We start from the raw sequence: 116573 nt of genomic DNA on the forward strand, positions 1-116573 counted from the left end.
TCATCTTTTTTCCTTTCTGGAGACTTGTGCTTTCGTTTCTGCTTAGAGCACGGATCCCGGGATCCCCCGAGCCGTTAGGGATAACTCTTGCCCGCATTTTCTTTAAACACCACTTTCTCCGGGAGCCTTACCAGACGGACTCATATATCCCTGTTCTGCTATCTCAGAGGTCTGTGCAAGTCGTTTCTTCTTTCTGTCCTGCATTCATGCATGCATTCGTCCACTGCCCCATAGTTTACTGTGCAACTAACTACTAAATGCCAGACACAGGATTAGATGCTGGCGACACAAATGCAGAGCAAGAAAGACACGGTCTCGGGCTTTTGAAGGTCACATACTCTCGAAGGGGAAGGTTAAAGATTTAAAAGAAAGTGAACATATAAACCAAAAAAACCACACATTACGTCCCCGTAAAATAAACAAATGCTAAGATAAACAAATGTGTCCCGGGTTTGGGACACAATTCGCGGCGGTGACGGGTCCCTAGCGCTGCCGGCAGGGGACGCGGAGGGGCGGAGTGGGAGGTCGCTCAGGACTGGCCCCGCCCCTCACCAGAACAGGCCCCGCCTCTCACCGGAATAGGCCCCTCCCTCAAGGCCCGCCCCCAGCCGCTGTGCGCGCGCTGGCTGGGCAGCATGGCGGCGGCGGCGGGCGCCCCTCCGCCGGCTCCACCGCAGCCTCCTCCGCCGCCGCCGCCCGAGGAGTCGTCGGATAGCGAGCCCGAGGCGGAGCCCGGCTCCCCGCAGAAGCTCATCCGCAAGGTGTCCACGTCGGGCCAGATCCGCCAGAAGGTGAGACGCGGCCGCGGCCCGTGCGCGCGCCCCTCACGCCGAGGCAGCCCGGTGAGGCCCGTGGCGCGGCCGGAGCAGCCGCCCAGGCCGGCCCCGGGTCCAGCTGCCCGGACGGAGCGCGCCCGCGGGCCAGCGGGCGGGCTCCCGGCCTCGCACCCGGCTGAGCGCACCTCCCGGCGGGGCCGCGCCAGTGGGGCTCCCCGGCGGGGGCGCAGGTGGGCGCCGCGCGGAGCCGGGGGACCCGGGGGCTGGAGGAGCCGGGGGGAAACTGAGGCCTAGAGGCGGGGGAGGGGCCGAGCGCTCCAGAAGTGGGTGCTACCGACCGTGCCCCGCAGGCGTGCGCTTCCCGAGCCCCGGGTTCAGCCCTTTTTCCGAGCCCTGGTCGGGTCGTTTCCCGCCGGGTGCTCTCCAGACTCACCTGTGTGGTCTCCTTAGAAATCCTACCAGACCCGGGTGTGGGGCTCGTCTCCGCAGTCGCGTGCATGTTCGTGCCCGCCCGCCCGGGACGGGGTGCGCGTTTTGTGACCGTCCCCCGGGCCCTCCTCGGGAAAGCGGGCACGGGGGGCTTTCCCTGGCCGCGCGCCCGCTTGGCACTGAGCTCTCCACGGACAACTCTAGACGCCAAATACTAGCTGCAGAAAGACGCATTTCCTTTTTGCAGGGAGAAAGTTGCACCCTTTGTTTCCCCATTGCGGTTCCCGTTGAAAACGGCTTATGGTTTTTGCTATACCCTCTGTTGGCACACGGCTTCCTTGGGCAGGTGGCCGGACAGGTGGCCGAGGGCTGGATGGGTCTGTGGGCAGCCTGGCCGTCCAGCTGGCACTGGCTTGGTCATCCTGCTGCAGTGCGCTTGTCCTCCTGGGGCCAGTTCGATGTAGTTGTTACTTTTACCGTGGGAGCTATTTCTTTCATGATGTTCTGCCCACTTTTGATACCCATCCGGCGTAGTCTTTGGTCCTCACAGGATGCAGTCAGGTTTATGGTGAAGTGCTCCAGTTATTCAGCAAATCGGTATTGAACACCTCTTTTGTTCCAGGTATAACAGTAATAATTATAATGATGGCAGTACTTCAGTGCTTACCATGTGCAGCACTTGACCTGGGTTAACTCATCACTCCTTGAGTTGGGTGTTTTCTGTTATCTCCATGTTGTGGAATTGATAATGGAGGTAGAGAAGTTAAGTGACTTGCCCAGGCTATGGCAGGTAGTCAGTGTGGCTCTGGCCCAGAACCGTGGCCGGGGTACTCTGATGGAAAGCTGTTTCTCCGTGTAGGGGTTCCCACTCTGTAGGAGATGGACGCCTGTGTACGTGACTATGTGACATAGGAAATGCTGTGGAAGCTCAGAGATCTGAGAATCCAATTACCCTGGGAGGCGGGATTTTGGAGGAAAGAATTTACCAGGTTAAGTGGAAGGAAGAAGGGTTTTCCTCAGAGTTGACTATTGTATCTCAAGTCTGGGAATGGTCAGCTGGTGAGTGCATCAGGTTGAGAGGAATTAGGAATGGGCTGGACATGTAGATTTTGAAGGGCTAGCCTGGGATTAGGATTTTGGCCTTGGGCAACAGGGAGCCACAGAGGGTTACTCAAAACCTGGCCAGATGTGCTTTTCAGATTTCTAAGAAACCCTAAATAGTATCGTTAGGAGTTGCTCACTCCTCCAGCAGTGTGGGCTAGACCATGTGATTTACAAATGTGATTAAGATTTGATCTCTCAGAGAGTCTAGTGTTTGTCCAGAATTCTGTTCTTTAGGAGGTGGGTCCCCAACCCCAAATGACCACAACAGCCAACAACAAAACAATAGTTTCTGCTATGCCATCTGTTCTGGTTCAGGAGAAGTGATGGGTAGACTGCTAAAAATACACCATGAGGACTTGAGTTTCTGAATACAGTTACATCGGCTTAAGGCTGATTTTTTGTGGGTTGTTAGTGATTGTCAGACTGTGGGAAACCTGAGGTTTACTGTGTGTGCAATAGCCCCACCTCCCCTTAGCAGATAAGCCACTCAAAAACTCCTCTGGTATATGTGGTGCATAAGAGAAATATATCCAGAATGGTATGGGGTCTTATTCTGGGTTCAAAAAGGAAAACCAAACCCATTTTAAGTGTTCAAGACAGAGGGAATTTAATGTAGGGGCATGCTTGCATAGGTGATGAAGAATTGAGGTTGAAAACAGTGAGCAGTGAGGCAACCAACCCTGAGATGAGCCAACAAACAGGAAACCACTGCCACCCCTGAGCTGGAGGACAAAGGGAGGAGGTGGCATATCTAACTCCAGGAACAACTGCCACCCCCCACAGAAGCTGGAACCACCCTGAGTTGTCTGGAGGAGGCTGGAGCCTTGGGGGGGGGGGGGTCCCGCAGCTGCTGGAGACTCACTCTGTCCCCCTCTGGCCTGGGAAGCCCTGCCTGCAGGGGTCAGTCCTCCACCCTTTGGGCTAGAGCAGAAGGGAACTGGAATTGAGGACAAGCTGGCCCAGGACCAGAGCTGTATGTATGTCAAGTTTTGACATATTAGTCCAGTAAGCTAGAGGTGTCTTAATAGAATAAGGAGAGGAGGTATCTTATGACAGTGCTTCTCAGATTTCAATGTAAGGCAGACACATCCCCAGGGGATCTTGTTAAAATGCAGATTCTCACTGAGTAGGTCAGGGGGGGCGGCCTGAGATTCTGCCTTTTTTCATCAGCTCCCAGGAGATGCTGCTTGGTGCTGGTCCAGGGACCAGACTTTGAGAAGACCTTATGACGTGTGTGTCAAGAGAATTCTTACCAAACTCCACGTTGTTAATTTATAAGGGTCTTTTAAAACTTCTCCAGGTCTTCAGCATACTGAGAATTTGATGTGTGTAATTTGGGATGGTTGTTTGTTAGCTTAGCATTTCATGCATGTTTGATATTTTTATATGTTCCAGTGAACAATTCATTTATATTTTCTATCCATAGTACACAGTAATGATTCTCTGGTACTGCATAGCTAGAGTGGAAGAAAGAAAATGGAGCTAATAACACAGATAAATTAATTCACCAGCACATTATAAGGTATTGTGAAATTTGAGTAAAAGTAGTGTGATTCTGTGGATTTTATCAGTTTAGGTAGAGTTTAATTTACTTTAAAAAGTTTAAAAAAATTAACATTTCTGGCTTTGTGCATAAAAGTGCTTCTATTCCTGGTTTCAGATTTCAACAAACCATTTTTCCAATTTTAAAATGAAGACTAATAAAAATCAGAGAAAAGTTTCAAGTTGTGAAAGGCTTAGAAAATGACAGCTTTCTTAAGATATAATTCACATTCCACACAGTTAACTTATTTAAATTGTGCAGTTCAGTGGTTTTATGTATCTCCACAGTAGTGTAACCATCACCACATTTGTAAAACGTTTTCATCATCCCAGAAAGAAACCCCCTCACCATTAGCACTCACTCCCTGTTTGCTCCTAACTGTCACAACCTCGGGCAACTGCTCACCTACTTCCTGTCTTAAGGACTTGCCATTTCTGGACATTTCATTGATGTAGAAACATGCGGTATACGCCTTTTGTGTCTGGCTTTTCTCATTTAGCATAAGTGTTTGAGGTTTATCCATTTTGTAGCATGTGCCAGTCCTTTTTTTTATTTTTATTGCTGAATATTTCATTGTATGGACATACTACATTTTACTTACATTTATTAATTGATGGGCATTTGGGTTAGTTCTACTTTTGGGCTGTTCCGGGTAATGCTGCTGTGAATATTGGTGTATGAGTTTTGTGTGGACATATGTTTTCATTTCTCTTGGGAATATACCTAGGAGTGGATTTGCTGGGTCATTTGGTAACTCTATGCTTAACCTTTGAAAACGGCTAGACTGTTTTCCAAAGTGGCTGCACCGTTTTCCATTCCTTCCAGCAACTGTAGGAGGGTTCCAGGCTCTTCGTGTCCTCAGTATTGTCTTTTTGATGATAGCCATCCCAGCGGCTGTGAAGTGGTGTAAAAGGTTTCAAAGCTAGTGTCTAGTATATTTAATAGCCTAACCAGTGGTCGGCAAACTCATTAGTCAACAGAGCCAAATATCCACAGTACAATGATTGAAATTTCTTTTGAGAGCCAAATTGTTTAAACTTAAACTATATAGATAGGTACATTCCTTATCGACGTAGCGCTTGCACATGGTTTTTGTTTTTGTTTTTGTTTTGTTTTTGTTGTTTTTTTTACAGAGACGGAGATAGAGATAGGGATAGACAGGGACAGACAGACAGGAACAAAGAGAGATCAGAAGCATAAATCATTAGTTTTTTGTTGCAACACCTTAGTTGTTCATTGATTGCTTTCTCATATGTGCCTTGACCGCCAGCCTTCAGCAGACCGAGTAACCCCTTGCTCGAGCCAGCGACCTTAGGTCCAAGCTGGTGAGCTTTTTGTGCAAGCCAGGTGAGCCCTCGCTCAAGCTGGCGACCTCCAGGTCTCCAACCTGGGTCCTTCGCATCCCAGTCCGATGCTCTATCCACTGCACCACCGCCTGGTCAGACCTGCATGTGGTATTTTGAGGAAGAGCCACACTCACGGGGCCAAAGAGCCGCATGTGGCTCGCGAGCTGCAGTTTGCCGACCAGTAGTTTTATATCGATTGAAGTTGATTCACATCCTCCTCTCCAGCTTATGAGATGTGATCACAGACACGTTTCTAAAATTTTCTTTTCTTTAAATTTAAATTTTATTATTTTAAAATTTTTATTTATTTTAGTGACAAAGGAAGGGAGAGACAGGGACGTTGAACTGTTCCTGTATGTGCTGTGACTGGGGATTGAACCGGCAGCCTCTCTCCTTTGGGACGATGCTCTAACTAACCAACCAAGCTATCTGGCCAAGGCTCTAAATTTCTTTTAAGACTTGACTTCCCTACCTGGAAACAGGGAAAATATTAATCCTTGGGTTGGCAGTAGTGACAGTAAATGTAGCTGTGTTTCTGGGCCTCATTTCCATATCTGCACAATGGGAATGATAATAATAGTTCTTAGGTCTGTAAAATATAAATGACGATACCTTATAGAATTAAATGCAGTGATCCATGTACAACATTTAACATAGAGCATCACACGTCGTACACATTCAGTAAATGGTTGCTCTTATGATTATTTCTGTATTTCTGATTCACTTTCTGTATCTCAGATACTAGTAGCCGTCTCCCTGATTCCGTCCTTCCCCCGCTCAGGCTGACCTGGGTGAGTCTCCACTTCGGTCAGCTGGAAGAGCAAATAAAAATGAATCTGGGTCCTGGCTGTGTAGCTCAGTTGGTTAGAGTGATGTCCCAGCATGCCAAAGTTGGGGGTTTGATCCCTGGTCAGGTTGTGCACAGGAATCAACCAGTGATAGCATGAATGAGTAGAGTAAGGATCGATATATCTGTCTCTCTCTCTCTCTGTCCCTTGCCCTGCAGCTCTCTCAAAAAAATATAATTAAGAAAAAATGAGTCTGGAAGACAATTAGCAATGAAGATCTTAAAAACTTTTTTTGCTGATTTATTGAATACTTGTGGTTATGCAGTAGGCCAGGCATGGTTTTCCTTATTTCACAGATCCAGTTTAACTCAGCAAAGATTGCAGACCTTTAAATTAAGTGTGCTAGGCACTGGGGTACTTGACTCAATAACAGCGACTCTGCTCCTAGAGCGAACAGTGTGGAGACAAGACAGACATGAATAAAATAATCACACATGTAAAGGTTTTATTTGTTGATTTTAGAGAGAGGAGAAGAGAGAGAGAGAGAAAGGTGGGGAGGTGGGGTGGGAAGCATCAACTTGTAGTTGTGTATGTGCCTTGACCAAGCAAACCCAGGATTTCGAACCAGTGACCTCAGTCTCAGTGTTCCATGTCGATGCTCTATCCACTGCGCCACCACAGGTCAGGTGAAATAAGCACACTTTATTTATTTATTTATTTATTTATTTATTTATTTTTGTATTTATTTTTGTATTTATTATTGTATTTTTCTGAAGTGAGAGGCAGGGAGGTAGACAGACTCCCACATGCGCACCTGGCATGCCCACTGGGGGGCCATACTCTACCCATCTGGGGCATTGTTCCGTTGCGGCCAGAGCCATTCTAGTGCCTGAGGCAGAGGCCATGGAACTGTCCTCAGTGCCTGGGCCAACTTTGCTCCAATGGAGCCTTAGTTGTAGGAGGGGAAGAGAGAGATAGAGAGAAAGGAAAGGGGGAAGGGTGGAGAAGCAGATGGGCTTTTCTCCTGTGTGCCCTGACCAGGAATCAAACCTGGGACATCCACATGTTGGATGGATGCTCTACCACTGAGCCAACCGGCCAGGGCCTGAACTAAGCACATGTTTAATGTGCAGTTGTGATGGCAGTGAGTGCTACACAGGAGAGGGCCAGAGTGCTCTTGGAAGTGCATTTGACTTGATACTCAGGGAGGTATGGAAAGGGCTTGTTGGCCCTGGCCGGTTTGCTCAGTGGCCTGGCGTGCAGGAGTCCTGGGTTCGATTCCCGGCCGGGGCACACAGGAGAGGCGCCCATCTGCTTCTCCACCCCTCCCCCTCTCCTTCCTCTCTGTCTCTCTCTTCCCCTCCTGCAGCCAAGGCTCCATTGGAGCAAAGTTGGCCTGGGCGCTGAGGATGGCTCTGTGGCCTCTGCCTCAGGCGCTAGAATGGCTCTGGTTGCAGCAGAGCAACGCCCCAGATGGGCAGAGCATCGCCCCTTGGTGGGCATGCCGTGTGGATCCCTGTCAGGTGCATGCGGGAGTCTGTCTGACTGCCTCCCTGTTTCCAACTTCAGAAAAATACAAAAAAAAAAAAAAAAAAGAAAGAAAAAAAAAGAAAGGGCTTGTTGAAGAAGGGCCCTTCCGTTCCCTTACTCTGAAAGCTGGGTAGGAAAAAGTGACTTCTGGTAATGGTGGGCCCAGCAACTGACTAGCCGTTCTGCCCACCACCGTCTAATAGAAGAGAGCTAATAAGATAATTTCTATTTATGAAGCTAGGATCTGGGGAGGATGTAGGTCTGTGGAAGTGAGCAAGACGTCTGGTGCTGTTTTGTTTTGTTTTTTTACCTTGGAGTCAGTAGTAGGGTCTGTAGCAGAACTAGTGTTCCCACAAAATTTATCCGGAACCTCAGTTTGTAACCTTATTTGGAAATAGAGTCTTTTGTGGGTATAATTAGTTAAGGCTCTTGAGATAAAGTTATCGTGGATTTAGGGTGGATTCTACATCTAATTTCTGGTGTCTTTTAAGAGAAAGGGGAGGGAGAGTTGGATTCAGACACCCAGAGAAAAAGGCCATGTGAAAACAGAGCCACAGATGAGAGTTACATTGCCACAACCAAGACCTGGATGGAGCCACTAGAAGGATGGAACCTCCCCTGGATCCTTAGGCCCTGCTGATTTCAGACTTCTAGCCTCCTGCGTCATGAAACAACACACTTCTGTTGGTTAGGCCGCCCAGTCTGTGGCACTTGGGTATGGGGCCGCCACAGGAACTTGATACAGGGCCGTGTGCTGCCTCTGAAGGAGGGGCTGCAGGCTGAGCTCTGTGGGGCTGTCAGAAACGCCTTGGGGTGTGGTGTGAGGGTGAGGTGTCAGGGTCCGCCAAAGGGCAGCTGTCCAGGGGAGCTCCCTTAGTTTGAGTTGGGATCCCAAAAGCCACTTCCAAGGACTGAGGGTGAGCCAGAAGTAGGACTTCCAGAGGATTGCAGTCCTGCTTCCAATCGTGTCCTGTCTCTGAGATTAGAGAAAGCTAACCCCAGAGTGCTACTCTCTCCATGTTTCTAACAGAAGCAGTGGGAATCCTCTGTAGAAGGAGATAATGTCATCTAGTTCTACCCTTATTTTCCCAGGCCCTGTTGTAAATTCAGCGTTCTTGATCCAATAAACAATGGACACACAGGGAGGTGAGGCTGCATGAGTTGAAACCAATACAAACAACAGAATATGAAGATGGAGTAATAGGGGCTCCAGATGTCAGATGTGGATTTTAAAATAACTGTGTATCTCAGAATCCTTAACTAATTATATCCGCAAAGACCCCATTTCCAAATAAAGAGGAGATAAAAGACCAGATTGAGAATTCTGGCAGAGAACTAAAAACTAAAAAAAAAAAAAACCAATGGAAAAATTTAAAATAGAAAAATGTAGTAATCAGAGCTAAATTCTCAAAGTAAGGGTAGATTAGACACAGCTGACGAAAGAATTTAGTGGCCCAGAAGATAGCTCAAAATACCCACGAGAAAGCCTGGAGACATTAAAAAAAAAGGTAAAAATTAGAAGACAGAGAAGGAGTCAGAGGTTAAAGTGAGGTCTAATTTGTGTTTAATTGTCATCTCACAAAAAGAGTAGAGAAAATTGGGCAGAAATAACATTTGAAAAGATAGTGCCTGAGAATTTCTCACAGCTATGAAAGGTGCCACCCGCAGGGCCGATAACCCATGAGCACAAGGAAAACCACACCCAGTCGTGTCATCATATGACTGCTGAAAACCCATGAGGAGGGGACTGGGAAGCGTCTGGAGACAGATTGCCCTCCAAAGAGCAACAGGTAGATTGACAGGTGTGTTCTTAACAGAATCCATGGGAAACAGAAATCAGCTGAAATTTAAGTATTGAAAGAAACTGACTGCTAACCTGGAAGTTTTTACTGAACAAAGACATCATCCTTCAGAAATACAGCTGAGATACAGACATTTTCAAAGAAACAAAAAAATTTATTTATTTTTTTTGTGAGCAGACCCACACTGAAGGGAACACTAAAGGATTTCTTTTCTTTGCTGAAGGAAAAGGATCTCAGGTGTAAGGTTAGACTTGCAGGAGGAATAAAGAGCAACAACAAGTCCTTGACTGTAAAAATTAATTTTGCCTTTAGGTGTAACAATGGCGTATAAGTCATAAAGGAGGTAAATGGAATAAAACTGCTTTAAGATCCTTGCATTTTCAGGAAGAAGAATAAAGAACTATTAATATTAGATAAATCTCAGATACATGTAATCTGTGTGGCAGCCACTAAAATTGTGAAAGACTGATATCTAAGCTAAAGGAAAGAAAAACGGAATAATAAGAAAATTTATTATATATTTTTTAAGAGTTTATTTATTCATTTTGGTGGGGCGGGGGAGAGTGAGAAAAGGGGGAAGAGCAGGAAGCATCAACTCTCATAAGTGCCTTGACCAGGCAAACCCAGGGTTTTGGACCGGAGACCTCAGCAATCCGTGTTGAGGCTTTATCTATTGTGCCACCACAGGTCAGGCCAGTAATAAAATTTAAATCTGAAAGAAGACAAGGAGAGAAAAGGGAACATTGAACAAGTGGGACAAAGAGAAAGCAGACAGTAAGTTAATAAACTTAAATCTCAATATATCAGTAATTACATTAAATGTAAGTAGATTTGAATACTCCAATTAAAAGACAGAGATTGTCAGGTCAGAAAGCAAAACCTGATGAGGCTATTTAAGAGAGACATTTGAAACAAAAGATTATCAAAAGATTGAAAGTAAAAGAATGGAAAGAAAAATACTATGCACATACTAACCAAAAGAACATTGATGCTGCTATTTTTATATTAGATAAAATAGGTTTTGAAGGCAAAATATATTATTAGAGATAAAGATATACTGTTAGATGATAAATGACCTGTTTATTGCACATATAATTAAAATCTGTATATGCACTTAACATAATTTGAAAATATGTATGAGATAAATGAATATAATTGTAATGGAAAGAAACAAATCCACCATGTTAGTGAGATATTTTAACATACCTGTCTCAGATGCTGTATAATAATTAGACAGATAACTTGTAAAAATATAGAAGATTTGAGCAGTGTAAGTATTAAACTTGACCTAATGGGCATATATAGAAAACACTGCACCTGGCGATTGCAGAATCACATTATTTTCAAATGCATAGGGCACATTTGTCAGAATTTGCTATATACTGTCCACAAGGTAATTCTCAACAAATTTAAAAGGATTCAAGTTATTTATATAGGCTGTGTTCTCTAACAACAGTGGAATTAATCTAGAAATCAATAAAATTAAAATTCTCATTATCTGGAAATTTAGAAATCTATCTATTTATTTATTTATTATTTTTTTTACAGGGACAGAGAGAGAGTCAGAGAGAGGGATGGATAGGGACAGACAGACAGGAACGGAGAGAGATGAGAAGCATCAATCATCAGTTTTTCGTTGGGACTCCTTAGTTGTTCATTGATTGCTTTCTCACATGTGCCTTGACCGCGGGCCTTCAAGTAGACCAAGTAACCCCTTGCTTGAGCCAGCGACCTTGGGTCCAAGCTGGTGAGCTTTTTTTGGCTTAAGCCAGATGAGCCCGCGCTCAAGCCGGCAACCCTGGGGTCTCAAACCTGGGTCCTTCCACATCCCAGTCCAACACTCTATTCACTGCGCCACCACCTGGTCAGGCTAGAAATCTATTTTTAACTAATTTATCAGTTAAAGAAAACTAGAAAATATTTTGAGTTGAATGATAGCAAAATATATCACATATAACCAGTGGACTACAGCTGAAGTTATATTTAGAGGGAAGTTTACGGCTTTAAGTGCATTTATGCTAGAAAAGAAGGCATGCTGGGAATCCATGACCTAGGCATGTATATCAAGTAGTAAGAATAGCAACACATTAAACTCCAAGAAAATGGAATGAAGGAAATAATGAAAAGCATTATTTAATAAAATGGAAAACATTAGGAAGGATCAGCAGAGGCAAAAATAGATTTGAAAATCAAATAAAGTTGACAAATTCTAGCAGGAATAATTAAGAAAATGAGAAGGAGCCCTGGCCGGATAGCTCAGTTGGTTGGCTTGTCATCCTGAAGCACAGAGGTTGCTGGCTCGATCCCAGGGCAGGGCACATACAGGAACAGATTGATGTTCCTGTTTCTCTCTCCTTTTCTCTGTCACTAAATTAAATACATTAAAAATAAAAAGGAAAGAAAAGAAAAAGAGAAGGCAAATAATGTTAAGATGAAAAGGGACATCATTGAAGGTCCTATAGATATTAAAAAGAATGAAAAGGTGTGACAAACAACTTGATACAAGTAAAATTGAAAATTTAGAAAAAGTGGACAAATTCCTAGAAAAATACAACCTAAGACTGATGCAAGAAATAGGATATGCACTTGACCTGTGTTGGTGCAGTGGAGAAAGTGTAGCCCTGGAATACTGAGGTCTAAACCTCACTGGTTCAAAGCTCCAGGCTTGCCTGGTCAAGGCAGATATGAGAAACAACTAGGAGTTGATGCTTCCCACTCCTCCCTACCTTTCACTCCTCTCTCTAAAATCAATAAATAAAATCTTAAAAGAAAAATGAAATAGGAAATGCAAATTGTTTTATAATTATTAAAGATATTGAATCCATAATTTAAAATCTTTCAATAGCCCAAATGACTTTTCCAGTGAATTCTAAGCATGTAAAGAAGAATAAGACCAGTTTTATGTGTAAACACTTCCAGGAGATAGTAAAAGAGGGAACGTTATATATGTATTTTTTTTTTATTTTTTTTTTTCATTTTTCCGAAGTTGGAAACGGGGAGGCAGTCAGACAGACTCCCGCATGCGCCCGACCGGGATCCACCCAGCATGCCCACCAGGGGGCGATGCTCTGCCCCTCTGGGGCGTCGCTCTGTTGCATCCAGAGCCATTCTAGCACCTGAGGCAGAGGCCACAGAGCCATCCTCAGCACCTGGGCCATCTTTGCTCCAAAGGAGCCTCGGCTGCGGGAGGGGAAGAGAGAGACAGAGAGGAAGGAGAGGGGGAGGGGTGGAGAAGCAGATAGGCGCTTCTCCTGTGTGCCCTGGCCAGGAATCGAACCCGGGACTCCTGCACGCTAGGCCGATGCTCTACCACTGAGCCAACCGGCCAGGGCCCTATATATGTATTTTTATGAGGCCAACGAAACTGGAATAGTGTAAAACCTGCTGAGATCATTACAAGAACGGAAGATTACAGTCTAAGATAACCAATGAACATAGGTCAATATTTCTTAAACAGAATGTGTATGATCATCTCAACAGATGTAAAAAATTTTTTTTGATAAAATTCAACATTCATATTCAGTTTGGAATAGGGAGGGTGTTAGCAAACCTTTTCTGTAGAGGGCCAGATAATAAATACTTAAAGCTTTGTGGGACAACTCACGTCCGCGTTGCAGTGTAAAAGCAACCATAGACAATATAGGCACAGTGCTGGTCTCTACAGAAATGGGGGATGGGCCAGATTGGTGCATGGCCTGGCCTTTGCCCACCACTGGAATAGGGAAACCTCCTTCATCTAATGAAGAGTGTCTAGCCTGACCTGTGGTGGCGCAGTGGATAAAGAGTCGACCTGGAAATGCTGAGGTCGCTGGTTCGAAACCCTGGGCTTGCCTGGTCAAGGCACATATGGGAGTTGATGCTTCCAGCTCCTCCCCCCCTTCTCTCTCTCTGTCTCTCCCTCTCTTCTCTAAAATGAATAAATAAATTAAAAAATATATACAAGAATAATGAAGAGTGTCTACAAAAGCAGCACGCCTCATGCGTAATGGTCAATGTCGATAGCTTCCCCAGGAGGTAGGAACAGGAAGTGGATGTCCATCATCACTACTTCCACTCAACACGTACAGTCATGCAAGAAAAAGAAATTAAAGGCATAAGGATTGGAAAGGAAGAAAACAGTTAGTATTTGCAAATGATAGAAATGTTTCCTTAGATCTACAAGTATACAGATAAGTTATAAATAAATGAGCGTAGCGGGGTTGCTGGATTCAAGGACAGTGTACAAAAATTGATATTTCTGTGTGGTATAATAAGTATATTTGTGCTTTGTCTCTGGTTCCTGGCACAGAGCTCCTGAGTGATAGGAGTGTCACTATTTATAACGGCTCCTTTTGACTACACTTAACTTTATGCTAATAAGGCGACTTAGTGTGGGCCCCCTAGATACATAGGTAGCTTCTGGGTGGGAACTGGTCACCCAGAAGACCAAACAAGTGATTAGAGGTGTGAACATGCAGCCCTAGTCCCATCTTCCTAGTGGGGGTGCAGGCTGGATTTTAGTTATAAACAAACTCTCAAACTGGGGAGATTTGAGGAGTTTCTGGGTTGGTGAGCACACTAATGTGCTGGAATGGTGACGTGCCCAGGGAGGGCAGGAAAGCTCGGTCCCCAGCCCCCCATACCTGGTCTTATGTATCTCTCATTTGGTGTCTCTTCCAGGTGTTAGTAAGTATGTGGAGCAAGGGACTGCTCATCTGTTGTTGGTGGGGATATTAAATTGGTAACACTACTGTAGAAGACATTTTGGCAGTGTTTCTGAAGTTGAAGACATGTATACTGTGTTTCAGCAATTCTACTTGTAGATATATATTTAACAGCGCATGTAAGCAAATGTACTCCAAGGGGCATGTACAAGAATATTACTAGTGTTACTGTTTGTAATAGCTCAGAAGTAGAAACAGCCTACACGTCTGCCTACAGTGGAATGGATAACCAATGGTATGTCCTTACAAGAGCATCCTATACATCAATGGAAATAAACTGCTGCCTGCTGATTTAAGGATTAATCACAGCATTAAAGTTGTCTGGCCAAAAAAGCCAGGCATGAAAGAATATATTCTCTATTATTTCATGCATATCCAGGTCGGAAGAGAGAGGACACCGCGGGGCTTAGTCCTGCTGCCTGTGCGCTTAAGCTTATGTGGAAGGAAATGATTCCCGGAGAAGTGCGGGCGGTGGGAAGTGATGGGCAGTGACTTGATCTCTGTGAGAGAAGGAGCTTCTGCAGCGCTGCTGTTGTTGTTTCTAGACCTAGGGGGTGGTTAATTAGGCTCTCAGTTTGTGATAGTTGTTCACTTTTGTTTTGTGGACTTAGCTTTATGTATGCTATTTTATAATGAAAAGTATTTGTTTTAAAGGATTAATAAAAGAAGAGGTGGTAGCTGGTCAAAGAGGTATGCTGGTCACAGAGGTCCTGTGACCAGAGGGATCTAGGGGACATGGAGGGACTGAAGGAAAGCTGGTGTCGGTAGAGTTGGCAAGAGTTGAGGGGCCCTTGACTGTGCCGTGAGGCTGGAGTTGGGCAGGACACCTCCGAGAGCTCTGTAGTGGGGGGCTGCTGTTGCTTTAAGATTCTAAGAAGTGAGACGCAGTCCGATCCAGGTTTAAAAGGTGGCCCTGCTCTGTTGTGGCTGCCAGAGTGCATGCTGGCTGCCCCATGTGGTAAGATGATGGTGTTCCCGGCCAGGCTTGTGGTGGAGAGAGTTTGTTGGGTTTGATGTTGAGAGAACTCGGTGATGGTTTTGGTGTGGGTGTTGGGGAAGATGGAGCTCTTCTCTGGGATGAGGAGCTGTGGTTGAGGACCATTGAGGACCAGTGCAGGCGTTTTGCTCCCACTGAGCTCTAGTGGCTGGTATTCTGGATCCTATTGTGCTCAACTACCCCAGTTTCACAGATGAGGGACACAGACTTGAAGCATTTAGGCAGCTTGCCAGTGTGCCACAAAGTTGCCAAGTCTCATAGATTCCAGGTCACACCTCTCCCCACTGTCCCCTACCCAGTCCCCTCACAGCTATGTACAGTTCCTCTAAGCCTTCCTGAGAACAGTGGGGTAGTGGGAGAGGGCCTGGTCGGGCTCTGGGGCCCTTGGTTTTTGGGAAGTGGGCAGAGGAGCAGGATCAGTCAGAGAAGTGGGGGTGGGGGATGAGGAAGGAGGTAAGCCACTGTCTCAGCACCCAGAGCTCCACGGGCACTGTCATTATTGTACTTTTTGTTTTTGTGAGAGAGAGAGAGGCAGAGAGATAGGAAGGGAGAGAGATGAGAAGCATCAACTTGTAGTTGCAGCACTTTAGTTGTTCATTGATTGCATCTCATATGTGCCCTGACTGGGGGTTCCAGCCTAGCCAGTGACCCAAGCCAGAGACCCTGCGCTCAAGCTGGTGAGCCCCGTGCTCAAGCCGGCAACCTCAGGGTTTCAAACCTGGGTCCTCAGTGTCCCAGGTCTATGCTCTGTCTGCTGTGCCACCACCTGGTCAGGCAGTTGTCTTTACTTTTGTATTTCCTTCTTGAGTATTGTTCTGGGTGTGTTAATTTAGATGAAATGAAACTATGTAAGGGTTTACTTGAATGTTATAAGCATTCATCCATGTTATTAAATCTCTTTATTCTTATCCTTTGTAATGGTTGCACCAGTCTGTGAAGACTTTCTTTGCAAGGAAAGCTCTTTTTCAATTTTTTATTATGAAAAATTTAAAAATGATACAGTACAGTATACACTCAATATACCTACTACAAAGATTCAATAATTAACATGTTGCCAAATATACCTTATCTATATATATTGAATATAATGTTATATTCAATTATTATAAATAATTTCTTAACCCTTTTGAAGGTTATTTGTAGACATAACTCAGCTGATGTCTCTTCAAAAGGACATTTTCCTATATACCATTATTATAACTAATCTCCTAAAAATAAGAACTCTTAAAATATGGACATTTTTCTATATAGTATCATTATACCTGAAAAGTTAATTGTAATTTTCTGATATCTAACATCCATATCATTTTTAGAGATTTCTCTAGTTGATCCAAAAATGACTTGTCTAACCTCCCTATTGGGAACCTCGTGCCCGTCAAAATTCACGCGTTGTGTTGGGTTGTATCTCTGCAGTCTCTTAACTAAGAATGGCCCCCCCATCCTCACAACCTGCCCTCCCCAATATGACACTGACATTTTGAAGAGATGCGGTCAGTTGTCTTGTAAACTCTGGATTTGTCTGTTTCCTTTGCAGAGTACTTCATCCTGTGTGTGCTGTGAACTGCAAGTGAGCGGTTGGAAGACGCACTTGCATTCAGGTTGATGTTTTGGATGAATCTCCTAGATTTGGGATGCTGTGTGTCCCCTTTGCTGTGTGACTGTTCGGTTGACATGGAGATGCTCGATCTTTCCATGGGAAATGTGGATTTCCCTCTTTGCAATTAGGGAGTAATCTGTGAGGTGATTTCTGTGCACTGTATAATACCCTTTTCTCCAACAACTGTTTGCCAAGTTGTTTTCAGGATTCGAACACGATACTTGCCTGAGTCAGTTTTATTGAGGGGTTGGCCAAATAGAGCTCCTGCCATCCCCTTTCTTTCATTTTCCCACATTTATCTGTTGGCATTCTTCTGAAAAATTTTCCACTTTGACAGGGAAGGATTATAGTTCCTCCTAAAAAGGCAGTGTAATTGCCAATTTTCCATTTGATTACCAATTTTCTAAGCAAGGATTTGGGAAAATAGTCATCCCCAATGGGATGGGAGTTGCCACTGTGGATTCATGACTGTTTCTATTCAGTGCTTTACTGTCAGTGACAGTCATTCTTTTTTTTTTTTTTTCTGTATTTTTCTGAAGCCGGAAATGGGGAGAGACAGTCAGACAGACTCCCGCATGCGCCCGACCGGGATCCACCCGGCACGCCCACCAGGGGGCGACGCTCTGCCCACCAGGGGGCGATGCTCTGCCCCTCTGGGGCTTCGCTCTGTTGCGACCAGAGCCACTCTAGTGCCTGGGGCAGAGGCCGAGGAGCCATCCCCAGCGCCTGGGCCATCTTTGCTCCAGTGGAGCCTCGGCTGCGGGAGGGGAAGAGAGAGACAGAGAGGAAGGAGAGGGGGCGGGGTGGAGAAGCAGATGGGCACTTCTCCTGTGTGCCCTGGTGGGAATCGAACCCGGGACTTCTGCACGCCAGGCCGACGCTTTATCACTGAGCCAACCGGCCAGGGCGACAGTCATTCTTTTTGATGCTCAGATTGTCCCCATTTTGTCAGGAGAGCCCCCTTAAGCTGGCTTTTTGGTCTTTGAGTACTTGCTGACTATGACACAGCCTGTCTTTTAATCTTCTGGGTGGAGACCAGGGGTAGTGGAGCTCCGGGACAGAGGGGACAGGGACAGCTGTGTCCTGTGGCTGAGGTGGCTGGCCTGGGGCCTGCAGGTGACACTGCCCTCTCCTCCTGTGCCCGGGACAGGCAGTGCCCTGTGACTTTAGCGCATCAGGTGGCAGGTCTTTGCCTTCCCTTTTTGGGTTGTAGTAAATGAGTTGGAAAGCTTTTGTCATCCCTGCCTTTGATTTTTGCATCTCCATTTATTTGGTATTCCTTTGGGCAGTTCTTATCACTGTTGGTTAGACAGCCTGTCCCTTCAGCACGAGCTGTTCTCAGTCTTTTCTCATCTCTGCTTTAATTCTGACGTGCTGTGCGGATCTCAGGTTGCGTTGTACACACCATGTGTATTTTCTGCAGTGTAAACGTTTCCCTCCAGCCCTCTCCACGTGGCTTTTCATTTTGTCGGAGTGTCATGATGTTTGCTTCTTTTTCTAATCATGGTCTGTATCTTAGCTTGTTGTCTTTTCATTTCATCCTGTTCTCGTTTTGGTTGTCCCTGTAGTTAAAAAAAAACTACTTTATTTATTTATTTATTTATTTATTTATTTATTTATTTATTTATTTATTTTTGAGAGAGAGAGAGAGATAAGGGGAGGTGCGGGAAGCATCAGCTCGTAGTTGCTTCTCATATGCGCCTTGACCCGGCAAGCCCAGGGTTTCAAACTGGTGACGTCAGCATTCCAGATCGATATTTTATCCACTGTGCCACCACAGGCCTGGATTACCTTTAATTTTTTGATAGAGGCACTAATCTTCCTGTAACTTTACAACAGAAAAGACATATTTTCTAAAATATAGTCTTGTTTTTTGTAATGATTCATTTCATTTCTCTATAAGTGCTTTCTGGTATATGTCCAACTTTCCATACCCCATACCTTTGATTTATTGATCCTTAAGTGGTGTTTGCTGGTCTGTGGTTTGAGCTGCCGTTAGCTGTGTGTGTGGCTGTCCCATCTGAGACTGGCCATAGGGCAGTACTGCCATCGCTCTGGGCAGGCTTCCCGCCACTTTGGTCTGAGCAGTGACTTGTTTTGTGTCACCTGCTGTGCACTTCTGGCTGGCTCTGCTCTTCTGTGTGTGAAGGTGAAGGGGCCTGAGTCGGTGGTGTTCTTGAGCTCGGTTCCTCTGGCCCCAGGAGGATCAGGACAACCCCATCTCCAGGGTGAGCAGTGCTTTGTCCTTGTGGCAGGATGGAAGAGGGCCGCTGTCTTTCTGTTTCTTTTTTGAAAATTTACAGTTTTAACCATTTTAAATGTACAGTTCGGTGACCTTAATTAAGTACATTAACGATATCTGCGACCATCACCGCTATTTAGTTCCAGAACTGTTTTGGTCCCTGCGTGGGAAACCTCCTCCCCATTCCCTGCTCCGCCACAGCCCCTGGCAGCCACCAGCCAGCCTTCCTTCTCTATGGGTTTGTCTATTCTGGACACTTCATAGAGCTGGAGTTGTGCAATGCGTGTCCTTGGGTGTCTGGCATCTTACCCGTAGCCTAATGTTTTCAGGGTTCATCCGTGCTGTACCATGTGTTGGGCCTTCATTCCTTTTGTGGCTGAATAGTAGTCCATGGGATAGACAGACCACATGCTGTTTATCTGTTCATCTGTTGATGTATCTTTGAAATGCGTCTTCCCTTTGGCTCTTATGAATAGAGCCGCTATGAACAAGTTAATATTTTAATGTCTGCTTTCAGTTCCTTTGGGTATATATATGTCCAGAGTGTGGAATTTCTGGGCGATTCTGTGTTTACTTTATTAAGGGAGCTCCAAACAGTTTTCCACAGTGGCTACAGCACTTTACCGCAGTGTTTGTGGGGTGCAATTTCTCTGCACTTTGCTAACTTTTTAAAAATTATTATTACTATTGCCACCCTGATGGTTGTAAAGTGGTATCTCACAGTACTTATGTATTTATTTATTTTTAAACATTTTATTTATTGATTTTATGTGGGGCCGGGTGCGGTAGCAAGAAGTATCAACTTGTAGTTGGTTCACTTTAGCTGTTTGCTGGTTGCCTGTCGTTTGTTGGATGTGCCTTGACCGGGCAAGCCCAGGGTTTCGAACTGGTGACCTCAGCCTTCCAGGTTGATGCTCTGTCCACTGTGCCACCACAGGTCAGGTTCAGTTCTTATCATGGTTTGGAAAAATTCGAAATAAATACTCATTAAATCTATTCCCATTTGATAGTTGTTTTTTTAAATTTATTGATTTTAGAGAGGAAAGGGAGAGAGAGAAGAAATATCAATTTGTCCCACTTAATAATGCATTTATTGTTTGATTACTTTTAAAATTTTATTTTATTGATTTTAGAAAGAGAGGAGGGGGGGACAGAGGGAGACCATTATACTATTGTCCCACTTAGTTGTGCATTCATTGGTGATTCTTGTATGTGCCCTGACCAGGAATCAAACCTGCAACCTTGGTGTATCAGGAAGATGCTCTAACCAACTGAGCTGCCTGGTGAGGCTGATAGTCTTTGTTTTTTATTTCTTTTATAAACATGGACTGGTACTCAGAAGTTGAGTAAAAAGGAACTTTCTCTTTTTCCCCTTTCTGTGCTGTCTGAAAGTTTAGGAGGGCAACTGATAGCCAGGTTTGTCAGGACTGAGGTATGAATCTAATTGTCTCAGTGAATTTTTATATCTAACCAGTATTGTGTGAGCTGGAATTTTGCTGCATATACAGACTCTAGCTTCTTCACTTGCAGGCAGCACATATGGGTGTAACCGTTTGGGAAAGTGATTTAATCACATGTACAGTGTGTCCGTAAAGTCATGGTGCACTTTTGACCGTTCATAGGAAAGCAACAAAAGACGACAGAAATGTGAAATCTGCACCAAATAAAAAGAAAACCCTCCCAGTTTCTGTAGGATGATGTGGCAGCATGTGCGCATGCACAGATGATGACATAACACCATGTATACAGCAGAGCAGCCCACGGCCATGCCAGTCGAGATGTGGATGGTACAGAGGAAAGTTCAGTGTGTTCTGTGGCTCGCTAAATTCGAATCCGTGACCAAAGTGCAACGTGAATATTGGCGCGTTTAAAACGAAGCGCCATCACATAGGAATAACATTACTCGGTGGGATAAGCAGTTGAAGGAAACCGGCAGTTTGGTGGAGAAACCCCGTTCTGGTAGGCCATCAGTCAGTGACGAGTCTGTAGAGGCTATACCGGATAGCTACCTAAAGAACCCTAAAAAATCTGTGTGTGAGCTGACATTGAACTGCACTGAATATGTATGAAACTGGGAGAGTTTTCCTTATATTTGGTGCAGATTTCACATTTCTATCGCCTTTTGTTGCTTTCTTGCGACTGGTCAAAAGTGCACCATGACTTTACAGACACACTATATCAGGGGTCCCCAAACTATGGCCCGCGGGCCACATGCGGCCCCCTGAGGCCATTTATCCGACCCCCGCCGCACTTCTGGAAGAAGCACCTCTTTCATTGGTGGTCATTGAGAGGAGTACATTGACCATCTCATTAGCCAAAAGCAAACCCATAGTTCCCATTGAAATACTGGTCAGTTTGTTGATTTAAATTTACTTGTTCTTTATTTTAAATATTGTATTTGTTCCCGTTTTGTTTTTTTACTTTAAAATAAGATATGTGCAGTGTGCATAGGGATTTGTTCATAGTTATTTTTATAGTCCGGCCCTCCAACGGTCTGAGGGACAGTGAACTGGCCCCCTGTGTAAAAAGTTTGGGGACCCCTGCACTATATAAAAAATTCCAAGGAAGCCCGAACCCTGTCGCAGTATTTCCACAGGTGGGACTCTATCCTGAGGAAGTAATCTTAAATGTGAAAAAAGCATAATGGACAACAGTTCACTGCACTGTTAAATAGAAAACGTTGCAAACCCAGAAACACTCCAGTTGGACTCAGGGAGTCAGTGTCAGCAGGCCGACATCTGTTGTGCGCTGGCCCAACATTGTGCACCACGCAGAGGTGGTTCGACATCACCTCCACGACTGTGTGACGGCCGCTATGAGGTGGCCGAGGCCACACAGCAGGGGGCTGGCGGAGCGGTGACACCGTTGCAGCATGCAGGTGGCCAAGGACGACAGGAGCATGGGCCGTACTTGGAGACGTCGGGGAAACAGAGAGGCATTGTGTGACGCGTGCTGTCTGCTGTACAGAAAGCACCGTTTGTGGGAAGGAAGGGAAGGAAGTGTTCAGACTGGTATCAGTGACTGTCATGAGTGGTGCAAGTTAGATTATTTTTATTTCTGTTTTCCTACGTTTTCTAAAATGAGCAATATTTTATACAAAAAAAAAGGCATGACATGCTCCCTTGAATTGAAGGTTCCCGACGGTAAGAGTGGCAGGGTGTTGTGATGGTTTAGGCCTTTAGGGTGCTGTGCTCTGGTAGCAGAAGACGAGTGGAGTCTGCCCTGTCTCCTCTCTGGAATGTTCTGAAACACTTGAAACAGTTCCAACTGTTGGATCCAAACAGATTAAATTTAAGGAGCCAAATATACAGAAGGCCATGACTAGTAAAAACATAGGATTTAAGTTTTATAGCTTCCTAATAAATGTATACATTCTATGGGACATCTTAGCTATGTTCTCCATTGCCTCAACTTTTAACTCCTGTGTTGAAAATAAATCTAAATTTATCTAAGCAGAGAGTTCAGGGTCTTGATGTAATTAAGATATATTTTAGCCTGACACTGAAATTATTTGATGTATGAAACGTTGCCAGTTTCTTAGATATGTTCATAATTATGTCAGGGTACTTACACATTTGAATAAATGAAGTAGAAATAGGCTATAGAGCAACAAAACGCAAAATAAAAGCAGATCTGGTCACACTATATTGTTTGGAAAAGCAGCTTATTAAATCATCTGTATGTCTCTAACCCACTGTGTTTTATACACTAGAAACATGGAAAAATCTTATCTCGGATGTACCTACAAGCGTTAGCAGTGGCTAGACTGGGTTCCCAAGTAGAGAAATGTAACGTTCATTGTGCACAGCGGCCTGGAGACAGGCTGTTTAACAGGGACTTTATTTTCGGGCAGGTGACAGCGGGATGAGTGTGCGCGCAGTGAGTTGGAGGGTGCTTACGACCCTCCTGACATTTGTGCTGCGCTTGGTGATGGAGTTGTCCCCGCTGCACACAGCGCCCCCTGCGGTGGGTTGGCTGGCGGAAGGGGGGTGTAGGAGCCTGGCTGCTCTCAGCCTAGGTGGGGGCAGCTGCTGCCTCATACCCAGGCCTCGGTGTGCTTCACTCACTTCTGAAACCCCAGCCCTGTCTGCAACTCCGTAATGGAAATTTCCTAACTTACACAAAAGGAGGGAGAGGAGTGAAATTAATCACCCAGTCTAAACAGTTGTCAGTGTTGTGTCTTTCTTGTTTCATTTTTCCCGACCCCCCACTCCTACTTTTCCTGCTATTTAAAGCAAATTCTTATGGTATTTTTTACTTTGTAAAAGTATCCCTCTACCAGTGTGCAATTTCCTTAAAGGTCAAGGGTCCTGTCTCTTTCATCATCATATTCCCAGCAGTGCTGGCACTTAAGTGCTCAATAAATATTTGTTGAGACAAAGAGTGCATTTCGTTCCAGCATCCATAGGGAGGTAGATTTTACTCTGCAGGCTGACAAGCCCGGGGACTCGGGTGCCTTAACCGAACCACTGCACGGTGTATCTGGGACGTTGCTGCTGCTGCTGCTGCTGGCCCGGCCGGCCTGCTTCCTGTGCCTTGACACGTGCACGCTGTCCATGTGTTCACCCCAGAAAAGTGGGCGGATTAGTTACGACTACCGTTAGTCTTGCTTAACTTGTAAAAACAAACACAGAAATGAAAGCCTTTCCTCAAGCATACGTTTCTTTTTTCCACCTGATAATGAAGCTTAGGGGAAGTTGAAATCAGACAGACTTCGGTTTGAGTCCCACCTCCGTCCCTTGTCTCTGGTCCTCAGTTTCTTCATAAGTGAACTGGGCGGTAACTGGTCACAGGGTGGTGGGGATAAAGCGAAACACTGGTGATCTCTGAGCTCCTGGTACAGAGCAGGCACCCCACGAGTTGTGACCCCGTCCTTCATCTCCTTGCCGTCCTGTGACGTGGGCATGTTTACCTGCCTCCCTTAGGAAGGGTGTGTGCAGATGAAGTGGGGTCCTCTGTGGGAAGCCCTTAACCCTAGGACACCAGCCTTTGTGAGCAGAGTGGCCAATGATGGTGACCGAGCTTAGTCAACTCAGCCAGCCTACGTTTATTAGACAGGGATGCATTTAGCAGATCGATAATGCCAGCAGGACACAGAGTGTTTCTGTGTTTCTTCCTTACCAGCACGAGGTGTCAGGGCCTCGACATGGCTCCCGGCAGGAAGGAAGGGGGACTTGAAGCCACGTGTGTTCTCACGTATTAGTGAAGCGGTTCCCCTCCCTCCCAGCCCCGCAGGACATCTGTGAAGGTCTCTTAGACCAAGACTGAGTCCTGTGGCCAGAACTGGGATATAGGGTCAGGACTGTGATGACTGGCTGCATTTGGTACAGCCAGCCCACTCAGAATGGCGACTGTTAGCAAAGGGGGCGGAGGCGGTGGGCCCTTCCACAGTAAAGGAAGTGCCCCCAGATTTGGGGAAAGGGCTCCTGGCCCCATATGAAGGGCCGACCTAGGAGCAGCTCTTTGGGGGGATTTGGGCATTATATTTGGGGCCACTTTCAGGCTTTTCTGCTTGTCCTTCCTCATATACTGGGGACAGAAATGAGGATCTCCCCTTCTCTCAGTGGAACCTTTAATGACAGAGCTGCTTTGGGATATGGTGGCTTTAAGCTCAGTAGAACGGCACTGAAGGAGGAAACCGGGGTAGTGGGAAAAGGGAAATTATGTCCTCTTGATTGGCAAGAAAAAGGCAGTTCATTTTTTTTTTAAATAAGTTTTCATTTTGGGGCCTTTAGGGAAAACCACATGTGGGGTGCTTCTGAGTCAGATTGATGGCAGCCGATGTGGGGCCTGGCTCTGCAGAGTGGGAGGAATTCTTCAGCGCAGCAGTTAGCCAGGGCCTTGGCCCACCCTCCCCTGCTGGGGGTTGGTGCTGTGAAGACACTGGTGAGTGCCGTGTTCACTGTGGCTCTAGGTGTGCAGACTTCCTCAACTTCTGATAGGCTGTGATAAGAACAGGTGGTAGGCAGGTTGTCAATAAGTTGCAGATACTTCTGATCCAGGAGGAACTAGTGGGTGGTGTCGTGAATTGATGAAAGAATTTGATTTTGCCTTATTGATTTGAATCAATTTGTCAGTAGACTTGTATGCTGGTTTCATTCTGCTAACACATATTTCTGGTCTTCCCTTTACTGTCCTGTGGCCTCACATGGGTGACTTAATTCTTCTGTCACCCAGTTTCCTGATTTGTTAAGTGAGAATATTATTAAAAATCTCCAAAATTGGTGTGAGAATTAAATGGCTCATATATATGTAATAGATAGGATGAGTACTCAGTGTTTAAAACTGAATGTGTTGTACATGCTTTATGTTTTGTGAACAAATTATTTTTTTGATTTTTTCCTGTTTATGAATTATGGTCTTTATCAATTGTAAGTCATAGAACAGGGGTCGGGAACCTATGGCTCATGAGCCAGATGTGGCTCTTTTGATGGCTGCATCTGGCTTGCAGACAAATCTTTAAAAAAACAAATAATAACGTTAAAAATATAAAACATTCTCATGTATTACAATCCATTCGTTTCCTACCGCTCATGTTCATGGTTGCGGGTAGCTGGAGCCAATCACAGCTGTCCTCCGGGACAACACCAAATTTTTATTGGATAATGCATAATGTACACGGGTCGTTGTATGGCTCTCACGGAATTACATTTTAAAATATGTGGCATTCATGGCTCTCTCAGCCAAAATGTTTCCCGACCCCTGCCATAGAAGAAGGTTTGAGATAAGATTAAGGAGGCTTGACATTTCTTTTGTGGTCTGTTATTAGCGTTTAACCTTGAACATATTACTCTGTTTCTTGGTAACCGTTTTTTTGATTTGTGACTTGGAATATTAGTGTCTGTTTCATAAACCACAAGTGTTTGTTTATTAAGAAGGCAAATAGATATGAAAAGTGCTATGCAAATTTAAGGTAATAATTTTTTCTAGCTTCTTTTCACTGAAACATTCTAATAGTTCTTTTGTATATTAAATTTTTATTGCTAATTTTCCTCCCTTTTTTCGGACTTTGTGAATGTGGATGGTGGTGTCTAACATCGTTAGGTCTATGTCATTTTTTTTGTTGAAGGACTAAAAAACTTTAAGGATAAATGGATGGCTGAAGTGAACATTTGGCTAAATTTTCACTCCTTTCTTCTTTTATTTTACCCCTTTTCCCCTTTTATGACTGTCTCTTCTCTCAGGCAGGTGTGGTCAGGAAAGTGTGGAAATTCTCACCCTCCCAGGCACGAGACACTGACATTTATTTGTTTACTTATGACGAAGCAGCACACTACATAACTGAGTTGTAAAGCGTGTAGTAAGCTGTGCACGCACCTGCCAACCCAGCGGAGCACTGGGGGCCACTCAGGGCAGGGCTCCTCTCTCTCAGGCCCTGAGGCTCAGTGTCCTTCGGTCACTGTTCTGCTGCCTCCAGGGCGTGCCTTCTGTTGTTTTCTTTGAGATAGTTTTTTTCCTCTGTTATTTTGCAGAGGTTCTTAGAATATTCTGGATGTATACTCTGGCTGTTGGCAGTATCGCATGTGCCTTCTCCCAGAACATGTGTTTGTGAAGGTGTCTGGTGAACAGAATCTCTCAGTTGGGACATAGTTGTAGTTGTCTTAGAGCAGAGAAACACTTCCCGTCCCAGAGTCATAAGGAAACTCCTGTATCGTCTGCTGGCGCGTTTAAAGCCTTGCCTGTTGCACTGGCTCTGTAGTGCTCCCAGGAGTGACTTCTGTCGGTGGTGAGGCCATTGCGTTTTCTCCTTAGACAGTCCGTGTTTCAGCCCCGGTCCCTGACTCGTCTCTCTGCTTCCCGGGCTGGGGATGCTGCTGCTGTCACACGTCTCGATTTCAGAGCTCTCTCTGCGCTGTCGTTGATCCCCAAGTTCTACCTCCAGTAATATGCTGTAAGGCACAGTTATAGCAGTATTCTCTGAAGCAATGTTGATAGTGCTGAGTGGGGAGCATTCTGAATGTTCCAGCAATGGAATGAGGCGATTGGTGTGTGCACATCAGTGCAGTGAAATACTCTGGACGACAAAAGTGTGCTTACTAATATGGAAGGGATCTGACAGTATGTATGTATATAGCAAGACAAGAAAAATAAGAAGTTAAAGTGTGGTATGTCGTCTGACTCATTTTTTTTTTTTTTTGTAATTTTCTGAAGCTAGAAACGGGGAGGCAGTCAGACAGACTCCCGCATGCGCCCGACCGGGATCCACCCAGCACGCCCACCAGGGGACAATGCTCTGCCCGTCCGGGGCGTCGCTGTGTCGCAACCAGAGCCACTCTAGCGCCTGGGGCAGAGGCCAAGGAGCCATCCCCAGCGCCCGGGCCATCTTTTGCTCCAATGGAGCCTCGGCTGCGGGAGGGGAAGAGAGAGACAGAGAGGAAGGAGAGGGGGAGAGGTGGAGAAGCAGATGCGCGCCTCTCCTGTATGCCCTGGCCGGGAATCGAACCCGGGACTTCTGCACGCCAGGCCGACGCTCTACCACTGAGCCAACTGGCCAGGGCCCTGACTCATGTTTATAAAAAGTTGATGTGCCTGACCAGGCGGTGGCGCAGTGGATAGAGCATTGGACTGGGATGAGGAGGATCCAAGTTTGAGACCCCAAGGTTGCCAGCTTGAGCGCCGGCTCATCTGGTTTGAACAAAGCTCACCAGCTTGGACCCAAGGTCGCTGGCTCAAGCAAGGGGTTACTTGGTCCGCTGAAGGCCCGCGGTCAAGGCACACATGAGAAAGCAATCAATGAACAACTAAGGTGTTACAACGAAAAACTGATGATTAATGCCTCTCATCTCTCTCCGTTCCTGTCTGTTCCTATCTATTCCTCTCTCTGACTCTCTCTGTCTCTGTAAATAAATAAATATCTAAAAAAACCCCCACAAAAACACAAAAAAACAAAAAGTTGATGTTTGAGTTAAAAAACAACCATTCAGTGCCCTTTGACCTGGCTTTGCTCTGGGTCAGGCCATGAGTCTGCGATAGCAGGTCCTCCTCTGACTCCAGTCCCACTTACGACTGTGCTGCTGTATTTACATGCACTTGGTCTTCCCAGCACGCTTCCTCACCTCCCTGGTTTTCTGCTCACTCTTCTCATCCTCTTTTTGGGACTCCTGTCCCCTGTCTGCGCCGAGGTTGGTGTCCAGAGGTTTCTGGTTGGGTCCCTGGGCCTCAACCTCATTCCTTCTCCATGGGGACTGCGTTGCGGCATCTCCCCTGTTAAACTGTCTCTTACCGCCTTGGCTGTATGTCTGCAGCTGGCTCTCCACGCAGCTCGCCATGGGTCCGCAAGGCCTGCAGAGCCAGGCTGTCTAGGACGGAGCCACGTCCTCCCGTATGAGGCCCCGGGAGTCACCCTGGAATTCTGTCTTGTTTCTCTGCTCCATTTGGGGTGGGTCTTCCCTAACACACCTGCCTGTGCCAATGCCCCTTCCTCTCAGGTGCTCCTCGCTGCTGGCTGCCCTTTCACGAGAGTTACAGGAGTGTTCTTTCTGCCTCCAGGTTTCTCCCTCCTTTTTGCTCCCTACTGTGGCCAAAATCATCTTCTAAAGTGTACATTAGGGAGATGCCACCCCTTGACCACGTAAGTCACAGGCCTGGTAGTCAGTGATGTGCACCTGTCCCCCACCTTCCTGGCCCTCTGCCTGGCCTGCTCAGACCCCTGCTTGTCTTCTGAGACCTGCTCCATGACGCCTTCCCTCTTGGGGGATTGCTCCCTCCCCGGTTTGAGAGCCCCTGTAGTCCTCAGAGCCAGTGCTTGTGGTGGGAGTGAAGGGGATTGATGTGGGGAGGGGCTCCCGTTGCCTTTCCAGAAAGCAGCACCCCTCTCTGCGTACCTGGGCCCACACAGCCTCTTGGAGACGAGATAGCCTGGTAGGCAGGTGGGTTTGACCAGGCTCCTGGTCCCGTTTTCACCTTTTCCTGCTGCCCGGTTGAAGCCTCTTTTAAGGTCATTGTCGAGCTGCCTTCCTCCTGAATCTCCCCTGCAGCAGGTGCTGGGGCGGTCTCACCTGGGCCAGACACTGTCTGTCTTCTGGGGCGGTCTCACCTGGGCCAGACACTGTCCCCTAGGGATGGCGGTCTCACCTGGGCCAGACACTGTCTATCTGCTGGGATGGCGGTCTCACCTGGGCCAGACACTGTCTATCTGCTGGGATGGCGGTCTCACCTGGGCCAGACACTGTCTGTCTGCTGGGATGGCGGTCTCACCTGGGCCAGACACTGTCTATCTGCTGGGATGGCGGTCTCACCTGGGCCAGACACTGTCTATCTGCTGGGATGGCGGTCTCACCTGGGCCAGACATTGTCTGCTGGGATGGCGGTCTCACCTGGGCCAGACACTGTCTGTCTGCTGGGATGGCGGTCTCACCTGGGCCAGACACTGTCTATCTGCTGGGATGGCGGTCTCACCTGGGCCAGACATTGTCTGTCTGCTGGGATGGCGGTCTCACCTGGGCCAGACACTGTCTGCTGGGATGGCGGTCTCGCCTGGGCCAGACACTGTCTGTCTGCTGGGATGGCGGTCTCGCCTGGGCCAGGCACTGTCTGTCTGCTGGGATGGCGGTCTCGCCTGGGCCAGGCACTGTCTGTCTGCTGGGATGGCGGTCTCGCCTGGGCCAGGCACTGTCTGTCTGCTGGGATGGCGGTCTCGCCTGGGCCAGGCACTGTCTGTCTGCTGGGATGGCGGTCTCGCCTGGGCCAGGCACTGTCTGTCTGCTGGGATGGCGGTCTCGCCTGGGCCAGGCACTGTCTGTCTGCTGGGATGGCGGTCTCACCTGGGCCAGACACTGTCTGTCTGCTGGGATGGCGGTCTCACCTGGGCCAGACACTGTCTATCTGCTGAGATGGCGGTCTCACCTGGGTCAAACACTGTCTGTCTGCTGAGATGGTGGTCTCGCCTGGGCCAGACAGTGTCTGTCTGCTGGGGATGGCGGTCTCACCTGGGTCAGACACTGTCTGTCTGCTGGGATGGCGGTGGCACAGGGCGGTGCTTGGGCTCTGGCTGAGCACTCATCTGGGAGTCCAGCTGGGGTATTTGCTTCCTGTGCATTTGGACGTGAGTCAGTGCTCACATTCTCACTTGCTACACTGATTGTCAGGGCCTGTGTGTGTCACAAATCTGTCCTTTCTTATCCTAGTGGTAAGGAAGGTGCCCTGGATTACTTGTGGGACAGAGTTGGCCCTCTTGTTTGTGCAAACAACGAGGCAGGACGCTTCTGAGAGCCTGGCCGCCCAGCAGGCCCTGAGTAAGCTGTGCTCGAGGCCTGGTGCTGGCTCTAGCCCTCTGCCCTGGGGGTGAGGAGGGGCCCTGCCAGCCAGCAGTGTTTCCTGTGGGCGCCTGGTCACAGGCTGCCTGATGCAAACTCGCAGATCATTCAGAGGTGTTATGTTCTTGACCACTTAGTTCATTGCTTGTGACTGAGTGTTTAAAAATATTCTGCAACGTATCTATAGTATTCACAAGCAGCGAATCAGGAGAAGAAAAGCAGTTTCTGAGAAAGCTTCAAAGAAATACTGGTTTTATCTCTTCCTCAGCCTTTTCCGCTGAAACCCACCAGTCCTTTTCTGTGCGCTCTAGTTCTATAAATAGCACAGCGCTCTCCTTGGGTAGCCCATGATCAGTGCTCATCCGCTTTCTGAAAGATGTGTGTGTGTGGTGGCTTTTGTTTTAATTTTGTTTTTCTTATGTGTGAGATGCGTAGCAGGACATGCACGAAAAAATCTAGCATTTATCCTTTAAAGATAACATAACTTTTCTGGGTCTGTGCTTATTTTTGTTGTTCTTTTTTAAAATTTTTTAAAATTTGTGTTTAGGAAGGAGATGGAAGTGATTCCTCCCCCAGCAGAGGTAAGAGGATGTGTGGGCGAAGAGGTGCCTGTGAGAGTGAGTCCCGTGGGGGCGACAGGAACGCCGTCCTGCTGTGGGGTGCCAGTCTCGGGGGCTCCATTCTGCTGTGCGCAGACCGCTGTCCGTGTCTCTGCGGAGCACATTGAAGGGAGCGGCGCCATGTGTCCTTGGGTCTGCAGAGACGGTGAGGAAACAGCCCGGAGGTTCTCCCAGCTGCAGCCTGGTTCTGGTTCCGTGCTTGTTCCCGCACTTGCGAAAAGCCAGACTTTTGTTCAGTCTTTAAGGGTGGAGGTGTCAGACTCTGTGACTATAGTTGGTGCGTATCTTTCTTGATCATTGGGTGATGTTATGTTCCTCTCTTCTGGCGCAATGACCTGGGAGAGCGGGTGACCTCACAAGAAAGGTGTCCATCACGGAGTGGGAAGGTGGGTTCCTCAGTAGTTTCTCCTGGGCTGATTCTCTCGGGAGTTGGAGAGCACTGCTGTTTGTCCCACTCGGCTGGCCCCACGGCACGGCTTCCATCACACCTGGCCTGTGGTCGTGAGCCAGCATGTGCCCAGGAAGCTCACAGAGGGGACGTCCCATAGCAGGGGTGGGAGGGGAGCATGCAGTCTGCATTCCCAGGACCCGCTGGGCTGCTGTGCTGCTGGGGGCGGGGGGGGGGGGAGGGGACCCTGAGCACAGTCAGGTGTGGGTGGTGCGTGTAGGCCAGAGCCCTTCCTTCAGCATCCTTCTGTGGAGCAGGAAGCACTGCATCCCACGTCCCGCTGCCCACCCTGGTTAGGAGTGGGCTGATGGAGGGACCAGACGACCGGTGCTCTGCTCCTGCTTACTGATGCATTTGGGTGACGGGAGGTTTGTGTGTCTGGTTTCATCTTATGTCATCTAAAGCCCACGTGCTTTGTACAGATACTTTTTTAAAAAGTGAGTTAAAGTGCAGAGTTATGTCGGATTAGGTAATTAAACAAAAGCTTCTCTGAACGAATATTCTTGTCCTTGAACAGAATCTTTGTGCATTCTGCCTCCATCCCATGACGAGACTGCATGTGGAAGGGACCTCTCTGTGAGGCGGGTGAAACATGCAGATGCTGAGAGCCAGGCCCAGTCTGCTGTGTCTGCTTTAGTAGATTGGACTGTGTTAGCGGCTCCGAGGGGTCTTACGTGGCAGTGACTAAACAGTTCTTGGAGCGTTTAGGTGTCCAGCACATAGATACAGGTGAAGAGGAACATTTCCAGGAGAGGCTGTGCCCTACTCTTGGCTTCCATTGAGACGAGGTGACTGGGCTGTGTCCACCTCTTGATTCTCTTAACAGAACTACTGTTTTGGGGTGGACTGATCAGATTTACAAGACGAGGTGAGTTTCAGTGACGTTGGCTGGCTGCTTCTCACTAACGGTGTGGGTAGACACATGTGTCAGCCTGTGAATAGGGGTGAGGACTGAGGGGGGCACAGGTCTGGAGCTGTGCTGAACCCCACAGCAACCGACGTTGACAGTTTTGGCAACAGGATCCTGAGAAATGGCAGGAGGCCAGAGAACACAGAGACAGGGCCAAGAATAGCTGAAAAATACCGAAAGCTGAAGCTGGAGAATGCCCTGGCCTGGGCTGCTTGCTGGGGTCCCTCTAGTCTCCTGCCCTTTTCTGTGCTCCCCCGGGAGTGTCCCGGGCCCACCTTGGGCCTCTGAGACCCTCGCGGCTCAGGCGTGCCATCGCTCCACAGAGAGTTGTGTTAGCCCGCCCCAGGCAGTCCACTCGGCCAGTCCACAGGTCAAGGTCGGGGTGGAGTGTGAGAAATACTTGTTAGGCTGTCGGCGGTTAGAACCCTGAAGGCACCAGACCATCAGTGCGCAGTCTGGGTGGACAAGTGCAGGGGGCCGTGGGAACACGCGCTCATGAGTCCGTGTCTGTGCTTTCAGACCGTCATCAAAGAGGGGATGCTGACCAAACAGAACAACTCCTTCCAGCGGTCGAAAAGGAGGTACTTCAAGCTGCGAGGGCGAACGCTGTACTACGCGAAGACAGCAAAGGTGCGTGAGAAAAGCATCCGGGACCTGCGGGGCAGATTTGGGCGCTGGGTCCTCATCTGGGGAAACCTTCAATTCTTAGCTGCTTCTTCCAGAGAGTTTTAAACACTCCAGGGTGCTAGGTTTTAGTTGTCTCAAGCCATTAGAGCTTATAAACATTTTTTTTTTAAGCGGGTGAGAGAGATAGATAGGGAAAGAGGGAGAGAAAGAGAGAGAGAGAGAGAGAGATAAGGAGAGAGAGAGAGGGAGAGAGGGAGAGAGACAGGTAGGGAGAGAGATGAGAAGCATGAACTCATAGTTGTGGCACTTTAGTTGTTAATTGATTGCTTCTTATACGTGCCTTGACCGGGGAGCTCCAGCTAAGCCAGCAGCAACCGGAGGTCATATCTATGATCCCATGCTCAAGCTGGTGACCCCATGCTCAAGCTGGCGAGCCTGCACTCAAGCCAGCGACCTCGGGGTTTTGTACCTGGGTCATCAGCATCGCAAGTCAATGCTCTTAGCCACTGTGCCTCCACTGGTCAGGCAACATTGATTTTTATTCACTTCTTTTTATGTCATGTCACCAGTGGGGAAGGAGAAATGTCACAGAAATAACCATATTACAGCTGGATAGCTTTCTTGCAGGAAGAGTAGGGATCACAGGCATATACATGTCTTACTATGGATTAAAGTGTCTTTTTAAAAACACTTTATTGAGGTACAATTGGCATACAGAAAGCGGTAGGTATTTAATGTATACAACTCGATGAGTTTGAAGATGAGTATACATCTGTGAATGTAACGGAAAAGTAGTGTTGAAATGTGTCAGGCTTCTCTGTGTGTGAACAACAGTTCTTTATCTCTGGGCTCTCTGGCCCGGACCCTTGCTTCTGGGTGCCCTCTTGCAAGTCAGACTGCAAGCTGGGGTCACGGGGCAGATGCTGGTGAAAGAGGAGGGGCCAACGAGAGTCACAAAGTTACCGCGTATTTTAACATGAGGCCTTACACGGTGCAGACACCTGTGTGCTTGCAAAGCTAGCTGTTGGTAGTCTGAACAGTAGTTTTGTATCAGTATTGCTGCCAACACTGATATTTTGGTGTTAGGAAGAATTTGGAATCTGAATCATTTGCATTTTGAGATGTATCCCTTAGAGAGTTAGTGCATTAAAATTTGAAACTGAACAAAGCAGCTTGTTGAGAAAGAGTTCTGACCACATCCCTCGTTTAAAAAAAACCCTTGTAGTTATTTTAGTTCTGTGGGGATAGGGGCCAGGGGCATATTACTGAAAAGGCTGAGTCTCTTTTCTGAGTTATTGGCATTTCCTCCAGGGGTTCCCTGTGGAGTCTTCTTAGAGGGGCCATAGGGTAAACGGGGTGGGGACTGTGATGCGTGTTTAGGGGACAGGAAAGGAGAACAGGTGGACGGTCTCCGGGCCGGGGCCTGACGGCCTCTCTGCAGGACTGGATTCCGCATGCCGGGCTCGCTTGTTCTCGCTCACAGCCTGGTTTCTTCTCTTGGGGGCTCCCCTCCGCCCCTAGAATCATTTATTTTAGTGGGGGCCTTTCTTCCAGTGTGCTTACTAGAGAAGCAGAAGTGAGATCAGAAGATCTCAGTGCAGACCCCTGCTTTCTCAGGTGGACCCTCACCCTATTAAAGGCATATTTCATGTTTAAAAGTGAAATGATGGTGTTATAGAAAATAATTAAATTTAAAAAACAAAAAATAAATAATGCACATTATTATTATTATTGTTGTTATTATTTTGTCCACTAAGGCAATCTCTAATGAACTCCCTGGATTAAAAAAAAATCACAGAGCCATACCTGTGGCTAGAGTGGGGCACGGGCCTGGGGGGCGGCTACAGTCGGCGTTCACTTAGTCAGCAAGCCTCCAGTGTCCGGGCCCTGCGTGGGGTGGAGGAGAGAGGCGGACAGCACGGGCCCAGGGCTTGGGAAGGCCTCCGGGTGCCTTAGCTGCACGCTGACCATGGTCCCTGTGTCTCCCCCTAGTCCATCATATTTGACGAGGTGGACCTGACAGATGCCAGTGTGGCGGAGTCCAGCACCAAAAACGTCAACAACAGCTTTACGGTAAGACCCTGGGTGCGCACCGTTCCTGGTCCGCCGCCACATCTGGTTGGCCTTCTTCATTTGAACGGATGTGGGAGCAGTCCAGGTTTTATCCTTTTCGCTCTGAAGGGAACGATTCCTGGTAAATTTCTAATTTAATGCTAAAAATAGTACTGTGGTTGGAAAATAACTGAGAATTTGGGATGTAAACACAGAAGAACAAGAGGATCCAAATGAATTTTTTAACATGTTGTAATTTTACATTTTTCTAACAGTTTTACACAGAGGTCTATTTTTCATGGATTATTGTAGAAAATTTGGAGAATACAGAAAAATATGTTGATGCAATTAAAAAATAGCCATAATTAGGCCACCTCAAAACATAGACTGTTGATGTTTTGGTATATTTTTTAAAATATACTTTAAAACTACCCCCCAATCTATAAAAATGTTCTTGAGCATTCTTTAGGAGTTTTAAGAGCACAGTCGTGTACGACCTCACAAAAGCTCTGTCTTGTGAGATCAGAGTGATTCTTTTGTGTTTACATTCTTTTTCTCTTGACAGTTTATGGTGATCATTTTCCTATGTTGACGGAGCTAAATATTCATTATAATTCATTATTGTATAGCATTTCTTGTATGACTTTATAATTTTGGCTTCAAGGGCTGACTTTAGAACCTACTTGTATAAAATATGACTCTAGTATTAGGAACTGAGTATTTAAAAATAATTTTCTTTTTATTATATATAAGCTATCTCATCTAGAAATAAAATAGGCTCCCTAATTTTTTTTTCAATTTTTTATAACAATCAAGGTAGGTCATTTTCTTCACATTTAAGATCTGACATTTTAGATTAGTGTTAGTTTCAGATATTCATGTCATTTATTTAATGATGGATTGACTAGTGATGTTGCTAAGAGGAATTTGATTTTCCTTTCTCCATTTAAATTTCCACTTTGTGTTGATGTAACTAACTGCTCTTGGTTTTGCTTTGTGGCTTATCGAATTAGCTTTTCCTGATGGTTTCTCTTACTTTATTCTTCATTTTACTTGGAATATTTTTAGCTTTTGCTCCATGAATTTAACTGTTTACTTGGTGACTGGGAGAGACATCTTAAACCTTGCAAATGATTTTAGAGTTGAATGAATAGGTGTTGAATTTCATTGGAATGTTCTGAGCATTAATTTAGATGACCATTTTGTTTTTAGGTATTTGTCCATTTCCTAGTAGTAATTTATTTTTGTAATGTTGAACTTTACAACCAAAATTTTGAATTTTGAATTTTCCCATCCATGTGTGTGCTTTTCTTTGGCGTAGGAAGGTAGCTTTTGTTGTGTTTCGATTTCAGAGTTAAAATAGCACCATAAAATTCACTTAGTAGCCTGACCTGTGGTGTCGCAGTGGATGGGGCACCAACCTGGAATGCTGAGATCACAGGGTCTAGGACCTGGGCTCGCCTGGCTGGGGCATGTGGGGAAGCAACTACTCCGAGTTGATGTTTTCTGCTCCTCCTCTCTCTCTCTCTCTCTCTCTCTCTCTCTCTCTTCTCTTCTCAATAAATAACATCTTTAAAAATTTTTATTTAGTAATTTGTTAAGATTTTGTGTGCTCTAGAACATTTTATATAACTTTAGAATTGATTGTTTTTTGAAAGTTTGAGAGAAGTAACTTTAAATTATCTGTCATAAAGTCTTTTCTGGAATGTAAGTCTGTGAATAAGCCTAAAAGATTTATTTTTGCTTTTTGATTATTTAGGCTTTTTTATTTTATGAGTCTCTCTCTCTCTTTCTCTCTTTTTTCTGCTTTTTTTTTTGTTTTTTGTTTTGTATTTTTCTGAAGTGAGAAGCAGGGAGACAGACAGACAGACTCCCCATGCGCCCAACCAGGATCCACCTGGCATGCCCACCAGGGGGCAATACTCTGCCCATCTGGGGTGTTGCTCTGTTGCAAACGGAGCCATTCTAGCACCTGAGGCGGAGGCCATGGCGTCATCCTCAGTGCCTGAGCCAACTTTGCTCCAGTGGAGCCTTGGCTGCAAGAGGGGAAGAGAGAGACAGAGAGAAAGGAGAGGGGAAATGGGATTGGCAGATGGGTGCTTCTCCTGTGTGTCCTGGTCGAGAATCAAATCCCGACTTCCACACGCTGGGCCAGTGCTCTACTGTTGAGCCAACCAGCCAGGGCCTTGAGTCTGTTTTTTATAATTTACTTTACTATTTATTCTACACCTTAAGTTTATTATTATTATTATCTTTTAGCAAGGAAGAGAGACAGACAGACAGATAGGGAGAGAAATGAGAAGCTTCAACTCATAGTTGAGGCACTTCAGTTGACTGCTTTCTCATATGTGCCTTGACTGAGGGGCTCCAGCTGAGCTAGTGACCCCTTGCTCAAGCCAGTGACTTTGAGCTCAGGCTAGCGATCATGGGGTCATGTCTGTGATCCCACGCTCAAGCCAGATGAGCCTGTGCTCAAACTGACGATCTTGAGGTTTCAAACCTGGGTCCTCAGCATCCCAGGCTAACACTCTATCCACTGTGCCACCACCTGGTCAGGCACACACCTTCAAATTGAGTAGCATGTATTATTTGCTCTTTAAACATCTGTGTCTCTTATTAGATTTCCTGTGGCATTTCTAACTTTGTTTAGCGTTATTTTTGTCAGATTTCTTTTTTAAAAATTTTATTTATTGATTTTAGAGAGAGAGGAAGGGGGAGGAGAGAGAGAGAGAGAGAGAGAGAGAGAGAGAGACATTGATTTTATTGATCTACTTATTTATGAATTCATTGGTTGAGTCTTGTATGTGCCCTGACTGGGGATTGAACCTACAACCTTGGCATATTCAGACAATGCTAATCAATTGAGCTATCTGGCCAGGGAGGGCTTTCTTGTTTAGATTTCGTAAACCCTGTCTTTTTTTAAATTCTTTTTAAGAGAACCAATTCTTGGATTATTGGTCAATCCCATTTATTCGTTACTAAATTCAATTTCTGCTTTATATTTAGTTTTTTTCTGTTTTTCACAATTTTTACAAGCTACTTATTAATTGGTGTATTTTAATTTTCCTATATATAATATAATAATATAGAAAATGAAAACATGAGACTCTGAGTGCTTTCTAGTTACTTGCCAAAAGTTGTTTTTTTCCTAGTAGAAAAATGTTATTAAAGACAAATTATTATTTTTTGATCATTCAAGTTATTGAAGAAAAATTTTAAGTGTATAACTATAACTAGGAAATTTGAAACCATCTATATTCCTATTACCCAGTATACATAGTAATATACTTTGGTTTATGTTCCACCAAATACATTTGATACAATAGTTTTTAACTTTTTTCAGTTAATTTTTTCTCTTATCTTATAATAGCCTTCAAAATCTTACATATAGTATTACATCATTTAAATGTGTGTGTTTATGTATCCAATCTCTATGTGAAACATTTTATTTTTTCCTTATCATAAATAATGTGATGTACACTTGTACACAGATCATTTTAGGCATGTTTATGATTATTTCCATGGTATAAATTCTTAGAAATGGAATTCTACTTGAGGTAGAAAATAGAAACTTCTAAAAGGCTTTTGAAAGATAAATGAGGTACCGATACATGTTACAGCTTTGGGTGACCTTGAGAATATTACGCTGCTGAGAGAAGCCAGACACAAATGGCCACATACCCTATGATCCATTCACGTGATCGTCCGCAGTAGGCAAATCTGCAGAGGCAGGAAGTAGATGGGGCGTCTCTAGAGGCCGAGGGGGAAGGACTGCTGCCACAGTGCAGGATTTCTTTTTTTTTTTTTTTTTTGAGGGTGACAAAATGTTCTAAAATTAGATATGGGTGATGGTTGCACAGCTGTGTGAATGTACTAAAAACCACTGAATTGTATACTTTAACAGGGTAAATTAATTATATGGGAATCTATCTCAATAAAAATGTTATGGAAAAATAGTGTGGCACTTTGGGACTACACAACTTACTGTGCGGCTTTGTTGGCCTGATCTGAGAATGAACCACCCTGTGTCTTCGGAGGGCCAAACACTCGATGTCCAGATGTGGAGTTGGCCCTGTTGGAGAAGCCTCCGGAACGCTGTTCCTGCTGCGTAGGTGTGGGTGGTTCCTGGCCCTCCGGCAGAGGCGCCGTCCTTCACGTTGACGTTTCGTTTTGTTAGTGCTCTAGAGCCGGACAAGTGAGAGGACAAGAGGAAGGCCATACCGAGGCCCCCAGAAACAGTTCAGGTTCAGGCTGCTCACCTCGTGAGTCACCGCGATGGCGTGTGGGCTGTGGAGATGAATGGGGAGTGTGTGGTGCCCAGTGCCCCCAGCCACGCTTCCTCAGCATCAGTGAGGTCCCCCCACTGGGGCTGCAGGCGACACAAAGATTTTCTTTGCTTAAGATTCACGCTTAATGTTCTGTCCTGTCTCTTAGCCCTGGTAGTATTTACTCTCCGACCTCTGACCCTGCAGTTGGCTGCTGGGCCCCGCAGGAGTCTCTCTGCAGGTGCGTCCCTTCCTTCGGTGAGCCGTGCCCTCCTGGGAAGAAGCAGTCCGTGCTCAGGGAGTGAGGGCGGAAGGAATGAGTTAGTGAGCCCAGGTGCACTTCCTGGAATATCTCATTTGGTTTTCCAGCTATTGCAGTTGTGATTCCCAGACTATAAAAATTGTACTGAAATTGCTCGCCTGGTACAACCAACCAGTCAGTGAAAGCTGCTGTTACCATGAATCGGCCAACAGAAGGGAACCTTTATAGCTGTAGACACATGAGTCAATCCGCTCCATGTTAGAAAAGACTCCATTTTTATTACTCTCCCAAATGGCCAGAGAACTGTCCCATAGAGCAGTAGGGACTCTTGGAACAAGAGACTTCCAAGAGAGGTTGGTGGAGGGACCCGGGGGCGAGGAGAGGATTTGAGACGGCTTGGTGGAGGGACCCGGGGGCGAGGAGAGGATTGGAGACGGCTTGGTGGAGGAAATGGCACGAGCGAGTCTTATGTGACTTGATGGGTCTGCCTGTCCTGTTCTTTAAGAGCAGAGTCAGCTGGGTTGAAGCTAACGGCACAGAGCTGGCCTCTGGATTCCTGACAGGCAGAGCCGTGCCAGAGGGCACTTGGAGAGGTGGGGAGGACAGCAGACAGTGGGTTGCCCCCTTACGAGGCCCAGCACACAGCAGCATGAAAAGAAAGGGGGATTCGCTGGCTTCGTGACCCGGCCTCTGTGGTAACATGGAATTGTGTGGTTTTGATGATTCAACATGCTACTACTAATCTATGAAACTAAAGGGTATTATTGCCAAATTACCCTTACAAATATCAACAAGGCTTCACACAAGGGCTTTTTTCCATCCTTTTACAAACACCATGTGTTCACATTTTAGAATATTTTTGCCACTTTGATAGCTTAAAAATGGTCATTTGTTTAATGGTCAGAACGAGGTAAAATGTTTCTCAGTCCATTGGCCATTTGTGTTTCTCTCTTTATGGATTGCTTTTCCATGACTTTCAGATCCTCAGCGCTGTACTGGGAGGGTTCCGAGTTACCTTCACTCTGTCCTCGTGGGCTGAAATAGTTTTAGTGCTTTGTCTTTTTTTTATACTAGATTTCATACACTAATAGTGGGCTGAACTTTCCAGGCAAAATGTTTTTTGTTGTCTAACATGTTTTAAAATTATCCTCAGCTTTAGGATCACAAAATTTACAGATTTGTGCTGAAGGTACATTTTTACTCCCATCATTTTTCAAAAGAGCATTTCTTAAAGCAGTATTTCTGTATTACTGAAACTATATATTTTAAATTAAAATATGACTTCCATACCAAAAAGTGTATAAATGCGAGTGTAGAGCTTGTTGTATAACCGCCACACAGCCCATGTGATGAGAAGTACCCCATTCCCGAGAGGCTCCCTCCCCGCCGGTAACCACAGTCCTGACTTCTGATACTGGAGATGAGTTCTGACTGTTTTAGGTATTTATGTAAATGCGCTCATAATGCATATTCTTTTGTCTCTCTTTCTGATGTATTTCCTAATTTGATGATACTTGGCAGAGTTTTCTAGTTGTATTGTTACTGATTTTAAGCTTAATCCTACTGTGATCAAAGAACATACCTTTTAAAATCATTGAGACTATGACTTGTGGGTTTTTATAAATATTACATGTGCATTTGAGCAGAACTTGGATTAGGTAGTTCTTTATGCAGGTGATTAGAAAATAGGCTTACTCATTTTTCTCAACTCTTACAAAAAAAAATCTTTCTGATGTTTCTTTTATTTTTATTTTTTGAGAGAGAGAGAAAGAAAGACAGGAAAGGAGAGAGATGAGAAGCATCAACTCATAGTTGTAGCACTTTAGTTCTTTATTGATTGCTTCTCATATGTACCTTGACCAGGGGACTCCAGCTGAGCCAATGACCCCTTGCTCAAGCCAGCAACCTTGCGCTTCAAGCCAGCGACCTTGGGATCCTGTCGGTGATCCCATGCTCAAGCCAGCCACCCCACACTCAAGGTGGTGAGCCTGCACTCAAGCCAGTCACCTCAGAGTTTTGAACCTGGTCCTCAGTGTCCCAGGTCGATGTTCTATTCACTGCACTAAGACTGGTCAGGCTCTTATACTCTTTTTAAAAAATATATTTTATTTATTGATTTTAGAGGAAGGAGAGAGAGAAAGGTAAGGGAGGAACAGGAAGCAACAAATTGTAGTTGCTTCTCCTATGTGCCTTGACCAGGCAAACCTGGAGCTTCAAACCTGTGACCTCAGCATTCTGGGATGACACTCTATTCACTGCACTGCCACAGGCCAGACTTTTATACTCTTTAAAGAATATTTCCTATTCTCTTTGTCATATATATATATGTTTTTTGTTGTCTAACATGTTTTAAAATTATCTATCTATCTATATATATATGGCCTGCCGGAAAGTTTTGTCTGTTTCTATCACAAGTTTCGACACGTAAGCACGTTTATTTGGCGCATGTGTGCCTCTCTATTTTTATCACTTAATGTATACATACTGACGTAGCAAATTAAAACAAAGTTGATTTACGTTAGTCTTATATGTGAAGCGATAGTGTAACTTTTTACATTGAATAGTTTTTGTCACTAATTGTACTCTGATATTAATGTTGACATGCTTTCATTTGTTCAGAATTTAGTCAATATGCATGCTTCCTTCTTCCACCCTCACTTTTATCTTTAGTTTTCCTTGTTACTTTAGATGTCATCTTTCTGAATAGTCTATTCGTAGAATTTGTGTTATTTCAGTCTGGAACACTTTGTTCTAATGGTGATGCTTCCACTTGTCGGGGTGTTTCTGCATCTGCCCCTGTGTTTTGTGGCTGACTGTAATTGTACTGGCTTCGTTGTATGCCTCCTTGGTACCTCTCTTCTGTCTTGCGTCTCTGTGAGTGGCATATGCACTGTTCACATTTATATTTGTTAATGACTTGAATTGAAAATGTCCTTTTCTTCACCCACTTACAGTTCACAGAAGTTTTATGCTGTGTCTGCTTGTAGCCAGCCTAAATGGCGATGCTCCTTCGGTCCAGGTTCGTTCCAAACTGAGTGTGTATCCACATAGAGCGTGTCGCTCTGTGTGTTCTTCCACTGGGTGGTCAACCGTCCATGTCAGGTTCAGGAAAATGAGAAAAGACTGAAGAACAAAGGAGAGAAATCATGTAAAATGTTTTGCTTTCCACAAAGGAGTCAGAATCCGGCATTTTCTCTTAGCTGGCTCCAACAGCGCAGTTTTCCATGCCGGTGCTGCAGGCGGGCACCGGAAGCCAGCCTTGAAGCTGGCCACGTCCTCGAGGGGAGCTGCACGTTTCTGCTTGGGCTCTGGGGGACTCTTTCTCTCGTGTGGTGCTGGTGTTTGCTTACCAGGTTGTCTGGTGTGCAGTGAGCCTACTGTCTTCAGGCTCGGGTTCTGGTTTTCCAGTTTTGAAAGGTGTGTTTGTTTTCTTCTTTTTCTTTTGTTCCATGTGCTTTGTCTTGTTCTTGGGGAACTTTGCTGGTTTGTTTGTTCATTGATTCAGCATATATCTATTGGGCCTCCCTGGGGCCAGGCACCGTGCTCTGGAAACTGGTGAGTTTCCGTGGAAAGGCTCTTCTACATCAACCTTGTGTTTCCGTGGGGGCTCGGTGAAGCACACAGAAGGGGCACCACTCCAGGCTGGAACAGGTGGCAGGGGGCAGAGACATGAAGAGGGGTCAGAAGTAAAATCCACTGAAGGGAATGTGTGCAGGTGTGTCTGTGAGTGTGTGTTTGTGTGTGTGTGTGTGTGTGTGTGTCTGTCTTGTGTCTATAGGCACTTTGCCAGGGACCGGTATAGGGCCCAGCATGTACATAGACCTTGTGATGGGGGACATGCTACCACTGTGAGGACAAGTGGAAGAAGGCTGTGTAGGTCGCTGGGACCAGAGGGAGAGGAGCCCACAGGAGGCCATGGGGAGGGTGTGGGTTGGTCCTTCCACCTGTGATGCCGTGGAATAGTTCCCTTGAGTGGAATTCCCAGCTCTGCAGTGTTGGAGCATTTGACTCTGGCTGCAGTATAGACGGTGACCTGGAGGAGGAAGGGGAGGGTGTACAGGACGAGGTAGGAGAGGGCGGCTTCTAGCTCTTGGTGGAAGGGGTGGAGGCTGGGCAGGGACCGCAGGTGCCAGCCGTTCAGCCTGGGATGTGGTGGTGAAGGTGCCAAGGCTTTTGCCTTAGAGCAGCAGACTGGTTAAATGAATTACAGATACTGGTAGGGACCAGGGGCTGTGAGGTCATGGGCGTGGGGTACTTCATCTTCCATGTCTGCCATGGTGTCCTGCATTATTTTTATTTGTTGATTTTCTCTAATTCTATTTGTTAAAGTTTTAATTTAGTTTCTTACTGCATTTACTGTGATTTTTACCCTGTTCCAGCATAGTTTTTATGTTCCTTTAACTTTGTTTTTATTCTGGCATATTTTCATTTGGTGGAGGAAGTATTTTTCAAATGTCTTCTGTTTAACGTAGTCATCTCCCTGCCTCAGGGAAAGATTTTTCTTTTAGTGCCTCCATTTTCTTTGGGGTTTCTGAATGTTTTCATGGACTTTGGATATTCCCCCTCACTTACCTGTTTATCTTTGAGTTTCCTTAGTGATTTTAGTTGTCATCTTCAAGTCCTATGCTGGCTGCTTTTATAATCTTCCTGTAGCAGCCCAGGGCAACTGAGGAGCTATTAGAGTTCAGTGTTTTGTTTGTTTTTTTACTTATTTTTCCAAGTCAGTGTTTTCATCATTTTTAACCTATGTCCTATTTTAATAAAGTCTTGGTAAAATGTCATCACTTCCTTTAATGTTATTTAAAGTTTCAAAGTGCAGCAAAAGCAGATAGAAGCAGCAGGGTACAGCCTAGGTCAGAGGTTGGTAACCTTTTTGGCTGAGAGAGCCACGAATGCCACATCTTTTAAAATGTAATTCCATGAAAGCCATACAATGACCCATGTATGTTATGCATTATCCAATAAAAATTTGGTGTTGTCCCAGAGGACAGCTGTGATTGGCTCCAGCACCCGCAACCATGAACATGAGGGGAGGAAATGAATGGATTGTAATACATGAGAATGTTTTATATTTTTAACATTATTATTTTTTTTATTAAAGATTTGTCTGCGAGCCAGATGCAGCCATCAAAAGAGCCACATCTGACTCGTGAGCCATAGGTTCCCAACCCCTGGCCTAGGTCTGTTCTCACACTGCTCCCCACCTCGCCGTCCCTCCTGAGGGTCACTGTCCGAGTCCGCTCGGCTGTGTTTCTTTTGTTATAATGCTGTAATGTGTGCTGTGTGAGAGCAAGGGTTTCTGTCTGTTTTGTTCACTGCTTTCCCCAAGTGCCAGCACACAGTAGGTGCTCATAACTACTTGTTGAGGAATGACTCGGTCACTGCGAGTTCCAGGGTGATTTGGGCCGTGTTCATGTCACTGAGGTCACTCAGCAGAACCAGTGTCACTCGGCTTTCAGTGGACCAGACCTTCCTGATGCAGCGTGCAGTGCCAGGGAGACAGCAGGTAGTGCAGACACAGGACCAGCAGGCCATGAGGGGGATAGCTCGGGCTGTGGCATTGGGCGGGCTTGCAGAAGGCCTTCCTGGTGCCTAGAAAGATCGTGGGCAGTGGCCAGCTGTGCCGGGTGTCCAGAGGGAGGGAGCAGGTGTGCGAGAATGATGAGATGGGCAGAAGCCAGGGGGAAGTACTTTTCCAGGCTATGGGGAGTAAAGACTTTCTTGAGTCAGCGGTAGAGCATCGGCTCAGTGTGTAAATGTCCTGGGTTTGATTCCCGGTCAGGGCACACAGAAGAGCCCATCTCCTTCTTCACCCTCTCTCTCCGTCCCCTCCTCTCTCTTTCTCTTCTCCTCCAGCAGCCATGGCATGATTGGTTCGTGTGCATAGGCCCTGGGTGCTGAGAATGGCTCTGTGGAGCCTCAGCCTCAGGTGCTAAAAATAGCTCGACTATGAGCATGGCCCCAGATGGGCAGAGCATTTGCACCAGACAAGGGTTGCCAGGTGGATCCTGGTCATGGCACTTGTGTGGGAGTCTGTCTCTCTATTTCCCCTTCTCTCACTTGGAAAAGAAGAAAAACATTTTTTGACAAACGTATTGGAAAGCTATTAAGATTTTTAAAGCCAGGGGTGATATCCGTGGGTTTTGTTCTGGCTGGCTGCTGCTGGAGACTGGCTCTTCAGAGGAGAGGTGGCTAGAAGCGTGCGAGGACGGCGGGCAGGGAGGGCCCTTTGCTGTGGCCTGACGCGGGGTGGGAGGATGCCTGCTGGCACTGCAGGGGAGGGACAGGGACAGAAAGGGCTGAGTGTGGAGCAGTGGCCTTGCAGGCCGTAATTGGCTGTTCTCCTGTCACCAGCGCTGTGCTGTGATTTGCATGACGTGGGAATTGGGTAACAGTGCTAAAGAACACTGGGGAATTGAGCAATGTGATCCAGATGCTTCCTAGAAAGCAGCTCACAAGGCGTCCTGGTCACATCGCACTGGGCAAGACTCAGGTGGCTCTGTCCCCTCTACCAGGAGCCTGTCACTGGCCCCTTCCAGTTTTAGAGCCCTCACCTCTTTCCTTCAGGGACTGACTTCACGGTAGCTGGTGGCTGAGGCTCTTTCCCTTTTGAGGAGGTAGAATCAATGGAATTCAATTTAGTAAAGATTTTCTTTTTTAAAATTGATTTTAAAGAGAGTAAGTGAGAGAGAAATATTGATTTGTTGTCCTGCGTATTCATGTGTTCACTGGTTGGCTGTTCGCATGTGCCATGACCGGGGGTGGAACCCACAGCCTTGGTGTATCTGGATGGTGCTCTAGCTGCCCAGCCAGGGCTAGATTTCTTAAACTTAGTTGTATGAGGAGCTTGTCACCCGAGGTGGACACAGTGCTCCTGACTGATGGTGGAAGCAGGTCCAGGGCTGAGGGCAGGCAGGTGCTGGCTGCGCCCTGGCCTGTATCCCGTGAAGGGCAAGGAGCCTGGAGCACACGGGGACTGTGACCCATTCACGCCCACATCCCCTGGCAGAGGGTGTTGGCTCTTGGTGGAAGTTTCACTTCCCAGAGCCCTTCATCCTGATCAGGGTAGCCCTGGCCACCTGCTGTCACACCACCACCCACTCATCACTCTGTCTTTGTGGCCTTGCCTGTGACCTCACCCTCAGACCCCTCAGGATGTGGTACTGGCGTTGGGTGGCGTGTTGGCCCTAGGACGAGCAGCGGCTGTGGTTTGGCCGAGGCCCACATTCAGTTCCCCAGATCTGGGATGGGACACCCTCCCTCAGTGGGGCTCTGGGTCCCCCACACAGTCATAGTTGGCTGGGCAGCTGGAGGGCAGATAGTCAGAAAGCCAGTGTCGTGAGAAGAAGGCGCCTGTGGGAAGGATGTGTTTTTGGACTCCTCTGTTATGACATGTTCAATTACCTTTTACTTCATTTATAGAGAAAATTATGTGTCATATGGTATTTCCAAATTTTGGGTTTCTCAGAGGAATCAGGATCTCTGTCTTTGACAGTCCAGGCTCTGTGTTTGCTGGCATGTGTCAGAGCCCAGATAGCTGGGCCAGGCTCTTGTCCTTTGTCTCTGAAACGCCCCCCCAGGGCCTCGCACAGCAGCCATGCTCATAGGCGAGGCCTGGGAGCCCTGTGTGAATCAGTGCAGCCTCTTGCCTGCCGAGTGACCTGGGGCAAAGCACTTAATGACTCTGAGCCTCAGTGTCCTCATCGAGAGATGGGCTAATAATTTAAGTGCCCACTTATGGGATTGTTGTGAGGATTTAAGTGAGTTAATACAATGTAGGCATGATGTATTTGCTATTAGGATGATAATTGATGCTCTTTTAGTTTGGTTTACTTATGTTACTTAAATGAAATACTGCACATTTTTTCTGTTTGTTGAATAATAATTTCTAATTAAATAAGTCACTATGGATTATTCCAGATATCACTAGGCCCAGTGCAGTCTGTCTCACTCTCACCTCTTTGAGTCGTGCCGGCAACTGCAGTTGGGTTGAATCTTGAAGAGGAAAGACAAGTTTTACTAGAATATACCTGAAATAGAAAAACATTAAAAAGAGTCATTTTGCCCATTTGAAAAAGCACTACACATCATTGGGTACCTCCTTGTTTCTGACCTAATGCAGCCCAGGGGATCGGCGCTCCCAGGCTCTCTCAGCCTGCCCGACACGGACCTGCCGCAGCCAGGCCTGCCCTTTGTAGGGTCAACACCTGTGTGTAGGTCGCCTGGTCTTTATGGGGCCCCTCAGTTGGGAGCCCTCTCCCCAGATCTCTCCATAGACCTGTCTATTCTTCAAAGGTGGGGCAAAAACTCGCTTCTTTAAGGTCTTCCTGTTCACACTGGCCTTCTGCTTTGGGACAGTGGCTCTGTTCCCAAACTGGCTGTGCCTGAGCACCGAATGGGACTCTTAAACAAGGTTCCTGGCACCCTCCCCAGAGATTGTGGTGCTGTTTTACAAATGGATGATTTTTTAAAAGATTTCCACGATTTTGAGGTAAAACCACATGTGGGCCACTCGTGACACTAAGTGAGCACAGGCTCCTTAGTAATCCGTGCAATTAGTCACACACATCTCATTACAGCTTGCCTGTTTACACTGCTATCTCCAGTTGAAAGTAACACCGGCTTTGCGAGTCACCGGGAGCTCGGAAGTTGGTTCCGTGCTCCTTTCTGTTCAGAGAGGTTGTTGAATTGTTTCTTTTTTGTAAATCCCTGTGGGACCAGGGATTACTGTGGCTGATCCTGAGGGCCAGCCCCATAGGTTAGCCTTCCCCACTTACCGATGCCTTGAGCGCTGGGGTGAGCAAGACTCAGGAGCTGTGGGGCCCTGTGGTTCTGGGTTCTGGGAACAGCTGTGGGAGGGCCTGCCCCTTTGCTGTGTGTGCATGTGCGTGTGTGTTTCCAGCAAGTTGGACCCTTTGAAAACGTCTTCACCCTGGAGAATACTAGATTAATGTGACAAGTACAGTCTACCCTGGCAACCTAACTGCTGAAATCAAACAGAAACCAGTTGGAAAAAATGCATGGTCTAGAAAGACTTGTTTTTCCTTCTTTCAAAGTCCTGTGTTGTGGCAGACTCTTACTGGCTGCCTGAGGGTGGACAGAGGTGCGTAAACATGTTCCCTGTGCTTCTCCAGAGATGAAAAGCAATAATCATAGTTCCTGTGACAAGTAGCATAGAAGAAGGTGCAAAGTACTGTGAGAGCAGTGAGAAAGGGCCCGGGGTGTGGGAGCGGGGTGCAGGACTGGGGACTGCTCTTGCAGAGGACAGCGTGGGGGGGCAGCAGGTGCACCGCCTTCAGGGGCAGGCGGACCAGCAGCACGTCTGGGCGCCTGTGGAGCCGTTCATTTCCCAAAGTGTTTGAATCGTAGTAATGATTTTAGATGAGATTTAAAATAGGAAAAAAAGATTCTACAGCAGCTCAGCAGCTGTTTTCTTTTTTCATGTTCCCTTCAGATTTTTAAAAAGTTATTTAACAACAACTTTATTACTATATTTTAATTTTTCATAATTACTCACAATTATGTTATATAATCAGAATACCCTTCAGGGTTTTTTTTTTTAGGCAGACATTAAATGTTAACATGTAATGAACACAGCAGTGTTTGTGAGTCTCTGATGATCGCTTTTATAGTTGCAGATAACTCACTGTATAGCTACATGTGTCACACATGATCAGTTATGTTCTGTTTGCTCCTCAAGTACTTAGGGACATAGAATAGTTTTAGTTTTTACTGTTGAAACTATTGCCAGAGTGAACACCTGTTCCAGGAGGGACGTTCGGGAAAATGTGGGTGGTGTCCCCGGCAGAGCAGCTCTGGTGTGGAGCCCCTTGCCCAGGAGAGGGGGCAGTTTTCCCGGAGAGGGCGCCCTGTGCTTCCTCTTGTGCCCCTTTTCACCTCTGTTGCCTGCCCTGGAGGTTGAGGAGATCAAACTTCCTTCTGTTGTAATTGATTTGGGTTTGGTTGTGGCTGACAGCTTCGTTTTTGGGCATGAGTTACTTCTGTATTCCTGCTTCTGCTTACATTGTTTTAGATCAGGGGTCCCCAAACTTTTTACACCGGGGCCAGTTCACTGTCCCTCAGACCATTGGAGGTCCGGACTATAAAAAAAACTATGAACAAATCCCTATGCACACTGCACATATCTTATTATAAAGTAAAAAAACAAAACAGGAATAAATACAATATTTAAAATAAAGAACAAGTAAATTAAAATCAACAAACCAGTATTTCAATGGGAACTATGGGCCTGCTTTTGGCTAATGAGATGGTCAATGTGCTCCTCTCAATGACCACCAATGAAAGAGGTGCCCCTCCTGGCCGGTTGGCTCAGCGGTAGAGCGTCGGCCTAGCGTGCGGAGGACCCGGGTTCGATTCCCGGCCAGGGCACACAGGAGAAGCGCCCATTTGCTTCTCCACCCCTCCGCCGCGCTTTCCTCTCTGTCTCTCTCTTCCCCTCCCGCAGCCAAGGCTCCATTGGAGCAAAGATGGCCCGGGCGCTGGGGATGGCTCTGTGGCCTCTACCCCAGGCGCTAGAGTGGCTCTGGTCGCAACATGGCGACGCCCAGGATGGGCAGAGCCCCTGGTGGGCTTGCCGGGTGGATCCCGGTCGGGCGCATGCGGGAGTCTGTCTGACTCTCTCTCCCTGTTTCCAGCTTCAGAAAAATTAAAAAAAAAAAAAAAAAAAAAAGAAAAGAAAGAGGTGCCCCTTCCAGAAGTGCGGTGGGGGCCGGATAAATGGCCTCAGGGGGCTGCATGCGGCCCGCGGGCCGTAGTTTGGGGACCCCTGTTTTAGATGAATCATTATTGGATTTAGATGATCATTATTGGATCCTCAGAATCTCTGCTGAGCATGTCACCTGTAATAAATGAATGGAGGAGACTGGGCTGGGTTTGATGACAAGGAAGTGGACAGATCCCGGGACCCTGGCGGAAGTGACCAGGCTGGTGGAGGAAGTGACGTGAGCAGAAAGCTGGACAGAACATCCCTGTCCGGACAGCATGGCCCGGATGGACAAGGGTGGTGGAGGAGTCGGCACGTGCGGGCGTGAGGGGGGAGGGGGCGGCTGGAGGGAACAGCAAGCCTGGGCAGAGGCAGAAAGCGAGGACCGAATACTTGTTGGCATCATGGAAGAATAGAATGGAGGGAAGGACGAGCCCTGGGTTTATTTTTAAATTCCAGGAAAATGGATTGGCCAAACAAAGAGGGTTTTGCCTGGCCTGCTGTGGCGCAGTGGAGAGAGCGTTGACCTGGAACGCTGAGCTTGCTGGTTCGAAAGCCCGGCTTGCCCGGTCAAGGCACGTATTATGAGTTGGTGCTTTCCACTCCTCCCTTTCCCCTTTCTCTCTCTTCTCACTTCTCTGTCTCTCTTTCTTCCTTCTCTCTAAAATCATTAAATAAAATCTTTTTAAAAAAAAAAAAAGAAAGGATTTTTAATATAAACTGAGTGAGAATTAAGTTTAAGATATACATGTTAGAGTAAGAGGTCGGAAACCTTTTTTGGCTGAGAGAGCCATGAACGCCACATATTTTAAAATGTAATTCCATGAGAGCCATACAATGACCCGTGTACTTTACGCATTATCCAATAAACATTTGGGTTGTCCCGAAGGACAGCTGTGATTGGCTCCAGCCACCCGCAACCATGAACATGAGCGGTAGGAAATGAATGGATTGTAATACATGAGAATGTTTTATATTTTTAACGTTATTATTTTTTTTATTAAAGATTTGTCTGCGAGCCAGATGCAGCCATCAAGAGCCACAGGTTCCTGACCCCTGTGTTAGAGGGTTGATTCTGCATTATGCTATATTCAACACTCCATATACGAAAGGGGGCTTATGTTTAATTCTTAGTAATGTGTTGAAAATCAAGAGAGACATGTCCATTACAAACAGGTTCTGTTGCTCTGTTAATTTTCCTGGGACAAGGACCACATGGCTTACACAACAGAAGTTGATTCTTGCACACTCCCAGAGGTTAGAAGTCTGAAATGCGGAGTCAGCAGGCTGCATTCTGAGGGCCTAGAGGGGACGCCACTCTTTGCCTCTCCGGGTCTCTTGGCTCCAGGTGTTCTTCCCTGGACTGTGACCGTATCACTGCAGCCTCTCCTGCGTCTTTACATGGCCTGTCCCCGTCTTCACGTGGCTGCTCCTCCTTCCGCTGTGTCTTCTCTTAGTATTGACACTTGTCATTGATTTAGAGCCTGCCCAGATAATCCAGGATGATTTCATCTCAAGATCCTTAATTACCTTTGCCAAGACTCTTTCAGATAACCTCACGTGCACAGGTTCTGGGAATTAGAACATGGACCTATCTTTCTGGAGGGCATCTTCCCACCCATTTTGTCTGTTTATATGAAAAAAGTGGCAAAATAAGAATGGTGTGAACAGGTTAAGTTTTTTTCTTCCATACAAAAGAAGGTAGTCCTTGTTCAGTATGACAGCCCCAGGGTCATCTGGGTCCTGGGTCAGGATGGCTGCCAGAGTGCCAGTCACTCCCAGATCCCCTTTTGGGAGATGGGGGGCAGGGAGAGAGGAGAGAGGACAGACAGTGTGTTGCCTGGTAGGGATTTTTAGCTTAGGCTCATAGCTTCCCCCGCACTTTCTAAAGGGTCTGTGGATATGGATGTATGTCAGTAAAATTGGTTTCTATTGCAATCCTTAGTATTTTATTTTCTACATTTAGAGACATTCTGGGAAGGGGTGTATAGGCTTCAGCAGACTGCCAAAAGGGGTCTATGGCACAAAAAAATGTATTTTGTACATAATATATATGTTTATGTGTGTATATACATATAGATATATGTGTCAGTGTAAATTGAATGAGAGTTATATTCTCATGTAGAATATTCATATTGAAAGGGATTCTCCCGGAAAATACCATATTGAAATCTTGAGTGACTTAGTCTTGTGGCTGTTGGGATGAGGATTTAGCAGGCTTCACTCTGAGCATCTTGGCGGTTGCCCGGAAATGACCGTGTCAGAATAACATGCCATACAAAGAGTGGAGTGCTTCTTCAGGCCTGTATTATAACTTCCTTTTTCTCAAATGATAGTGCTGAAGTATTTCATGGTGTCCAGATGTTTCGAGAGGTATATTATAAAGGTGGTCTTCTTTGTTAGCTGTGTGACTGAGGGCAAGAGGCTTCATCTTTCTAAGATAGAGTTTTCTCATCTGTGAACTGGGATAATACTGATTCATCTCCAGGTTATTTCACTGGGCTTGCAGAAAGTGCCCTCTGAATGTTTTCTAGCTTTATCTCCACCACTGCTCATCACTACTAGTAAGGAAGTAACAGCATTCACCTAGCTCACGCTTAGTACTCATTCTGGGTTATAGGGATTCCGAAGGATTTTAGTTTTCTATACTGTTAAAACAGTGGCATCTGCAGCTGCAGAGTAGATACTCAGAAAGAGTTATTATCCTTAAGAGTTCTCAGGCTGTCCTACTAAAAACAGGAAAAAGAAAATGTAAAGACAACCAAGTGTGATTAAAAATACAAGGTCCCTTTGTTTAATTATCTTATATTTTTAATTACATTTGGTTTCCTTTTCATTGTCTTTTTCTGTTTTTATTACTCTAAATAAAAGGGAAGCTATTAATGGTTTAAGTAGTCTTTCCAGTAGTTTTAAATCTTGCCTACTTGGCACCGTGTTTGCTGAGCGAAGTCAAGTTCCATAGTAGGCCCACAGAGCATGAGCTTCTCAGCTGTTTCCAGCAGACGGCAGCCTTTGGGCGGGCCAGGGGTGCCCCTGTGGTGAGGACCATGACCTCTGTCCATATTTCAACATCAGTTTTCCCTCTCAGCTTGTTTGGAGCTCAGATACTTCCTGGGCAAAACCCCCATGTTGATCACTTTGGCTCGGAGAGAGGAAAAGCTATATATATCATTGGCAAGCTTCCTTGCCTGGAAAAGCTCTTCCCAGTTTCTGTGACTGCTGGCCTGGATGTAGGACGGGGAGAATTGGACTTGGGGGTTGGGCCGTCCTGTAAGTCCTCTGAGGCCAGGAGCCCTGCCAGACCGGAAGCCCCATGCTAGGGACGCAGCACCTGCTGCCTGGATGCCCTTCCGTCAGTGAGCCTGGCTCCTGGTCATTGTAGGGCTCCAGGAGAGCCTGACCTCACGTCCTGGCTGTGCCCGCCGTCAGCTGTGGGATCTGAGTCCCTAACAGCTGTGGCTTCATCCTTCCATCCGCACGGGGGGCGGACAGCAGCACCTCGTACGTGGTGGTGGGACAGGCACCTGGCACACAGTAGGTGCTCAGTGAATGAAATGGTGTGATTGTTAAAACACACCCTGGACAGCGGAGCAGACCTGGAAGGGCAGCCGCAGAAGGAAGTTAATCCAGTGAATTCCATGCTTCATAATCCACTTTGTTCTCAGATTCAAGAAGCAGGAAGAAGCAGGCGTTGCGCCCAACTGGCGGCCTTGTGTTTGCTAAGTGTGGGGTTTCGCTGAAGCAGCACCTGCTTCTGTGGCACAGATGGTCCGCAGAGCCGAGACTCCACGTGCGTGCGAGGACTCGGTTCTCAGAGTCATCCCAGGCGGGCACAGTGCGAGGACCTGTCTCTCGGGCAGCCTGGCTGGTGAGCGATGGGACCAGTCATGGTGCTGGGAAGCAGGTTCAGGGGTGGGGCTGGGAGAGGACACCGTTGCTTGTTTGGGCTCTGGGTTATTAGCGAGTAAGGAAATCTAAAATCCAGGCTGTTCTCACAGCACTATCGCGGTGGGTGTCTGTGTTATATATGGGTGTGTATGTGTCTGTGTGTTCATTGTTTACACTGCTACTTGTCTTCATGTACACGTGGCAGAGGAAACAAAACCCCCCAGAATGGACAGTGGAGATTGAAGTTTGTCTATAAGTACTTTCGTAAAGTGAAGGTTCTCTGAGAAAAGAAACAGTAGAGAAGGCACATGGGTGGACTGAATCTGTCCTTTGGGTGTCTAGGAATGAATAATTTTAATCTTTCTTTCCCCAGTATTCTTTGGCAAATATGCCAGGGATGTGGTTGATCTGATTTTTTCCTTGAAAGTTGGAGAAATGGTATCATTCTGTCCCAGAATGAACTTGTATTTCAGAGTATGTAGAGTGGTGGGATCTTTTTATTTCCTTGAGACAATTTATCAAATTAAGACAATTCCCTGCTCTGGAGTGGGAGGCTGTACTCCCTCCCCTCCACAGCTGAAGCACCTGGTTTGAATGTAAACTCAGAAATGAAGCCTGTGATCTCCCCACTCCCCACCCCACCCCTACCCCGCCCCCAACACGCCTGCCTTTTTTCCAGGTAGGGTGGGACTGTGGGAGTGGTTGTACTCGTTCTGCACAGGATGTTTAGATAAACCTCAAGACCTCAGCCCAGTGCGGAGCCCCTTGGATATGGCCAGTGCGCCCTAGTCAGCGCGGCTCTGCGGGCCGCTCCCAGACCCACCTCTGCCCCGCTGGACACGGGTTAGCGAAGCCGGCCGAAGTTGGTGCCATCTCTGCAGTCTTGTAATGAGACATCTGCAAAGTGGGAGTGGGGTGGTCCCCATGCCACCTGTGGAAAGGCTGAGGGGACACTGACTCGAGGCAGGAGTGTTGGCATCTGCCCTGCCCCTGACGTTGACACCAGGGCCATTCTATTCTCTGGAAAGCAAGAGCCCAGGCATCGCTGATCCTGGAGACTGTTCGGCTCTGCTCCGTCTTCTGAGGAGTGAATTTCACAGCTCGCTTTATCAACCACCAGTATCTAATCACACCAAGGAATAGATTGGGTATTTGCTGTTCCCAAAGCCATTGTGCTGGGTTGTCCCAAGCACTGCCAGTTCACACACCCTTTTGTAGCTGAGTTGACACCCATTAATGATTTTTTTTTAAGTGAGTGAGAGAGAGATAGAAAGGGGGAGAGAGAGATGAGAAGCATCAGCTCATAGTTGAGGTATTTTAGTTGTTCATTGATTGCTTCTCATACATACCTTGACTGTGAGGCTCCAGCCGAGCCAGTGACCCCTTGCTCAAGTTTGCGACCATACACTCAAGCTGGTGACTTTGGGGTTTTGAACCTGAGACCTTAGTGTTCAGATTTACACTCTGTCCACTGTGCCACCAGCTGGTGAGAAACATTAATGATTCTTGGCATCCACTTTGACTTGCAGAAGTTTCCTGGCTTGGGTGATAAAATTATATGGTCACTTGAGTCATTCAGAGAAAGGTTCACCCTGTCTCTTAAAGAACATTCCAGTGCACTGTGACTAAGATATGTAAATAGTAACTTTTTTTTTATAACTTAGTTGAGGCATAATTTCTGTACAGTGAACTGCACTATTAAAAGCGTACAGTTTTATGAGTTTATATATGTGTGCTCATGCATGCATGTGCGTGCATACACACACACACACACACAAACTACCGATGGAAACTGTCACCACAGTCAGGATAACAGTTCAGTCCCCTGAAAGTTTCCTTGTCCTCTATCCCCTCTACACCCCCTGTCCCTGAGGCAAACATTTCTATTTTTGTAGATTATTTGCAGTTTTTAAGAATTCTGTGTAAATTGAATGATGATAGTATATCCTTTTTCTCCCCCCGCCACAATTTGTTGATTCGTTTTGCACAATAGGTTGATCCATTTGAGCTTTAGGTCTATTGCAGATAAAACTGCCACGAACTTCTTTGTGTGCATGTATGTTCTCATTTCCCTTGGGTAAACACCTAGTAGCAGAATTGCTGGGTCATGGTCTGTGTACATTTAACTTTTTAAGAAACTGCTCTACTGGTTTCCAGAGGGTTTGAACTTGACATGCCCACCAGCGGGGCATAAGAGTTCCTGTTGCTCCTCATCCTCACCAGCACTTGGTGTGGCCAGTCTTTTTACAATGTTTTACGTGTCCTGATAGATATGTAGTGGTTTATTTATTTATTTATTTTTACAGAGACAGAGAGAGTCAGAGAGAGGGATAGACAGGGCAGACAGACAGGAACGGAGAGAGATGAGAAGCATCAATCATTAGTTTTTCATTATGCATTGCGACACCTTAGTAGTTCATTGATTGCTTTCTCATACGTGTCTTGACCATGGGCCTTTAGCAGACCGAGTAACCCCTTGCTCAAGCCAGTGACCTTGGGTCCAAGTTGGTGAGCTTTTGCTCAAACCAGATGAGCCCGCGCTCAAGCTGGCGACCTCGGGGCCTCGAACCTGGGTCCTCTGCATCCCAGTCCAATGCTCTATCCACTGCCCCACCGCCTGGTCAGGCATTTAGCTCGTTTTTTTATTGTTTTGTCTTTTTACTGAATTTTAAGAGTTCTTCCCATGTTCTGGATGTAAGTCCTTTGTATGATGTATGTGCTGCAAGTATTTTCTCCAGTCTGTGGCTTGCCTCTTTTTAAATGGCATCTTTAGAAGAACAGTCTTTTTTTTTTTTTAAATGGTTTAAAAAAAAAATTTTTTTTTTACAGAGACAGAGAGTGAGTCAGAGAGAGGGATAGACAGGGACAGACAGACAGGAATGGAGAGAGATGAGAAGCGTCAATCATTAGTTTTTCATTGCGCATTGCAACACCTTAGTTGTTCATTGATTGCTTTCTCATATGTGCCTTGACCACGGGCCTTCAGCAGACCAAGTAACCCCTTGCTGGAGCCAGAGACCTTGGGTTCAAGCTGGTGGGCTTTTCCTCAAACCAGATGAGCCCGCGCTCAAGCTGGTGACCTCGGGGTCTTGAACCCGGGTCCTCTGCATCCCAGTCCGACGCTCTATCCACTGCACCACCGCCTGGTCAGGCCAGTCTTTCTGATGAAATTGAATTTATCAATTTTTTAATTTATTAAATGTTTTAAAAAAATTTTAAATTAAAAATATTTTAAAATTTTGTTTTTAGAGAGAGAGAGGAAGCGGAAAGAGAAAGAGAAAGAGAAGGATGTTGGCTTGTCTCTTTTCTTGGTTACTGTATCTTTACCGTAAGTGTTGAAGTCACACAGGGCAAGGCATCTTTTTCCTTTCTTTTTACTATCTCTCTCTTTTTTTAACTTTATTCTGCTTTCTTAAACTTACTTTGGTTATTCTAAGTCCTTTGCATTTTCATATGACTTTTAAAATTAACTTGTCAAATTCTACAAAAAAACCCACAAAACAAAACAGGCCTCTTGGAATCTCAGTTGAGATGGCATTGAATCTATAGATCAGCTTGTGGAGAATCGGTATCTAATAGCTGGGTTTTCCCACAAATGTGACCTGTGATAATATCTCTGTATTTATTTAGCTCTTTTTAAATTTCTCTCAGCAAATTTTGTAATTTTCAGTGGAGACATCTTCAACCCTTTGGGTAGTATGAATGTTCATGTACATCCTCACTCAAAGGGTTAACGAAAAACTCACTACTCAAAATGTTAATGTCTTCTGTTAAATTTATTCCTATGTATTTTTTTTTGTTTCTATTAAGTGAAATTGAAAAAAATATTTTTCAAATGTTTATTGCAAACATGTAAGAATAGAATGGATTTTGTGACTTTGGAAAATAACTTATTAGTTCTAGTAGTTGTTTTGTAGATTCTCCAGAAATTTCTATATAGACAGCATAGCATTTGCAAGTGGGGCCTGCCTTCTTTCTTTCTGCCCCAAGGCCTTTCATCTCTTTCCATGCTCGCTGTTAGGACTGCAGCCCAGCGGAGGGTAGCAGCAGCGCAAGCAGGAGCCCTCCTGTCTTCCGTCTTCACGGGGGACAGTTCTGCTCTTCTGTGTTACGATGTCGGTTGTAGGCTTGTTATAGGTACTATTTTATCAGCTTGAGGATTTTCATTATGAAAGTATGTTGAATTTTGTGAAATACCTTTTGCATATATTAAAGTGATCATGTTTATTTTTATTTTTTTTAAAGGGCAAATTAAATTGTGGGGTTTTTTTGTTTTGTTTTGTTTTTGAGATAGAGAAAGACAGAGGTAGGGAGAGAGATGAGAAGTAGCAACTCATAGTAGCATCACTTTAGGTATTCATTGATTGCTTCTTATATGTGCCTTGGCCAGGGATCTCAAGCTGAGCCAGTGACCCCTTGCTTAAGCCAGCGACTTTTGGGCTCAAGCCAGTGACCTTAGAATCATTTTTTGATGATCCTGGGCTCATGCCAGTGACCTGGGGTTTCAAACCTGGGACCTCAGCATCCAGTTTGACACACTATCCATTGCACCACCATTGGTCAGGCTGAATTGCTTGATTTTCTTTCTTTCCCTCCCTCCCTCCCTCTCTCCCTCCCTCCCTCCCCTCCTTCCTTCCTTCTTTCCTTTCTTTCTCTCTCGCTCTCTCTCTTGCTCTCTCTCTTGCCCTCTCTCTTTCTTTTTTTGGAGAAAGAGGGTGCAGCCTTCATGAGAGAAGGCTACCTGACTCTCCGTACCCCTGTGCCCAGAGTAGGCATTCTGTAAACACTTGCTGGGTTAATTGGTTTGATGCTGCTGTGTCTCTATCCCTTGGCAACTCTGGGAAGCTTTTCTTTTTTCTACATCCACATGGGACTGTCATCACTCCTGAGTCAGGCCAGCTGGCCTCGGCTGACCGACGCACTGGCCTCCCCTCTGGCTGTTCAAATGTCGGGTTATTTGTCCACAGCTCTGACGGCCAGACCCTCTGGGGCAGGGCTTGCCAAGAGAAAAAAAATTATAACCTTTTTCTGTTTCAGTTGGTTTTTATTTTTATTTTTTTATTTTTCTGAAGTTGGAAACGGGGAGGCAGTCAGACTCCCGCATGCGCCCGACCGGGATCCACCCGGCATGCCCACCAGGGGGCGATGCTTTGCCCATCTGGGGCATTGCTCTATTGCAACCAGGGCCATTCTAGCACCTGAGACAGAGGCCATGGAGCCATCCTCAGTGCCTGGGCCAACCTTGCCCCAATGGAGCCTTGGCTGTGGGAGGGGAAGAGAGAGAGAGGAAGGAGAGGGGGAGGGGTGGAGAAGCAGATGGGCGCCTCTCCTGTGTGCCCTGACCGGAAATTGAACCCGGGACTCCTGCACGCCAGGCCGACGCTCTACCACTGAGCCAACCAGCCAGGGTGAGTTTTGAGTTCTTATTTAATGAAGTAAATCAAATTGCTTACCTGCAAATTGGAGAAGACTTCATTTCTGTGCCTCAGCTTGCTTTTCTGTTAGGTGATAGGGACAGTGTCTCAGTGCAGATGAGGTTTGGGACGGACGTTGAACAGAAAATACAAGTAGTACTGTTGTGGCTTAAATAAGGTATAAATGTGCCCTTTCATAAATTCTTCGTAAACCTTGTTTTCCCCCTGGACGGTTTGTCTGTTTTCTGACAGCATAGCATGCTGCTTGGCAGCTAGTCAGTGGGCCATCAGTAAAGGCGTGCATAATAAGGGTGGCCTTACCTTGGGTCACTTTGTTCTGGCTATCTTCCTGCCTAATCAGCTTACCTTCAGTGGTCAGGAAAGTGCTTGGCTGAACTTGGGCTGCAGAGGTCGCTTATGATCCTCTCCCTCCCCTTCCTCCATACTGTTACTGTAACGTTACTGTGGGTGCACTTGGGACCATCAGACCATCCCAGGGGAAATCAGATACATTATGACTGTGGTGTTGGCTGGATTTAAGATTGCCAAAGCCTTTCTGTCCTGCTCCGTCCACCCCCAGGACCCACTGCCAGGATACTGAGTTAGATTTCATGATCACTTGGATAACATTAGTTTGAGCTCTTGACTCGGAGCTCATTGTGCAGCCAAAAGCACGTCAGTGAGTCCTGTGAGCTGTGCTGTGTTTCTCTAACAAGTGCACTGCCCAGCTGCCGCCACCAGCGCCCGGAGGAGGCCCACCCAGGGGGAGCATGGCCCTGGGCTGGGCGCCGGCAGGCTCTGCCTCGGACTTGCTCATGGTGCCTTAATCTTTGTGCATTGTGCGCGGAGCTCCAAAACTCGCTGCATCCACTCTGTTCCTCCAGGCTCCTTCCCTACCGCAGCACTTCCTCACTCCAGTGTTATTATTAGGGTTGCTGTTGTTTGTTAATGCTCGGGCACAGTGTGGCTAGGTTTTAAGTAGTCTGCCCCAGCTCATCCTTTCCCAGGAGACTTATTTTTATTGTGTCCCTTTTTTAGGATGTGTGGCTTTGCCACACTACCTTATAGCAAAAACACTTGTAATGTTTTACCCATGCTAAGATGTTTTAAAATTAATTAATTAATTTTGTTCTTGAAGTTAGAAGCGGGAAGGCAGTCAGACTCCCGCTTGCACCTGACCAGGATCCACCTGGCATGCCCATCAGGGGGCGATGCTCTGCTCCTTTGGGGCATTGCTTTGTTGTGGCCAGAGCCATTCTAGTACCTGAGGCAGAGACCATGGAGCCAGCTTCAGCGCCTGGGCCAACTAGCTCCAAATAGCCTTGGCTGCAGGAGGGGAAGAGAGAGACAGAGAAGAAGGGAGGGGGAAGGGTGGAGAAGCAGATGGGCGCTTCTCCTGTGTGCCCTGACTGGGAATCGAACCCGGGACTTCCATACGCCAGGCCAATGCTCTATCACTGAGCCAACCAGCCAGGGCCACTAAGATTGTTTTTTATTTACTTGTTTATACAAATAACATATTCATTATGAATAAGTAAGTACCATAACCAAAACAAACAAAAAACACTCAAAAAGCTTATCACTGGGATCCTAAATATAAACACTATTGTAGAGACCTATGATTCTCAAACATGGTTGGGGGATATGGGGATAGAGAAGTGAGATCAGCCCGCAGAGGACTTGGGCACTCAGAGACATTTGTTGTGACAACAGGGGGGAGAGTGGGGTCAGGGGGTGGATGCTACGGGCGTGTCCGGGTAGCTGCTCAGCATCCTGCAGCGCTGTGGTGGGGTATGACAGAGAGCTACTGGCTCCAGATGTCCTAGTGCTGAAGCTGAAAACCCTGGTCTAGACAAATAGCTTTTTAGATGTTGTCTGTGTGGGGTCAGTGATATATGTACTAATTTGTAACCTGGTTTTTAAACTTACCACATTATGAATACCAGTGTACATAAATACGCAGTCTCATTGTCCTTTTGAAAATTGGCTGTATGGTATTTCATTGTATGACCAAGTCCTAATTTATTTCACCACTCCCCACTTGGGGGAGATTTAAGTTATTTCTAGTGTTTTGCTGTTAGAAACATGCTAGATTTTGTTTGTTTGGATTCTGCCTTTGTGCCCAGTTGCTGTTCCCCACCTGCTGTTGGGGAAGTGCCTTCTGGGGCACCCCCTCCGCACCTGGTGCCCTTCCTGTGGGTGGTGCCTCCCAGGGGGGGCTCTCTGCCTCCACCACCCCTGCTCAGGACGGCTCAGACCTGTCTCTGACCACATTGCAGAGCCGAATGAAGAGCTGGTGAGATACTGAGTGGATGAATAACCCCAAATATATTTCTCATGTTTCAGTTTTAACTATTACTGTTTGCTTCATTTTACTTTTTGTTCCTTTTAAAATATCTGTCTTCTGATAAATTATACGTGATTTTAACCTCTGGCCCAGTTGGCTTTGCTCCGTGTCTGGGCGTCCTGTGTTCCTGGTGGCTGGTGTCCTCAAGAGGGCTGGGAGGCGGGCGGGGCTGGGCAGAAAGGGTGCTTGGCTCTGACTGTCTGCTGTGGGCCCCGCAGGTCAGGAGCTGTGGTGGGGGTGACCCCCTTGAGACGAGGTGAGGTGTGAGTCCAGGAAGGATAGTGTCCCATCAGCAGTTCATGCCTGGCTGCTCTTTGGGGGTCAGGCAGCAGGCAGAGCAGAGTGCCTGGAGGGACCTGCGTCCTGGGGCTGCTTTTGCACAGGGATCTCCGGGAGCTGGTGTGTGTGTGTCTATTTTTGTGTTTCGTATGGCGCTCCGTGAGGAAGTGCGTTGTCTACGCACATCCAGCTGTTTTGAATAGTCTGTGTGTCTCTGGGGGCTTCAAGGTAGGGTTCGTGTGTGCGCGTCCCGCGTTTTGGGCAGCATCTGAACAGCAGGATGTGAGTAACAGGAAGTGACAGAAATGACTGAGCGTGCCAGATGCTTATTCTTGGCCACCTTTCCAAGCCCTGCAGGCAGGAGCTATATTTAGGCGAGCGTTTCCAGGTTGCTGATCCTGCCCCAGCCCCGTCCCAGCCCCGTCCCAGTCCCGTCCCAGCCTGTCCCAGCCCTGTCCCAGCCCCGTCCCAGCCCCGTCCCAGCCCTGTCCCAGCACTGCCCCTTCTCTCCTCTTTTGGTGAGTGGCTGCCCTGCATGTGACTGATTTGTTACTCTGGTGCCTCTGGTCTGCTTTTTGGTCCACAGGGTCTTGTCCCTTGATTTTAAAACCCAGTTTTTGTTTTTGCTGGTTCACTCCAATTCTGATTCATTTTGAGGAGCTGGACAATGTTCTGAAAGAGAGGAGAGCAGCAGGTAAGAGTTCCAGGTGAGGTTGGGTGACATGGGAAGCTGTGTGGGAAAGAAGTTAACCTGAAAGGATTAAAAGTCAAGTGAGTAGAAAGAAGTTAGATTATCCGTGCATCTCTAGAGGGTTGGCTTTTGTCTTGTGTTTCTTACAAGTGGGAGGCTGGGAATTTTAAAGCCATGGGCTTGGTATGTGACTTCACCCACATGCCTGAAGCATTCTTTAGCTCCTACTTGGCCAGATGGAGAGCCTGTTGGCAGGTAAACTTCTCTGAGACGAATCCCCACTGTCAGAGCTTTGTCACGGGAGAAATTTCACCCCAGATCCTAAAACAAGCACCGAGGAACCTGGAAGTCACTTGCCTGCCCAGGTGGAGTGCTTGCTTCTTATTTGTGCCGTTGTAGATGTGGGCGATCTTTGCCCAGTGTTGTTGGACAGAGCTTTAGGCAGGTGCTGACCCCATGCCCACATGGGCTGCTCGGTGTCTCCTAAGTCCAGCTGTCTGCTGTGACTGGGCCATCTCGCTGCAGGAGCAGCTGGGGCGTCAGTCTGCCCTCATCCATCGTCGTGGTGGCTGGACCTGTGCTGGACCTGGAGGACAGCAGTGACAGCTCCTGCTGCTGGCAGCGGTACCGGCCCATCTCCTGCACTGCCACAGTGACCGAGGCAGGCACTCATGGCCGTTTCAGTGACAGCTCCTGCTGCTGGCGGCGGTACCAGCCTGCCCTCCTGCACCACCAGAGTGACCGGGGCAGGCACTCATGGCCGTTTCAGTGACAGCTCCTGCTGCTGGCGGTGGTACCAGCCTGCCCTCCTGCACCACCAGAGTGACCGGGGCAGGCACTCATGGCCGTTTCAGTGACAGCTCCTGCTGCTGGCGGTGGTACCAGCCTGCCCTCCTGCACCACCAGAGTGACCGGGGCAGGCACTCATGGCCGTTTTGCGTGCTAAGAAGCTGAGGCCCGGTGGGATGAGTCATTTGCACCTAGTGGCTCTAATGTCTCAATCTCTTGTAACTGCTGTGCGGTACTGCCCCCTCTGCCACACACCAGTAACCCTCACTGAGGCTTCCTGAGCTGGCTTGTCTTTTGAGCTGTAGGACGAGCATCTCTGCTTTGAGGATCCTCAGAAAGGAAGTTTCCAGGGCTCAGTGTTAGCTTCCATTTAGCCACACTCATGATTCAGGGAATCGGGGTTATGCTGGGATGAAAGTTACTTTGTTGGTCTCTGAAAGTTTCCTTCTGAGCGGTTCCACCAGTATCTCCCCCTTCCTCCTTTTATAAAGCACCTTCTCGTTTGCACACACCCGGTGGCTCTTCAGGCTGAAGGAACGTACTCCAGGGTGAGAAAGTTGAGAAGGAAATTGGGCACAGTTGTGTCTGCAGTGAAATGCTTGGCAGCCTGTGGAGCCTGCTGGAGGCGTGGCTTTGGGCGTGGCTCCTGGGGGCGTGGCCGGTGCTGTGTTCTGCTTGGTGAGGGATGCAGGTATGAAGTCAGGTTTTAGCCCCAGAGAGTCCTCCCAGTGTACCAGCAGAATCTGCCTGAGGCACGGCTTCAGGCTGACCCCTTCCCTTCATAAGGTGAACTAGAAATGTATATAGTGCAGTAAGCTGTGTGTGACACACACCAACACACACACATATATATATAAATACAGTAAACTATAAATACTAAACATGTGTGTGTCTCCAGCTATGGCTTGGAGATATATATATATATATATATATATATATATATATATATAGCTTGGATATATCTATTTTTTCTTTTAAAGATTTTCTTTTTCTTTTTTTTTTTTTTTTTTTTTTTTTTTCATTTTTCTGAAGCTGGAAACGGGGAGAGACAGTCAGATAGACTCCCGCATGTGCCCGACCGGGATCCACCCGGCACGCCCACCAGGGGGCGATGCTCTGCCCATCCTGGGCGTCGCCATATTGCGACCAGAGCCACTCTAGCGCCTGAGGCAGAGGCCACAGAGCCATCCCCAGCGCCCGGGCCATCTTTGCTCCAATGGAGCCTTGGCTGCGGGAGGGGAAGAGAGAGACAGAGAGGAAAGCGCGGCGGAGGGGTGGAGAAGCAAATGGGCGCTTCTCCTATGTGCCCTGGCCGGGAATCGAACCCGGGTCCTCCGCACGCTAGGCCGACGCTCTACCGCTGAGCCAACCGGCCAGGGCTTAAAGATTTTATTTATTGATTTTATGGAGGAGGTAGGATGCAAGAAGTACCAGCTCATAGTTGCTTCACTTTAGTTGTTCATTGGTTGCTTGTCCTATGTGCCTTGACCGGGCAAGCCCAGGTTCTGAACCAGCGACCTCAGTGTTCTAGGTCGATGTTTTATCCACTGTGCCATCACAGGCCAGGCTGGCTCAGATATTTTAGCATATTTTTGTGCCAAAACATTTAACATTTTAAAAATCATTAAATATTTCAGGCAATCAGAAAGTAATAATGAACAACTGGGTACACTTCCTAGCCTGAGAAAGAGACACCGTGGTATGCCTGGAGTCCTTGGTCTTTCCTCCCTGCCCTCTGCCCTCCCTCCCAGAGGTCACCCCCATGCTGAGTTTGGTATTTAGTGTTTGTTTGCATGTTTTAAATATTTTCTTGTATATGTAGGTATAAACATCATTTAGCCAGTTTTAAACTTTTGAATAAGTGGTGCAGCTTGCTTTTTTCACCCAGCGTTGTGTTTCTGAGATTTATCTACATGGCTACATCCATCTAGTGGTTCAAGGTTTAAAAGTATGGATTCCTGATTGCTGAATGAAATTAGAATTTCTGGGGAGTGGGGTGGGGTGTGAACCTCAGGACTTTTTATAAGTGTAGCCCGAGAGGAGGGCCACAGCGCTCAGTTGTCAGTTTTTGTGGCTTATGTATAGTGTCCTGTTGCTGACTTATGTCTTCCCAGGTTTCACTACTATAAACAGCACTGTCTTGAACACTCTTATACTTGTCTTCCTGGGCACGTGGGCACACGCTTCTCTAGCGTGTGTTTCTGAGGGTAGAATTGCCAGGTGTGTACATCTTCAGCTTGACAAGATATTGTCAGGTTTCTCTCCAAGACTTCAGTTCTTTTTAAACTCCCAGCAGGAGGGGTAACTTATGAATCATCTGGTAGACCAGCTGCTCTTGTCTCTTTGCCATCTTGTGGTTTAGGGGTTTCTGGGTGTCTGCTGACTGTGGGTCTCCTCTCCCTGGTTTTCCGTACCTTCTCCTGGTGGCCGTCCCAAAGCTCTCTGAGGAGGAGGCCCTGTGAAATCATGGTCTGTGGCCCCGACACGGATGCTGTGTCACGGGTCCGCCTTGTTCACTTGCCCGTCAGCACCCAGCATCCCTCCTCCCTCCGAGGAGGGCAGGAGCAGGGCTGGCATGCTGTGGTGGATGCCCATGTGGTCTGCGCATGTTGTGAGGTGGGAGCCATCGTCGCCCGCAGCGGTGCTGTTGGGCCTGGCCTTCAGGACACTCTGTTGTCCCTCATTCTTTTCCCCACTCCCACTATTTTGGTGACCCTGTTGGTAATTGCTTGGGAGCACCCCGCCACATGGACAGCGTCTGGAGTGGGAACGGCCGCTGCCACTGTCCTGCCTTATCTGGATCTCCAGGGGGCCTGTCCCGTTTGCTGCCCCCGCAGCCTTTGTTCCTTCAACATCAGACTCGCAGTCTGTCCGTCTCCTGCCCTGCGAAGGCGCTCCCTGGGTTCCTGATGGCCGTCTGCTGGACAGATACACATTCCTCGGCCTCATTCCTGTTGATGAAACCATATCTGTTACATTGAACATTTTACTGTGTCCAAACCCTTTGCTGCGACGACCTTCTCGTGCCCGCTGGTGTGAGGCCGCCTTGCTGCATTCCCTGTGCCGCTACCCCGATCTCTTTTCCATAGACTTGTCACAGCTGCAACTTGGTTATATTATTTATTTCCGGTCTGTATCTGAGCAGGAATCAGGTCTGTTTAAATGATTTTATTTCTGAGAAGAAAGGGAGAATCTGGAGCCTGAGGGTGAGGGTTGAACGTGGGAGAGGAGGTGGAGTTGAGGATATGGCCTCCCGGGGGCGGGAGGAGTACACGTGAGGACTTGTCTAGTATGTGCGCAGGACCCCCGAGGAGTCTGTCAGGTGGGCCGTGGGGTCTGTGGGTCTGACGCTAGGAAGGCAGCTTGCCTTGGTGGCATTTCTGGTTGCTTCCAGAGTCCCCCTGCTGGGAATGGTGCGCTCAGGCCCCCCACCGAGGAAGCGCAGTGCGGGGTGAGGCGGGGCGTGTGGTTCCCTGATGTCTTAGGCACTGATGTTGCAGAGACAAGACCAGCCATTTCCGGGCTCTGTCCTGCGCAAGCTGGGGCGCCAGGCCACGGCTGCACCATGACCCTCATGTGTGCTCTGACCCAGGCGTACGGGAAGGACTCGGTTTTCTGGGAGAGTGTGCCAAAGGTGTGTCGCATAATGTTTCCTTGGTAAGTCAGATGCTTTGTGAGCTTGCACTGCCTACAAATAGGGACTTTAATAAGATAAGATTACACTTTTAATTTGTGCTGAGAACACAGATGCCCTTGTCCTTAAGAAATATAGAATTGTTTTGGAGTTATTCCCAGTTTTTCCCATTTAAACATATTAGATGTTAGAAAATGTTGATTGTGGTTGCTTTTTAAAATATTTTAGAGAGAGAAATGAGGGGTGGGGAGGAGCAGGAAGCATCAATTTATACTGGTTGCATCTCTTACGTGACTTGACTGAGCAAGCCCGGGGTTTTGAACTGGCGACCTCAGCGTTCCAGGTCGACACTTATCCGCTGTGCCATCAAACCTTTTATTCTGAGAGCAATGTAGATTGACACAGAATTGAAAACATACAGGATCCTTTGTGTCCATCACCCAGTTTCCCTAGTGGCAACTCCTTGCAGAATGTTTCCATCTGCACTGGTTTCCTTTCATAGCCACGCCCACTCCCTCCTTAGCCCCTGGCTATCACCGGCTGTCATTTCTGTAATCTTGCGTTCATGGGATTACACACTGTGTGCAGCCAACCTTGAAGGACTGGTGCTTTGCACTGGTGTAGCTAGCTGCCAGGAGAGCATTCCAGGTCATCCTGTGTGACAGTTACATATTTCTTTTTACTACTGGGTACTATTTCACGGATTGGGCGTACCACAGTGTGTCTAATCATTTACAACTGAAAGACACCTGGGTGGTTTCCAGTTTTGGGTGATTATGAATAGCGCTGCTATAAACATATGGACAGGTTTTTGTGTGAACTTAAGTCTTCATTTCTTTGGGATAAATGCCTGAATGTGTAATTGCTATTGCTTTGTAGTCACATGTTTGGTTTTTAAAGAAATTGCCAAATTTTTTACAGAGTGGCTGGACCATTTTACATTCTCTCCGATGATGTGAGCCTGCTTATCCCCATCCTCTCTAGCATTTGGTGGTTTTACTTTAAACATCTAGTAGGTGTTTAGTTGTATGACCCTGTGCTTTTAATCAGCGTTTCCCTAACGACTAATGATGTTGAATACCTTTTGCTGTGCTTCTTTGCCTCAGTTTCTCCCCTGACACCACAGGGACGTGGCAGGCAGGGATGATCGTGTCTCCTTGCTGTGCTGCGGACACCGCCAGGTGGGGTGCTGGCGCTCCTGGTTACTGTCGGGTGGGGCGGGCATGGGGGCCGCAGTATTTTCTGTGCTGTTAGGCTGGAGTAGAGCTGGTATTGGCTGCCATACTGTTGAGTTGCCTTGCTAGACTGCCCCTTTCCTAGTCCCGTGACTAACGAGGGCGAGCTGTTGGAGGCTTTAACATTTTTTCTGTGTCCACTGATGTTTTTGGCTGTGGCTTCTTTAGCTGCCCATCTGGGGTGTCTGGACAAACAGAGAACCCAGGGAACTCAGCACTGGGTCACTGCTTGACCCCTGGCTCCTCGTCTGTCTGTCCTCTGAGCCCTTCAGTCTGCTTGTATTGGTTCCCTATCTAATGCCCAGGGTTTTAGTCGTACCTAGCCGGAGGAATAGTGAAGAGTATGTCTAACCTTCTTCCTGGAAGCAGAAGTCTGATGGTTGCTTCTATGATGTTTTAGATCCATGAAATCAGACGCAAGTGTCTGAGCAGCGCCTGGGCCAGGCTGCACGCCCGCCCGCCCGCCTGCTCGGCATGGTCTTTGTACCGTCCCTGGCCCAGGGCCGCGCATTTATTACTGCTAAGGTTGTTTGGTTCAGCCGTGGCTCCAGCGTGACAAAGTTCGCAGGATCTTGGTCTTCTGTCATTAAGGTCTCGTTTACAAATGAGAGGCATAGTCAAGTCTGTGGTAGGAGTCTCCGGGCGGAGGACATTGCTGGGGAGTCAGACTGCCCTCCTTCACATCTACCTCCTCCAGCCGCTGTCTGGAACTCTGGGGAACCCGGGCAGAGAGGGAGGGGAGCAGTCGGATGACTCGGTGAGATTTCCTTATCGTCCTCACGCTGATCCTCCAAGCCCATGTTCCTGCCAGAAAGGAAACGGCTCATTCTGAGTGAACCTTGAAGAACGGGGTGAGTGCCAGTCCCTCCCCTGCCTTTGGCCCCACATTCCTGGCGTGGCTCACAGCAGTCTTTCGGGGAATCCAGGTGGGAAGCTGCTGTGGGCGGCGGGCGTGGATGGTCTGGAGCCAGCCTGGGGCCAGCCTGCCTGGTGTCCCGGCTCGCCTCAGTAGGTGTTGGGCTTTGGGCAGGTTGCTTGGTGGACATCAGTTTCCTCTCTCGAGATCTGCCTAAGTGTAGAGAAGATGAAACAAGTGAATACCTGTAAACACCTAGAAGTTTCTCAGGACTGCTAAGTGCCCCTGCCCCATGGTGGCGGCCACTGCCACCTGACCCCCTCTTTGTTGCTCTGCCTGTCAGATCAGCTGGTGTCTTTGTAATTCAGGAGTCCACCTTCTCACCCACTTAAACTTCACATCTGAATGTCTCCAGCCTGTCTCCCTTTCCTCCTCCCTTTCTCAAAGGTCACTCACTGCCTGTGGCTTAGGAAGCATCTTGGCTAATTCTTCCCAGGACCTCGGGAGGGAATTGTCTGGCCTGGGCATCACAGGCTCATCTGGAGTGTCCAGGCATTTTCTCCTAGTTCATGGAAGGTCATTTTTTAAAAGGATGGAGGCAAAAGTTCTTATTTCAAATAGAACTTTTTAAATTCTTTTTGTTTGTTTTTTTTTTTTTTTGGTCTGTAGCATATATTCTAAACTTAAGACTTAATTTTTAAAAAGAATTATTTCTTAAATAGATAATTCATGTACATGGCACAGAAATCAAAAGAATAAACAGATACAAAGTTTCTCTGCCCCTCAGAAGTCCCTCCTCAGAGGGGACTAGGGTTCCTTCCATACACCATACACCGGTACTGCGCCTGCAACTTGCTTTGAGCCCCTGTCCTGTATCTCGGAGGGTGTTCCCTGGGCGCCCATGAAGAGAGGGTGCCGCCATTCCTGCGGCCCCGCCTCCTGGCCTTGGCTTCATCAGTATTTCAGTTGCTCTCAGTCTTTTGTCTTTACAATGAGCCTTGCTGAGAAAACCTAGTATACAGCGTGTGCCACTCCTCACGTGGGAGGTAGATTCAAAGACGCACCGCCGCTAAGACAAGGATGTGGGTTTTCGAGGTCGCTAGCTTTTACCCAGCGTCTCCACAGGCGTGTTGGTTCCCACCCCCAGTGTAGTGTGTTACCAAGCTGCGGACCTCCATCTGGGAGAGGAAAACAAAACGTCTCATCATTTTAATTTGTGTTTATTTTGTGAGTAAGGTTAAGCCTTTTTCATGTGTTTAAGATCCGTTTCTAGCACTTTAATATTTATTTTCAACATTTTTTAAAAACAGAGCTCTGCCAGGCTCTCATATCCATTCGAACAGGTCCGTCTTCTTTGGCCCCGGCATGTGACATCCGTGGTGTCACTGCCATCGCCGTGGTGTTACTCTCCCTACCCTGTGTGTGCCCGTGTCACTGTGTCCCCGTCTGCCTGTCCGCGCCACCAGGGCTGGGCACTGGGGTGTGCAGTGCAGGCGCATGGGGAGTCTTGGCCGGGGCAGCGTGTGTATTTCTGTTGGGGTGTTGGTGGAGTTCTCGAACCACAGGGTGACATGAAGTCAGCTTTGCGCTATGCTGGGCAGTTGCACAGCTGTGCCCCCCCAGCAGGGTGTGGGGGTCTGAGCTCTTCCGTGTCCTCGCCAGCACCGGGTGCGCGCTGCTTCCCGTCCCAGCCGCAGCGAAAGGCGCACACGCTGGGTTAGCCTCCACTTCCCACAGGGGAAGCTCAGCTCCTTCCCACGCGCTGTACTGGCCGTGTGTGAGAAACTGCTGTGAAATAATGGTCAGGTCTTTTCATTTTTTTGTTGGTCTACTTTTTTTCTTACTGATTATTTTGGGGGGAGGGCATCAAGTCATTGTTCCACTTGGTTGTGCCATTGATTGATTCTCATATGTGTCCTGACCAGTGCTTGAACCAGTGACCTCGGGGTTGGACCGCAGTGCTCTTGGGACGATGCTCTTTGTCTTTGCCACCAGCTAGGGCCCTCTAACTGATTTTTATGTTCTTTTATCATCGGGAACATTTCCAGCAATAGCCTAAGCATCTGTTTATCACTCCTCTAGCTTGCCTCAGGGAAATAGGTAAGAAACGTTGCCACCATTTCTGTTTTCCTCTCCTTCTGTCTCTTCGAGCATTGAGGTCTGGACTCTGCTTTCTCCTGAGTTTGTGGGTTTCCGTGGAGCTGCCTTGCTCTGTGGTACAATTCCGCTCTTTCTCCTGGTACCAAGTCTGCCTACTCCAGCCACGGACCCTGGGCTGCTGCGTCTGGGGTGCCACTGACTTGTCCTCTCACGTTCATGCTCTTACTCTCTTTCTAGCGTGTATTTACATTTTAAGTTTAGTTAGTGAGCCGTTTCTTACCTTACAAATTTGCTTGAAGTTAGAGCCAAAAATAGTTTTTGGTCTCAAAAGTTGTTTCTATGTGAAGGCTTGATTCTGGGCCTAGTTTTAGGTTTTATGCACCATTCTTGGTTTCTAGGTGTTATGTTATTATTGGCTGCAGCCCAAACGGAGGGGCACTGTTCTTATTCCTAGAGCATCTCCTCTGAATCCTGCCTTCTTTTTGCTTCTGTGAACTTGGTGAGTGGCCGTGAGGGACTACGCTGAAGGTCTCCTCCAGCCCCTGCTCTTCTCCCAGGTCCTGTTCTGGCCGCTCTGCTCCGAATCGTGGGATTGGATAGGACCCCTGTCTGAGACACCTGTCTTAGAGAACCTGCCACCTCCCTGTCCTCCTCAGAGGCCCTCCCACCCTCACCTGCTCACCCTCGGGCCCCTGGTGTCCGGGAGGCGTCCCCTGGGCTGAAGGCTGTTGGGGAACTTGCAGGAGACCCAGGTGAGGAGATGGAGCCCCGCCCAGTCTGTGGTGGCTAAGAAACACGGGTCTGTACCCGGTGACAGAGTGTGATCAGAGAGATTCAGACTGATTTTATTTGGTGGGTGAGTCTGTGACTATGGGATGGGGGTGCAGTCTTGGCATCAGAATGGTCCCAGGAGGTGATGTTCACAGGGAAGGCTGGAAGTGGCACTGAGTGACAGTGGGGAGTGCTTACCTGTGAGGCGCTATTCTCAGTTCTTACCAGGGGCGCTTCCCCAAACCTCACGGCCACTGGGCTGGGGCATCACATCAGTAGCCCCAGTTTTCAGATGAGCAGATGGAGGCGCTGGGAGGGGAGGCGGCTGGCTGCTCCGAGATGTGAAGCTCATCAGGGCTGAGGGTCCAGGGGCAGGTCCTGAACACTGTGTGTTGGGCCTTGTGCTTGGTTCTGTCCACATCTGGTTCCACCCAGTCTCCTAACAGTCCTGTCTGGTAGCTGTTATCACTCCTCTTTTCAGAGGAGCAGTGAGGACCATCAACCCATGTTTCCCAACCAGTTAGCAGCCAGGTAGGGTTCAGATCCGAGTCTGTCTGAGGCTTCAAACAGGCACAAGTGTTTCTTTAAAAAGCTGAAAATCAGGCCCTGGCCGATTGGCTCAGGGGTAGAGCGTCGGCCTGGCATGCAGGAGTCCCGGGTTCGATTGCTGGCCAGGGCACACAGGAGAAGCGCCCATCTGCTTCTCCACCCCTCCCCCTCTCTTCCCTCTCTGTCTCTCTCTTCCCCTCCCGCAGCTAAGGCTCCACTGGAGCCAAGTTTGGCCGGGCGCTGAGGATGGCTCTGTGGCCTCTGCCTCAGGCGCTAGAATGGCTCTGGTTGCAACAGAGCGACACCCCAGATGGGCAGAGCATTGCCCCCTGGTGGGCATGCCGTGTGGATCCCAGTTGGGCGCATGCGGGAGTCTGTCTGACTGCCTCCCCGTTTCTAGCTTCGGAAAAATACAGAAAAAATAAAAATAAAAAGCTGAAAATCAGGTGCTCAGACATTTATCTGTTGGTTAGTGTTTACTCCCTGTACATAACTGCACAGATTGAGGAAGTGACATCATTTATTATTTTTTTTATTAACTCACCATCTTTAAGCATAACAGTTTTGCCTGTAACTTGCTGTTCAGTGGTGCCCGGTGCCCATGAAGCTATTCCAGTAACCCCCTCGTTCCTTTGGCACGTGGAAGATGGAAGGCCCACAGCCCCACCTGCCTGGACAGCAGAGCTGAGCCTTGGAGTAATGTGAACACTTCATTTTGTATAGGTTGTCACGGGAGCAGTACAAACAAGACCTGAGATAGAACAGGGCGTGAAAAATTTCATTGTTCTCTTCTGTAAATATCTTATTGCATAACTCCTAATATAACCCCCAGGTTATGCAAAATAGAGTATCTTTCTGAAACTGTGATTTATTAGGCTGCTAAAAATGTTCAAATATTAAGACTCACCCAGAGTGACTAAAAGGAGGCATTCACTGAGATTTTATAGTGTGGTGAGGCGTCCTTACACTCTGGCCCCGGCCATTGTCTGTCACCTGGCTCTCCTGTGGCCTTCCTGACTGCCCTCTAGAGTGAGTGCCTGTCAGCCCCTTCACACGACCCACTTTGTCCTCATCGACAGGGCAGCATCTGAAGTTGGTCTGCCTGTCTCCCCAGCCTGAGTTCTGCTTGTGGTCTCTGAGCAGACCTTCTGCAGGCGTTAGCTGGGCGGATGGGCTTGTCCATTGCTGGTGTATCGGCCATTCCTGTGCTGTCAGAGCATCAGAGACTGTGCCCCCTCCCCCGCCAAGGGCTCTCAGGCTTGTCTTCAGTCTCCCCTCATCTTGCACCATCCTGGACTCTTTCTGCACCCAGCCGGCCCCCTGTGTGTAGTTATCCCAGTTGCCCTGGTTACGTGAAGGCATGAGCAGCACCAGGCGCTTGCGATGCTCTCGTTATCCCCTGTGAGTAAGCTTCATAGGTAGTTTATGGAAATCACAGCAGAGATGATCTGTAAAACACTGTCTTCCTATTTTCTGAGCCAGAAACACGATCTCCTTCTTGTTTAAATTGGGTCTTCCTAATATAAATTAAAGCTATAAGATGGGCAGAAATCCAGAAGTTAAATATCATGCTTCATTGGTGAATCCCTGGGGAGGCTGCCGTTTTCCTCACACTGCTGGTAGGAATGCAAAGGGCACAGTCCTTGCAGAGGGGAATTTGGCAGAATTACATATGCAGTTACTCTGCCAGGGCTGCTCCAGGAACTTGTGCTCCACATGCTCTGATCCATAGGAAAAGGTCGTGTAAAGGCTGTACGGCACTGCTTGGTATGCCAAAGGCTTTGCAACAGCGTAACCTCCGTTACTAGGGCCCCGGTTGAAGGGGTTGAATAGACGAGGTGCTTCTCTACCGAGGGGCACGGGGCAGCGGCACGGAGGGTAAGGGCACACGGGTTGCTAAGGAGTGGTGGCCAGGACAGTACAATCAGAGGGAAGCAGCAGAGGTGGTGTGTGCTGCTTTAAAAGGGGGATGTGAATATATATATATATAGGTATTAGCAAGTATCTTAAAAATGGAAGAATAAACTAGTTTTTCAGCGTTTTTTTCTTTGTTTTTTTTAGAGTGAGAGGAAGGACAATGAGAAGCATCAACTCATAGTTGTGTCACTTCCGTTGTTTATTGATTGCTTGTCATATATGCCTTGATGGGGATGGGGGCTCCAGTTGAGCCAGTGACCTTGAGCTCAGGCCGGTGACCTGGGGCTTCAAGCCAGTGTGACCTTGGTGTTTTGAACCTGGGACCTTAACATCCCAGGTCAACACTCTACCCACTGTGCCACCACCAGTCAGGCATAAATGATTTTTTAAAGACTTTGTTTATTGATTTTAGTGAGGGGAGAGAGAGAGAGAGAGAGAGAGAGAGAGAGAGAGAGAGAGAGAGAGAGAAAGGATGGGGGCGGGGAGAAGCGGGAAGCATCAACTTGCTTCTCTTACATGCCTTTGAGTGGGCAAGCCCAGGGTCTCGAACTGGCGACCTCAGCATTCCAGGTTGACGCTCTATCCACTGTGCCACCATAGGTTAGGCTGCAGGGTTTTTTTGTTTTGTTTTGTTGTTAATGATTTTATTTATTGAGTTTTACAGAAGGAGGAGAAGGGGAGAATGAGAAATATCAACTCATAGTTGCTTCACTCTAGTTCATTGGTTGCCGTATGTGTCTTGACCTGACAAGCCCCGGTGTTGAGGTGGTGGCCTCAGTGTTCCAGGTGACTCTCTGTCTGCTGTGTCACCACAGGCCAGGCTGTGGTGTATTTATACTTTTTGGGGGGCTGCCTTTGGGGTAGGGAGGGAACCAGGATGGAGGGGAGAGATACGAAGTTAGACTTTTGAATGTGTACCTTATTTTGTGGATTTTTTTACTTTGGAAACATACAGATAGTTTATATCATCATAAAACAGCATTAAGTAGAAGGTTATAACGTGTAAAGCAGCGGTTCTCAACCTGTGGGTTGCGACCCCGGCGGGGGTCGAACGACCAAAACACAGGGGTCGCCTAAAGCCATGGGTCGCCGGGGTCGCGACCCACAGGTTGAGAACCGTGGTCAGTTTTTCTTTCTAGCCTGTTCATGTCCTGTCAGTACCTGAGGAGAGCTTTTTCTCCTGTGTCTGCCAACACTGGGTCATCATTTTTTAAAATTTTGCCAATCTCTTAGGCGAAAATAATTTATTTTCATTTGCATTCTGATGACTAGAGTGGTTAAGCATCTTTTCATTTATTAGCCATTTTGTATTTGTGTTTATTTCTTCTGCAATGTGTAAATTTATGGCCTTTTTCTATAAGAAAGATTTCTTCTGTTGATTTATGGTAACTTTTTATATGTTGTGGATATGATTTTTATTTGTTGAGGCTCACAACCTCATTTCCAGTGAAGTTGCTCAGGCCCTGTGCTCAGCAGCTAGCTGTGAGTGACTCTGGTGTCGCAGAGTGAAAGGCTTTGTACCGGAACGTTCATGCGTGACCCGTGGGAAATGCTCGCGGTGTTCCTAGAGTCACTTGGACCAGACTTGCCCTAAACCGCGTCAGCGCTGGACGTCAGTTTATGGGCGTTGCAGAGCAGTAACAGCTGTTTTCTATTCCTTTACAATTTCTTTCCTGTGGCCTCTTACTGTGTTTGAGTAGTAAGTAGTTCATAAATGTCTACTTAAGTTGAGTTTTGGTGAATGTAGAAATTAAATTTGATTTTCTTTTTGGTTTGAGATTGTTCTTGGTTTTTAGTGGCTCATAATAGCCATTTGTATATTCTGTTCAATGGGATATCTGAATTAAAGTTATCTTTTATTAAAATATATATAGTAAAAGTAGGTGTTTTATAGGTATTTGTACTTTGTTCCTGGGTATGCTGAATACGTTCCTTTCGGCAGGTCATCACTCCGTGTCGGAAGCTCATCCTGTGCGCCGATAACAGAAAGGAGATGGAGGACTGGATCGCGGCTCTGAAGACTGTGCAGAACCGGGAGCACTTGGAGGTGGGGAGCAGTGTCCTTGCTGCACCGCCTCAGCCCTCCGCTGTCTGAGGCGCTCGTGGTGGGCCGCGCTCTGGACTCCTTTTCTCAGCATCTTCCTTGTAACTAACTGAAGGTCGTCCATTATGCTGTGACCCTCTCTCTTTTTTTTTTTAAAGGGATTTATTTTTTTAGATTTTATTTATTCACTTTTAGAGAGAGAGTAGAGAGTGGAAAGAGATAGAACAGGGGGAGGAGCAGGAAGCATCAACTCCCATATGTGCCTTGACCAGGCAAGTGCAGGCTTTCAAACTGGCAACCTCAGCATCCCAGGTCGATGCTTTATCCACTGCGCCACTATAGGTCAGGCAACCCTGTTTTTTTTGTGTTTTTTTTTTACAGAGACACAGAGAGAGTCAGAGAGAGGGATAGACAGGGACAGACAGACAGGAAAGGAGAGAGATGAGAAGCATCAGTCATCAGTTTTTCATTGCAACACCTTAGTTGTTTATTGATTGCTTTCTCATATGTGCCTTGACCGCGGGCCTTCAGCAGACTGAGTAACCCCTTGCTTGAGCCAGCGACCTTGGGTCCAAGCTGTGAGCTCTGCTCAAACCAGATGAGCCCGTGCTCAAGCTGGCGACCTCGGGGGTCTCGAACCTGGATCCTCCGCATCCCAGTCCGATGCTCTATCCACTGTGCCACCGCCTGGTCAGGCCGACCTGTCTTTTATACACCTTCTTTCCCTCTCCCCCGGATACTCTGGAATCCTGTTCTAGTGACCCCATTTAAGATTGTCAGAGGGTCACCCTATCTTTGCCATTTCGTTTCCTCCTTCCAGCCCACCCAGTACAGCATGGATCACTTCTCAGGGATGCACAACTGGTACGCCTGTTCCCACGCGAGGCCCACCTACTGCAACGTGTGTCGCGAGGCCCTGTCCGGGGTCACGTCCCACGGACTGTCCTGTGAAGGTGCGGACGCTGTGCTTTCCTGTTGGGAAGGGTGCTGACCCCCGAGGTCCAGACGGAGTCAGGAGTGAAGTGACTCTGTGACCCCCACGCTTGTTTATCGTCCGACCTAGGAGTCTTGGCTAGATTATGTCTGTAGTCATGGAGCAAAGGAAAGAGGGCAGGTAGTCAGGAGACATGGGGAGAAATGCGGAGGACACAGGAAGACGGGTTGGGACTGTCAGCCCAGTGTAGTCACACACCCCTCTGGGTGGACTGGGCTGTGGATAATGGGTTGACACCTGTGTCCCCATCTTGAGGGCAGGGTCCCAGTGTCTGGGCAGGAGCAGAGAGAGAGGCACGCTGTTGCCCTCCGGCCAGATCCCACCTGTCGCCTGTTCCTACGCGGCTGTGAGGTGCAGAATGGTTTTACATTTTTAAATAGTTGGAAACAAAATCAAAAGAAGACAACTACTTTGTGACACAGAGAAGTCATGTGAAAGTGGACATTTCAGTGTCCACATGTGAAGCACGGTCCGTGGCAGCCCTCAGGTTGAACAGTTGGGATAGAGACTGACCTGGTTACTCCCGGACCCTTTCCAGAGGGTCTGCCAACTCCTGGCCACACTGGGTGCCTGGTCTCACCAAGAGCAGTCTCTCCACGTGTCCCAGAGGTTATTTCCTAACCCAGAGAGCGCCGTGTGTCCATCCCAGCCACCCCAGTCGAGGCTTGCAGGCTCATGTGTCCCTTCTCCCACAGTGTGCAAGTTCAAGGCCCACAAACGCTGTGCTGTGCGCGCAACCAACAACTGCAAGTGGACCACGCTGGCCTCCGTCGGGAAGGACATCATTGAGGACGAGGACGGGGTGGGCACGGGGCACCGCCGGCCTGCGCGGCCCTCCCCTCCCGGGGCACTGGCCTCTTCCTCAGCTCTCTGCCTCGGGCTTTGGAGTTGCCCTGCTGTGCACTTGGGGGCCGAGTGTGGGCCCCTGCCTCTAAGCACGGTCCAGTCCCCGTGAGGCAGCTGTGCCCGGGCAGGAGCGCTGGGCGAGAAGAGCATCTTTGCCCAGGGTCTCCGCCCCCGAGTGCGGGCGCTGGGGCACGTCCCTAGTGCGCGTCTCTGCTTGGTCTGCAGATCGCCATGCCTCACCAGTGGCTGGAGGGGAACCTGCCCGTGAGTGCCAAGTGCACGGTGTGCGACAAGACCTGCGGCAGCGTGCTGCGCCTGCAGGACTGGCGCTGCCTGTGGTGCAAGGCCATGGTGAGTGAGCGCGGCCCCAGCTGGTCCCGGCCCCGAGGGCCCGCGGGCGGGCTCCCCACCCCACCCCACCCCCGGCAGCTGCAGGCTGTGTGTGAGGGAGGCCTGATCCCTGTGGGGCCTGGCTTCTTGTTCCAGGTGCACACGGCATGTAAGGAGTCCTTGGTGACCAAGTGTCCGCTGGGCCTGTGCAAAGTGTCGGTCATCCCTCCCACGGCTCTCAACAGCATCGACTCTGATGGTGGGTCCCGCACACCCCCTGGCCTGTCCTTGTGCCTGTGTCCTCTCTGTGCTCTCGTTCTCCACTTGGTAACGGCCGGATCGGTGGTATTGGGATGTGGCTGGGAAGAGGCCAGGCCCCACCGTCTCGGGGAGGGTGTCTATGCAAAGGTGGTGCATGGTGTCCCGAAGGCCACTGGGCAGGCTTAGGTCTTAGGCTGGTCCCTTAAAGGTCCTGGGTCCAGTTGGCTGTGAGGAGCAACCTAGTCAAAGATCTTGTCCATCTCTGACCTGAGCCACTGAAATCCGGGTCTCCGCCAGCGACCCTCCCTCCAGCAGCGGGTGTTAGCATGCTGCTCGTGCTGCTGTCCCTAGTCCAGAGGGGACTTGATAAGTGTTGGTGGAAAGGTAGAACTGGGGCTCGTGTCTCAGGAAACCAGCTCTTCAGAGTTAGAGTGAGAGGGAGACATGGAGCAGGGAGGCCTTTCTGAAATTCACTGGATGTGGAAATACCTCACTCCCTCTTGCTGGTTTCCTGTAAGTTACAGGGCCCTGGGGGATCACTCCCTACACCAGTAGGAGCACCCTCTTCTGCCTGTCATGGCTGTTATTTCCTCTGTCCTTTGCCCTTCGTACACCCAGGCTTCTGGAAGGCCACATGTCCTCCGTCCTGCACAAGCCCCCTGTTGGTCTTTGTCAATTCCAAAAGTGGAGACAACCAGGGTGTGAAGTTCCTCAGAAGATTCAAACAGCTGCTGAACCCTGCCCAGGTCTTTGACCTCATGAACGGAGGACCACACCTTGGGTAAGTTTGTAAAATATATCTTTCTTGGAGTTCAAAAGTTTATTTGAAGATAATGCATGTTTATTTTTAAAAGATTCAAAGATACATTTTAAAACAGAAAATAAAGGCTGTGTTTCTTGAACTCCCCCAAATTCCACTTGCAGAGGCTTGCTCCCACTCTTTTTTTTTTTAAGTAGCTTGTTCAGATGCCGTCTGGGTACAGACAGGGACAGACAGACAGGAAGGGAAAGAGATGAGGAGCATCAACTCAGTTACAGCACCTTAGTTGTTCATTGACTGCTTTCTCATATGTGCCTTGACTGGGGAGCTCCAGCTGAGCCAGTGACCCCTTGCCCAAGCCAGCAACCTTGGGGTTATGTCTGTGATCGCATGCTCAGGCTGGTGACCCCAAGCTCAAGCTGGTGAGCCTACACTCAAGCCCTATGAGCCCATGCTCAAGCCCGATGAGCCCACGCTCAAACTGGTGAGCCTACACTCAAGCCCTATGAGCCCACGCTCAAGCTGGTGACCTCGAGGTTTTAACCCGGGTCATCAGCATTCTAGGTCGATGCTCTGTCCATTGCACCACCACCTGGTCAGGCAAGGTACCCACTCTTAGTAGTTAATGGAGTTGCGTGTCCTTATTTTAAAAATATATATATATTGATTTCAGCAAGAGAAAAGGGGGAGAGAAAGAGAGAGTCAGATAAATAGACAGGACATCAAGCTGTTTCTATATGTGCCCTGACCTGGGATTGAACTAGCAACCTCTGCACTTCCAGATGATGCTCCAACCAACCAATCTGTCTGGCCAGGGCCCGATTTTTAAATGTGTTGCTGGTGGGCACACACACTTTTGAACCAGACATGGTTCTGTGCTAACGGGCGCTGTGCAGCAGGCTGTTTATCTGTCATGTGCAGTAGTGTGAGCATTTTCTTTTCAAAGAGAGACAGGAAGGGGGTAGGGAGAGACAAGAAGCATCAGCTCATAGTTGAAGCACTTTAGTTGTTCATTGGTTGCTTCTCACATGTGCCTTAATCAGTGGGCTCCAGCCGAGACAGCGACCCCTTGCCCAAGCCAGCGACCTTGGGATCATGTTGATGATCACGTGCTCAAGCTGGCGACCCTGCACTCTAGCCTGTGACCTTGGGGTCTTGAGCCAGAGTCCTCAGTATTGCAGGTTGACGCTCCATCCGCTGTGCCACCACCGGTCAGGCGGTGTGGGTGTTTCCTGAGGTCAGTGGTCACAGAGCTGTCTTGTTGTTTTCAGTGGCTGCTGAGGATTGAGGGGCTTTCCTCCAGCGGGGTGCAAAAGGAGATTTTTCCTTTTGGAGGCATGAGAGGTCGCTCACCTTGAGAGGGCAGTGCCATGCAGATGTGCGAGAGCCTGCATGTCAGCTAGGTGGAGAGCTGATGTGTGTTCTTTCTACTTTTGTGTGTCTTATAGGTTTGTAGAAAATACTTCCTTCTGTAAACTTTGTCGTTCTAACAAACTCCTTCCTCATTTGGAAGCAGCAGTTCCACGCTGGGGTTCTGAGAGCCTCCTAGCTTGTTCGGAGGCCGTCCCGGGTACTCGTAGTGGGACATGCTCGCAGGAGCCGGCTCTGGGGGGGGGTGTTCCTGGGAGGCTGTTGTGTTTGCAGCAGGGCTGCCATGCCGTGACCCCGTGGGGCCGGAGAGCTCCTCTCCACCGGTGGCAGCAGGGTGCTCTGCGGAGAGGTCCAGACGGCTGCTTTTCAGCCTGTCCCTCAAGGCAGCACCCGGAGAGGTCAGCAGGTAGATTACGGCTGGTGGACACGGGAGCACGCTCACCACTGGGTTCAGAAGGGAATTGTTTAGTTAAAAGGTGGGGCCCGTGAAGGGATTAGACAGCCCATGTCACCATATGCCACACAGGTTCCTCAGCAGGGCACCAAGGGCTCAGACGCACACTGTGGAATGGCTTCGGGCAGGAACCTGCGAATTACTAAATATTCCCTTTGGCTGCACGCAGACCGTGGGGAGACGAGACGACCCAGGAAGCCTCCACACAGGTGCAGGGGCAGTTGGTCTAAATTCCCGTTTCTGGGAATCAGCCTCTGTCTCACCTGTTATAAGCAAACTTAGACATACTGCTTTGTTTAAAAAAAAAGATACTTGATTATGGGGGATGGAGAGAAACAGCGATTTGTTGTTCTACTTATTTATGCATTCATTGGTTGATTCCCGTATGTGCCCTGACTGGGGATTGAACCTGCAACCTCGGCGTATTAGGACGACGCTGAGACCCACTGAGCCCCCGTCCAGGGCTCTGCTTCATTTTCTCGGTTCGATCCCTGGCCCGATGTATCACCGTGCCCCGAGAGCCTGAGGGCGGGCCGTGTTCTAGAGCCGCCTGGAAGTCAGACACAGCCTTGCTGCTCCAGAACCTCACGTCTGTTTGTCCCTGAGTCCCACGCCATCACTCAATCCTGTTTTTCTTCCGAGGACATACTCCGGCTCAGACTCTGCTAAATGCAGGGCCCAGCACACAAACTGCCAGTCAGGGTCACAGGACAGGGTGTCTGTCACACTACCAGGGAGACGTGCAGGTTCTGTGGGAGCCTGGGGAAGTGGCTTGTCAATCAGGGGCCTCTCAGTTTCCCTCCTGAGCCAGCGTGTGAGAGCTGGTGTTGTCACGGTGGGGAGGGAGGTTTGGGGCCCGCTAGGCAGAGGGCGCGTGCAGAGCTGAGAAGACGGAGGAGGGGGCGCTGCTGCTGGCCAGGGAGGCTCGGAGGTGCTGGCCGAGAGGTGCTTTCCCAACAGGTGGCAACTTCTTAAGTGAGACAGTCGAGGAGACTTGCTTTGGGAAGATCACAGGGTCGCAGGAATTGGAGGTGTCCAAAGGAGACGTGAGGTGGCGAGAAGGCTCTTGTAGCGATTGTGAGAGAAGTGATGGTGGCAGGGACAGCAGGGTCTGGCCTGGTGACTGGTTCGATGGCAGCTCTGCTGTATTGCAAGGAAGGGACCCTGGGACAAGGAGGTACCTACCCGGGACACCTCAGTAGCCTGTTGCAGACAGATGCAAGGCCTGGAGGTAATGGTTCAGGGTCACCAACATCTGTGGTCTCTGAAGTCAGACTGGGATGAGGCCACTCAGGATGCGGGGTAGGAGTGAGCAGAGGAGACTCGGGTTGTCCTGAGGGGACACTGCGTGCTGGGGGCAGGTGAGCACGAGGACACAGGGAGGAGGTGGAGATGGAGTTACTGGGGGAGGAGGGATGTGTCACATCACCCGGAGGGCACAGTGGCCCGGAAGGAAGGTAAATGGTGAACAGGATTGTGCAGCTTGGGCTCCCGAGCTGCGTGCGTGGGGGCTGGGTGCGTACGGAGTGGGTGCGGAGATGGAGGGCGCGGAGACCAAGCACCCGGTTCTGCCTCTGAGAGGCTTACTCACAGAAGGGGTGCAGGGTCAGTGTGAGAGGGGCAGACAAGGCCCCTCGGCCAGGACAGACGGACTGTCGTTTGTCATTTAGAAGGAGCCCTGTTTCACTGACGTTCTCTTTTATCTGCAGCTTACGCTTATTCCAGAAGTTTGATACGTTCCGGATTCTGGTTTGTGGCGGGGACGGCAGTGTGGGCTGGGTCCTCTCTGAAATCGACAGCCTCAGTCTTCACAAGCAGGTACCTGCGTGTGGGGGAGCCGGCCTCCGGTGAGGGCACGGTGAGAGGCTGGGCAGGACTGCGACCCCCCTGTCCTCTCGAGCACCGTTCCCAGGCAGGGCAGGGCCCACGGAGGTCTGGGAGGGAAGAAGAGGTGGCTCGAGAGCATCATCAGGCTGGGGCAGGGCTATGGCCTGGGGACAGAACTTTATAGTTAAAGGGAACCAATAGAAAGAACGTTTCCCACTGTCCCCTTTTCTGGGTAGTGAAGAAATCTTTCGCTCAATGCCCCTTGCTCTCCAGGAAGGGACATAAGTAGTGAGCTTCAAGCCACAGTTGGGGTCCCTTGGACTTACTTTATCTATTAAATTAAAAATCAGGTCTTTCTGATTGTAAAAAATAAATGCTTCCTGTTCCCTCATCCTCACCCCTCCATAGTTACTCACGGCCGCACTGGTGGATCTTGGACTCCTTCTGTCGATGTACAGTGTAGTATAATGCCGTTGGATCTGCACGGACTCACGTGCCAGTGATGTCCCCTGACGGCACTTGACACATGCGGCAGTGGGTGGGGGTCTGTGGGGTGCTTTCCCGCTGGGCAGAGCTCTGCCAGCCCAGGGCCAGCTCCCCCCCCCCCCCCCCACTGATGGGAGCCCCTCGGTGAGAGCCATCGACACTTTCCTGGTCCTGCTCTTCTGGAGAGCGCCCACTTTCAGACTGGCATGCGCGGCCACACGGCTCTTCCTCCGGCCGGGCCAGCGTCCCTTCCCGCTGCCGTCCACTGCCTGGCCGGGCAGGCAGAAGTGGGTCGTTCTGTTTTTGTTTTAATGCTGCGGAAGTCAGACATTTTAATTAACCATGAATTTTTAAATGAATCATGTTTATATTTTTTCCCAAATTTCCATCGGGGTAGTTATCTTCTAAAATACTGATTTCTAGGGATTACTGTCATATTAGGGATACAAACTTCTTGTCGGTCATATTTTTTCTAGTTTGTCATTTATTTTCAACATACTCCCCCCCCACCACCACCCCGAATATTTGACCTGACGCTCAGTGTTAGCAGCCCTGCTAGGTGGGGGCGGACTGTTATGAGCCAGGATTTAGCCCCAGGCACTGGAATGAGGTTGGAAGGTGGACAGTGCGCTGAAGGTGAACTGCTCAGCTACAGCGAGGCCCCTTGCTCCGGAAAGAGAATGCTGCCCCCTCGTGGTGAAGCTGGAGCACTGCTCTTAGGTCCCGTGTTTTGTTGACTTCAGGACGTCTTTCTTACAAGTTCGTTGTCACTGATCAGGAAGGCGGGTTGCATCCACCCGGTTGAGTTCAGTGAGCACTTATCTCTTCCATCCTCTCTGTGGCACCTGATCCTCTGGACACCCCCTTCCTCCCCCCTTCCCCAGGGCCCCACCCCTTGGTGTTCTCGTCTTCCTGGCTGCCCCCCCCCCCCAGCTTAGCATTTCCAGCACTGAGCCCACCGCTCAGCCCTGTTGGCCCTCATTCCTTTCCTTAGAGTCTGAGAGTGGTCGTCCACCAGACAGCGGGTCAGAGATCTGACAGTTCTTGATTCTTCCCTCGTCCTCTCTTTCTGCTTAGTTGCCTTGCTCAGTCCTGCCACCCCGAGTGTCCAGGTCACCCCCTGTGTGCCGCTGACCCTGGGCCTCCGCTGGTCCGTCCTCCCTGGGGACCTGCCTCACAGGTGGTTTGGTTCACGAACTGCCCTGAATGTTCCTTGGTGGCCCCTTGGCTTTAAGATAAAGTCTAGACTTCATAACGTAGCTCACCAGGCCCCAGCGTGGCTCCCTCTCCCTTCTCTGCTTCTCTGACTGTCTCCTCATCACTCTCCTCTGTTGACCGGCAGGAGGGTCACCCTACAGCTGGACCACCTCCGTGACTTCCCTCCACTGCTTGTGCTGGTCCTCAGGCCCCAGGGAGCCAGGGCCGGGTCCTCCCCGCCCAGTGCTCGGGCCTGCTGGTCCAGGGCCGGGTCCTCCCCACCTAGTGCTTGGGCCTGCTGGTCCTCAGGCCCCAGGGAGACAGGGCTGAGTCCTCCCCACCTAGTGCTCGGGCCTGCTGGTCCTCAGGCCCCAGGGAGCCAGGGCCAGGTCCTCCTCGCCCAGTGCTCGGGCCTGCTGGTCCTCAGGCCCCAGGGAGCCAGGGCCGGGTCCTCCCCACCTAGTGCTCGGGCCTGCTGGTCCAGGGCTGGGTCCTCCCCGCCTAGTGCTCGGGCCTGCTGGTCCAGGGCTGGGTCCTCCCCGCCCAGTGCTCGGGCCTGCTGGTCCAGGGCCGGGTCCTCCCCACCTAGTGCTCGGGCCTGCTGGTCCAGGGCCGGGTCCTCCCCGCCTAGTGCTTGGGCCTGCTGGTCCAGGGCCGGGTCCTCCCCGCCCAGTGCTCAGGCCTGCTGGTCCTCGCGCTCCAGCTTGCTGTCCCCAGCAGGGTGGCGCACCTCCCCAGTGGCAGGGCACATGAGTGTGGGCTGTGCCATGCTTAGGGAGGACCAGTGTGACCCTCCCTGCACACTGCATGCTGGAGGTGGAGGCGGAGAGCCCATGGGCAGCCAGTGTCTAGCAGTCTTCCTAAGCGTGGACCTGGCATGTCTGAGCTCTGGGGTGGGCTTTCCAAGGGGTCTGTCGGGAGTGGCAGGTGGAGGAGTGTTGGCTGAGCATTTGGGTGTGTTCAAGTTTGGTGACCAGACTGGATGTCCTGATGCCTGTTTGGATGGGACTTAGAAGCCATTGAAGAGGTTTCTGGAGACGTGATGCTGCTTTGGAAGATGAACTTGGCTTCAGGGACAGATGTGGTGGAGGGAGAGCAGTGCTGAGGAGTCACTGCGTGATTCTTCAGGGGTTCAGACACACAGTCAGGGACAGGCCTGTACCCATAGGCGTGGAAACAGGACCAGAGAGGTCCCAGAGGATTGTCACAATGTGGCGTCAGATGAGTGCGGACCCGTGGGAGAGGGAGGACTTCCCTGTGGGGTTAGATAGGCTGCCTGTCCTGTCTGTGGCTCCGCCTAGAGCGGAAGTGCCACCCCGTTCCAGAGCAGGTCCCCGCGCTGAGTTCCGCGGTGCTGTCAGTGCGAGGGGAGGCTCCATGCTGTGTCTGTGTTCTGTCAGTGTCAGCTGGGCGTGCTGCCCCTCGGCACAGGGAATGACCTGGCTCGCGTGTTAGGCTGGGGCTCGGCCTGTGACGATGACACGCAGCTCCCGCAGATCCTGGAGAAGCTGGAGAGAGCCAGCACCAAGATGCTGGACAGGTGAGTGGGCTGCCTTCTCGTGCTGCCCAACTGGAGGTGGCCCAGTCCCCTCAGCCAGCTGTTGTCATCCGGGGCTCCTGGAAACCGTAGTCCCTGCAGTTAGTAGTAAAACTTTGTTCTAAGCAGGAATTCCTTTTTCTAGGTAGTCTAATTTTTTACCAGGATTATGGAAAAGATAGCAGAGGTTGGGAACCAAGTCATCAGGTCTTGTCTCTAGGCCACGCCTGGTCTGCCCGATCCCCGGGCCACTAGGGGGGGTGGCTCTGCTCCCTGCAGCCAGTGTGACCCCTGATGCCCGTCACCAATGGGTGACCAGTCCCGTTTCCTCATCTTCAGTTCCCAGGAGAATCTTGAATGTTGGGAATATGTGCTGTGTGTTGTTGAAAAGTCCTTGGGCGTCCTTGGGGGGGCACTCTTAGTGCTGGCCAGAACCCGTGGCGTCGGTGCGGACGTCGCAGTTCCCGCCCTGTGGCCCACGGCCTGCCCCTCCCTGTGATCTCGCATGCACGCATGCTCGCACGCACGCACACACGTGGCTGCCCCGCCCTCCTCCACCGAAGGGAGTGCGCTGTGCGTGGGGCCCGTGCCCCCTCCGTCAGTAGAGCTGCAGGGCACTTAGTAGGACATCTGTCCTGAGTGGGGTGAGGAGCCACGGTAGGGCCACGAGCCGAGGTGAAGGGCTTGCAGACGAAGCCAGGACTGTAACGTCAGGTCCTCGGGCCATGGGTGGGGGCGCAGGCGACCTGACGGAGTGCCTGTGTATGCAGGTGGAGTGTCATGGCCTACGAGACCAGGCTGCCCCGGCAGGCCTCCTCGTCCACCGTCGTCACCGAGGACTGCAGCGAGGGCTCCGAGGTATGTGCGGTGAACGTCCCCTCCCAGCTGCCCCCTCCCCACGCTCTGTGCCGGCCCTAGGGGAGACCCACAGAGGCCCAGGGGCAGCTTGGGTGTGCTGGGGCCACATGGTCTCTGATCTCCCTGGGAGCTGGGGTTGTCGGGGCTTCCCAGTTGTCATGATTTGGGGTCTTTGTGGTGACAGTCCCTTAGGACTCCTGCTGGCCCTGCACATGCTGCTGCCCCGTCGTTCTGCATGTTGCCTCCCTTTGCAGCTACCTGTGCTAGGCCAGCCTTTGGCTCTTTTCATTGCATGGCTGTTGTTGTGACTTAGTTCCGCAGCGGCCTAGGCTTTGCCTCGTCTTATCCTGCAATGGTGCAGTCCTGGGCACGTGGCTGTGCTTGTCCCCACAGGGCGGGCTGGCTGCCGGCTGAACAGGACAGCGAGAGCTCTGCTGAGGCCTCTGCCCGTCAGCAGGGTCCAGGACAGCGGGCTGGGGTAGGGGTCATCAAACTGGCCCTCCGGCCACATCTGCCGGGCCTGCTTCGACGTGGCCTGCAGGCAGAGAAGTGTCCGTGCCCTTTGAGAGAGGGTGAACATGTGTGCAGGGCTCAGATATGTGCCACTCAGCTGACAGTGAAGTTTGCTGACCCCTGGACTGGGGCCTAGGTGGTTTTATCACACAGGGCTGATCCCCCATTTCAGCAGGCAGAGGAGAGAGGGAAGGGGGGATTGCATTGAGAGAAGGGGAGGGGCCAAGTGCGGTCCTGCCCAGCAGACAGATGGGAGGTCTGCTGTGCGAGAGCCCCGGTGACGGCGTGCTGCCTGCAGCCAGGGCCCAAGCTTCTGGTTCCCAGACAGGCTGCCGGCGGGGATCTCAGACCCAAGAAGAAGCAGCATCAGGTAGTCGTAAGTTCTTATTAGCATGTTCTCCTTTGTAAGGCCCGTCTGCCCACATCTTTTTTTTTAATTAATTAATTAATTTATTTTTTACAGAGACAGAGAGTGAGTCAGAGAGAGGGATAGACAGACAGGAACGGAGAGAGATGAGAAGCATCAATCATTAGTTTTTCATTGCGCGTTGCAACACCTTAGTTGTTCATTGATTGCTTTCTCATATGTGCCTTGACCACGGGCCTTCAGCAGACCGAGTAACCCCTTGCTGGAGCCAGCCACCTTGGGTTCAAGCTGGTGACCTCAGGGTCTCGAACCTGGGTCTTCCGCATCCCAGTCCAACGCTCTATTCACTGCGCCACCGCTTGGTCAGGCCCGTCTGCCCACATCTTGATGAAGCCTTGGAAGTCTTTGGGCTAGCACTAGCAGTCTCAGGCTGGCGAGGACAGGGAGCCGAGGCCGGGCCAGCAGGCGCAGTGGGGGGAGCTCACCGGGCGGACTGACCGGCCCCTCCCTGCTGTGGGGTCTTTATAGGTACAGCAAATTCTCTTCTATGAAGACTCGGTCGCGGCCCATCTTTCTAAGATCCTGACCTCTGACCAGCACTCAGTGGTGATCTCCTCAGCGAAGTGAGTGCCAGCAGCCTCGGGACTGGGCTCCCACCACGCGGGCCAGGCTCCCGGCCAGAACCGCCTCTCTAGAAGCACCCTCCGCCTTTCCTCCCACAGAGTGCTCTGCGAGACGGTGAAGGACTTTGTGGCTCGCGTGGGAAAGGCTTACGAGAAGACCACCGAGAGTTCGGAGGAGTCGGAGGTCATGGCCAAGAAGGTCCGGTCCCTGGGCCCGGGCTGGGAGGGGGCAGGGCCGAGAGGCAGTCCGTGCCACGCCATTCCTTCCCATCCAGTGCTCTGTCCTGAAGGAGAAGCTGGATTCTCTCCTTAAGACCTTGGACGACGAGTCCCAGGCCTCATCCTCTCTGCCCACCCCGCCGCCCACCATTGCCGAGGAAGCGGAAGATGGGGACGGGACGGGCAGCAGCTGTGGCTCGACTGTGGACCGCTCGGTGGGGTCAGCATGCCCGGCCCGGCCACAGATATTCCGGCCTCGGGAGCAGCTCATGCTGAGAGCCAACAGCCTCAAGAAGGCAATTCGTCAGATCATAGAGCACACAGAGAAAGGTAGCAGGTCTCCTGGTGACGAGGGGGCTGCCTTCGGGCGGGGGTTGGGCACGCCTGTTTTCTCCTGAACGTGGGGTAGGAAGGCACCCATCATGTGGGTCAGAGCGTGAGCGTCATGGTCAATCCGGCCTGTGTGGTTTCCTGTAGAGCGCCTGGCCGGGGCGGCACCTCTGAGCACGTGCTGGGAGCACAACCCACCCCGCACCTGCTCGCTCTGCTGTCAGACCCTGCTGGCTGGGAGGCCCGGGGTCCAGACGGGGCAGTGCGGGAGGGGCCCCTGGAAGAGGTGCCTCATGGCACGCAGGAGCTGGTTCCCTTTCCTGCTCGGGACCTAGTCTGGGGGCACTGTGCCCAAGCTCGGTGCAGCCCTGTGGAGCACGCCCTTGTCCAGCTGGACGGCTGCCCCGGGGAGTCCGTTCTGAGGGGAACCTTGGTGCTCAGACTGAGGATCTCTTAGGACCCCTGGAGAGCCAGGCCCCTCGAGGGACTGTGGGGAGGCCATCCAGTCAGTGGACAGAGAGGCTGGTCGGGACAGCTGCATGGCAGGCAGGAGGCGCCGGAGAAGAGGGGGACCGTGTGTTCTGTGGCCTCTGAGGCAGGGCTGGCTGCAGCGGCGGAGGGTGCCCGGGCCTGCCCCGGTCACTTGGCTGGTGTCAGGCTGCCAGTGCTGAGTCCGGGATCAGCCTGGGGCGTGGGGGAGGCAGACAGGCCCCAGAGGACGAAGTTGTGCCTGGCTGGCCGTCCCTTTTTCTAGACTTGGTTTGCTAAGCTTTGATGAGAACGCTGAAAAGCCACGCTAACCTGTGAAGGTCACTGCCCCCAAAGTCGCTGGGTCCCCAGCGCCCTCCTCAGGAAGGTTTCCCGTGTCCTGGATCCCTCTCGTGACCCTCAGAAACCGTGTCACACGCTCACTCCTTCAGGCACTTTCCCAGCCCTCACCTTCACCCCCCAGCAGGTCCACCTGCTTGTGGCTTTGCCGAGAGTAACATGGTTGTGACCTCTCACCTGCACGTTGATGGGTGCACGCGATGGGCCCTCGCCATTCTGAGGCTGCCCTGGGCTCTTGATCGTTCACTCACCGTCTCTCCACATCTTCCAGCCTCTGGGCCCTCCTCCTCGGGCTGCTGGCACGGGTGCCCGGCGTGCATGGTACTTGCAGCATGCTAGGCCCCAGGAAAGGGGGACGAGGTGGGAGTTTCAGGGTCTCAGCTGCGGCCCAGAAGACGTTTGGAGAAAATCAGACTGGGAGATGAAGAGGGGAGTGTGCCCAGCAGGACTCCTCTGCCTGGTGTGGTCTGGCTGGTGCCCACGGCTGAGCCGCAGCCTTCTCTCCTTGCGCAGCGGTCGACGAGCAGAACGCCCAGACCCAGGAGCAGGACAGGATTGTCTTAGAGCTCTCTGAGTCGGAGGAGAAGAAGGACCTGAAGCCGGAGGACACGGTGTGCCAGAGCGAGAGCTGCGGGGTCGCCAAGCACAGGAGCCTCCGTAAAGGTACCTACCGCCTGCGGCCTGGGGCCCTCCGCGCAGCATTCGGCCCCTGTGCTCAGAAAGCTGAGGGGGGGGGGGCTCCAGACTGCTTCCTCACAACTGCATCGGCCGCTGGGCAGTACGAATAGTGGGGACTGCGCGGCCTTTCCGCGCACACCCTGCTGTGTGTGCTTTGTCCAGTAGCCGGCGGGTGGCCCGGTGGCAGGCGGACAGCCCAGTGGCTGGTGGACAGCCGGTGGCAGACGGTGGCCGGGTGGCAGGTGGCGGCCTGGTGGCAGGTGGGCGGCCGGGCGGCAGGCGGCCAGCCGGGTGGGGATCCTTGCTTCTGAGGGCATGCTTTCCTCAGAGCCTCCCTGTGCACCCCGGACCCTGCAGGGCTCAGCCTCCTGGCTGGAGCCGGCCAAGAGCCATGTGCATGCGAATGTGCTCCAGCCAGAGTGGCCTTGCCGGACACTTTGGCTCACAGGGTACTGCTCAGTCCCACAGGCTATCTGCCTGGGGACCCTTCCTGCTCCTGGCGTGGAGGACTGTCCCTCCCCGCTGGCTGTGCGAGGCCCCCTCCCTTGCAGCCTGGGCAAGCCACTAGGAGTGCCTGTCTAGAGGGTGCTCCATGGCTGTGACTGCTCAGAACTCGGCATGGGCCCCACTGCCCTGAGTGTGGGAGGGCCTCGCCCTCCGTGCCCGCCCAGCCTCACCCAGCATGGCCCTCCTCCTCCTCTCGGTGCCTCTCGCCCACTTCTCTCTCCCTTCCCCCTCTCCCTCCCTCTCTCTCCCCCTCCCTTCTCTCCTTCTCCTCCCCCCTCTCTTTTTCTCTCTGGGTCTCTCCCTCCTCACACCCTTCACCTGGGCTGACCAGTGGCTTGAGGACACCTCACTTCCCCTCCACCTGGCGTTTCTCTCCGGAACTCTCCCAGAAGGCAGCCAGTCTGTTTTGGACAGTCTCCCAGCTCTGTGTCCTGTGTTTATAGGGTCCAGATCCCCTTGTGAGAAGCTGATCAGCAAAGGAAGTTTGTCACTGGGCAGTTCTGCCTCTCTTCCTCCCCAGTCAGGAAGCCGGGACGGCCTGCCGGCGCTGAACACCAAGATCCTGTTCTCGAGTGAGTGTCCCACCCCCAGCTGGGCAGGGGACAGAGCTGCGCATTGGCCGAGCGAGTGCGGGCTGTCGTTTGCCTGGCACTGGGTCTGTGGGCATGGATGAGACTGGCTCTCTGTCCTCCAGTAGCCTGCATGTCAGCAGGAGAGTGGCCTGGACATCAGAGTGAGGTCACAGCATGAACACGCCTTGTTTATTGCAGAGGGCAGAGGGCACCCAGATCACCACCTGGGGGCCCGGAGGCATCGAGCACCATGTTTATTGCAGAGGGCAGAGGGCACCCAGATCACCGCCTGGGGGCCCGGAGGCATCGAGCACCATGTTTATTGCAGAGGGCAGAGGGCACCCAGATCACCGCCTGGGGGCCCGGAGGCATCGAGCAGGCGATGCTCGAGCTGAGTGCTGAGGGGAATGGGAGTCATCCTGAGGAGCCGGGCAGGCCGGGTCGCTGTGCTGGGGCCGTGGGGCTGTGCCCGTGTCCAGCAGGGCTGCAGCGGGGGCCCAGTGCTGCCAGCGCCCGTCCTCTTCCCGTTCTGTGCTCTCTTTTGTCCGGGCCACAGTGCAGCCCCTGCTGCTCCTCCCTGGGGGAGCGGTGTCAGCCCCTGGGGTCTTCAGAGGGAGGGCTGCTGCCCGGGGCGGAAAGTGCTGATAGACTCCCTTGCCGGTCCTGGGTAGAGTCCTGAGCCAGCCTAGCTGTCGGCTCCTAGAAGTGGTCTCTGCTGGACAGAAAGGAAGTTCCAGAAGCCCTTGGGAAGTGAGAAGCATTTGGTTAACCAGGGACAAAAATATTACTGGGAGGGACAGATGGCAGAATGTTCAGATGGAGGGTTTCATCTCTGCCTTCGTGTTTGATGTACCGGCTGCACACTGGTGTAGGTACTCTGCGGGTCCCTGTCACCTGGACTGTCCATGATGTTCATCTCTCATGAGTTGAGCCTTCTAAAGCTGGGCAGCTGGACTCTAAGATTAGTTGTAGGATGAGACCCTTCCGGTGGGGCCTTGGATGTTTAATGAGAACTCTCCGTAGGAACCCTTTTTATGTGCTGCATAGCTGTGATTGCCACCGCCCAGTGCTTTATTTTTGTGCCATGAAAATGGGTTGATAACGGTAGTTTTTGACCCAAGATTATGAATTGTCCAAGTCTGGACACAATCTGACCTGTGGTGGTGCAGTGGATAAAGCGTCGACCTGGAAATGCTGAGGTCGCCAGTTCGAAACCCTGGGCTTGCCTGGTCAAGGCACATATGGGAGTTGATGCTTCCAGCTCCTCCCCCTGTCTCTCTCTGTCTCTCTCTCCTCTTTCTGTCTCTCTTCCTTTCTCTCTCCTCTCTAAAATGAATAAAAATTTAAAAAAATTTTTAAAAAGTCTGGACACATTTATACATTATTTTAGAAAGTTAATTATCACGTCCTGAGCAGTGTGTCTGTCCACCTCAGAGACATGGCCGCTCCTGACTGACTGGGACCATCTCTCCATTCCTCCTCACAGGTGCTCGCCCTGGGATGTCCGGTTCCTTGCCTGGCAGTTCAGTCATCAGTCGCTTACTGATTAATGCCGATCCCTTCAACTCCGAGCCGGAAAACCTGTGAGTGTGGCGTGGAGCAGAGGGGGCACACTGGGAAAGAGGGCTGGGCGTGGGGTACGGGTCCAGGGTTAACCTGTGAGTGTGGCGTGGAGCAGAGGGGGCACACTGGTAGAGTGCTGGGGCGTGGGACACGGGTCCAGGGTTAACCTGTGAGTGTGGCGTGGAGCAGAGGGGGCACACTGGGAAAGAGGGCTGGGCGTGGGACACGGGTCCAGGGTTAACTGGAGGGCCTTGTGAGCAGCTGACTAGGGTCCTCGTGTCAGCAGGCAAGGACAGCCTTAGAAATGGGAGCCTCCGTGAAGGCTGATTGGAGAGTCCCCGGTGTGGGGCAGTGGGCCCTGCCTGTCCTGGCTTAGTCCCGAGTTCCCGAGGGCCCCGAGTCAGCAGCCTAACACACGCAGTGTTCTGAGGTCTCGTGGGCTCAGAGGCTCCTGCAGGAATGAAGTTGGCGCTGTTCTCCTCGCGCACCTCGGTGACCTGGCTGGCCCCACGTGCCGCCTCTCCCTGACCCCTCCCCTGCTGTTCTGCTCTCCTGTGCGGGAGCGGGGTCCCCCCACCCTGTTCACGCCGCAGTCCTAGGTCCCTGGGCTTTAGACGTCTCGGGGGAGTTTTGGGGCTGCTCTGTGCCCCCTGCCCGTGTCCTCTGTCCAGGCCCTGAGGCCGTGAGGACCGGACACTGCAATGCGGTCAGGGCTGTTGGGTGTGTGCACACGCCATTGAGGAGACAGATGGTGTTTCAGACCATTCTGGGCTTTCCTTCCTGCCTGCTGACAGCCAGTTCTGGGCAGCCAGCAAGAGGTGCCAGTTGGTTAAAAGTTGCCCACCACACACCTGGTGTGGAGGGACGAGCAGCCGGGAAATGTGAGGCTTACGGAGACTCTGGGTTTGGGGCGGCAGAGCTGGCCGTGTGCTAGTGGCAGCCCTGCCAGGCCGGTGTGCCAAGGAGGGGCCTCGGTTCAGACACCCGCTGCCAGGTGCTCCCTGCCTAATACCTGGGCATCCTCTCCCAGCCCCAGTGCTACCTGGGCTCTGGGCTTGACCCTTCCTGATGCTCCCTCGAAGGGGCCAGAGCTGCTGCCCCCTGTGAGCAGCACCCCGGGCGTCCCAATCTCAGTGTTCGTTTGGTCCCTTCCTCCAAGGACCCTGAGGTTCTGTGTCTGGCAGCCACGGCTGTTGGTCTCTCTTCATCCTCCCCTCTTCAGATGGGGCGGCTCCTCCACCTGGGAGACCAGAGCTGCTCTCCTCTCGCCAGGCTGGGACACTAGGCCGTGACCCGTCACCCCAGAACTCGGTCATCCCACCTTTGCCCACATGGCCTCTGAGAGCCTGCCCTGTCCGTGTCCCCACCCCTCCCGCCCCGCCTCCTCCAGGCCCCACCTCCTCCCTGCCCTGCGCCCTGAAAACACGTGTTCAGAGGGGACTAGGCGCAGGGCCCTGTGTGGTGGGACCCCATGTCTGTGAACTGCCCAGAGGAGGCAGAGCTGTAGGAACAGGAAGCAGATCAGTGGTCGTCGGGGCTGGGGGGGCTGAGGGGGCTGAGGGGGCTGGGACTGCCGCCTGAGGGTGGGAGCTATCTTTCTGGGATGACACAGCAATTCTAAAGTTGATTGAACTCACGGTTACGTGACTCTGAGTGTGCTAAAATTGCATTGTGCCTTTTAAATGAGTAAGTTATATGGTAAAGAATTATTTCTCAGTAAAACTGTTACCAAAAACAAAACCAAGTATGGGTTTTGCCCTCTGGGAATGCTCAGCGGGCGGGAGGCTGTGAGGTCACACTGCCAGGCGGCTGTGCTCACTCCCAACCCGCTTCGCAGAGAGTGCTACACGGAGAAGTGTGTCATGAACAATTATTTTGGCATCGGCCTGGACGCGAAGATATCCCTGGACTTCAACAACAAGCGTGACGAGCACCCAGAGAAGTGCAGGTGGGTGACGCCGGCATGCCCATCCATCGCCTCATCTCCCCTCCTGGCCAGCGAGGGTGGTCCTGGGTCCGTGGTGGGAGCAGGTGCGGTGTCCCGAGGCAGGAGACGGGCTCGGGCCTGAATGCCTCGCGTCTGAAAACCGGTCCTCTGAGAGATGTGGGCGGAAGCAGGTGACAGTCCAAGAGGCCAGCCCGGAGGAGGGTTCCCCTAGGGTGGGCCAGGTTAGGGCAAATTCAGCACAAGGGAATGAGTGACCCTAGTCGATGGGACAGGGGCTGAGGCTCTCACAGGAGCCGTGGTCTGTGATGTTGCCGGGAAGGGGGAACTAAGACGTGCTGAGAAGTGTCTGTGGCCGAGTCCCAGCACCCTCGGGAGGCAGTCTGCTTGTCACCACACCGGCTGTCCTAGGCCAGGCTGAGCAACTCGGGGTCTCCCTTGGGCAGGGCAGGGCCCTTGAGGATGCACCCTGTGAAAGAAACAGCACACGGGGCTTCCGAGGGCTTTCGCTTGGGTGTCCAGTTTCTTTCCCTCATTTACCATCTGCTGCTTCTCCTGGCCTGGGGACCCGTGTGGGAGAAATGGGGAGCTTCTCTTTTGGGCAGACAGAAACTCCCTCTCCTTCCTGTAAGCACAGGAAGTGGGGAGTTGGCCCCCCCCCATTAACCACGTGCAGGACGAGATCATTCAGCTGCGACATTCTGGGAGGATAGGGAGGACAGCTGGTGTGCGTTAGGGCAGGGGACAGCCATCGACCTGGATCAGGAGGTCCCTTGTTGTAGAGCCCACACTCCTGCCCATGTGCCCCCCCCCCATGGGGTCACTGTCACCCAGGGGGAAGCTGCTGGGGGAACTGGATAGGAGGGAGTCACAGCCCGCGGAGCTGGGCACGTTTTATGTGTTTGGACATTTCTTTTTTTTTTTTTTTAAAGAAGTTTTTTTTTTTTTAAGATTTTTTTTTTTTTTTTTTTTTTTTTAATAGGGACAGAGAAAGAGAGAGTCAGATAGAGGGATAGACAGGGACAGATAGGAATGGAGAGAGATGAGAAACATCAATCATCAGTTTTTCATTGCGACACCATAGTTGTTCATTGATTGCTTTCTCATATGTGCCATGACCGCGGGCCTTCAGCAGACTGAGTAACCCTCCGCTCGAGCCAGTGACCTTGGATCCAAGCTGGTGAGCTTTTTGCTCAAACCAGATGAGCCCACACTCAAGCTGGCAACCTCGGGATCTCGAACCTGGGTCCTTTTGCATCCCAGTTCGACGCTTTATCCACTGCGCCACCGCCTGGTCAGGCTCTTTTTTTTTTTTTTTTTTTTAATTTTTTTATTCATTTTAGGGAGGAGAGAGAAAGGGAGAGAGAGAGACAGAGAGGGAGAGAGAAAGGAGAGAGAGACAGAAAGAGAAGTTGAGGAGGAGCTGGAAGCATCAACTCCCATATGTGCCTTGACCAGGCAAGCCCAGGGTTTCGAACCAGCGACCTCAGCATTTCCAGGTCGACGCTTTAACCACTGAGCCACCACAGGACAGGCAAGTTTGGACATTTCTAGGAAAACTAAATCATGCTCAAGAATTCGAAAACCCATTGAATTTCTGTGCGGAGGGAAATGGCGTGGGGTCCTCAGGGCATCCTGGCAAAGAGCGCATGGCGGCGAGCCTGTAGTCCAGGGGTCTCAAACTCAACTCAGCATGTGGGCCGCAGAGCAAGATCACAGCCGTTCGGCGGGCCGCACTAGGTCTACAAAAGGCAACTGTTACGCAACACTTTTCTCACTGCAGTTGAAAACAAAAAAAATCAGTACAACAAGCACAATCGTACATGCAGTTTACTCAGTGTCACAAAACGACCAGAAACTGTAGTTCGCATCACAACTGCTGTTAACTAAGCTAATATCTAGCTAGGGTGCTAGAGAAATGAAAAATACAAGTAGGCCCCTAGGCTTACTTAATTTTATCCAAAATATTTTGAACTTCGTGGATTAGTCTGCGGGCCGCACAAAATTGTTCGGCGGGCTGCATGCGGCCCGCAGGCCGCGAGTTTGAGACCCCTGCTGTAGTCCAAGTTGGTCCAAACTACACGCAAAGGCCTTTCAGTGCACACAGCTGAGCAGAGGAAACAGGTGGGGCTGTGCAGGCTCCACTGCCAGGCGCCCCGAGTTCGCGTGGAGAGCTGTGAGAGGTCTGCCTGGAGGAGTGCCATCTCTACAGGGCTTTCCTAAAGAAGTGACTGGAGACTGGCACAGGGCCCTTCCCGAGGCTGGGGGTGGGGGCGGGCTGGGCCAGTCAAAGCGATTAATTCAGTAAGTGGCACAGGGAGGTGCCCCACGGGGATCGGTCCTGTCTCGGGACACGGGGCGCGTGCGCTGTGCAGGGTGAAGTGGACCAAGTGGCCAGGGGCCGAGGCTGGTTCCTCCACCTGTAACTCACGTGCCCAGAAAAGACAGGAAACAGGAAGCATTTATCCTCAACACATACAGATGTGGGTTCCGAAGATTGTTTTCTCCTTTGTTTTCCTGTACTTTTCAAATTTTGTTTTGTAAGCATAATTTTATAGTCAGAAAAGCTCATGACTTTCAAAGTTTTGGTGAGGTTCTACAAGGTCTGGTGTTTTTACCTTTCAGGGTATGAGTATTGCTGTCAGTAAACATGCCTCAGCATTTGCCTTTCACAGATCCCTAACAGGAACCTGCCCTTCCAAAGGGGGTCACTGCGGGGGGCTGCTGGCCTGACCCTTCGCCACCGGGCGCCGCCCCACACTTTGCAGTGACGACTAGTGACTAGGGACACGAGCCACAGCTGTTCTTTGCTTTCCGCCTCCAGGAGTCGAACCAAGAACATGATGTGGTATGGGGTTCTCGGAACCAAAGAGCTGCTGCACAGAACCTATAAGAACCTGGAGCAGAAGGTGCTCCTGGAGGTGAGCTGCAGGGGTTGTGGCCGTCAGGGCCTGTCCGGACTCCGTTAGCCCTTCTCCGCTGGGACCGCCCCGGTGGGCGCCCAGCCGCAGCTGTGGCCTCAGCCCTGGGTGGGCGGCGGCGGGAGGAGGCCTGCTGGGTGCCCTGCGTCCCTTTCTTACCTCGCCCTGCGTTTCCACTCTTCAGTGTGACGGGCGGCCCATCCCACTCCCCAGTCTCCAGGGCATCGCTGTCCTCAACATTCCCAGCTATGCCGGGGGGACCAACTTCTGGGGCGGCACCAAGGAAGATGATGTACGTACCAGGGTGCTGGATGTCGTGGGCTCAGCTCGGGGGTAGGGGTGGTGATCGGGAGGCGGCCCCTGCAAGGAAGGGCAGCAACTTGGGGCCCTGACGGAGCATCGGCACGCGGGTGCTCTGGGGGCAGTGCAGGGGGGTGGCTGGCAGTGAGGGTGCAGTGGGGTGAGGACAGATGGGGTCCCCTGCTCACAAGGGAGGCTGAATAGAGCAGAAGTGGTCAGAGGCACAGGTGTGATGCACAAGGCAGGCCCCACCCCAACATGGGGCGATCTGGGAAGGCTTCTAGGAGGAAGACATCTATGTTGAGACCTAAAGGAAGATTTGGGCTCAGCTAGGTCATGGAGGGTGGGGAAGGCTGTTCTGGGTGGAGGGTAGCTGACGGAGGCTAGCGGCCGTGGCAAGGTGGGGAAGGAGTTCCCTGGTGGCACTGCGGGTGGGTTGCAGGGAAACTAGAGCTCATGTGGGGGGTTTAAGCCAAGGGAGATCTTTGGAATTTATGCTGAGAACTGTGGGAGGCATTGGGAGGCTTAGCCAGGGCTGAGGCTTCCTTTGTACAGAAGAGCTAATAAAACAGTTAGCTCTGATCGGACACTTCATGTGTGCTGTTTGCTGTCTGAGACTGTGCCCGTGCTGACTCAGTCAGTTCTCGTGACTCCGCGAGGCACGTGCCAGTTTTACTCCCCAGCTGAGGAACTGGGCAGTGAAGTGACTTGCCCAGGGTCACACGGCAAGTCTGGGATTTGGCCCTCGCAGCTGGTTTCGGGACCTTCAGTTGGGATGCGTCCCCTCCCTGTGGCCTGGCTGCCTGCACCAGCTCCGCAGCCTGGAAGGAGGAGTGTGTGTGCTGTGTGTCAGGGGCAGAGCTCAGGCCGCCTCTGACGCGGGCCTTCAGACTTTTGCAGCTCCGTCATTTGATGATAAGATCCTGGAGGTGGTCGCTGTGTTTGGCAGTATGCAGATGGCAGTCTCTCGGGTCATTAAGCTGCAGCATCACCGGATTGCCCAGGTACTGGCCCCGTCCTGGAGCCCGGTCGGGCCTGGGAGGCAGGCAGCCCGCACCCGTTTGGAGAGGCGGGGCCTGGTGGGAACCACAGCCCTGACACTGTGCTGCCCCAGTACATGCCTCCTGGCGCAGAGCCCAGGAGGAGTGGTGCCCACAATTGAGGCCAACTTTGTGCCTTGTCCCAGCTTTCCCTGGGGTGCCACCTGTGTCCTAGCTGCTGTTGCGGGGGGGGGGGGGGGTGAGACAGGCCAGGCCTGCAGCTCCTAGAAGCAGCAACCTGAGCAGCATGGGAGCAGAGGGGAGCATGTCTGGCTGGGGGAGAGTGTGGCCACGCCAGGCCCTCTGAGGCCCAGCCGGGGAGGGGTGCAGGGTCGGGCGCCCCGTTACTTCTTTTCCTGGTGGGTTGAGAAGGGTCTGCCTCTCTGTCTGTGGGGCTGGAGAGGGTGGTGCTTTACTGTACGAAGACCTGGGGCGCTGACACACCGGCCACCCTGAACCCAGCCTGTGCTGTCCCATCCTTCCCCACGTTAGGCTGCTTGAGTCCACACTTTTAAGTTTTGGGCTGCATTTTTTGTTGAAAAGGGGAGCAGTGCATCCTTAATCACTTACTGGCTGTTTGTTCTGGGCATGTTCGCATGTGCCCAGGGACCCGGTGGCCCTTTAAAGCTGAGGGGTCCCGCCCTGAGCCCGGCGCTGGACCCTGGCCGCTGAGGTCACCTCGCTCTGATCTCGGACACAGTGTTGGGCACGGGAACCATGGGTCGTGTGGCTCTGTGAGGTTGGAACTGGAGGGTATGCCCTGATTGCAGGGCTGGCTGTGGGTGTAGTGTGTCGCCCCAGAGGTCAGCCGGCGTGGGCAGGGGTGCGTAGGAGGAGGCGTAGTTCCTGCGGTGCCCAGATGCACTGCCAGGCTCCCTGATGGAGCGGGGGCACGAGTAACAGCTGTGATGTCTCCTCAGTGTCGCACGGTGAAGATTTCCATCCTGGGGGCGGAGGGCGTACCTGTGCAGGTGGACGGAGAGGCCTGGATCCAGCCTCCGGGGTACATTCGGATCATCCACAAGAACCGGGCCCAGATGCTTACCCGAGACAGTGTAAGAGGGCAGCCCAGCCGCCTGGGGCTCCCCTGCACGCATGCTGTGCTGCTTCTGTAAGGAGACTCGGGCTTGTAATGTTTAGGTTTAGGAACTTGTGTTTTTTTAGGCGCAAGAATTAAGCCAATAGGACAGTAATTCCTTGGACCGTTTCTCTTCCCCGATGTAGAAGAGTTCTGTCTCTCCCTTTCCGTTAGCCCGTTGGTAGGCCCGTTGTGTTTGTTGTCGGTTGATGCATTCTGGCCTCTCGAGCTGTGACGCTGGGTTCTCACGCCCTAGGCATTTGAGAGCACACTGAAGTCCTGGGAGGACAAGCAGAAGTGTGAGCTGCCCCGCCCGCCGCCCTTCTCCCTGCACCTGGGCATCCTGTCCGAGGAGGAGGTCACCCAGATGGACCAGTTCGGGCAGGCGGCGGGGGCCCTCATCCACAGGTCAGCCCTCCTCCCGAGAGCCCGGGCTCCGCGGCTGGGGCTGGGGGACGGGTGTGGGTTCCTCCCGGACCCGGCACGGGGCCGATGGGGTTTCTGCTTGCCCTGGCTTCGGTTTATCCCCACTGACCGTCTTTCAGAGACTGCCCCGAGTTTACACAGACAGGAGCGTGAAACCCGTGGGGGTGTTCAGAGCCAGCTCATGGGTCTGCAGGCCTGTCCTGGGTTCCTAGGGACAGTCCACTTGCTGCCTCCGCTCTGGGCTACCCCGGCAGGTCTGGTGAACGTGTTTCTCGTTCTCGGCAGCATCCGGGAGATCGCGCAGTCCCATCGAGACATGGAGCAGGAGCTTGCCCACGCCGTCAACGCCAGCTCCAAGTCCATGGACCGTGTGTACAGCAAGCCCAGGAACACGGAGGTGCCTGTGCTCTCCGCTCCCTCTCCTCGGGGCGCGTGCAGCACGCAGGCCTCCTCCATGGCGTCTGTTCTGGTTGCTCGCAGGGGCTGAGCTGCAGCTTTGTCCTGGAGATGGTGAACAACATGAAGGCTCTGCGCAGTGAGACGGAGCTGCTGCTGGCCGGGAAGATGGCCCTGGTGAGCGGGGTGGTGTGGCCGTTGTTGCCCAAGGGGCAGCACGTTTTAGTCAGACTTCCTGGCCATAAGAATCTAGACTCGCCTCTGGGGGCTCGGAGGTCATGTGATCGACCCTGGGGTTGGCTCGCACACCCTTCGGGCCACCCCTCAGCCACGTCCTCTCGAGCACATCAGATCCTACGGACAGGAATGCCTTTGTCACTGGACAGAATTCTCTCTGCACATCTGCGGGTGGGCCACCCACCTCCTGAGCCCCATCAGGGACATGTGCTGTGGCCCTTGCCCATTCAGCCCTGCAGACCTGGCTGAGGTGTTGGCACTGGGGAGTCCTGGGGTAGGGAGGTTACTCACCACAGGAGCTAGAACAGGGCGAGGCCCAAGAGATGGCCTGGCCAACCTTCTTTTAAGCTAGGAGGACATGGAAGGCCAAGGAGGCGAAGTGACTTGCTGAAGACCACACAGCTGTAGAATGGCCCCCAGAGTGTAGTTTTCATGTCCTCTGCTCTTCCTGCCCAAGTGCCTTGCCGTGCTGGAGGGGGGCAGGTGGGCTGGTCCTGTCCCCTCTCTGACAGAGGGCCCCCATGGCAAGCAGAGGCAGGTGACGTATCAGCCCTGTGAGTGATTATTGGACAAGCTCAGATTGTTCCACTGTTTATGGCAGGAGAGTTGAATTCTCTCACCCGACACCCCTTAGAAGGGGAGGTTCTGAGTTCGACCCCAGCCAGTGCTCTGGGACCTGGTTTCCTCAGAAGTCTCTCCACTGAGAGCTGAGTGGAGCCCAGCCCCCGGGCACTGGGCCGTTCCGGCCCTCCCTGCTGGTAACCGGCCACGCCTCTCTTCCCCTCCACCGAGCAGCAGCTGGATCCCCCGCAGAAGGAGCGGCTCGGGGCTGCTCTGGCCGACATGGACCAGCAGCTCCGGAAGCTGGCAGACACACCCTGGCTGTGCCAGCCCCTGGAGCCCAGTGACGAAGAGGTATGTGGGTCCTGGGGCCTCAGCCGGGCCCCCTGTATGCAGGCACTCTCCCTTGGGTGCCTGTGTTCAGTGTGCTCTGTGCGGCTTTTGGAGTGAGACTGTCAGTCTTGCAGCCCCTGCAATGGCCTCTGGATGCTTCTCTGGTAAAGGCCTTCCAGGCCTAGAGAGAGACGGGTCCTGGGAGCTGAGGTTGAGGATGAGCCTCGATGACCAGGGCACACGCTGCCCTCAGAAGAAGAACCGCTTGGCTGCCCAAGAAATCGGCAGCAAACAGGCCGAGCCCAGCCCACTGTGTGCCCTGCTATGGGGACACATCCGTCAGCTAAATGGCAGCTTCTGAGAAGTTTATTTTTGACAGGAACAGAGTGATGTGCTTGACTCACACATTTGCCAGAGGTCCTGGCACTGGGGCACGGGACCGTGGGCGTGTTGTGTCCTGGGGTGCAGTCAGCTCCTGCCGCAGGAGCGCAGGCAGGAAGAGCCCAGGAGAGAAGCTTGCCTGCTGGCTGGCCGGTCTTCGTGGGCAGTGTCAGGATAAAGGCAGACCCTGGGCGGCCTTCCCCTCAGCTGGAGCAGGGTGGAGCAGGACAGAGGGTTGCTGTGGGGTGACACCCCTCGAGGGAGCTGCCCCCAGCTTGGTTAGTTGCACCTGTTAGCAGCAGGGGGGCGGGACAGAGGTGGCCCCGTGGTGGTCAGCGTACATCTCTGAGTCTGCTGACATTTGCCAACAAATCTTGTCTTCCACCACACAGCAAAACTTGGCAACTTAAGAATGAGGATTTGGTATAAGGACCGGTTAAACTTATCACAATTGGTTAAATAATTACAGCTATAAGTAAGTTTTCATTTAAAAGGAAATTACTAAAATAACTATACTGCTCCCAAAAATTAAGGAATATTTTATAGCTTCATATTCATTTTGAAATATTCCCTAATTTTTGTGAGCAGTTTCTATAAAATACTCAACAGATGTGACAGTAACACAGCCCTATAATTCCAGATTAAATTGTCAAAGTCTGTGAAGTGGGGGGGGCTGAGGGGGCTGGAGGGTGGACGGGGCTGGGAAGGGGCGTGGACAGAAGAATGAAAGCACATTAAATTCTTCCTCTTTTCCTGGGGTGGAAGAAGGTTAAAACAAATTCTTGACTTTGATAATTAGGGAAACGTGGAGTCAGTTATATTTTTAAAAAACTTAAAGGTAGTTTGTAGTAGAATTGAAGAGATTTTATCGTTTCAAATTGCTACAAAGAACAAAAACAAAATATATTGTAAAAGAAAACGGGGAACTAGTATGTAGCTAATATGAAAGTAAGATACAGAAGATGATACAGATTCTCCTTTTTTAAAAGTAAGTTATTCTTAGATCCTGTTAAGAAGTCTAAGCATATATTGGTCATAGAGCCATTTTCTCTCCCATACCTCTAATAAAGATCTATTAACACAGAAAGATTAAAAATAAACAATTTCAAGAAGACAGTAAGAAAATTACAAAGTAGCAATATTAATGTAAAAACAATTGCATATTTACGGCAATTAAGGATCAAGGGAAATCACTTTATATTGGTGAAGTATAATTTAGAAAATTTATCTTTTTATTTCCTTGATCTATCAATTACTGTTGAACTCTGATCACAAATATAACTGTCTTTGCCTTTGCAATTCTGTGTATCTCTGCTCTATTTATTTTGATGCCATGTTATTGTGTGCATGTAGGTTTTATCATTATGTAAGACCTTCAGTAGTTTTTCTTCCCCCCCCCCTACTTGTTTGGTATGTTCTTTTTCATGGTTTTATTTTCACTCACTTTATGTGGAGTGTCTCAACAGCATATTGCTAATTTTTTTTTAAAGATTTTATTGATTGATTGTACGGGGGGGGGGGGGAGGGGGCAAGAAGTACCAGCTCGTAGTTGCTTCACGTTAGTTGTTCATTGCTTGCTTGTTGCTTGTCCTGTGTGTCCTGTGTGCCTTGATCAGGGAAACCCAGGGATTTGCACCAGCGACCTCAGCATGCCAGGCCGCATGTTGAGTATTTATCCAGTCTGGTGCTGGGTTTTTTTTTGTTTTTTTTTCCTTGTTTTTTTTTTTTTTTTTTTTCATTTCTGAAGCTGGAAACGGGGAGAGACAGTCAGACAGACTCCCGCATGCGCCCGACCGGGATCCACCTGGCACGCCCACTAGGGGTGATGCTCTGCCCACCAGGGGGCGATGCTCTGCCCATCCTGGCGTCGCCATATTGCGACCAGAGCCACTCTAGCACCTGAGGCAGAGGCCAAGGAGCCATTCCCAGCGCCCGGGCCATCTTTGCTCCAATGGAGCCTTGGCTGCAGGAGGGGAAGAGAGAGACAGAGAGGAAAGCGCGGTGGAGAAGCAAATGGGCGCTTCTCCTGTGTGCCCTGGCCGGGAATCGAACCCGGGTCCTCCGCACGCTAGGCCGACGCTCTACCGCTGAGCCAACCGGCCAGGGCCTGGTGCTGGGTTTTAATTGGATAGTTCAGTCTGTTTACATTTACTTATGTTATCAGATGCATTCCTATCATAGTTTATGATTTCTGTTTGTCCTACTTTTTCTTTCATCGTTTTTGATGAGGCCCTGCTTCCTCCCACACACTTCTCCTTGTTTCCTCTGTTAGTTTGGGAATACATACACTCTGGCTGTTCTTTTAGTGATCAGCCCTCACATTTTAATTTTAATTTACATGCATACAATTTGTAAAAGAAAAACTTCTTGAAATGAAAGGGACCAAATAGTAGTGCGAGCCATCACTAGCAGCGCGTGTTGAGTCAGATAAACCTAGCAGGTCACCATGTTTCTCTGTGGAGGGAGTTCATACGCTGCACACAGGGAATGTGCTTTCCTTCGTGTTGCCCACTTTCAAAACCCGGTCACGTTCTAGACCAGCGTCCTTGGCAGCAGGGACGTCTTTGTCGTTGTAGAGCTTGAGAGGAAGAGGCTCGGAACTTGAAAGCAATCCACAGTTTGCGTTTTGTCTGTTCTCTTTGGTTTTATTTTCTAGTAATCAGAGGCTCGGAACTTGAAAGCAATCCACAGTTTGCGTTTTGTCTGTTCTCTTTGGTTTTATTTTCTAGTAATCTAGTCCATTCCATTCAAGTAGCAGCCGCGGTGGGCTGGACAGTTGTAAAGCTGGCTCTCTTCCAGGGGTAGTGCGAGCAGCCCCGTTCTCGAGCACCGGGAAACCTCAGAGACCCCCAGTCTCTCCCACGCCCTGCTCTGCCGTGCCCACAGTGGGGAGCTTCTCCCTCCACACGGTGCCCTCTGAAGATGGGTGGGGGTCTGACATTTTCTTCAGTTCAGGGGCAGAGCAGCAGCTGCAGCCGTGGGAGGCTTGCAGCCTGGTGCCTGGCTGTAGGGTGACCAGCCAGCCCGCTTTGTTTGGGACTGTCCAGTCTTTCTTTTTTTTTATTTTTAAATAATTTTATTTTTTTTTAATGGGGCGACATCAATAAATCAGGATACATATATTCAAAGATAACAAGTCCAGGTTATCTTGTCGTTCAATTATGTTGCATACCCATCACCCAAAGTCAGATTGTCCACTGTCACCTTCTATCTAGTTTTCTTTGTGCCCCTCCCCCTTTCCCTCCCCCTTTCCCTCTCCCTTTCCCCCTCCCCCCCGTAACCACCACACTCTTATTAATGTCTCTTAGTTTCACTTTTATGTCCCAACTACGTATGGAATAATGCAGTTCCTGGTTTTTACTGATTTACTTATTTCGCTTCATATCATGTTATCAAGATCCCACCATTTTGCTGTAAATGTTCCGATGTCATCGTTTCTTATGGCTGAGTAGTATTCCATAGTGTATATGTGCCACATCTTCTTTATCCAGTCATCTATTAACGGGCTTTTTGGTTGTTTCCATGTCCTGGCCACTGTGAACAATGCTGCAATGAACATGGGGCTGCATGTGTCTTTACGTATCAATGTTTCTGAGTTTTGGGGGTATATACCCAGTAGAGGGATTGCTGGGTCATAAGGTAGTTCTATTTTCAGTTTTTTGAGGAACCACCATACTTTCTTCCATAATGGTTGTACTACTTTACATTCCCACCAACAGTGTATGAGGTTTCCTTTTTCTCCACAGCCTCTCCAACATTTGCTATTACCTGTCTTGTTAATAATAGCTAATCTAACAGGTGTGAGGTGGTATCTCATTGCAGTTTTGATTTGCATTTCTCTAATAGCTAAAGGAGATGAGCATCTTTTCATATATCTGTTGGCCATTTGTATTTCTTCCTGGGGGAAGTATCTGTTCATGTCCTTTTCCCATTTTTTTATTGGATTGTTTGTTGTTGAGTTTTATGAGTCCTTTGTATATTTTGGATATTAGGCCCTTATCTGAGCTGTTGTTTGAAAATATCATTTCCCATTTAGTTGGCTTTCTGTTTATTTTGTTATCAGTTTCTCTTGCTGAGCAAAAACTTCTTAGTCTGATGTAGTCCCATTCATTAATTTTTGCCTTCACTTCTCTTGCCTTTGGGTGTATTGCGAAACATCTGGAGGCTCCAAGGATAGGTTTTTCTGTTTCTGGTTGAAGATCTTGTTGAGTTTTGGGGGAGATTTATCGGTATCGCTTCCTACCCCGCCATTACTCTGACGTCATCTCGGGACTGTCCAGTCTCAGTACAGAAAGCTCATGTTGCAGGGATGGTGGCTCCAATGCTTTAAACCTAAAAATATTTCCAAAACAAATATCGCCAAACGCTGCACAGCCGCCCCTCCGGGTATCCCTGGGTGTCTGACGATGGGTCCTGTCAGCCTCGGCCAGGTCCAGAGCAGCCCGGTCTCGGGTCAGTGCAGGTGGGAAGTCACACAGGTCGGGGGCGCCAGAGAGCAGGTTTAGTCTCAGAACCAGAAACACTGTGCAGGGGGCTGTGCACCGGGCTGGGGCCGGGCCTTCATCTACCTGGAGCCCGAGGCCAGAAGCTGCAGCAGGTGTCCGGGCAGCAGTGCTGGATCCCAGGGCTCCCCCCTCTGCGGGCCTTTGGCTCAGGCCCCCACACGAGGGAGGAGACGGGGCGGGGGGCGGGGGCGGGGTGCCCAGGGCCACAGGAGCTGGAGGGGACAGTGCCGATGCCGCTCGCATAGGAAAGGGGGTAAATCTGTGAGCTGGTTTCTGAAAGTAAAGTAAAATAAGTTAAATCAGCCTCTGGCTGATATAATTGAAGAAGAAATGAAAAAATGCAGTAATAAAGGGAATGGAACAAAAAATGAGAAAAAAATCAAGTTATAGTCAAAGAAATGGTGATAAATTTTAAAATCTTGATGAAACTGTTGATTCTTTAGGGAAAATAGAAGTTACTTAAAAAAATAAAAGGCATTTAAGAAGAATAGCCACAAAACAACTTGAAAAAATCGTCTAAATACTGCTTGCAAAGGAAGGGTGCCCAGGACTGTGTGGCCTCCTTGTGCAGGGACAGTATTACAGCTCGGGGAAGCTGGCGTCGTTCCAGTTCATGGTTTTCAATTGTGGGAGAAAGTACAAGTTACCAATCTTTGTTATGTGTACTTGTACAGTTTGGTATAAACTTTTCACATTAAACTAACACATTGATTCCAAAATTCAGTATTATCAGTAGACCCATACAGATCAGCTCTTTAAATCAAACCGTTGATGAAAGAAATTGTTTTTAAAAGAATTCCATCTGGAAAGTGCAGAAGGGTTACAAGGCCCTCTGGACCCCTGGGAAGAGCCCGGTCATAGGCGGGTCCTCCTCGATGGGTGGGCGCGTCAGTGGGGCAGGGTGCTGATCCGACCCAGCGGGCTCCTCGTTCCCTCGTTCCTGGGGCCGCTCTTCCAGGACAGCAGCTTTGTCTGCAGCTGGGGGAAGAGGGGGGACAGAGCTGTCGCTTGGGGACCTTGGTCAGGCCCTGAATCAGACAGACCACTATGAGGGTAGTCCTGGAAGCACTCGGGGAGAGTTTTTTTATTTTTTAGCAAGAGAGAGACAGGAAGGGAGAGGGATAGGAGGTGTCAAAACTCATAGTTGAGTCACTTGGTTGCTCACTGATTGCTTCTCCTATGTACCTTGACCGGGGGACTCCAGCTGAGCTAGTGACCCTTTGCTCGAGCCAGCAACGTTGGGCTTCAAGCCAGCGACCTTTGGGCTCAAGCCAGCGACCTTTGGGTCATGTCTTGATCCCATGCTCAAGCCGGTGACCTCGGCGTGTCCTCAGCATCCCAGGCCGATTCTCCAGTGCACCACGGCCTGGTCCAGGCAGGGAGATGTGATAGAAATGAATTCATCAGATATAAATGGACTGTGGGTGGTGGTTTTGCATGATAACAGTGCTATAATTACATTTAAAAGAGAGAGTATTGTCTTTTAGAGTTGCTTGTGAAGTATTTATGGGTAGACTAATTTGATATCTGACATTTATCTATTTTAAAAGGCTGGGGGACAAAGCAAGATCGCTTATTGATACTTAGTCGCATTCTGCTCTTTACCATCTTATGAATTAAAAGTCAGAAATAAAAAAGTTAGAGATATATTTAATGCTCGTGTACATTTAAAAAAAGGAAGTATGAAGTCAGGAGTAGAGTGCGTTTGGATCCTGTGGGCAGCACCGGGGGCGTGCGCCGGCACGGGACGAGGCTGGGCCCGTCGCCTGGGAGCGGAGGTTCTAACAGCAGCTGTTAGACTTGGTGGTGGACAGTTTTGCCAATTAGAAGGAATTTGTAAAAATAAGTGGCCTGAGTACTCAAAGTGGTTGATGAAGAAATCGCTTTGTAGGAGGTCTTTTTCAGAGCAGAGAGCCCAGACAATGACATGCCTGTGACAGGAAGTCCGAGGAGGAGACCCAGAGGCGGCGTGCAGGGGACTGCAGCGTCCCCGCGGCCCACGCCGCTGTGACGATGCTCGCTGTGTCCATACCAGCTGGGTGTGGTGCATTTATAATGACAATCCCTATGGAGTTTTATTCAGTGTGGCCAAATGTCCCTGTCCCAGGGCTGCGAAGTCTGGCCTTGCGGGTCCGAGTGGGCAGGCAGGGAGGCAGGGTGCTGGGTGATTCCAGGCCCCGAGGGCAGGAGAAAACTGGCACACCTGGAGAAGGGGCCTCCGCTTTGTTCGTGTGTGCAGCAGGTGACACACACACACAGGCTGGAAACACGCTGTCTGTGTGCACAGAACAGGGCCACCAGGCAGGAAGGAGAGTTGAGTGAAGGACACTGGGCAGTGTTGGCCCTGCCCAGCGCCTGGAGCGCCCTGCAGGGTGGTGGCCACGAGGCACCTGCAGCCCGGGTCATGCCTTCCCCCTCCTGAGTCTCCTCTGCAGTGAATCTGGGCAGAGAGCGGCGCGGGAAAGATTTGTTCAGGAAGGTAGGTGCGTGACACTGGCAGCTGGAGCCCGCCGCCCGGCACTGGAGGGCTGGCCAGTGTCCGTGTCACCTTGCTGTCATGGTAATGATGCTTAAATAACACTTACAAGCTGTTTAACTGCGTGGGAAGTGCACTTTATAAAATGAAAAGCAGATTGTGAAAATACTCATTGCCGTGAAACCACCTTTTAAAAGGCATTAAAAATCAATAAATACAAGACTAAACATCAAGGACAAACACAAGAATAAGTGAATCCGGAGCAAAGGACCTTCTGCTGGGCCCCCGCGCGCCTCTGATCCGGAGGACAAGGGCCTTGGTGAACGGCGATCTGACTTATGTTTCTCGCTTTCCACCGCAGAACGTGATGTCAGATCTTTCCAAACGCAGCCGCAGTGGGAAGTTCCGCCTGGTGACCAAGTTTAAGAAGAACAGCAAAAACAGAGACGTCCACAGCAGCCTGGGAGCCCCGGGTACCTGCCCACCCCCACCCCCCCGGCCGTCCGCGCCTCTGCTTTCTCCTGTGGCTCTTTCACGAGGTCCCCAGGCCACGGGCCCCTCGCCCACAGCCTGCGCGGAGTTGGCTGTTGGTAGCTACAGAACGGTGCCTTGCTTTCCCTCTCTGGTTTGGGTGCTAACCATTGTCATCCCCAGCCTTGAACTTGTTCCCCATGCTGACTTTGGGTGACTGGCCATCAGGCCACCTGCCTGCCCTAGATGGGGGTGCGAGGTGGGGAGGACAGCAGAGGTGACTAGACAGAGACCCAAGCTCTCACTCAGGCCTGCTTCCTCTGAGGCCTGCTGATGACCTCTGATGATTCACTAATCAAGGCCCCTTGCCTCTGGGAACCTGGCCACCAGTGATTGTGGGCGGTGAAATCAACAGAGAATGACACTAAAGGACATTCTTCCTTTGCAACAGTAAATTGGGACTTAAAATCAATCTCCGCCTGAAGCGTGGGCCCTGAGGGCGGCTGTCCCGGCTTAGGGGGCCCCCGCCAGGGTCTGGGGCCGCGTGGGCACCAATTAGGGCGGTGCCCTTTGACTTTTCTCTTTGCATGTTTGTGCAGAAATTGGGTTTCTTTTAATGATGGGGACTCTGGTGATGAGATCTCTGCGTGTCTCCCTTCCTGCTGTGGCCTGAGCGGAAGCAAACCCTCTAGAGCAGTGATTTTCAGCCAGTGCGCTGCAGGGTTTAAATGTGCAGCACCTCTGTAGTCAGGGCGCTGCAGGGTTTAAATGTGCAGCACCTCTGTAGTCAGTGCGCTGCAGGGTTTAAGTGTGCAGCATCTCTGTAGTCAGGGCGCTGCAGGGTTTAAGTGTGCAGCACCTCTGTAGTCAGGGCGCTGCAGGGTTTAAGTGTGCAGTACCTCTGTAGTCAGTGCGCTGCAGGGTTTAAGTGTGCAGCACCTCTGTAGTCAGGGCGCTGCAGGGTTTAAGTGTGCAGCACCTCTGTAGTCAGGGCGCTGCAGGGTTTAAGTGTGCAGCACCTCTGTAGTCAGTGCGCTGCAGGGTTTAAATGTGCAGCACCTCTGTAGTCAGGGCGCTGCAGGGTTTAAGTGTGCAGTATCTCTGTAGTCAGTGCGCTGCAGGGTTTAAGTGTGCAGCACCTCTGTAGTCAGTGCGCTGCAGGGTTTAAGTGTGCAGCATCTCTGTAGTCAGGGCGCTGCAGGGTTTAAGTGTGCAGCACCTCTGTAGTCAGGGCGCTGCAGGGTTTAAGTGTGCAGTACCTCTGTAGTCAGTGCGCTGCAGGGTTTAAGTGTGCAGCACCTCTGTAGTCAGTGCGCTGCAGGGTTTAAATGTGCAGCACCTCTGTAGTCAGGGCGCTGCAGGGTTTAAATGTGCAGCATCTCTGTAGTCAGGGCGCTGCAGGGTTTAAATGTGCAGCATCTCTGTAGTCAGGGCGCTGCAGGGTTTAAATGTGCAGCACCTCTGTAGTCAGGGCGCTGCAGGGTTTAAGTGTGCAGCACCTCTGTAGTCAGTGCGCTGCAGGGTTTAAGTGTGCAGTACCTCTGTAGTCAGTGCGCTGCAGGGTTTAAGTGTGCAGCATCTCTGTAGTCAGTGCGCTGCAGGGTTTAAGTGTGCAGCACCTCTGTAGTCAGTGCGCTGCAGGGTTTAAGTGTGCAGCATCTCTGTAGTCAGGGCGCTGCAGGGTTTAAGTGTGCAGCACCTCTGTAGTCAGTGCGCCGCAGGGTTTAAGTGTGCAGTACCTCTGTAGTCAGTGCGCTGCAGGGTTTAAGTGTGCAGTATCTCTGTAGTCAGGGCGCTGCAGGGTTTAAATGTGCAGTACCTCTGTAGTCAGGGCGCTGCAGGGTTTAAGTGTGCAGTACCTCTGTAGTCAGTGCGCTGCAGGGTTTAAGTGTGCAGTACCTCTGTAGTCAGGGCGCCAGCCCCTCTCCTCAGATCGTCAAATAGACACCAGCCAACACAACAATAGTCATTCCGTGTGAATGAATCAAAATTACACCTTTTCTTGTGTGTCAGATCACCAAAAAATATGTTTTTTTGGTGTGCTGCAGAATTTTAGTGGTTAGTTTATGTGTGCCATTGGCTGGAAAAGGTTGAAAATCGCTGCTCTAGGCGGGGAACGCTGGCTCCAGCCGCAGTCAGACCCACACTTCCCGTGGAGCTGTGGCTGTCTGATCCCTCTGGGGACGCGGGAGATGTCTGGAAGGCGGACCGCGGGCCTGCAGGGACAGACACTGCTCCTGACCGGAGAGCAGGCACTCCCTGCTGCTTTCTGCTTGGCTGGGCGTCTCTGGTGCCCGCTGCTGGGGTGCCGTGAGGGCCTGCAGCTGCAGTGTTCGGGGTGCCCACTGCTGGGGTGCCGTGAGGGCCTGCAGCTGCAGTGTTCCGGGGTGCCCGCTGCTGGGGTGCCGTGAGGGCCTGCAGCTGCAGTGTTCCGGGGTGCCTGCTGCTGGGAGTCTGGGGCCTGCAGCCGCGGTGTTCCGGGGTGCCTTGAGGGCCTGCAGCCGCGGTGTTCCGGGGTGCTTGCTGCTGGGTGTCTGGGGCGTGTAGCCGCGGTGTTTTGGGGTGCTTGCCACTGGGTATCTGGGGCGTTCCTGGCGCAGCCGCCGCCTGCCTGGCGCTGGGCTGGCACTCACTGCTCCCGCGTTTCCGTCTCTGACAGTTCACCTCTGGGGGACAGAGGAGGTTGCTGCCTGGCTGGAGCACCTCAGTCTCTGTGAGTATAAGGACATCTTCACTCGGCACGACATCCGGGGCTCTGAGCTCCTGCACCTGGAGCGGAGGGACCTCAAGGTACTCCCACACGTGCTTTTCCCCACGGCCCTGCCTTCGTCCCTCCCCTCCCTCTGGCGTCCGGAGTCTCCTCTCGGTTCTTCTCCATCCTCTGTGCGCAACACGGGGTGACATGTGCGGGGGCCAGACCGAGCTGGAGCAGACGGGCCACACACTGCTGTCACCGAGAGCCCAGATGCAGGACCCAGCGTGCAGGGTTCCTCTGCCGACATAGGGGCTTGGTCAGGGAGACCACGGTGCGGGGCGTGGCGGCTGCTCCCGCCTGTGCCCATGCGCGTGCTGGGGGCACCCCCCCCCCTCTATTGGGGGGCGCCGGGAGAGGCGGCGACTTGCCCGCTCGGCTGCACGGCTCGGGCCCTGTCTCGGTTCTCGGGGTGCTGACTTCACTTGCTGCCGGCCTGTGTGTTGGCTGTGTCTTTTTTGATGTCCCCTCGACAGCTTCAGTGACAGGACCATGGGGGGAGGGGTCACATGCTTGTCGTTTCTTACGCTGTTTCTCTCCTCCGGGTGTCAGCGTTCCTGGCTCCCGTGTGTGCGCGCAGTCGCTGGGCAGCCGGTGGGGCGCTGTGCCTGCTGTGCCCGGCGTCAGGGTGGCTGTGCTCTCGTTGCAGGACCTCGGTGTGACCAAGGTGGGCCACGTGAAGCGGATCCTGTGTGGCATCAAGGAGTTGAGCCGCAGCCTGCCCGCCCCCGAGGCCTAGTGTCCGCCCTCTCGGCCTGCGTCCTGCACTCCTGCCGCTGAGCGGGCCAGGCGCAGCGGGCCTTCTCATGGTGCTACCCCCTCCCGTGCCGACCGGCGGCCTCAGACGGCACTCTGGCCGCCTGCGGGGCCCTAGACTCACCAACACAGCTACCTTTGGACACGCACCTTTCCAAGTCGGCGGCGTGTGTGCGACCACGCCACCACCTCACAGCTCTCAGCGACCCGCGTCCTGGCCAGGTCGGGCCTCCCGGGCCCCGGCATCCGGCAGAACTGGCCTGGCTGGGCACACCTGGTCTTCCCGTGGGCTGCTCCCCACGTGCCTGCCCACTGCGCGTTGTATGGCAGCATCCCCCGCCAGCCCCGGGCCGGGGCCCAGATGGCGGCGTTCTCGTAGCCCCGCAGAGCTGCGCACGCTGGTGTCTGTCAGCGGCTCCTGCCTCTCCCGGTTTCTAGGCCTGTTTGTTTTAATCTGACGTGGAGAGCGTCTCCCGGAGCTGGGAATTGGGGAGCCATGTGCTTGCTGATGAGCCTCAACCTCATGTGTCTCAGATCCCCCCTGAGCTGCGGGCGTGGGACGTGTCTGTCTGTCCAGGGCGCTGTGCGGGCTGCCATGGTGGGGCCGGTGTTTGCCCTCGGTCAGTATTTCTGTGGAGAGAGTGTTCATTAGGCGGGACAAGCCGCTGCCTGGGCAGAGTGGCTCTGGGTGGGCAGCTCGGCTGTCCCGCCGGCCTCAGGCCTCGTGGTGGGTGGCACTTGGCCCTTTCACTGCGAGGCCCCGGTGCCGGAGGTGGTGGTGGCCCACGTGGCGGTCACCAGGTTGTCATTGCCTTTGACTTTGCCCCTTGCTGCCCTTCCAGAAATGGCCGCACTCACAGGGCACTTTTCTGCCGTGGAAAGGGGGTTCTGTAACCCCGACCCCAGCTCCTGGGTGCCAGGGCCTTGTACCCCAAAGGACTGGTCAGGGGGCCTCAGGTGGGGTCCGGAGTCACTTGCAGGGCCCTGGGTACTCACAGCTGGACAGCACTTACCTGCCACTCGCTTTGCAGATCCTCCTCCTGGCTCCTCGGATCAGCAGGCGTCGCTAGGTCCCCCCCAGGCCTGGCCAGGCGCCTGTCTCTGGTTTGGAGGTGTGCCTACTGGTGGTTCTTCTGGGTGCTGGGCCCGCTTCTGTGTCTGCGTGTGGCATGGTGGTGTTGGGGCGAGAGCCCTGTGTTCTGCATGTGCCCTCAGCTGCCCCGTTGGAGGCGGACGAGGCAGTGTGTGTGCCCTTTCCTGCCTGGTGGTTCTCTTCCCATGAGAACAGCTGTCTCAGGTGGAGGAAGGCAGAGAAAGGGAGAATCTAGCCCCCAAAAGTCACTGATTTCAGAGTACTGATTATAGGGTCCCAGAGGGAGGGTTGCTCTGTTCTAGGTGGGGCCCTGGGTTCTGAGGCTCCCATGGCCTTCAGCCAGAAGGGACAGGCTGGAGCTTGGAGAGGAGGAGCCCAGGGGGCTTCCCCAGGGCCACCTGCGCCCTCAGCGCCCACCCTGGGAAAGGTGGAGGTTTGGGGCAAGTGGTATTTAAAGTTAGTATGTTGACAGTGCTGAAAGCAACACTGTTTACGTAGAAGACGTGTTTCTGGTTCTCGGCAGTCAGAAGGGAAAGAGCGAGCGCGAGTTCTGCATGAAGTTGTCAGGGAAGGGCAGGTCCCCGTCCTCGTAGTCTCTGCTGCCGCCTGTGGACTGCTCCGCTGCCCACCCAGCAGCTGGGGTCCCCTCGGGCGTGGGAGGGGCGGGGCCCTGGAGAGTAGGAGAGAAGGTTTTGTGCCCTCCGGTGGGGCTCCCCTCATATTTATGGTCTAATTTATACAGTGCCCACCGTGGAAGCAAGGCCTCGTGTATCACTATGTACATAGTCCAGTCGGAGCTGTAAATACATGGTTCTGTGTACAAATAAAACAAGCCTGTTTTGGACCTCCCGTGTCAGATTTCTTGTCTTCATCCCTTGTGCTTTGACATAAAATGGTAGTTCCCAAAACCCATCCTAACTGGATCCAGAACTCCATTTTCTCAGCAGCTCTAAATAGAAGTTGAATTGGTGGTGGGTAGAAAGCAGAGCAGATGCTATTGCATTCTTGTGTGGGTTCTTGGGTCCGCTTTGTTAGAAACGGCGAGGGGGGGCCCTGCGCAGAGCAGAGGTTTCCGGGTGGGCCCGGCCTGCTTGCTGACGGCGGGCCATTTTAGCTCCTGTTCTGACCTGAATCTTGCTCAGTCCATCTGCTCATAGTACTTCTATGCCACGGGAGCTGTCTCTTCAAGCTCAAGGTGTCTTTGTCATCACTGCCCCCCACCCTGCTTTTCGGGGTGAGGGATGAGGA

The 116573-nt window shown here is 50.5% G+C and overlaps 1 protein-coding gene across 7 annotated transcripts; it reads left to right on the forward strand.

The window, feature by feature from the left end:
- The first annotated feature begins 617 nt into the window (after positions 1-617).
- Positions 618-116169, forward strand: DGKD (diacylglycerol kinase delta). Of its 7 annotated transcripts, none has more exons than XM_066346347.1 (30): positions 618-791; positions 32610-32720; positions 34710-34790; positions 76432-76536; positions 77354-77486; positions 78223-78329; positions 78599-78724; positions 78860-78962; positions 79583-79745; positions 83259-83367; positions 86460-86599; positions 87367-87454; positions 88863-88957; positions 89057-89156; positions 89233-89506; positions 90848-90997; positions 91963-92091; positions 93578-93674; positions 95492-95602; positions 98424-98520; positions 98705-98812; positions 99711-99824; positions 100781-100915; positions 101195-101346; positions 101650-101761; positions 101845-101937; positions 102793-102912; positions 110615-110726; positions 113384-113514; positions 114126-116169. In XM_066346347.1, the coding sequence occupies exons 1-30, from the start codon at positions 636-638 to the stop codon at positions 114213-114215; spliced, it is 3642 nt and encodes a 1213-aa protein (XP_066202444.1). In that variant the 5' UTR covers positions 618-635; the 3' UTR covers positions 114216-116169. The 7 variants fall into 7 exon arrangements, with proteins under 7 accessions (XP_066202444.1, XP_066202437.1, XP_066202438.1 ...); XM_066346340.1 differs by having other exon boundaries at positions 620-791; positions 100817-100915; XM_066346343.1 differs by lacking the exon at positions 618-791 and adding an exon at positions 30665-30693.
- The last annotated feature ends 404 nt before the right edge of the window (positions 116170-116573 follow it).

This window comes from Saccopteryx leptura, chromosome 7 (genome assembly GCF_036850995.1).
Source record: "Saccopteryx leptura isolate mSacLep1 chromosome 7, mSacLep1_pri_phased_curated, whole genome shotgun sequence".
In the NCBI taxonomy this organism is placed as follows: Eukaryota; Metazoa; Chordata; class Mammalia; order Chiroptera; family Emballonuridae; genus Saccopteryx; species Saccopteryx leptura.

Excerpts from the sequence above, each read along its gene's own strand:
- DGKD (XM_066346347.1), top strand. The coding sequence starts at position 636 with ATGGCGGCGGCGGCGGGCGCCCCTCCGCCGGCTCCACCGCAGCCTCCT. Across the intron at positions 77,487-78,222 it reads CCACGGACTGTCCTGTGAAG|TGTGCAAGTTCAAGGCCCAC; the intron begins GTGCGGACGCTG and ends CTTCTCCCACAG. Across the intron at positions 78,963-79,582 it reads CAACAGCATCGACTCTGATG|GCTTCTGGAAGGCCACATGT; the intron begins GTGGGTCCCGCA and ends TCGTACACCCAG.